This window comes from Malus domestica, chromosome 06, assembly GCF_042453785.1.
Source record: "Malus domestica chromosome 06, GDT2T_hap1".
Lineage (NCBI taxonomy): Eukaryota > Viridiplantae > Streptophyta > Magnoliopsida > Rosales > Rosaceae > Malus > Malus domestica.
The window spans coordinates 33,741,613-33,861,092 of NC_091666.1; the positions used below are offsets into that span (position 1 = coordinate 33,741,613).

The following is a 119,480-nucleotide window of genomic DNA, read 5'->3' on the forward strand; positions in this document are numbered from 1 at the left end:
TGCTCGGCTTGTGGTTTATATTGCCTTGGTTGGCTCGGCTTGTGGTGTTGAAGGTGAAGGGGTCCCTTTTATAGAATAAGGGCTTGCTCCTCAATACATAAATGATAGGCTAGAGTTGATGCTCGCGGCGAGGCGGTTGCTCAGTAGGCGGCGATACTCTCTAATGATGGTGAAGGAGTCCCTTTTATAGAATAAGGGATCGCTCCTCAATACATAAATGATGGGCTAGAGTTGAGGCTTGTGGTGAGACGGTTGCTCAGCAGGCGGCGATGCTCTCTAATGATGGTGAGGGAGTCCCTTTTATAGAATAAGGGCTCGCTCCTCAATACATAAGTGATGGGTTAGAGTGATGCTCGCGGTGAGGCGGTTGCTCAGCAGGCAGCGATGCTTTCTAATGATGGTGATGGAGTCCTTTTTATAGAATAAGGGATCGCTCCTTAATACATAAGTGATGGGTTAGAGTGATGCTCTCGACGAGGTGGTTGCTCAGCAGGCGGCGATGCTCTCTAATGATGGTGAGGGAGTCCCTTTTATAGAATAAGGGATCACTTTTCAATACATAAATGATGGGCTAAAAGTCTCTCTATAATGAAGGTGAGATAATCCCTTTTATAAAATAAGGGTTCGCTCTTCAATATATGAATAATGGGTGCTCTATATATGGTACACTATAAATAATGGGCTAAGTCTCCCAAGTATTTTTCATGAGGCCCAGTTGCGGAAGCCCAATATATGGTACATAGTGTAGTCCCCCAAGTCTTCAATCAATAGAATCTGTTGGCTGGAGACTTCAAATTGAATCCATGTATGGGCCGAAGTGGCGGTTGTTCGGATGCGGTATTTGTATACCCTGCACTGCAGCTTTGTAGGTGAAGCTTTGAAAGTGAAGCTTTGAAGCTTGAGCTTTTGTAAATGAAGCTTTTGAAGTCGAAGCTTTGTAAATGAAGCTTTGTAAATGAAGCTTTCGAAGCTGGAGCTCTGTAAATGAAGCTTTCGAAGCTGATTGACATGAGTGATGCTCATGAATGTTTATATTGATTGACATGAGTGATGCTCATGGATGTTTATGTATGATTGACATGAGTGATGATTGACATGAGTGATGCTTATGAATGTTTATGTATGATTGACATGAGTGATGCTCATGTATAATTTTGGAGTACTAGACGTACTTTTGATCACCTGGTTGGTGATACTTTTGATCACCTAGTTGGTGATAATAGCGGCAGGCTGCCGAATAATTTTGATCACCTGATTGGTGATAATAGCGGGAAGCTGCTGAATAATTTTTTGTAGTACTGGACGTACTTTTGATCACCTGGTTGGTGATAATAGCGGCTGGCTGCCGAATAATTTTTTGTAGTACTGAACGTACTTTTGATCACCTGGTTGGTGATAATAGAGGGCCTGGCTTTTTTGGGCATATGGGCATTCGCCCACCACATAACATTCCAGCCCATTATTTTGGGCTTGCCGTATTTTTAAATTTTTTTTATTTTTTTTTAATTTTTTTTATGATTACCCTTTGATGTGGTTATACAGATGTCTCCGAAAGATAAGAAAAATAAATCACATCATTCAAAAATAAATCCGACCCTCTGCTCAATGGGTCACGCCCATAATTCCCTTTTCTGCATGCTATCACCATCGCAATTATATCTGCTTCTTTTTATCTTCTTTTGCTTTCTGCTTTTACTTTCTTCTTTTCTTTCTGCTTTTCTTTCTGCTTTTCTCCCGACATCCTTTTTCTTTTTCTTTTGTGGGAGTGTTTGAGATGTCTGATGGTTTGCAATGATCTATGAGACTGATCGAGTAGTGGGTTCTATCATGAAAGTTCCATCATTCTCTGGTAGCTAGGGAAGTAATAATGATAAAGTAAAATAATAAAGAAAAAAGAAAAAGGTCACATCTTTTTCAGATTCTTTTGCAGAGGTTGTTTTTCAGGGAGCATCTGCCACTGAGTCAACCCGCTCACCGAGTCATCATTCACTATTTCCTCAGACAGCAATTCACCATTGACTGGAAAATTCACTCGACGATGGCTCCGCCGAATTGCGACGGATCTTATTGAATTGAGCCACCGATCTGCTCGCTGAGTTCAGCTGTTGATTGTGGTTAACTAGAGTCTGAAGCTAAGAACAACGTCGTTTACTTTCCCGATTCTTCGCTCTCTAATGTGATCGGCTCTGGTCGAGGGGCAAACTCGTGATTTCATCGAAATGGATCGGCATGCAATGACGGTTGGGCCAGCCATGGATATGCCGATCATGCACGACAGCGACTGGTATGATTTCGTCCCAGATATTGGGTCCAAAAACTTCAGGGTCGCCAGGCTGATGACGGACAGATAGACCAGGGAGCTCGTTGCCATCAGGTACATCGAGCGTGGCAACAAGATTAATGAAAATGTTCGAAGAGAGATAATAAATCATAGGTCTTTGAGGCACCCAAACATCATCAGATTCAAGGAGGTCATTCTTACTCCTACCCATCTGGCCATTGTGATGGAATATGCTTCTGAAAGAGATGGCAGGCGACGGCGCTGGTATGCGCGTCTGTGCGTGAGGAGAGGGTTCATCATCCTTGACTGGGAATGGTGTGATGACGAGCTTGTTGTCGGTTTTGGACCCGAATGAAAGTCGAAGCTTCAAGATGGAATCTGTGTCCTTATCCCCCGAAACACATGTACCAATCTGCCTATATATATATATATATATATCTCTCTCTCTCTCTGTTTCTATATATTTCTCTAGAAACCCAATAATTTTCTCAGTGTCACTTCGAACACCACGCTTTTTTTTAGAGAGAGAGACAGACAGAGACAGAGACAGAGAGAGAGAGAGAGAGAGAGAGAGAGAGGAGTCTCCGAAGGTTTGTGTTGGTTTGTGTCTGGGCTGCTTAGAGAATTTGGCTACAGAGAGAGGGGTTTTGGTTTCTTGGGTTTTGCAGATTCAAGGTGGAGATTGTGGTGAGGTTGTGAAGGTTTCATGGTGGTGAGATGAAAAAAAATGAAAGAGAACCGACATAGCTTTTTGTGTCGATTCCCACACAAGGCACCAAATGGTGATGCACAAAACTAGAGGGGTCTTGGAACAACGTAAATCCGACCGTGAATCTGCAAGAAAGTAAAGAACACAAGATGTATCATGGTTCACCCTAATGTTTGGGCTACGTCCACACTAATGTTGATATTGTTTCACTCTGAATGGTGAATATACAAGAAGGCTAGAGGCAGTGTGCTATCTAGCCTATTTTTTGTGTGCTCTTTTCCCATGGCCTAAGACTTGGCCTCCCCTAATGAGGAGAGTGAGGCTTGAGGATTGTGAGGGTGAATAGTCCATTTTATAGAATAAAGGCTCTTCACTTATTACATATTTGCCCCTTCATTTATTACATAATTACATTTGAGTTCTTCGAGTATTTATACGAGGTCTAAATACGAATGCCCTAAGTATGGTACAAACAATAGACATATAAAAAATCACTTAATTCCCTGATGTAGATTCACTCTCAACATCCAAAAGCTCTGAAACTTTGGTCGCCTAAGCAGAGATAAAGCTCCCTCTACCTGGAAAAGGAGCAATACGTGTCTCTTTCCTTTATTGTGCTTGTAGTCATAAGTTTATGGTATATTCTTTAATTAATCAAATCATTACAATTTAGAGGCCCTACATAGAAATGAATTAGAACCTTCTGAGAAATGTAGTAAGTGACTACAAGTAACATCGATGTACTTACAGTACACGGTATCTGGGACCCGAATATTTCCACATATAAGTTATTTTTAAATTTGTGCGGATATAGACATATATGTTATCGCATAAATGTAGTGCTCATTTGATTTATATTGTTAGTCAATTTTTTGAGAACTGAAGTTTTTGAGGTTTGGTAGTTGTTTGATATGGTGCCAAGTTCTAGTGATCATGTTCATTTGTCTCTTTATTTGCTAAATGACGTTACGCGTGCACGTAAATAAACGTTTAAACTAGTTTGATATCGATTTACATTGTTGATTAATTCTCTAACAACTTAACTAAAATTTCCAATCATAGAGATTTTCTAACACATAAATCTGATGGTTGATATGGTTTGACGGTGAACCCTTCCATCACGATGCATGCATCTTAACCGTGAGACTTTGTGATGAGTAGGACCAGATAAAGAAGACCAATACCAAATAACGACAGACAGAAGGGCAGCAGCAGTGGTTGGTTTTAATATGAAGCAAATTATAAATAAAATTATAGAAGTTGACGTCAAAGTCGATCGTCATGTGTGGCTAAACCTAGGTCACCTTGTTTCTCTCTTACCTAGCTGCTTCCCTTTGCCATTCCACGAAACTTCATTTTTTATATTATTTAATTTAGTTTACTAACCCATCAATTTTTCCTCATTCCTTATGTATATATTTACCTTGTATATATATAAAGCTAGCCATGGCTGCATGACAATCCCTAAACCCTCAATACTAATCATCTTCGTCAATCACTCTGTCTCTCTCTCTTTCGGTGTAATTCTTTGGAGTTATACATTTTGAAGAAATGGCCGCCAAAAGGTTTTTTAATGATGCAGAATCCGACCAAGATCAGCCAGATGACAACCGGAAAAGGCCTAGGCCTTCTTTTGCTTCGTAGGTCTACTAACCTTAATTATCAACTCTATATATACATGCAAATACTTTGCTTCTTCTTTCGTTGTTATATTCTTTACCTTTTATTTTATGCAAATCTAGAAATCGAATAAAATGTTTTCTGATCATAAATATTTTTGAACTGCTTTTGATTCTTGACAGTGTAATCGGGGAAGTGGTTTTGGTGAACTCCATGCAAAACCTTTTCGCATCCCTAGAGCCTTTGCTTAGAAGAGTGGTACGTAAACCCTAGCTATATATATATATATATGCATATTTTCTCTTGCAAATCCTGCTTAATGATATATTATGTAGCAAAGTTTCGTATTGTCAATCAGTTTATAGTGAAACATCAATTTTCTTTAATTATATTAACATTTTATTAATTAAAACAATCTATAATTAAATTGAATTTTTTTCAGGTGAGTGAAGAGGTGGACCATGTTCTAAGACGGTGCTCATCACTGCGCTCATTGACAAGGCAACCTTCACTTAGAATCAAAACCCTAGAACAATCCAGCTTACAACTTGTCTTCGCTAAGAGCCTTTCAGTCCCAATCTATACAGCAAGCAAGATATCCGATGAAGACAACAACCCAATTAAAATCTTGGTAGTGGACAAAAGTAGTGGAGCTAATCAAATGGTGCCAATTAATCTTCCCAATCCAATCAAAGTTGAAATCGTTGTTCTCGACGGGGACTTCCCCACAGGAGACCGCGCCAATTGGACGAGCGAAGAATTTGATAACAACGTCTTGAGGGAGAGAACTGGCAAGAGGCCATTGCTCACTGGCGACTTAAACGTGACGGCGAGAGACGGGTTTGCTACGGTTGGGGAGATCGAGTTTACAGATAATTCGAGCTGGATTAGGAGCAGAAAGTTTAGGCTTGGAGCAAGAGTGGCTCCAGGCACAGGCTATCAAGGTGCAAGGATCCGTGAGGCCATGACCGATGCTTTCGTTGTTAAAGATCATCGCGGGGAATGTAAGTATTATATGCATGATCTTCATACCTTCTTTCTTCTCATAAACCGCTAGAACTTTTTCATGATCATGACCAAATCATTGTTACTACTTATTATTAACTAATATTGTTATTGTGAACCGATCTTTTTGTAAAACAAATTCATAGTTTCTACCCTTTTACATACATGAATCTGTATGTCACATAAGTTTTTTAGAGGAAACCATGGTCCCATTTATTGTATCACCTAATCACCTGACGAGTATTGTAGATTTAAATGAACATCGATTCCAAGGCTTATTCTTTCATTTTATAGAGATGCTCATCTTTAAGTGGAGCCAACCATGACAAGCACAAAGCAATAACATTCACTTGTTACATACTTTGATCATCTTATAAATATTTTGCTTTGTCTCATGGATTTGCGAGGAAAGATCATGTTCATACCCAGCGATAACACCATGGCAAATATAAATTGCCTATTTGAGAAGGAATATGGGACCATGGCCATTTTCTATATGCATAATCTAAATATTTGAGTCTGAATTTGGCATATTCATTAGTTTTTAGAAGAAATGGTCTTGTTCATGATCAGTCTATGGCTCGAATTAAATTAATTTTTTTTTGTCCAATTTGGTTTTAAAAATTACTTGTCTGGCCTGCACGACCCTGGGTCAACGGATTTGAGCGTCTTCTGGTCAATGGTATTGGAAGCGAACCAATCATGAATGTTCAAGTCAAGTCAATGTTCATGCATGTTAAACGAATAATATAGATTTACTTTAATACTTAATTTGTCTTTTTACTAGTGTTTATAATTCTTGAAATGCAAAATGAAGCAAAAAATCCTGTTATGAAATAGAATTTGAGTCAATTTTGTACGTTTTAAGCTAGAGGAATTTTTTTTGTGTCATAGTCACACTATCGCATAGTATTATCAATTCTTCCGTGTCAACATATAATTAAGTAAGTTTGAATTTGATGTGAAGTGTACAAGAAGCATCACCCACCAATGTTGGAAGATGAAGTTTGGCGCCTGGAGAAGATTGGGAAGGATGGAGCTTTTCACAAGAAGCTAGCCTCAGAGAACATTCACACAGTTCAAGACTTCTTGAAGTTGTTTGTTGTTGACCGGTCAAAGCTAAGAAGGGTACATATAAATACTTTCATACATACAATTAATTATAAACTTAATGCTTATGTTAAATAACTGACTAATGAATATCAATTTATTCCATATGCTGTTTTTAAACCAGATTTTAGGAGTTGGAATGTCAGAAAAAATGTGGGAAGTGACAGTAAAGCACGCCAAAACCTGCGTGATGGGTAACAAAATGTTCATATTTCGCGGTTCTCATTTCTTGATTTTCCTAAATCCTATATGTCAAGTGTTGAGGGCCGTGGTTAATGGCCAAAATTTCCCCATTCGAGACCTCAGCAATATCAATAGGGTATGAACTAATTCATTTAATCAATCAATTGCTATTGTGCTTTAAAAAAAAAAATTAGTATTAAACGTAACTTGTGTTCTTCAATTCTCTCTTAAACGTTGCAGACCTACATTGAGAATTTAGCAAGGGAAGCCTATGTAAACTGGAATTCGTTGGAAGTGGTCGATGCAATGTTGAATGAGACTGCTTTATTGACACAAGGTAAAATAATGTTTTTGAAAACTAAATTCTAATTTAATACACTTGAATTTTTATAAATTGGTTTAAACTTCTAAATAACGCCCCCCCACAAAAAAAAAAAAAAAAAAAAGTTATCTTCGGAAAATCTCTTTGCCTGTAACATACTCTATGGTGGGATAGTTTCAACCGCTTGACCAACTTAAAAAACCACTTACATACGCTTTACGTCAAATCATTCCTTAAAACACTCGCACGATCCTACGAATTGCATTCAACTATACGTCAATTAAGGAGCTGATAATATACAATATATATTCTCTATATTTCATGATACCAATAGTTAACACTATATGTTCAATGTTTAATTAACAGGGGATCATGTAGTGGAGCAATATCCGAACCATCATCCTCATGCAACGGTGAGAGCATTCGATCAACAAAATGGACACCTAGGCGCAGCCGATCATCATCATAAATCTATCAATGTCGGGTACCAACCAAGCAGCATCGACTTTGAGTGCACTGCTACCACTACTGGTACTAGCGAGAATACTTGGCAGATGAATACACCACCATATCTACTCAGCCCACTGCTGGAAAGTATCAAGTGTAGCATCTCCGAATCCTCGTCAGATGGCGATCTAACGTCTCAAGGCCTTTGATTAGCTATTTAATGGGAGTTCATGCAGGGTTGACTAGCCTATCTGCATTTACTTCATCTTGTTGTGCATGTAAATAGTAAATAGTAAAAACTCATGCATGTATTTCCCAAAAAACTAATAATATCATGGAATGGTATTGTGTGTCATTAGATTTTGCAGATGTAGTCCATTCATCAGCAAATAAGAAGTGTCTGTAGATTTTGTTGGTTTTCCTTCTTGATCTCAACTCTTCTCTCCAAACAAAAACAGAGGAATGAAAGAATACTAAAAACGAATAGGAAATTATGTATGCCTACCAGTTTTCATTTGAACAATCATGTTTATTTTTGTTTGGAGAAAGTTGAGGTTTTACTATAAGTAGCACTACCTATAAGCACGTTCAAAATCCATTATTTTTAAAATGTAAGATCTATATTCTTAACCGTCACGTGAGACGAATTTTCAAGCTTAAAATGTAGTGGATACAAATTGGATGATGTGAACCCGTTGGACTTAATATATGGAACAGCATGCTTTCGGGTACCATGAAGAAAATTGAAATTCCACCATAAACTGAATTTGCAATATGAGGAGTAGCTCTACTTATAAGCACATACAAAATTCATTTTTTCCCCCAATGTAAAATTAATACTATAAACATTGTTCTTTGACTCTCATCCATTTTATTATATTTAAAGGTCCTAAATGTAAAGATGTGCTTGAAATTATTTTCCAAAACGAACAACTAACTAGTATCCACATAATTAAAATTATGATTTGGGGTTCTGTTCCCCTTTCCTCTTAACAACTAATAATTTAACCAACTAACTTTATCGTTTGTCCCTTTATCCTGTTGAGCTATGGACCGTTACTTCCCGCCTTTGCCGTCACTTTTGGGCTGCTCCTTTGGTAGTGCCCCGTTGTGTTTTGGGCTATCTTTTAGCTTGACCTGCACAAAAAGTAATAATAAGTGAATAAAAATACAGTTTTAACCTTTTAGTAAATTAGAAATAAAATAAACTGATTTTTCTCTATTGAACATCAAAGTAAAGGTAAAGTTACACATATGAATAAAAGTTATTAGATTTCAATGAAATTAAATAATTTAACGTTTATTTCAGAATACTTTAAGAACTATTGGAAAAGAAAACCCTCGTTATTTTCACTGGTCATATTATAATTGATTCTTCGTGTGAAACTTGTTTAGTGTCATTTTCTCATTACAAAGTAATGCGAACTCTATTGAAGTTTTACATAGCTCCCACTTCTGAAAAGCTGTAGACATCATAGACTCGAGAGAGAGCTATACAGTTAACTCATTGCCTACCACTGAGTGTGTTAAACTTGAAAAAAAAAATTAAAAAAATAGAAAACTAGCTAACTCACCAGAGAAAGCTTCTAGAATCAAACAACATCACTACATGAAAAGTCTTAACTGAAAACCATTGAGTAGAAACACTTATCGGGGAGCTAAAAATAATCAAGAAAAATATAGAGGCGACACATGGATTTTTAGGTGAAAAAGATAAAATTACCCTTAAGGCACACCGGAACTCCCACATGCAAGTAATGGATAATAACAGTTCAATCAAGGTCAAAGGTGGTTAAAATAGGTATTTATTTAAAACCTATTTCATCAATCCTCATCAAATCCACCTAACTCCCAATTATTATTTCAAATTAAGATTGATTACCAAAATTAATTGATTAATTTTCTAATTGATTGCAAGATATTATTTTGATATAATATCTTGCAATTAGAGCTAAAAAACCATCATAAGTGGCCATATCCCTTTTCCCCAAAAAATTAAGGTAATGCTAGAAAAACCAAATTACAAAGTTAAATTTTATAAACCAGATGATGTTGATGTTGATGTTGATGATTGGGCTATTACAAGTGTTTAATTAACGTTCTTATTTTTTATTAGCAACACCTTATTTAGTTTGTTAATTTAGTTTAAAATTTTATTATCATAACAATTTTCTTAAAGTCATAGAAAATGATATTTGAGGAGGCAACATGTCTCTTGTCGTCTTGTGGATAGCCAATTATTTAATCAAAAGATTAGAGAATCCATAGTAACCGGATTTCATTCGGACCCAAATAAATTGGGTTAAAAATCAAAGGAATCAGATTATTAAAATTTGATCCAACAATTACAATTATTATAATTTTTAGAGGGCTCCTTTGTTTGTAACCATGAGATCAAATTTCAACGATCAGAATCCTTTGCTCAGGAGGCTCAATTTATTTGGATCAGGAGGAAATCTGATTCCAGAATGGAATGTTCGATAGCAAGCTAGATTATTTATATTTAATTTGTAGCAATAATTTTTGTTTGTTTGTGTTGAATGGACCCCTTAAATTAACAAGGGAGACCAAGACTTTTAGTCTTGCGTTGATAGTTTTTTGTATTTTCAAGGAAGAATAACGCGTGACAAGTCACGATTATCCATTATTTTTGGAAGTTGAAAAGATTCAAACTCTTGGCTACAAGTTTGACTTCCACACCAGAAGCGAGTTTTGAACTCGAGAACTCCATTTTTAGTAGAATTATCAGAGAGACGGGCTATACGACCCACTTTCAACAGCACCGATATTGTCCCTAAGTTAGTAATTACCACCTGCACAATCCATCAGGTGTGGGGTTTTATCACAAAATGCCTTGGTGTTAGTTGGAGTGGGGTTATGATATTTAAACTCTTCTTTTCTCATTGATACGGTCGATGTGGGACATTTCAACACGCTCCCTCACGTGGGACCTAATTAGTGGGTCACACGTGGGAGATCCACACATCGACAACGACAACCACAACCACAACCACGTGGAGCCAAGGGGACTCACCCTATACGCGGGGCCAAGGGACCCACCATCATCTCGCGGGGCCAAGGGGACCCACCTATCACGTGGCAGTACAATACAGGCCCACTCCCTAGCTTTGATACCAAGTAAAATTATCAGAGAGACGGGCCAAATGCCCACTCCAACAACACCGATATTGTCTTCAACTTGTTAATTACCACTTGCACAATTCGTCAAGTGTAGGGTTTTATCACAAAGGACGATATTGTCCCCAACATGGTAATTACCACGTGCACAATCCGTCAGGTGTGGGGTTTTATCACAAAAGGCTTCAGTGTTAGTTGGAGTGGGATTAAGATATTTAAACTCTTTTTTGCTCATTGATACGGTCGATGTGAGCCATTTCAACCTTATTTAATTTGAAAAAAAATCTCAAAATCTGCCATTTATTACGTCCTCCTAGCTCGTAGTTTTTTATGTTGATATTTAAGATGAAAGAAAATAGTTTCTGCACAACATCTTTTCACATTTTATAAGAAAAAAACAAATATATCACAAGTGTAAAGATGTAAAAGTTATGTAAAAAAAAAAAAAACTAATGAAAATGGCTTAAAAACTTTGAGTTTTAACGATAAGGACAAAATAAAGAGTAAAGTGAATAATACCATGATTGACTTTTTAGTGTAAAAATGTGGTTTTTCGTTAAAGTGAACAGTAACGATAGCTTTTCGTTAAAATTTCTAAAAAGAAATGCATAAATCAGATTGTTAAAGAAACTGTACTCAATTGCTGAAAATTTAGTTGGCGGGATCTCTCAGTGCGTTTGCTCTGCAGTTTAGTTGGTGGTCTTGGAAGCTTTCGTTGTTAAAGATCATCGTGGCAAGCATCATCTTCCTCGCTACTTATCCCACACGAGAAACAATTCTGTATAAGATGCAAGGCAACATTTTGCAACTTTGTGCTACAATTCATTCAATGTTCAATAGAAAGCAAGGAACATTTTCAATTAGCTCTTTTTTTTTTTTTCTTCTAAATCAAGAAAACAATCTACAATGTTACAGTATTTACAGGTTTGCTAAAGAAAATTAAAATCTCATGTCGAAACTTCACAAAATAAATTACTACATGTATAATGATTAATTTCACTACTATTACCATCGAAAAGAAAATATCAGTGTTGATTAGTCTTGATAAACACCTTTTTGGGGTATATGCAAGTGTTCAAATCTTTGAACAATACTTATCAATAAAAAGTCAGCAGACATGGGGTCCACTTTTTCAAGCACTGTAGTGAAAATTCCGAGAAGTCCACCTCAATTACGTAATTGAGTTAGTACTACATAAACACCTTTGAACGTGATAATTAATGTGCGTGCTATGAATATATTATTACGAATGATTATGCCTAATCACCTATTCCTAACACTACCTATCTTCTTCTTCATCGTCAACTTCTTGATTGTCTTCCCCTCTGCTATTGGGGATGACAATCTCCGATATTCAGAGTGCCGCAGCTACTACGACTGTGGCCCCCTTAAAAACATCTCCTACCCCTTCTGGGCCACCGGCAGCCGCCCCCAACACTGCGGCCGCGAAGACTACGAGCTCACCTGCCGAGAAGATCAATACCCTGTCATGAAAATTGAAGACCAGGATTTTCTTGTGTTGAACTTAAGTCGACAGTTTTACACCATGACAATCGCTCGCTCAGATCTCTGGGACACCCCCTGCACTGACAACATCGTCAACACCACTTTGGACTACGACCGGTTTTCGTACGTCCCAGCTGTTCGGAACCTGACGCTGCTCTACGGCTGCCAGCCGGGAAACATATCCGTACCAAATAACTTCACTTGCAAGGTAAAGGGTACGGACCGCGACGATATTTCGTACTATGTCGACGACTCTTTGAGCATTCGTATGGGAAATTGGACCTCGTGTTATTTGAATTTTCGAGTTCCGATTATGTGGGAGGGTGTGGATGTTATGCCTGACACGCCGGATAAGCTCAAACAGGTTTTGAAACAGGGGTTTCAGGTGGGGTACGAGGCGGAGTGGGAGCTCTGTCGGCTATGTGTATTATCCAATGGAACCTGTGGGTCGAACTCGAATTCTGATTCGTTTGTCTGTTATTGCGGTGATGGACCTCGTGATCGAATATGTTCGCGTTCTGGTGGTATGTATATCAATTTCTTCTTTATTTCTCCATTAATTCAGATCAGTTTTCTTCGTTTAATTTAGGGTTCTTTAAATATAAGTCCATACAATATTTATTTCCTTGACAAAAATCCATTTCATTTTAAACATCCAAATAAAATTCAAATTTGAAGTAGACTGCCATGTATACAAATAAATACCTATTATTTTTAAATTATTTGCAATTGGGCCACAACACTCTAATTATGTTAATGAATTTAATTATCCACCATAATTGTGAGAAATAAGTGCCTTATTATTATAAAATTATCTACTTTATACTTCTCTTACCATCATATGTTTCATTTCTTTTATTTGTTTGACAATCATTGTAGGTAAATTATTTTGCATGTATGTATTAGACACATTTTGTTAAAATTATATATATGCGTACAAATAATTTATCTATATTTTTATGTAAAATAATATGTAATTAATTAATTTGAATCAATTGGCTAAAAATATATATTTATTTTGTAGGTAAATTATTTTTCATGTGATATTACATATATACTAGCCATATTTTGTTATTATTATATGGAATTGGATCCCCTACTGAGCAAATGACAGGGATCCTCATGACCACACAACACGGACCGTTGGATTTTGATCCAACGGCTACAAATAGGAAGTATCTCTAAAAATTATAATAATTGTAGCCGTTGAATCAAAATCCAACGGTCCGTGTTGTGTGGTCATGAGCATCCCCACCATTTGCTCAGGAGGGGATCCAATTCCTTATTATATAAAGTGTGCAATCAATCTGTAGACATCGAAATTTCGTAAATAAATGTTGACCGGTAAATCAAAGTGTCAACGCTCATGTATTACATAAATTTTACACGTAGCGTGTGACTCAACGAAAATTGAAATGAGTTGGAAAAGTCATCAAATAGGACACGTGTCAACACCTGGCAGAAACGACTTATTTCATCTGGGATATTATATTCAAAATTAGGCCTTGGAAAATTCTATAAATACAAGCCTATTTCATTCATTTTAAAAAAAAAACCAATTCATATTACACCTTGAAGCTCTGAAGCTCTGAAGCTCTGAAACTCCGAAGCTCTCAAGCATCCAGGTTCCCGAAGAATCAAGAAAGTGTTCTTCGTTCTTCGTTCATCGTTCTTCCAAGATCAAGCCTCGACGGCCCTTGGATCAACAATCATCCACCTTCAAGATCAAGCCCCGACGGCCCTTGAAGAAAGTGTTCTTCGTTCTTCGTTCATCGTTCTTCCAAGATCAAGCCCCAACGGCCCTTTGGATTAACAATCATCCACCAATTCAAGATCAAGCCCCGACGGCCCTTGAAGAAAGCACCATCGTTCATCATCCGTTCATCCAAGATCAAGCCCCAACGGCCCTTTGGATCAACAACGTCGACAAATCCACACATCCAACCGTTCTTCAAGATCAAGCCCAAAAGCCCTTGAAGATCCGTTCATCACTGTTCTTCAAGATCAAGCCCAAAAGCCCTTGGAGATCCGTTCATCACTGTTCTTCAAAGATCAAGCCCAAAAGCCCATTTGAAGATCCGCTCAAATCCACCTTCAAGATCAAGTCCACGGCCCTTGAAGAACGTTCATCCTTAGATCAAGCCCAACGGCCCTTTTGGATCAATCGCACATCCACAAATACACACCTTACGGAGATCGAATCAGAGGATCAAAATAGAGAGAGATTGTAACCCAAAATCATCAAATACAAATATTTGTTTGTGCACGTCGTTGTTCTTGTCTCTTTCGTTTCAGGAATTTTCCGTGTTCACACAATCGACATTCTTTTATCTTGTAGGTAAATTATTTTGCTTGTAGGTAAATTGTTATATATATATATATATTTTTTTTTTTTGCAAAATATTGGTATTTAATTAATTTTGAAAAAAAATATTTATTTATTTTGTAGGTAAATTATTTTGTATATGTCATTACATAATTTACTAGGAACTTATATTGTTATATATGTTGTGAAAAATAATTTACCTATGTTACATTTAAAATATTGCTAATTTGAAATAAAATAACTTTTTTATATTAGTAGGATATACTATTTTACCTGTTAGCATCATGTGAAAACAACTGTATAAGGAACATTGGTATCATGTAAATTAGGAATTATGACATTTCAATTTTTTTCCAAATCTCCATAAAGTATTTGAACGTTTAATTGAATGAAATAATGTAAAATAAATGTAGATAATGAGTGAGAGACCCAAAGTAAGTGTTATTAGGGGTAATTTAGACATCCAAGAATACAAATTTTGCCAAGTCAAACTTAATTATGGATATTGCTTAGTTAGAGCCTAGTCATTGGGTTTTAGTTAGAGAAATTTATCATGATGGATTTTAATTAAAGAAAATTGAATTTCAAGGGGTGTACTCATATTTTCAGTTTAAGATAAGATTAGGGATCGTAATTAAGTTAAGTCTGATTTAAAGCAGGGTTTTTGGTTTGGAGTTTCCATTATTAGTCAAATTTTCTGATTATCTTATTTTTTTGCCCTCGGTATTCTAAGAATCCTGCTACTTTGATTGCTTTTGCAGACAGTACATCGAATCGGAAAAGGATGGTTATTGTAGGTAATATATCAGCAGCCCTTTATAAATCAACAGACTAAAACAAGGAAGGAATGGAAAAGGAGAGACGAGAGTGCGAAAATCACTCTCAACTGTTATTACTGCAGCTATATTAATGTGTACTATTTTCTGTTTTACAAATGCTGTAAGACAAAGCAATATACTCCATATCAACCTATTTTCCTATTTCTGTTCAGAATACATTAAACTTACTAACCATTAATCATCTTGTGGCCTGCAACAGCTGCTTCTGCTGCTGGAAGTGTGCTCATGATCTGTGGTATTGTTCGCTGTATTCAAGCTAGGAAGCAAATTTTCAAGAGAAGCAACAATCAAGATCTCGAGGCTTTCATAAGGACTAATGGACCTCTAGCAGTAAAAAGATACAAGTTTTCAGAAATCCGAAAAATGACCAAGTCATTTGAAGATAAACTAGGTCAAGGAGGTTATGGAGATGTGTACAAAGGCAATCTGCTGGATGGTAGTCCTGTCGCTGTTAAGGTTCTCAAAGCATCCAAAGGGAGTGGAGAGGACTTCATAAACGAGGTTACAAGCATTAGTAGAACTTCCCACGTCAATGTTGTCACTTTGTTAGGGTACTGCTTTGAAGGTCAGAAAAAAGCTCTCATATATGAGTTCATGCCCAATGGATCACTCGAAAAGTACATTTACAACAAAAATGCTTTGCAAACGAGTAATCCACAATTGGAAGTGGAACAACTACTCGATATTGTTACTGGGATAGCTCGAGGACTCGAGTACTTGCACCTAGGATGCAACACGCGAATTTTACATTTTGACATAAAACCGCATAATATTCTTTTGGATGAAAACTTTTGCCCCAAGATTTCTGATTTTGGGCTTTCGAAACTTTGCCTCAACAAGGAGAGTATTATGTCGATGTTGGATGCAAGAGGGACAATTGGGTATATTTCTCCCGAAGTGTTTTGTAGAAACTTTGGAGGAGTTTCAGTTAAGTCTGATGTCTACAGCTATGGAATGATGGTTCTGGAGATGGTTGGAGGAAGAAAGAACATCAATGCTCGAGCTAGCCACACGAGTGATGTTTGTTTTCCGGATTGGGTTTATAAGCAGCTTGAGATGGGCAGCAGTTTAGGGTTGCCCAATGGTGTGATAGAAGAGGAAAACGAACTCGCGAGGAAGATGATTTTGGTAGGGTTGTGGTGCATACAGATGAAGCCATCAGATAGGCCATCTATGAGTAGAGTGATTGAAATGCTGCAAGGAAGCATTGAAGCCTTGCAAATACCACCAAAGCCTGTCCTAACTTTTCCACCACCAGAATTTTCCTCGTTATCAATTACATGTTCTTTTCTGGATTAATTGGTGTACATCTTATCGATAATTCAGTTCCTATGCTATACCAGGCTTGGACCATGTCTCCCGAACAATCTCAACATATGGCACAAGACGATTCCACATATTGAGGTCAAAATGGGATTGGGTGTTTTCACGTCTCACCGTAGTGCCCAGTTCGTCTTTCTGATTGACGAACAAGAAGGTAATTTACTTGCTCGACCATAGGAAGAGGAAGCTTGCTTACGGGCTGTCACCCTCAGTGACCACTAGAAGAAATTTTTAAAAGCAGTGACTTTATCTTCTATCTACTTGTTAAGGCCTATCCTTTGACTTCTTTATGTTTTTTTAAATAATTAATGTAGTTAGCATAATGCTTTTAAAGCTCTAGTAAAGATATATGTGGTTGTTTATGTAATGTAGTGCTTTATGTAGTACAATAGTAGTAATGAATAAATACAACAACAACAACAACAAAGCCTTTTCCCATTAAGTGGGGTCGGCTATATGAATCCTAGAACGCCATTGCGCTCGGTTTTGTGTCATGTCCTCCGTTAGATCCAAGTACTCTAAGTCTTTTCTTAGAGTCTCTTCCAAAGTTGTCCTAGGTCTTCCTCTACCCCTTCGGCCCTGAACCTCTGTCCCGTAGTCACATCTTCGAACCGGAGCGTCAGTCGGCCTTCTTTGCACATGTTCAAAATCACCGGAGCCGATTTTCTCTCATATTTCCTACAATTTCGGCTACTCCTACTTTACCTCGGATATCCTCATTCCCAATCTTATCCTTTCTCGTGTGCCCACATATCCCACGAAGCATCCTCATCTCCGCTACACCCATTTTGTGTACGTGTTGATGCTTCACCACCCAACATTCTGTGCCATACAACATCGCTAGCCTAATTGCCGTCCTATAAAATTTTCCCTTTAGCTTCAGTGGCCTACGATGGTCACACAACACGCCGGATGCACTCTTTCCATCCAGCTCGTATTCTATGGTTGAGATCTCCATCTAATTCTCCGTTCTCTTGCAAGATAGATCCTAGGTAGCGAAAACGATCGCTTTTTGTGATCTTCGCTAGATTGCTCCGGTCATTAGTGTGGATAAGTATATAAATGGATAGAGATAGGAAAGCAAACACAAGATGTACGTGGTTCACCCAGATTGGCTACGTCCACGGAATAAAAGAGTTCTCATTAATTGTGAAGGGTTTACACAAGTACATAGGTTCAAGCTCTAATTTAGTGAGTACAAGTGAATGATTTAGTACAAATGACATTAGGAAATATTGTGGGAGAATGATCTCGTAATCACGAAACTTCTAAGTATCGGAGTGTGGTGTCGTCTTGACTTGCCTTATCTGTCTCATAGGTAGATGTGGCATCTTCTCTGGAAGTACTATTCCTCCATCCAGGGGTGGTATCTTTAACTGGTGGAGATGCACAAGGTAATGTATCAATTTCACTTGAAGCTTACTTGTAGTTTCAGGCTTGGTCAAGCGCGATACAAACCATGTAGTAGGAGTCCCCCAAGTCGCCGAGCTAGGGGGTCTGCTGAAAAAGGTGACAGACAAGGTAAGCAATCAGAGCTCCGACTGATTGTTCACCTTCTCCCCATCTTGCAGCAGCATGAAGGATAAAGAGAAGAAAAATGAGAAGAGATGATATGAGATACTTTTGCTTTTGAAGAAGTAACTTTCCACAGGCTTATTCTTGAACTGAGCTGGAGGGTTTTCTGGTTTCCTCCAGAGTATAAGGCCGACTGAAGAATTTGAGGGTCAAAACAAGTCCATCAAATCTAGAGTACGTTCCACCCTGCTGATATGGGATACTTTTGCTTTTGACAGAGTAATGAATGTATCGGCACGTGTGCTGTTACGCTTGTCTCCACATGCTTCCTTGTATCCTTCGCACTTGCCCTATCTGTTCCTCAAGCAGAAACGGAATCTTCCCTGGAAACATAAGATGTTGAAGATGAGTACTCGAGAGCAATGCCAGGTAAGTAATCAGGTAAGGGGTTCCAGGCAGTCAGCTCCTGGCTGGAAGCTTGATTCCAAGTGCTGACTGATTGCTCTCTTTCTCCTTGTCTTGCAGGTAAAAACAAGGCCAAAAGAAAAGACAGGGAAAAAGCATGATATGGGATACTCTTGCTTTTAACCCTGATGATATGAGATATTCTTGCTCTAGTATAGCTTGTTTGCAGAGGTATTATCGGGGGGAAAGAAAGCTGAATATTTCGAAAGGCTTCGTTGGGAGTGCCCTCTCAGATATGATGAAGGGTTGAGCATTTTTGCAGGTCTGCCTGTCCGTTGGGGATGGAGGTTGACATATATAGGAGTCTCCCTAACAACAAGTAGTAATGCTATTCCTTTACCCTGCTTGGTCATAGCACGGTAATGGGAGCTGCCAGTTTCACATGTTTTAACTCTGTCAGAGCACTTTGAAAAAGTGGTTTGTGGTATCTGGCTCTCGAGATTCGGAGAACGATGCCTCTTCGATTTTTGAGAAAGCAATCATGCTGGGGGTATGAGTCTCGAGATTCGGAGAGCAGTGTCTCTTCGATTTTTGAGGAAGTAATCATGTTGGGAGTCTGGCTCTCGAGATTCGGAGGGCGGTGCCTCTTCGATTTTGGAGCAAGCAATCTTGTTGGGAGTGTTGTCTCGAATGTGAGTAAAGGTTGGGCATGTTTGCTAGTCTACCTTGCCACGAAGCACAAAGGTTGACACACAGGGACTTTCCAATTATCCAGCAATGGTACTGTTCCTTTACCCTCTCTTCGATTTTGAGAAAGTAGTCATGTTGGGAGTCTGGCTCTCGAGATTCGGAGGACGGTGCCTCTTTGATTTTGGAGCAAGCAATCTTATTGGGAGTGTTTTCTCGAATGTGAGTAAAGGTTGGGCATGTTTGCTAGTCTACCTTGCCACGAAGCACAGAGGTTGACACACAGGGACTTTCCAATTATCCAGCAGTGGTACTGTTCCTTTACAGTTGTGGGTAATAATATGGTAGCTAGACCTTCAAAATTTATGTGTGTAAACTTTTGTTAGTGCTGTTTCTTTGCTATTCTTTTACCTTTCTTGGTCAGAGCGATGTAGTGGGAGCTGCAAGCTTCACGTGCTCAACTTTGGCAGAGAACTTTGGCAAAGTTATTTGTGGTACCCATGAGCTATTGTTGCGTGTGGGAAGTGGGTGATTGAACAGTAAGATTCATGTGCTTTCTACTTCACCAGAAGTCTTCGACAGAATGCCCATAATTTCTGCAAAGCTGAGTGTGCGTGTGACAGGTGCTGACAAGGCTAGAAAAGTAGGTGCCTCTTCGATTTCTGAGATCGGCCCTCGTGGTCTCTGAGCAGCCCAGCTTTTGAGAAAGCGAGCGCCTCTTCGATTGATTCGGAGAACGATGCCTCATCGATTTTTGAGAAAGCAATCATGCTGGGGGTCTGGCTCTCGAGATTCGGGGAGCAGTGTCTCTTCGATTTTTGAGAAAGTAATCATGTTGGGAGTCTGGCTCTCGAGATTCGGAGGGCGGTGCCTCTTCGATTTTGGAGCAAGCAATCTTGTTGGGAGTGTTTTCTCGAATGTGAGTAAAGGTTGGGCATGTTTGCTAGTCTACCTTGCCACGAAGCACAAAGGTTGACACACAGGGACTTTCCAATTATCCAGCAATGGTACTGTTCCTTTACCCTCTCTTCGATTTTTAAGAAAGTAGTCATGTTGAGAGTCTGGCTCTCGAGATTCGGAGGACGGTGCCTCTTCGATTTTGGAGCAAGCAATCTTATTGGGAGTGTTTTCTCGAATGTGAGTAAAGGTTGGGCATGTTTGCTAGTCTACCTTGCCACGAAGCACAGAGGTTGACACACAGGGACTTTCCAATTATCCAGCAGTGGTACTGTTCCTTTACCCTTGTGGGTAATAATATGGTAGCTAGACCTTCAAAATTTATGGGTCTAAACTTTGTTAGTGCTGTTTCTTTGCTATTCTTTTACCCTTCTTGGTCAGAGCGATGTAGTGGGAGCTGCAAGCTTCACGTGCTCAACTTTGGAAAAGGCTGGAAAAGTAGGTGCCTCTTCGATTTCTGAGATCGGCCCTCGTGGTCTCTGGGGAGCCCAGCTTTTGAGAAAGCGAGCGCATCTTCGATTTTTGAGATCGGCCTTCGTGGTCTTTGAGTAGCCCAACTTTTGAGAAAGCAAACGCCTCTTCGATTTCTGAGATCAACCCTCGTGATCTCTAAGCAGCCCAGCTTTTGAGAAAGCAAACGCCTCTTCGATTTCTGAGTAGGCGCCTCTTCGATTTCTGAAGCTTCGTCGAGTGCAGATTTTTATAGGGGCTGGCATTAAGTTCCAAAGCACACTTGAATCTCCACCAGTACAAGCTTCATTCTTGCACTTCTAAGATCTTGATTTGTCCGACCTCTTCTCTCTTCAACACCTTTGAAAATGTCTGGCCCCTCCGACCGTCGTTTTGACTTGAACCTTGTTGAAGAGGCAGCCCCGCCTTCTCCAGACAACATATGGCGCCCATCCTTCGTCTCCCCTACTGGTCCTCTTACCGTTGGGGATTCCGTGATGAAGAATGATATGACCGCTGCGGTGGTGGCCAGGAACCTTCTCACTCCCAAAGATAACAGACTACTTTCCAAACGGTCTGATGAGTTAGCTGTTAAGGATTCGCTGGCTCTCAGTGTTCAGTGTGCAGGTTCTGTGTCTAATATGGCCCAACGCCTATTTGCTCGAACCCACCAAGTTGAATCATTGGCGGCTGAAGTGATGAGTCTCAAACAGGAGATTAGAGGGCTCAAGCATGAGAATAAACAGTTGCACCGGCTCGCACATGACTATGCTACAAACATGAAGAGGAAGCTTGACCAGATGAAGGAAACTGATGGTCAGGTTTTACTTGATCATCAGAGATTTGTGGGTTTGTTCCAAAGGCATTTATTGCCTTCGTCTTCTGGGGCTGTACCGCGTAATGAAGCTCCAAATGATCAACCTCTGATGCCTCCTCCTTCTAGGGTTCTGTCCAGTACTGAGGCTCCAAATGATCCCCCTCCGGTGCCTTCTCTTTCTGGGGCTCTACCGACTGCTGAGACTTCTCCTAAGCAACCTTTGTGAAGGCTCCCTCTTGTGTGCTTATTTTGACTCATGTATATGTACATATTTGTAGCTTATCGGGGATATCAATAAATAAGCTTTCCTTCATTTCAACGTATTGTGTTAAATACACCAAAGCCTTCTTCGCTAAGTTCTTTGAATTTTCTTTTGTTAAAGCTTGTATGTTGAAGCTTTCTGAGTGGAGCATGTAGGTTGGGGTAGTGTTCCTTTAATTTCCCGAGTGAGGAAAACTTCTCGGTTGGAGACTTGGAAAATCCAAGTCACTGAGTGGGATCGGCTATATGAATCTTAGAACGCCATTGTGCTCGATCCTGTGTCATGTCCTTCGTTAGATCCAAGTACTCTAAGTCTTTTCTTAGAGTCTCTTCCAAAGTTTTCCTAGGTCTTCCTCTACCCCTTCGGCCCTGAACCTCTGTCCCATAGTCGCATCTTCTAATCGGAATGTCAGTAGGCCTTCTTTGCACATGTCCAAACCACCGTAACCGATTTTCTCTCATCTTTCCTTCAATTTCGGCTACTCCTACTTTACCCCGGATATCCTCATTCCTAATCTTATCCTTTCTCGTGTGCCCACACATCCAACGAAGCATCCTCATCTCCGCTACACCCATTTTGTGTACGTGTTGATGTTTCACCGCCCAACATTCTGTACCATACAGCATCGCCGGCCTTATTGCCGTCCTATAAAATTTTCCCTTGAGCTTCAGTGGCATACGGCGGTCACACAACACGCCGGATGCACTCTTCCACTTCATCCATCCAGCTTGTATTCTATGGTTGAGTGGGTGATATTTTATATGGCAGGTTTCCTTGTGTGGTCAGGAAATATTGGACTTCAAGTAAATGGATATAATCCTTTTAAAACTAGGAAACATTTTCGTTACCTTAAAAAATAGGAAACGTTTTTATTTGCTCAAAAGTACATTATCGATGTACAAAAAAAAAAAAATAGTCGAAGTAAGATATTCAGCCCATTGCTGGAAAGTATCAAGTGTAGCATCTCCGACTCCTCGTCAGATGGGGATCTAACGTCTCAAGGCCTTTGATTAGATATCTAACGGGAGTTCATGAAGGGTTGACTAGTCTATCGGCATTTACTTTACCTTGTTGTGCATGTAAATAGTAAATACTAAAAGCCCATGCATGTATTTCCAAAAAACTAATAATATCATGAAAAGAAATTGTGCGTCATTAGATTGTGCAGATATAGCCCGCTCATCAGCAAATAAGAAGTATCTGTAGATTTTGTTGGTTTTCCTTCTTGATATCACCTCCTCTCCAAACAAATTCTAAAAACGAATAGGAAATGATGCATGCCTACCAGTTTTCTTTTGAACAATCATGTTTATTTTTGTTTGGAGAAAGTTGAGATTTTACCATAAGTAGCACTACCTATAAGCACGTTCAAAATCCATTATTTTTTAAATGTAAGATTCATATTCTTAACCCTCATGTAGGGCGAATTTTCAAGCTTAAAACAAAGTAGATACAAATTGGATGAGGTGAAGCCATTGAACTTAATATATGAAGCAACCTGCTCTTTGGTACCATAAAGAAAATTGAAATTCCACCATAAACTCAATTTGCAATATGAGGAGTAGCTCTACTTATAAGCACATACAAAATTCATTTTTTTTTTCCCAATATAAAATTCATACTATCAACATTGTTCTTTGACTCTCATCCATTTTGTTTGTACCATACTTGACCAATCCCGAAACGACTGAGCACCGGTCAACGTTATACCGTTAAGGACCAAGAAGAGTTTCCCTCAAACCAGGAGGCCAATCACAGCGCGACACGTGTCGACATCAGAAGTCAATCATAGCGCGACACATGTCAACATCAGAAGCCAATCACAACACGACACATGTCAATGTCAGAATGAAACTAGAAACTCTCTTCTATAAATAGAGATCATTCTCTCACAATATTTCCTAATATCATTTGTACTAAATCATTCACTAATACTCACTAAAGGAGAGCTTGAACCTACGTACTTGTGTAAACTCTTCACAATTAATGAGAACTCCTCTACTCCGTGGACGTAGCTAATTTGGGTGAACCACGTACATCTTGTGTTTGTTTTCCTGTCTCTATCGATTTACATACTTATCCACACTAATTACCAAAGCAATCTAGCGAAGGTCACAAACTTAACATTTTCTCTTGTACCAAAGTCCTCATTGATTTTGTGCATCAACACATTTTATTATATTTAAAGGTCCTAAATATTAAGATGTGCTTGAAATTATTTTCCAAAACGAACAACTGACCAGTATCTACATAAGTAAAATTATGATTTGGGGTTCTGTTCCCACCAATCTCCTTTCCTCCTAATAACTAATAATTTAACCAACTAACTGTATCGTTTGTCCCCTTGTCCCATTGAGTTGAGCTATGGACTGTTACTTCCCACTTTTGGGCTGCTCCTTATGTAGTGCCCTGTTGTGTTTTGGGCTATCTTTTAGCTTCATCGGCCCAAAAAGCAATAATAAGAGAAAAAACAAAATTCAATATAACCTTTTAGTAAATTAGAAATAAAATAAACTGAATTTTTTCTAATGAACATCAAAAGTAAAAGTAAAGTTACACATATGAATAAAAGCTATTAGATTCCAATGAAGTTAAATAATTTAACGTTTTTGTTCATATGTGTAACTTAAATGTGTACTTGTGATGTGCACTAAAAAATCTGAGAACAATAACTTTTTAATATAACATTATAGTTACGGACGTTTGAATTTATATTAATGCATTTGAATTTAGATTTTAATTAAACTAGTTACGAATAGTGAAGTTTGGACATTAATTATTTAAAATCCGTAGACCTTTCGAGGTCACAATTTATATTTTTGAATAGAACTCGATCTCATAAACGCGTGGGCACAAACCGTTCGTGAAACGAAGTTATAATGAAAGAGTTATTAACGTTTAAAGTTAGGGACATTTTTGTAATTCTGGCATCATCTAGAATACTCCAGATTTTCTAGAGCAATCTAACGAAGGTGTGTGGCCCATATTGAAGGAAAGGAGAAATGGTCAATGAAGATGGAAAATTAAGGAGAGAAATGATGGAATGGTGGGAACCAATCAGGAATAAGGGAGAGAGGGAAATTACCAATAAGAAGGGAGAGCAAGGAGGGAAAGGAGAGAAATGAGGGAAGAGAGAGATGAAGGGGATCAGCCGGATTCCCTTTGACCCGTTTTGACCCGCTACCCAAACCGGTCCTTGGGTGATCCAAGGCTCGCCATCACCTGCACACGACACCATGGCCCTTTATTCTTAAAGTTCCACCCCAATACCGACAGTGTTTGGTCTTGATTTCGTGGAGATGGCGTCGATGGCACTATGGTGTTCTTGGCGACAATTCGCCAATTTTGAAGCAAATTCCCTCTATAACCACCACCATTAAACTCTACTTGAGCCCAGGAATAAACCCCAAACAACTTTGGAGGCGGCAGAACACAGAGGAAGGAGAATCGAAGCTTACCCATTCTAGGGTTCAGGTGGGTTCGAGTGAAATTAGAGCCGTTTCCAGCCAAATTGGCCTTGTTCATAGGTATGAAAATTGTTCCCCTCACTGTGATCTACTTTTCTGTAAAATTTGGTAATTTTTTGAAATAGTTGAATTTTTCGGCAAGTCGGGACGGCTAACTGCCACCCGTGGCGGCGCATGGCCAGCGGACCGACAATGTCTTTCTAGGTGCTATTAGATGCCCTGAGTCCATGTTTGAAATTCATATGACGTGAATTGATTATTTGAATCTAGTTTTATTATGATACATTACTTGATCAAAAATATGAATTGATGATCCGACCGTTGGATCGTCGCCAAATTTTAATGTGTCATAGAACGTAATATTTAAGAATAGCTAGAACTTATGGATCAGGAATCTGATGTATGGATCTTCCCAAATTAGATTTCTAGGTTAGTAAAATTAATTGTTAACCGCCACCTGATTCTGGCAATTGGCGGCGATCCGACCGTTGGATCGCCATGAGATTTTAGTAAGTTGTTTTAGAAGCATAATGTGAACTTTGGGAAGTTACAGATTAGAAATCTGATAGGTGGATCTTCTGATTTAGATTTCTAGGGTTGTGGACCCTATTCTAGATCTTGATCGACGGTTGGCTTTTTAGCCAACTAGCCCGAGTTTTTCTAGCATGTCGATTATCTTAGAGCTCAGTTGAGATTTCATGGAGCATGATGGGCTTATCGTGATGATGTGTCTCCTCGATTGACATGTGACTCGATTCGTGTACTAGTGGCATCGTATTATATTATACTTGTTTAAGTATGTTTGACTTGTGCATTGGAAATGTTTGTGAAATGTGGTTTGTGTTGTATGATTGGCATGATGTGATGAAATGTGAGGGCTATTAGTTGACCGTTAACCCATTGTCATGGGGTTTGTTGCTTCGAGACTTGTTTCACATATCGTATCATTGTTCTATTTCTTGTTTCGTTGAGTTTTTGTATCTTGAGCACTTGATTCACGTTTGTTTCGAGCCGTTGATATGTTCTTTGGCCATCCGCTCGGTTCTGTTGAGTGATCCGAAACTAAGTATCCGCTGGTGTTTCGTTAAGTGGTTTGGTTCCCTACTCCGTCTGGATTCCGTTGAGAGGTCTGGAATCCCTCGTGATCCGCGATTTCGCTGAGTGGTACGGAATCGTATCCAGCTTGGTTTTCATTCAGTGGTTCGATATGCATTGTACTCTGCGATTCCGTTAAGTAGTCCGAAATCGTATCCACTCGAATTCCGTTTAGAGGTTCTGAATCCCTTATACACTGCGGTTCCATTAAGTGGTCCAAAATCATATCCTAGTTTAAATTCCGTTGTGTGGTCCAGAATCCCCTTTGGTGACTTGGTTTCATTGAGTGGTCCGGAACTCGATGTTGATGGATTTCGTTGAGTGGTTTGAAATCGCATCATTTGACTCATTGGTTCCTTGGTTTGATTCATTTGAGATAGTTTTAGGGATGTAGGCTTCGGCCGAACTGTGTCGTTTCATAGATGTAGGTTTCGGCTAAACTGTATCGCTCTAGCCCTGTATTTCAGTGTATTGTATGAGTTATTGATTGATGTGATAATTGGATGGTGTTGGAATGCATATGTGTGGATGAATGATGAGATTACTAGAGATTATTATTGTGTTTTGTTAAATGTTCCTTAAGGTGCTACATGATTGAATTGTGGTATTATGTTGAGACATAGTGGTCTATGTGATGATTGTTCGAATATAGTGAAACGGTGAACTACGAATGGCTTGATCCTTATTGAGGGTACGTAGGCAGTCTAACGAGGAGGTTAGATGCAGCCATAAATTATACGAAAAATCATTACGCCAATTAAGGCTTGAGTTATGCTTGGTACATATTCCGGAGGCGAAGTATGTTAGATATACTAGTTTTTTATGACATCATACAAGTTTTTTATGACGTCATGTGTTGGTCATAGACGTACTCGGGATCGGGGCATGACATGTGTTATTGTGGCAAATTAGAAATAAAGGTTGGGGTGGGAGGACCAATTAGGAGATGAGAGAGAAACGGATTTCCTTCTCCTTTTTCTATCGACCCATGCACCACGACCAGCTTCGACCCGGTTCAAACTCAGCGAATTCTTCCATTTTTCCGTCGAACCACCACCATCCAACACCTGAAATCTTTTCCACAACCTCCCATCTACCATCTCCACCCAAATTCGAAGGTTTTTAGGTCCAAAACCGCGTAGAATCTCACTGGAACACTGGAGGTGCTCGACAGTGATTCCTCCGATCCGACGAGTTTCACCACCCATCACCACCCAACACCACCCTTAATCAACTCCCCATGGACCTAGGAACAAGACCCAACCTGTTGTAGGGGTGTTAGAACACCGAGGACGTTGAATCGAAGAACACCCACCTTAGGGTTTAGGGCGGGTTTGAGCTAAATTGGGGCTTTTCCAGGCCAAATTGGACTTTTCCACAGGTATAAAACTTGCTCTACTCATTAAGATATTCATTTCTATGAAATTTGAGAATTTTTAGAAATAGTTGATTTTAGCGAGTCGGAGTGGCCGACCGCCTTATGCGGCGACGACGTGTGGGTCGAGACCCCACCTGCCCATCCTAGGCTAATTTGGATGCCCTAATTCCATATGTGAAGTTCGATTAACGAAATTCCATTGTTTGGGTACAATTTCACTAAGGTCCGCCACTTGGTCATTATTTGAATCGACGATTCGACTGTTGGATCGTCACCAAACTTTAGTAGGTATAATGAGTGTTTTCAAATTTCGGGGACAAAATTTTTTTAAGGTGGGTAGATTGTGATAACCCATCCCTAATTTAACATTTTTTAAATAATTTTAAAAGCGTGAATTGACGAAAATGCCATAGAGGCAAGGAACTTTGATTTTAGTTAACCATCGTCTAGAGAAACGTATGACTTATTCTTTTAGCGTATTTATGTAGTACCCATTGGTACGAACGCATATGCAAAAGCCATTTGCAAGTCCGGATTATAACAGTATAGTTACAGGCGTTTGAAATTGTTTATTTAAATTTTAGATTAGAAATTAATTAAACTCCCACTTTTTGGGAATGAGGCCCAATCGTTTTTGTGTTATTGTGGCCAATTAGAAATAAAGGTTGGAGTAGGAGGACCAATTAGGAGAGGAGAGAGAATGATTTCCTTTTCCCTTTTCTATCGACCCGTGCACCACGACCGGCTTCAAGCCGGTTCAAACTCGGGGAATTCTGCCATTTTTCCACCGACCCACCACCATCCAACACCTAAAATCTTTTCCACAACCTCCCATCTACCATCTCCACCCAAATTCGAAGGTTTTTAGGTCTAAAACTGTGTAGAACCTCACCGGAGCATCGGAGGTGCTCGACGGTGATTCCTCTTATCCGGTGAGTTTCACCACCCATCACCACCCTTAATCAACTCCCCATGGACCTAGGAATAAGACCCAACCAATTGTAGGGGCGTTGGAACACCAAGGAAGTCAAATCGAAGCACACCCACTTTAGGGTTTACGACGGGTTTGAGCTAAATTGGGGTTTTCCCCAGCCAAATTAGACTTTGCCACATGTAAAAAACTTGCTCTATTCATTGAGATCTTCATTTATATAGAAATAGTTGATTTTTCCGAAGATTTCATCAATTCACGCTTTTAAAATTAATAAAAAAATGTTAAATTAGGGATGGGTTGTCACAATGTTGATATTGATGATTAGGCTATTACAAATGTTTAATTAACCTGCTTATTTTTATATTAATAATACCTTATTTAATTTGTTAATTTAATTTAAAAATTTAGTCTCATGACATTTTCCTTAAATAATAGAAAATGATAACATTTTCCTTAAAGTTATAGAAAATGATATTTGAGGAGGCAACATGTCTCTTGTCGTCTTGTGGATAGCCAATTATTTAATCAAAAGATTAGAGAATCCAACGTTCGATAGCAAGCTAGATTATTTATATTTAATTTGTAACAATAATTTTTTATTTGTTTGTGTTGAATGGACCCTTTAAATTAACAAGGGAGACCAAGACTTTTAGTTTTGCGTTCATACATTTTTTTTCTAAAGAAAAACAATTTGTGGTAAGTTATTGTTATTCACTCATTTCGAGGACCGGAAAAACTCACATCTCTAGCTATAAGTTTGGCTTTCACATTAGTAGCGGGTTTCGACCCGAAATTTCTAATTTTTAGTTTCAAAGAAACCTTGCAATCTGTTATTTACTACTGAACAACCAACACGTGATTTTTTGAGTTGATATTTGAAATGAAAAATAATAGTTTCTGCACAACATCTTTTCACATTTTTTAAGAAAAAAACAAATATGTCATACGTGTAAAGATGTAAAAGTTTATGTAAAAAGAAGTGCATAAATCAGATTGTTAAAGAAACTGTACTTAGATGCTGAAAATTTCGCGGCAACATCTATTTTTATCTAATCAGATTTGTATAGCCTCTAAATAATTAAAATTGCAAACACAAAAGAGACATGTGTTCAAATTTGATTGAGTGAAAGTAGGAGTGGTGCTGAAAATTCTGCAGCCAATTATTGTTAGGCTAGGAATTGAGATGGAACTTACTTCAATCAGACGCGGTTCCCTCCAAACTCCTCTTTTTCTCTCTTGTATTTATTTCCTTCCCTTGGCTCTTCTTCAACTGCAGGGGGTTAGACATAAGATAATTTGAAGAAAGAAAAAAAGAGAGCAAAAGGATGTTGGAAACTCTCTCTTATACTTTTGTAAATTCTTCCATTTTCTCCGTAATGCATTCGTTTTCTAATGTTTTCTCGTCTTGAAAAGAAGCTTTTCGAGCTGTGAAAATGAAGAGAATAACTAGGTCACGGTTTGATCCGAATACTCGTGAAGAGGACAATAATCTGCAGGAAGATCAACTACTTGAGAATGGTGCAACTTCAAGCTCCGTTGAGCCTCCAAATTCAGCAGCAAAGCCTCCATCTGAGCAATCTCTGACGCCGAAAATTGCAAGTATTCTTGACAACAATGTGTACGAGGTGCCTATAAAGGTAGCATACTGTCGCTCAACAGTATTACGCATAACCATATATGTGATTGTATATATTATAGATCAAACGTTCCAAATATGTATAGATAACAATACTTTTGGTTGTGTATACCTTTGTAAATTAATCATGTTATTAATGGATTAATTATACTAATTTCTTCTGCTAGCTAGGCTATTCCAGAATCAGCGGAGTGGATATTTTTAGTGGTTGCCCTCGGCCTAGAGATGTTATCAGCTGCTTTCGACCAGGCTTCGTCCCCAAGTAAACCCCACTACGCGCTACTGAGCATGCTGTGTGCTGTTGCAGCTCTTCTTACTACCATCTGGGAGCTCACTTACAAGGCTATAAGAGAAAGAGTGGTATTAAGGAGGTCGGGATTGCTAATGCTGCCCTACTTTTATTATCCGCCTCCTCGGAACACAGTTTTCGGTGATCTCTATGACATTTATGGATTAGTTGGCGGGATCTCTCAGTCCGCTTGCTCTGCAGTTCAGTACGTTTACTTTCTCTGGCACGCTGATAATCCAATCAAATCATCCCTCTTGCCAGCCATCTTCCTTATGTGTTTGGGTGGTTCGAGACTAAATAGGAACCGGAGGTTCAGTAGTAATGTTGATAGCAACAATATTTTGTTGACGAGGGAGCTGACCGCCAACCGACCTTTGCTCGATGATTCTTCTACTTCTGCTTGGAGTCTCAGTGTCCAAACCGAACGAGAACCATCAAGCAGCTTACAATTATTTTTCGGTAAAAACCCCTCACCCACAGTTTTCACTGCGAGCAAGATTGCGGATGAAGAGAAAAATCCACTTCAAATCCTAGTTGTGGATGACCAAATGGTTCCAATAACAAATCTACCTTATCCAGTCAAAGTGGAAATTGTTGTTCTTGATGGTGACTTTCCAACTGGAGATGATGACAACTGGACAGAAGAAGAATTTGAGAACAACATCTTGAGACAGCTTACTGGGCGAAGGCGACACTTGCTTGCCGGAGAAGTAAGGCTCACGGTGAGAGATGGGTCAGCTACAATTGGAGATGTTGAGTTCACAGAGAGTTCGAGCTGGATTAGGAGCAAAAAATTTAGGCTGGGAGCACGAGTGATACCAAGCCCAGGCTATCAGGGTTTAAGGATCCGTGCAGCGGTCACGGAAGCTTTCGTTGTTAAAGATCATCGTGGCAAGCATCATCTTCCTCGCTACTTATCCCATACGAGAAACAATTCTGTATAAGATGCAAGGCAACATTTTGCAACTTTGTGCTACAATTCATTCAATTTTCAATAGAAAGCAAGGAACATTTTCAATTAGCTCTTCTTTTTTCTTTTTCTTCTAAATCAAGAAAACAATCTGCAATTTTACCGTGTCTACGGGTTTGCTGAAGAATGTTAAAATCCCATGTCGAAACTTCACAAAATAAATTACCGCATGTATAATGATTAATTTCACTACTATTACCATCGAAAAAACAATATCAGTGTTGATTAGTCCTGATAAACCCCTTTTTTGGGGTATGCAGGTGTTCTAATCTTTGAACAAAACTTGTCAAACGCGGGGTCCTCTTTCTCAAGCATTGTAGTGAAAATTCCGAGAAGCCTACCTCAATTACGTAATTGAGTTAGTACCACATAAACACCTTTGGACGTGATAATTAATGTGCATGTTATGAATATATTATTACGAATGATTATGCCTAATCACCTATTCCTAACACTACCCATCTACTTCATCATCTTCAACTTGTTGATTATCGTCCCCTCTCCTATACCGGATGACAATTTCCTATACGCAAAGTGCCGCAGCTACTACGACTAATGTAGGCACCCCTTTAATAAAGGGGGGCTGACATTGCCCTTTCAGTTGTTTAAGTATATCACCTTCCTCTTGCATTCACTGGAAATTTCCTAGGCAGAAGCGTACAGAAGTCCAGCCAATGTACTATATAAGCCGTCGTCGCATCCATCTCTCATGAAAACGCCACCCACTTCTCCCTTCCGATGGTCTAACAGATTATATCACAATAATATTCCACCCCTTTGAATTTCAACTGTTGTATAATGTCATCACACTAGCTTTCCAATCCCTCCTTTCAGACATTTCCAATTTCGAAACATAAAAATTTCAGTCTTCTGAAATATCAAACTATATTAATCTCCACGTCCCATTGAGCTTCAACAAGTTACTATGCCTACCCACTTTCTCCTAAAACTACCCGTCTCCTTCCTCATCATCTTCCACAATTTGGTCACGGTAATATTACTTTCCACCCCCGCTCTCGGCGAGGATGATCACCGATACACCGAGTGCCGCCGCTACTACGACTGCAGCCTCCTCAAAAGCATCTCCTACCCCTTCTAGGCCACCAGCAGCCGCCCTCAACACTGCGGCCGCGAAGACTACGAGCTCACCTGCCGAGAAGATCAATACCCTGTCATGAAAATTAAAGACCAGGATTTTCTTGTGTTGAACTTTAGTCGGCAGTTTTACACCATGACAATAGCTCGCTCAGACCTCTGGGACACCCCCTTCACTGACAACATTGTCAACACCACTTTGGACTACGACCGGTTTTCCTACGTCCCAGCTGTTCGGTACCTGACGCTGCTCTACGGCTGCCAGCCGGGGAACATGTCCGTACTCAATAACTTCACTTGCAAGGTAGATGGTACGGACGGCAATGGTTGTTCAATATCACTTTGTGATTCAATTCAGAACCACCAATTCATGATCTTAACTAAAATCTAGCACCCCACACCCACATTATCAAATCTGATTTATTACACGATACAAATGGAAAACAGATGAAAATTAAGATAAGAGGTATCTAAAAAACTAATGCTCATAGAACAGAAAGAAAAACCTTGATCTTGTAGCGGGTTTTGGGTACATCTGTACACTCAGGGGGGATAACAAAAACACACAAAAGCACTTTCCCCAAACCAACAAAAATAGCCCTCAACCAGAAATCAAAGCTGGAACCAAGAGAATAACATTTCAAAATAAAATAAATAAAAACTTGTACCAAGAAAAAATAAAGAGGAAAGAGGAGAGAAAATAAAAATATGAGGTTTATGATTTATTCCTTAACCATGCAAAAGCCATAGCTGACCTGAGCAGCGCATCAAGGTTACTTAAATCCTGCAGTCGATGGCTTTTTTAAATTTATTGATTATTGATACAAATGCCCATAAAATCAATGAAATAAAATTCCTGAATTCGAATCGTAGATTAAACAACATTTTGGAAACTAAGACATCAAATTTATATTTTTCTAAAAGAAAAGATGAAGCTGGGGGAACCAAATTTTACATAGTGAGACGAACTTACTGAAGAGCAAGTTACCATTGTAAAACATTAGTGTTAGTCAAGTTAGTTAGTTGTTAGAATAGTTACAAATAGTTACCACTGTAACTATTCTCTTTACCTGTGTAAATCTAGTTTATATAAATACCTTAGTGTAACTAATTATAAATGTAATGAAATCATTTCTCAATATGGTATCTCGCTTAAGTCCACCGACTTCGATCCTCTTTCTGCTACTTTCTTGCTTATTTTCTTACCTACCAAACACCATAGCTTCCGTCTGCAGATCTTCGATCTTGTTCATCAATGGCGGCAAATTCTTCGAATTCTTCCTCTCCTGTGGTTGCGCATCCTTCTTCTCCGGCGATCGCGGATCCTTCCTCTTCGCTGCCTCCACATCTCAATCCTTCTCCGATGAACCCTAACTCCTCATTTCAAGCTTCAATCAACTCCATCACGATCCAAAACATTGGGAGTCTGATTCAAACAAAACTCAAGCGTCATAATTACCTTGTTTGGCATTCTCTGTTCGAACCGATCTTCCACCGCTACAAGCTCACCGGCATGGTTGATGGATCTGAACCGCCACCGCCTCAATTTCTTGTTGATCTTTCTGGAAATTTGTCCTCGCTTCTGAATCTAGCCTTCAAGATCTGGTACGAAAAGGATCAAAACATCCTCATTTGGATCAATTCCACTCTCTCTGAGGATTTGATTCCCTTTACTGTTGGTGTTCAATCCTCCCATGAACTTTGGCAAAATCTTGAGAAGCGATTCGGTGGAGTCTCTCGTTCTCACATTCATCAGTTACGATTGAATTTGCAATTGATGTCGAAAGGCACTTCCACAATATCTGAATATTTGCAACGCATCAAAGAAGTTTCTGATGCTCTCACTGCTGTCGGTGCCCCAGTTGAGGAGTCAGATCTCCTTCACCTCATTCTTAATGGCTTGCCTGATGACTATGATTCCTTCGTGGATTCAATTCAATTTCGTCTTGCTGATACTACTGTTGATGATCTACATGGATTTCTTCTCAGCAAAGAAATGGCTCTTGCTCGTCGCAAGCAATCTCAAGGGGGCGATTTTACAAAATTGGCACTTTAAGATCAGACTCAGGGGGTGAGTTTACAAGTTCTCACTTCAAGCATCATTTGTCTTTCCATGGCATTCAGCAACAATTCAGTTGTCCTTACACTCCTCAGCAAAACGGTTGTGCTGAAAGGAAGCACAGACATATTGTTGAGACTGCTCGAACCCTCCTTATTGCCTCACAAGTTCCTCACAAATTCTGGGTTGAAGGTTTTCTTACTGCCGTCTATCTTATCAATCGCCTACCTCCAGTCAACAAGTCTTCCCCTTGGGAACAATTTTTCAAGAAAGTTCTAGATTACAAGTCTCTTCGGGTATTTGGATGTCAATGCTTTCCTTGGTTAAAACAATACACCAATTCCAAATTAGATCCCAAGAGCAAGCTGTGTGTTTTCATTGGTTACAGCTTAGCTCACAAGGGGTATAGATGTCTCGATCCCTTCACTAATCGGGTTTCTCTCTCTTGACATGTTCATTTTGATGAACATACATTTCCCTTTCATGATCCCCACCTTCTAAAGTCCTCCACTCCCCATACCCCAGAAACTTACTCACCTTTTTCCCTTACCTTTCCCAATCTTTATTCTCCTAATTCTTTCATTTCCCGTGTTCCACCACCCATATCTTCCTCTCCTACTCAACCTGCGCTAGTTACTCAACCTGAGCAAGTTACTCAACCTGAGCCAGTTAATTCTCCTGCTCCTTGTCCTGCACCTCTGCAACCTCCCTCACCTCCCTCTTCTCCTCTACCCGCCTCTCATTCTTTACACCCTGCACCACATCATGTACCTCCTATTTCCTCTGTTCACCCAATGCAAACCCGCTCTAAGTCAGGAATATACAAACCTAAGGCCCTTACTGCCACAACACATCCTCTGCCTTCTCATTGTGACAGTGAGTTTATACCTACTACATATCTCTAGGCTTCCAAACATTCACAGTGGAGGGCTGCTATGCAGGATGAATTCAATGCTTTACAAAGTACATGCACTTGGCAGCTTATTCCTTCTACCTCCACTCATAATTTGGTTGGCTGTAAATGGGTTTTCCGGATTAAGAGGAAACCAGATGGCTCTGTGGATCGTTACAAGGCTAGACTCGTTGCAAAAGGTTACAATCAGCAAGAGGACATTGATTATGGTGATACTTTTAGCCCGGTTGCTAAACCTGTGACTATACGCATCATTCTCAGTCCAATCAAACTGGTTTTTACACCAGCTGGATGTAAGTAATGCTTTTCTACATGGTTCTTTGAAAGAGAATGTATATATGGCTCAACCACCTGGGTTCATTGATCAGGATCATCCTACTCATATCTGTCACTTAAAGAAATCCTTGTATGGCTTAAAGCAAGCCCCTCGTGCTTGGTATGAAAAACTTCAATCTGCTCTTTTCTCCATGGGATTTCAAGCTTCACACTCTGATCATAGTCTGTTTGTGCTGCATAAACCTACCTTGGTTTTGGTTCTTGTGTATGTCGATGATATCATAGTGACCGGACCTTCTTCTAGTGTCTGCAACACCATCATTTCTCAGTTGAGCTCTAAATTTCCAATCAAAGATCTCGGCGATCTTCATTACTTTCTAGGTTTGGAAGTTCAGAAATCCACCTCAGGAGCCTTCATTCATCAATCCAAATACATATTGGATCTTCTCAAGCGTACCAAAATGGATGGGGCAAAGCCATGTGCCACTCCCCTTAGTTCTGTCAAGCTTGATCACACTGGTTCCTTGTTGTCGAATCCCGAGGACTATCGCTCTATTGTTGGCGCCCTTCAATATCTTACATGGACCCGGCCTGATTTATCCTTTGCGGTTAATCTGGTGTGTCAGTTCATGCACTCTCCCCGGGAGCCTCACTTTCAAGCCGTGAAACGCATCCTCCGATATCTAAAAGGGACACTTGGATTTGGCTTATGGTTTCCCAAAACCACATCTCCCCTACTTCTAAACGCCTACTCCGATGCTGACTGGGCAGGATGCTCGTGGGATAGACGTTCCACTGGTGGCTTTTGCATCTTTCTTGGTCCTTGTCTAGTTAGTTGGAGTGCAAAGAAACAGCACACAGTTTCCCGATCCTCTACCGAAGCTGAGTACCGCTCCCTTGCACATACCGCTACTGAGATCACTTGGATCTGTCAACTCTTCTCTGATATTGGATTCAAATTGTCCTCCTTGCCACAAATTTGGTGTGACAATGTTTCTGCAATTGCCTTGGCTTCAAATCCGGTTTTTCATGCTCGAACAAAGCATGTTGAAATCGATTATCATTACATCCGTGAGCTTGTTTTGGCTAAGCTTCTTACTGTCAAATTTGTTTGCAGTGCGGATCAATTAGTGGATATTCACACCAAATCTCTGCCAAGACCACGTTTTCTTCATCTTCGATCCAAGCTTTCACTTCAACCTTCTCCGTTCAGCTTGAGGGGGTGTGAAGAGCAAGTTACCATTGTAAAACATTAGTGTTAGTCAAGTTAGTTAGTTGTTAGAATAGTTACAAATAGTTACCACTGTAACTATTCTCTTTACATGTGTAAATCTAGTTTATATAAATACCTCAGTGTAACTAATTATAAATGTAATGAAATCATTTCTCAATACTTACAATTAAATTCACTATTTCTGCCCTAAAAACATAAAAAACAGCAGTCTCCTGAAACCTTGTAACAAATTTGAGTCAATTACATTAACCAATTTAAGTCAAATAAACAACATTTGTAGTGTATAGGGACTCACCCTTGCATAGAGGCTTTGGGAATCAGCGGCTATTCCTTCTAGCTCTTCATTTGCCACTCAGGTTAGGAAGTGCAACCCCTGCTGGACTCAAGCTTGAAGGAGCTCTGTCGAGCCAGTGGTATTGCAGTCTTCTTCATTGTTGGTAATTGTCACCTACCAGCACTTCTTTGCCTTTGTGTTCCCTTGTTCATTTGAACATGCATTGAATTTAGGATCATAAATGCTCACATAAACTAACTCCTGCCTCATTTTAATTTTTTGAAAGAAATGGTAACATTTGGTAATCAAGTAAATTTTATACAAATGCATAGGAGTGGAGCGTCCATTCCTAAGAATTGTATATTCAGATATGGTGATGAAATTCAGTACGTTATAACAATACTCTTTGAATCCCTCAGTATTCAGTACGTTATAACAAAACAGACCGAGAATATTCATTTCTTGAATTTCTGAGAAAAAATTTATTATTCATTTCTTGAATAATACGAATTGAAGTTTGATGGGATGTAGTGGAGGAGCAAATTGACCGAGAGGTTTCTGGCCCTCTGGTGAGATTTTTCGCCAGAGACGAAGAGTGTTGTCGAAGAGAGAGAACGACAGCACAGCACGTAGACAGGTTTTCAATCAGACGATCCACACGTGTCCTTCATGGACAGTTCCGTCATTTCATTGTAGAGTTTGAGAAAAGATAGTGTGCGGGAAAACAAAGTAGGGGCAAAAGCGTCAAAACACTGTTAATGAACAGTGCTTTCTTCTTTGTTTTAGTAGATGGTCATTTGGGGGAGGTAACATGTCTCTTGTCCTCCTGTGGATAGCCAATTATTTAATCAAAAGATTAGATAATACAATGTTCGATATATGGGATGTAGACATAAGCAAGCTAGATTATTTGTATTTAGTTTGTAAAAATAATTTGTTGTTTGTTTGTGCCAAATGGACCCCTTAAATTAGCAAGGGAGACTAAGACTTTTAGTTTTGCGTTGGTATTTGAGATTAAAGAAAAGAGTTAAGAGTAATGATGTGATTGTCAACATCAAATACCATTTAAAGTAGTATGAAAATGTAGTATAAAAATATAATATGAATAACATTACTGGAAAGAAATTAGTTTCTGCACACACCTTTTCACATTTTTAGGAAAAAAACAAATATGGCATACGTGTAAAGATGTAAAAGTTGTTAAGGAAACTGTACATGGGTGCTGAAATTTTTTCAGCAACTTCTATTTTTATCTAATCAGATTTAAATACTGTTTAAATAGTTAAAATTGTTAATACAAACGAGATATGTGTTTAAATTTAATTGGGTGAAAGTAAGAGTGGGGGCTGAAAAATAAATATCAGTGTTGATGAGTTTTAATAAACCCCTTTTTGGGGGTACGCAAGTGTTCTAATCTTTGAACAAAACTTGTCAAACGACGAAAAGTCAGCAGACACGGGATCCCCTTTCTCAAGCATTGTAGTGAAAATACCGAGAAGCCCACCTCAATTACGTAATCAGTTCGTACTACATAAACACCTTTGAACGTGATGATTAATGTGCATGTTATGAATATATTATTACGAATGATTATGCCTGATCACCTATTCCTAACACTACCTATCTTCTTCGTCATCTTCAACTTGTTGATTGTCGTCCCCTCTGCTATTGGGGATGGCGATTTCCGATACACAGAGTGCAGCAGCTACTACGACTGCGGCCTCCTCAAAAACATCTCCTACCCCTTCTGGGCCACCAGCAGCCGCCCCCAACACTGCGGCCGCGAAGACTACGAGCTCACATGCCGAGGAGATCAATACCCTGTCATGAAAATTAAAGACCAGGATTTTCTTGTGTTGAACTTTAGCGGACAGTTTTACACCATGACAATCGCTCGCTCAGATCTCTGGGGCACCCCCTGCACTGCCAACTTTGTCAACACCACGTTGGACTACGACCGGTTTTCCTACGTCCCAGCTGTTCGGAACCTGTCGCTGTTCTACGGCTGCCCGCCGCAGAGTGAGTCAGTCCTCAGTAACTTCACTTGCAAGGTAGAGGGTACGGACCACAATATATCATACTATGTCGACGACTCTTTGTCGAGGATTCGTCTGAAAAATTGGGCCTCGTGCCATACGAATATTCGAGTTCCGATTATGTGGGAGGGTGTGGATGCTATGCCGCTGGAGAATGTGACGACGGGTGTGCTCAAAGAGGTTTTGAAACAGGGGTTTCAGGTGGCGTACGATGCGGAGTGGGAGCTCTGTAATCGATGTTTAATATCCAATGGAATCTGTGGGTCGAACTCGAGTTCTGATTCGTTTGTCTGTTATTGCGGCGATGGACCTTATGATCAAACATGTTCGATTCCTGGTGGTATGTGTATTAATTTCTTCTTAATTTCTCCATTAATTTCTTCAGATCAATTTTCTTGGTTTAATTTAAGATCAGGGATAGTAATTGAGGTTAAGTCTGATTCAAAGTAGGGTTTTTAGCTTGGAGTTTCCATTATTAGTCAAAATCAAGCAACTTCAATTATGAACTGTTACACATTTTAGTTAAATCAAGTTGGTTAGAATAGTGTGTTTCATCATTCACACTAAAATTCGAATCTCTTTCCCATAATTTAGATGAATCTTTATATAACCATTACAAACAGTGTCACATCTTTTAACAGTCAAAGTTTGAATTGCCTCCTTATAATTTAAATAAACTTAGAGTAAGTTAAAATATCTTCTAGGTCGTTTGCTATTAGTTGGTGCTGTATAGTAGTCGTTACTAAGTTCTACTGCTCTCACGTTGTGATGGAATGTGCAATTAGATTCAACCCCAGAACTTAATTACCGAAAACTTGGTTCATTAAGGCTTCTTATTTCATCTTAATACCAATGAGATAAACCCCTCCGAGTGGACACAGACACCAGAAGTGTTGCTCCTTTGACTGGTCATCGCCATCTCAAACTTGTGGACAAACCAGTAGGTTTGCTACCAGTCGTAGGTGAAAACACATGCCACGTAGGTATTGTCCAAGTCAAAGGTCCACGAGATTAGCAAGGAATTCTATGAGATTTTAAATAGTTCACACTGTTAGACGAAGTCAATGTGAACTTTCATCCACCGTGAATTATGGAGTCCAGCACGCTTTGAGGCCATCTCCAATCGAATGATCCAGAGGGTTAGAGGATCAAAAATCGCCTGAAAATTGTCTCCAACCGAGGGCTAAACCAGAGGGCTCATGGAATCTGAGAGGGCCCCACAGAATCTGAAAGGGCTGGAGGGTTGGTTGCATGCAACCAGCCAGCCAGCCCGGGTCTGGCCAGAAAATCATTATTCCTGGTCGGTTATAACCGACAGGAATCCTTAAGCTAAAATTCAAATGCAACGGCTAGCTGACGTCGGCTAGCCGTTGAATTTGAATTTTTTTTATATATTTTTATTATTATTTTTTATTTATAAAATTTTTCCTATAACTTCTATTTTTCATATTTTTTTTGAAATTCTATTTTTTTCCTATAACTTTTATTTTACAAAATTTATTTCATTTTTTTTTTAAATTCTATTTTTTCCTATAACTTTTATTTTACAAAATGTATTTCATATTTTTTTAAATTCCATTTTTTCCTATAACTTCTATTTCACAAAATTTGTTTCATATTTTTTTTCCTATAACTTCCTAACCCTTTATACAACATTAAATTAAATTAAGTAACATTAAACAACATTAAACAATATGAAATAACATTAAATAACATTAACCAACATACAAATTATACAACATAAAAAAACATTTAACAACATGAAACTTAAACAATATTTTTAAAAACATTTAACAACATAAAACTTAAACGCCTACTCCATACTTCTTTTGGCCCAAAGATGTGCAACAAGATCCTGTTGTAGGTACTTGTTTGTGGCACGAGAACGTATCATTCTATAACGCCTCATATATTTTTGCACGAGCCCTTCTTGACCTATTTGGATCTTCTTAGTCGTCATCGGACTCTCCATCAATATACCCATCTCGCTCATCCTCCACTATCATATTGTGTAATATGATGCAAGACATCATGATGGAGTCCAAATTTTCTCTACTCCACCCTCTTGCTGGTTCGCTAATGATCTTCTACCGTGCTTGTAGAATACGAAAAGCTATCTCAACATCTTTCCGGTATGCCTCTTGGTGTAAGGTAAACAACTTTTCTGTGTCATTCCTAAGGTTTGGAATTGCTTGGACAAGTGTTGCCCACTTTGGGTAGATGTCATCTGCCAAGTAATACCGCATATTATATTGACGGTTGTTGATGTAGTAGTCAAGTTGAGGTGCTTTACCTTCCGTCAAGTTATTGAAGAGGAGTGAACACCCAAGAACTGTAATGTCATTTTGGGATCCAGGGACTCCAAATAAAGCATGCCAGATCCATGTGTCATATGAGGCAACTGCCTCTAACACAACAGTTGACTTTCTCGACCTTCCGCTAAAGCCTCCTTACCATCCGGTGGGACAGTTCTTCCAATCCCAATGCATGCAGTCTAATGACCCTATCATGCCTAGAAACCCACGGTATTCAGCTTTGCGAAGGAGCCGATTCAGATCTTCTTGATTTGGTTCGCGGAGGTACTCATCTTTGTAAACCTGAACAATTATGTCACAGAATTGTTCAAGAGTATCAAGGCATGTAGACTCAGACATACCATGGGTTTCATCCATCGAATCAGCTGGGGAGCCATAGGTTATCATTCGGAGTGCAACAGTAATGAGGTGAGAAACCAGGATGACCTGCTCTGTCCCGCTTCTGTCAAAAGTATAGATTGACCTGCTGGACATCACGAAGTAAACGCTCGAAGACATGACTCCTTATCCGGAAGCGACGTTTGAAATCCTTTTCTGTGTACACCGAGTTGGGGTTGAAGTAGTTGTTCATTAGATTAGCATGCGACATCGCTCTATTTCGTGGTTTGTAAGAGTGACCAGCAATAGAGCCACCCCATTGAGGTTGTTCCTCAATTGGTTGACACACCATGGCCGCAGCCATGACTGCTACTCTGTTTTGTTTGTTGTGCCTTACTTGAACTTCTTCATCAGACTCCTCATCTTCTCGTTTCATTTGCGCCCATTTTGCTTCCAATTTGGAATTGGATGAGGACCCCAGTTGGAATCCGAAGAGGATCCAAAGTTGGAATTCATTGCAAACTTGAATTGAAAAAGATTGAATTGAAAGAGATTGAATTGAAATAGATTGAATTAAAAGAGATTGAATTGAAATAGATTGAATTGAAATAGATTGAATTCAAAGTTGTGTGAATTATAGCCCAATATCCACCCTATTTATAGCAAAAGAAAAATTCAAATCCAACGGCTAGTTGACGTCACTTAGCCGTTGGATTTGAATTTAAGTTGTAGTTTTTAAATAATAAATTATGTTTGGCCCTCGGTTGGAGACGGGTTTTTGTGACAGGGCTAAAACGAGCCATTTGGCTCTCGGTTGGAGACGGAGGCAAATATGACCATGTACTGCTCATTAAAATATTAATATCTTGGAGGGCCAGATGGCTAAAACGAGCCATCTGGCCAGCCCTCGGTTGGAGATGGCCTGAGAGTTCAGTTTAGTTTGAAACTATTATCTGATTAGGGTTCCTTGTTTGTAGGATATATTTTCAAATATTTGTAAACTGTTGTTTTATGATTTGTATTGATTGAATTTCAAATCTCCTTGTAAATAGGGTTTTTAAACCCACTGATGTAATCTTTAAGCAATTATAAATAAATGCATCCCACAGTTGAATGAGTATGCAATCATCTTGAAAAACTTGAGTTCTTGAGTTTTACATGCATGGTATCAGAGCAAGGTTGTCCACGTGTGAAGCCAAACGACTACACGCGCTCCACGTCACCCAGTTGTTGTCCACGTGTAGGCTTGAAAATCTACCACACTTGCGGGGATATGTTGAGAGTTGTCCCACATCGGTGAGGGACAAGGTTTGCTATGTGCTTATATGGTCTTGGGCTACTCCGCATATTACCAATTGGTTTTATGGTGGAATCCCAATTTCATCATGGTTTCTAGAGCTTTTTTTGTCTAACGACAAGATCCTCGCCTGTTATTTTTTCCATCAACGCTTCCATGGTTGAAAATAATGTCTCTTCTATCAACCCCAACCCCCAAAACAACACCTTCCAGCCCTTCTCCACTGCTGTGAACATCAAACTTGATACAACCAACTACCCACTGTGGTTGGCTCAAATGCTTCCTATTCTGAAAAGTAGGGACTTCACATTGACTTCGTCTAACACACACTTCATACCAACCTGTAATCTTTGTATCTTGTGAGTGATAAGTCCACATACAATTTCTCTGCCTTCCGACTGAGATTAGGTGTAGTGGCGCAAGATTGCCATTGAGTCAAACCGAGCACATTGTAATCAGGGCTAACTTAGGAGAAATTCTTATGTCCAGCTATTTAGGTATCTTACTTTTTGTACTTATACTTGTGCTGTATAGTCAACCGAATATAAGAATATCATTTTGTGAGTGTGTTGTACATGATATCCCACATCTTAGGAGTGAGTGTGCTTCACATATAACTGAATGTAAGAATATCTCACCTCTTGCAAGTGTGATTCACGAAAATCTACTTATTTATAAGGAATTCTGTTGGATTATGTGGCCAAGTGGCCATATACTTTAGATTAAACAAACCAAAGGTGGACAACACCTTTCCTTGTTTTGGGGAGGAAAATAGGGAAAAGGTTTTTTGTCTTGGTCCATGGGAAGTCACGGTTGAGGTTTTGAATAATAAGTTTTGGTTGTAATGAGAAGTAAGAGTGGGATAGAAGAGAAGAAAATAGAGTGCAGAAAATTGAGAGAGCCGAAGAGAAGAGAGGGAGAGAAAGAAGGTACTGCTACAATACCATTTTCAGAGAAGGGGTTGTTGTTCCTTTCATTGGATAATTCTCACTCCATCAAAGTGTTATTGTTGTAATAGCTTTGAGCTTTGTATAGAGAAGAAATTAATCACTATATTTCTTTCTCTATTTGTTTCTTTGGAGTGTGAGTTATTGGGTTATTTGGGTTGTGAGATTGCCAACACTTTGTAAACTCCCATTTGGTTGATAGTGGATTCTTGGGTGAGCTCCTACTGCTCCGAGGACGTACTCCAGTTACACTGACTGTTGAGGAACCTCGTTAAAATCTTGGTGTCTTTAATATTTTGTTCTTGCATTTTATTTGATATATTTCCTGTGGGTTAGCTTGAGTTGGTTCCACAAGGGTTTGGTGCTATCCTAGCACAACAATTGGTATCAGAGCACTGGTTGCTCTTGGGTACTGTCTAGTTGCCAAAGATGTCAGACGGGCAAGATGAAAATCCTTTTGGAAGCAGCTCCGGGTTTGCAAGAACGACGGTGCAAAATGCAAAGTTCGAAGTGGAAAAGTTTGATGGCACAAACAACTTCGGGATGTGGCAATGTGAGGTCAAAGATGTGTTGGCTCAACAAGATCTACTTGCCGCTTTGGGAGAGAAGCCGGAAACTATGTCGAAGCCGGAATGGGAAAAATTAAATTTGTGGGCTTGCTCTTCAATTCGGTTGTGCCTTGCAAAAACTCAGAAGTATTTTGTGATGCGGGAGACATTAGCAAGTGTGTTGTGGCAAAAATTGGAAGACAAGTATATGACAAAGAGTGCAGAGAACCGGCTACACTTGAAGAAAAAGCTCTACCGCTTCCAATACAAAGAAGGTACAAAAATGATTAGACACCTTGATACTTTTAATAAGTTGATTGCCGACTTGTTAAATTTAGATGAGGATATTAAGGATGAAGATAAGGCCTTAATATTGTTGAATTCATTGCCGGACTCTTATGAGCATTTTGTTACCACTATTATGCATGGTAAAGAAACTGTGAAATTTGAAGATGTGTCAAATGCCTTGATGAATTATGAAATGAGGCATAGAGATAAAAATCATGATAGTACCTCTGAAGCTTTATTTGTTAGAGGTAGATCATCGGAGAGGAGATCATCTTCTAGCAGGAAAAAATCACAATCTCGACCTAGAGGAAACTCTAAAGGTAGAAAACCTTTGGAAAGGGATGAATGTGCCTTTTGTCGTAATAAGGGCCATTGGAAGAAAGATTGTCCAAAATTGAAGACCAAAGGAAAAGAAAGTTCTGAAGCTAATGTTGCTGAGGTTGAAACAGATTTTTCTGATTTTGCTTTAACCACTTCCTCATCATTTGATTGTGCTACTAAGTGGGTGTTGGATACGGGTTGTACTCATCATATGACTCCTCACAAGGATTGGTTTTCAAGCTTGAAAGAGTTTGATGGTGGCGTTGTGTTCATGGGAGATGACAATCCTTGCACAACAAAAGGGATTGGTACAGTTCGTTTGAAGTTGCATGATGGCATGGTTAAAGAGTTGACAGGTGTTCGGTATGTACCGAATTTGAAGAAAAATCTTATTTCTTTGGGTACTTTGGAATCCAAGGGTTTCAGGTTTCATTCAGATGGACAGACATTGAAAGTTACTTATGGTGCACTTGTTGTGATGAAAGCTCCTAGATGTGGCCATTTGTATTTATTGCAGGGAAGCACTGTGACAGGTGAAGCATCTGTAGTCTCAGAAAATATGGGCACATCCGATTCTGATACTACTAGATTGTGGCATATGAGATTAGGCCATGCCGGTGAAAAAGCTCTACAAGGGCTTGTGAAACAAGGTCTTCTAAAAGGTGCCACGACTTGTAAGCTTGATTTCTGCGAGCATTGTGTCTTGGGGAAGCAAACTAGAGTGAAGTTTGGTACTGCTGTACATCAGACGAATGGCATTCTTGATTATGTGCATTCAGATGTTTGGGGTCCTACAAAGACTCCCTCTTTGAGTGGTAGACATTGGTTTGTGACATTTGTTGATGATTATTCAAGAAGGTCTTGGGTCTACACTATGAAGCACAAGAGTGAGGTATTAAACATTTTCTTGGGTTGGAAGAAAATGGTTGAGAACCAGACTGGGAGAAAGATTAAGATTTTGAGATCGGATAATGGTGGTGAATACACATCCGATCCTTTCTTTAAAGTTTGCAAAGAGGAAGGAATTGTGAGACATTTCAGTGTTCGAGGAACTCCACAACAAAATGGAGTTGCAGAAAGATTGAATCGAACCTTGCTTGAGAAGGTTAGATGTATGTTGTCTCAGTCGGGTTTAAGCAAGTCATTTTGGGCAGAAGCAGTTAATTATGCATGTCACATTATCAACCGGTTACCCTCAGCTGCTATTCAGGGTAAGACACCAATGGAGGTATGGACTGGAAAACCTTCTTCTGATTATGATCATATTCGTATTTTTGGTTCACCTGCTTATTTTCATGTAACTGAAAATAAACTTGATCCTAGAGCCAAAAAGGCTATCTTTCTTGGTTTTAGTAGTGGTGTCAAAGGTTACAGGTTGTGGTGTCCAGAGATGAAGAAACTGGTAATTAGTAGAGATGTGACATTTGACGAAGAAAGTATGTACAAAGTCTCTGAGAAGAATGTGAAAGATGTCCAACAGGTGGAGCTTGAGAAAGTTGCTTCTGGTACTTCAAATCCTATTTCCGCTGATGTCGAAGCCACTACAAGTGAAGAAGTTGGAGACCATGAGGATGTTGAAGAAGTTGAACTTGAAGATTCTATTCAAGTTGAAGAGCAAGTTTCACCTCAAGAGTCTATTGCCAAGAACAGAGGAAAGAGACAAATTACTAAGCCAGCTCGGTATAGTGATTATGTTGCTTTTGCTCTTCCTATTATCACTGAAGAGATTCCATCCAATTTTGAGGAAGCTATTGAGAGTGAGGAGAAGAATAGGTGGTGCAATGCCATGGGTGATGAGATGAATTCTCTCTTGAAGAACAAGACTTGGGAGTTAGCTAAATTGCCTAAGGGCAAGAAAGCTATTGGTTGCAAATGGGTGTATGCCAAGAAGGAAGATGCTGATGAGAAAAGCAATGTGAGATTTAAAGCAAGATTAGTTGCTAAAGGGTATGCACAAAAGGAGGGCATTGACTACAATGAAATCTTTTCTCCGGTTGTGAAGCACTCCTCAATTCGCATTATGTTAGCTCTTGTTGCACAGTATGATCTTGAGCTTGTGCAACTTGATGTAAAAACGGCTTTCCTACATGGTGATTTGAATGAAGAGATTTATATGTGTCAACCAGATGGGTATATAGTGAAAGGGAAGGAGAATTTGTTTTGCAAATTGAAGAAATCACTTTATGGTTTGAAGCAATCTCCAAGGCAATGGTATTTGAGGTTTGATAAATTTATGAGAGGCCAAAATTATTCTAGAAGTCAATATGATCATTGTGTGTACTTCAAGAAGTTGCAAGATGGGTCTTTCATTTATTTATTGATATATGTTGATGATATGTTGATTGCCTCAAAGAATGTCGAAGAGATTGAGAAATTGAAGAAGCAAATGAAGAATGAGTTTGAGATGAAGGATCTTGGTGAAGCGAAGAAGATCCTTGGCATGGAGATCACTAGAGATAGAGCAAAGGGTTTCGTCAGTTTGAATCAAAAACAATACCTTGAGAAGTTGATTCGGAAGTTTGGAGTTCATGATTCAACCAAACCGGTTAGTACCCCTTTGGCTCCTCATTTTAAATTGAGTTCTCTACAATGTCCTAAAACCGATAAAGAGAAACTGCAAATGAAAAATATACCATATGCAAATTTGGTTGGTAGTTTGATGTATGCAATGGTATGCTCTAGACCGGATATTGCTCATGCAGTTGGCATGGTGAGTCGATATATGCATAATCCAGGTAAAGAGCATTGGCAAGCAGCTAAGTGGATATTGAGGTATCTCCATGGTACTCGAGATGTTGGTTTATGCTTTGAGAGGGATGACTCTGGTATTGGTCATTTTGCAGTTGGTTATGTTGATTCAGATTATGCAGGTGATCTGGATGGAAGGAAGTCTACTACAGGCTATGTGTTTACTATGGCTAAAGGGCCAGTTTGTTGGAGGTCCATTTTGCAGTCGTCTGTTGCCTTGTCTACTACAGAGGCTGAATATATGGCAGTTGCTGAAGCTATAAAGGAGGCCATTTGGATACATGGGCTTATTAGAGATTTGGGGGTTGATCAGAAGCAGGTGGAGGTACATTGTGATAGTCAGAGTGCCATTTATTTGGCTAAGTATCAGGTTCATCATGCGAGGACCAAGCACATAGATGTGCGTTATCACTTTGTTCGTGAAATTGTTGGTGAAGGGGAAATCATTCTCCAGAAGATTCCAACTAAAGACAACCCCGCTGATATGTTGACTAAGGTTGTTGGTGTAGCCAAGTTTGTTCACTGTTTGAACTTGGCTCACATTTTGCCTATATAAAGAAGGCGTTGAGTAGTAGGAGTTTTGGAGCATTTGGCTCAGCATGAGTTGTTCTCTTGCTAGTGTTTGGGAGTGATGTTGTGTGCTAATTGTGTTGGTTGGCTTATCATGGCGTTTTCGGAACTTGGCCAAGGTGGAGATTGTTGGATTATGTGGCCAAGTGGCCATATACTTTAGATTAAACAAACCAAAGGTGGACAACACCTTTCCTTGTTTTGGGGAGGAAAATAGGGAAAAGGTTTTTTGTCTTGGTCCATGGGAAGTCACGGTTGAGGTTTTGAATAATAAGTTTTGGTTGTAATGAGAAGTAAGAGTGGGATAGAAGAGAAGAAAATAGAGTGCAGAAAATTGAGAGAGCCGAAGAGAAGAGAGGGAGAGAAAGAAGGTACTGCTACAATACCATTTTCAGAGAAGGGGTTGTTGTTCCTTTCATTGGATAATTCTCACTCCATCAAAGTGTTATTGTTGTAATAGCTTTGAGCTTTGTATAGAGAAGAAATTAATCACTATATTTCTTTCTCTATTTGTTTCTTTGGAGTGTGAGTTATTGGGTTATTTGGGTTGTGAGATTGCCAACACTTTGTAAACTCCCATTTGGTTGATAGTGGATTCTTGGGTGAGCTCCTACTGCTCCGAGGACGTACTCCAGTTACACTGACTGTTGAGGAACCTCGTTAAAATCTTGGTGTCTTTAATATTTTGTTCTTGCATTTTATTTGATATATTTCCTGTGGGTTAGCTTGAGTTGGTTCCACAAGGGTTTGGTGCTATCCTAGCACAACAAATTCTTGGGTCCACTTTGGTAGACTAACACACCTTTGGGACCGTTCATAGCAAATCTCACCATGATCTATCCCAGGAATTCTTGCCCTCCCGCCCCCTCTTGATCCCATCCACTGTGTCTTGACCGGACGGTGTCACCCATGTGATGTCCAGACCAAAGACTTTCTCCTTGTTTAGCCCTTCAGAACCTTTTTAGTGAGCTCAGTTTCCAAGACTATATACCACTTAAACTATGGTGTAGAATTAAGTTTGTATTAACCACCCCAACTCGTTTTATTATTAAACACAATTACTATGACAATGTCATAAGTCTTCGATTGAGTGCACGTCTCCATCATCTTCGAGCATATATCTTGTCTTTCTCCATGTTACTTTTGTGGCATACAACCCAAAAAAAAGAGCTCAAATTTCCCTACTTCTTTCTACACTTTCGGTTCAACCAACCACAACTCTCAAGTTTCAAGCAAATCCACCAAAACATCTGAAGTGCTTGCTGCATACTCATTTTATTGCCTACCTCAAAATTGAAAATTTCTGCCCTATTTTTTGGCCGCTTCGAATAGGTAATGACCCTTACCTAAAGCTAAACAAAAATATTAGGTATTTTTCGGTTTGTTAGATTACAGTAACTTCGTTTTTTTTTTTTTCAGTATATTTCAATTTATTTTCGGTCTTTATTCGGTTACATTGGATTTTCATTGAATTTGGCTCAAGTGTAGGTTTCCCATTTTGTCGGTATTTAACACTGATTTTTCTAAATCTCATTCCTTGTTTAAAAATCAAAAGTCAACATTAGTGCCAAAATGATGTATATGCTTCACTAAATATCATCAAAATACTAGTTCCGTGTCTATTTTTCTCTTTGACCAAAAACATTTTAGTGGAGGGCGGGCGCTGTGGATTCGATGACAATGAATTCGTGTGTTTTTGCAGTGATCGATCTCATGTCAAAACCTGTGATGATGGTACTTCTGTAGTAAACTTTTCCCTTTTAGTTATGATTGAATTTTTAGAAAAACGGCCCACAGTGTAGATTTCTTCTTCATTATTTGTGCTTGTAGATAGCCATGCTAGTTCGCGTTGATTAGCTTAGAGCAGAGATAATATGCGTGTTTGAGGCTTACATTTGATTCTAAGAATTCTGCTTCTTTGATTGCTTTTGCAGACAATGCATGGAATTGGAAAAGGAAGGTTATTGTAGGTAATATATCCGCAACCCCTTTAAATGAATAAATCAACAGAGAGCGAAAATCACTCCCAACTGATATTACTGCGGCTATATTACTGTGTACTATTTTCTTTCATAAAAATGCTGCAAGAGAAAGCAATATACTCCATCACCCTATTTTCCTATTCCTATTCATAATAAAAAGCTGAGCGCAGTGATGATTTATGATTCATACAACCGACCATACTTAGTGGGATAGGGTTTGGTTGTTGTCGTTGCATTTTATTAACCATTAATCATCTTGTGGCCTGCAGTAGCTGCTCTTTCTGCAGGAAGTGGGATCATGATCTGTGTTATTGTTTGCTGTATTAAAGCTAGGAAGCAAATTTTCAAGAGAAGCAACGATCAAGATCTCGAGGCTTTCATAAGGGCTAATGGACCTCTAGCAGTAAAAAGGTACAAGTTTTTGGAAATCCGAAAAATGACCAAGTCATTTAAAGATAAACTAGGTCAAGGAGGTTATGGAGATGTGTACAAAGGCAATCTGCTGGATGGTAGTCCTGTGGCTGTGAAGGTTCTCAAATCATCCAAAGGGAATGGCGAGGACTTCATAAACGAGGTTTTAAGCATTAGTAGAACTTCCCACGTCAATGTTGTCACTTTGCTAGGGTATTGCTTTGAAGGTCAAAAAAAAGCTCTCATATATGAGTTCATGCCTAATGGATCACTCGAAAAGTACGTTTACAACGAAAATGCTTTGCAAACGAGTAGTCCACAATTGGAAGTGGAACAGCTACTCGATATTGTTACTGGGATAGCTCGAGGACTCGAGTACTTGCACCGCGGATGCAACACACGAATTTTGCATTTTGATATAAAACCGCATAATATTCTTTTGGATGAAAACTTTTGCCCCAAGATCTCTGACTTTGGGCTTTCAAAACTTTTCCTCAAGAAGGAGAGTATTATGTCGATGTTGGATGCAAGAGGGACGATTGGGTATATTGCTCCGGAAGTGTTTTGTAGAAACTTTGGAGGAGTTTCAGTTAAGTCCGATGTCTACAGTTATGGAATGATGGTTCTGGAGCTGGTTGAAGGAAGAAAGAACATCAATGCTCGAGCGAGCCACACGAGTGATGTTTATTTTCCGGATTGGGTTTATAAGAAGCTTGAGGCAGGCAGCAGTTTAGGGTTGCCCAATGGTGTGACAGAAGAGGAAAACGAACTCGCGAGGAAGATGATTTTGGTAGGGCTGTGGTGTATACAGACGAAGCCATCAGATAGGCCTTCCATGAGTAGAGTGATTGAAATGCTGCAAGGAAGCATTGAAGCCTTGCAAATACCACCAAAGCCTGTTCTAACTTTTCCTGTAAGAACACCACCAGAATCTTCCACGTTATCACTTACACATTCTTTTCTGGATTAATTGGTGTACACCTTTTCGATAATTCAGTTCATTAGAGCTGTTGGATACGATTTAACTCATAAGAGAAATGATTTCCGCATGCATTTTTACTCCTATGTTGTCCGAATAAGTTTTCCTTAGTAATGCATGAGTTTCACAAATTTAAATTTACCTAATACAGAGAACCTGTGCCTACTAAAACACCAAAACACATATGAAAACAAGTCACTAAGATTTTCAATTATTGAGTTTCAAGTTCGAATTCCCTTATCCCCGGTAATCATAATTACATGAGTTGCATAACCAATGGTCCGAGCCATTGCTCAGAGCATTTCTCTTCTTCTTCTTCGCGGTCTTCATCGAGCCTCCCGTGCCTTTCTTGATCTTGTTCTTCTTCACCATCGCCTTCCGCTGCTTGCATTCCGAATGCTTTGAATTAGTATCATCATCATCCTCGCCACACATGGTTTGGAAATCTTTTTTCAAAGAATTACGGATCCTCTGCATCATTTGTTCTTCCTCGACCGAAAACCAACTCGCCACAACCAAATAATCATACTTCTCCATGCGTATATCGTAATCACTTTTCGTGCCGTCAAAGTATTTGAGATCACTTGACTCCTCCATCTTGCTCCTTCTTCTTCTTTGTGTTCTTCCACTCGAGGGAGAGATTGTGGAAGAATTCAACAGTATGCCGTCGCAAATGGCACCCAACTGAGGGAGTGGGTGATTTTTATAGGTAGTTTTCTTTGTGTGGTTAGGAAATATTGGACTTCAAGTAAATGGTTATAATCCTTATAAAACTAGGAAAATATGAAACGTTTTTATTTGCTCAAAAGGCCAAAACTTGCACAAAATCCACATCTAATTAGGAAACAACCCTGGAAAGGTGAATCACTTCCTACCCAAACTGCACATGAGAAGGCAGTGAGATGCAAATCACTTCCTACCTCATCACATGTGAAAGGACGTGTTGAGAATATGAATCCCACATTAAAAAAAAAATTTAAAAAAAAAAGACCTTGCATGTACTTTTAAGTAATCAAGCAATTCTTCATATTGTCAATTAGTTTTATAACGAAACTTCAATTTTCTTCATGTCTAATAGTCAAAGTAAGATCTTGAAGAACCACTACTAATGACATGTACTTTGCTGGATTTGAAAGCAAAGGACCAACATGGATAAGTTTGGAGACGCATGGCTTTGCACATCATTTTGGCCCTATAGTAAGTAAATCAAGGGCATATTTGGCTATGTGAGGGAAAAAGACCAGCAACAGTTCGTTTTACTTCCAGATCCAAGAAGTAATGAAGGGGACCTAAGTCCCTGAAAATTGAGTACCAAGTTTGTGAGTAAAAGAAGTACAATCTGCTCATGCAATTCGTCTTGTGACCAAATATTAGCTGTTAATTAAACAATCCAGTTCATATACAACTTAGCTAATGAAGGTCAGCGGTTAACTAAATTAAACTAAGAAAACTAACTTGTATTGAGAAATCTAGCAACCCTTCACTAACCTTTCTATTTGAACTTTTTCACTTTAGCAAATGTGTCGTTATTTACAAAAAGAAAAAATGTAATATATAATTTCTATTTTTTATCTTTTATTTTCTAGACAAAAGCATTAACGTTCTTATTTTTTGTGTACTGTTTTTTTTTTTTTTGACAAACGATATTATCGACTCTAAGGAGGAGGAGGTGGACTTAGCTTCATAATGGGTTAACAATAATGTGTACTCATTTAAAGTAAAAATTTTCGAATGCAAAAGTTAGTACAAAGGCTACTAGCACTTTTCAACTTAGGTCATCTCTAACTGACTCGACCAAAGGGCCATAGGCCAAAATATAGCTCGTTTTAATACGAAAACCGTCTCCAATCAAGGGTTACGCCAAATGGCTTATGGGCCCCACCAGACCATAATTCATCCACTATGCCAGCAGGCTAGCCAAAAAGAGCTAGTCAGCCAGCCCGTTTGCACCAGCCCAAACCCATGTTAGCTGACGTCAGGTTACTGTTGGATTTGAATTTTTTTTTTTTTCAGACGAAATTTTAAAAAAATAAAATAATATTCTAATTTTTTTTTCCTGTAAATACCTAAGCAATTTCTACACCATTTATCACCTCATTTTCACCATTCTATACTATCTTACCTCATTTTATTTCAATTATTCACCAATTTTTCACATCCTTTTCATTATATAAAGATAAAAAATCTAGAGACTTATTCATTTAGCGACAAGTAGTATTCAAGATATGTCTGAAAACCTTATGTTTTGGCGCAATTCCTGTGTCAACATTATAAAGCATTGTGTTAAGAACATAAGATGATGGAAAATCACAGATAGTCACTCTAAAAGAGTCTCTTTAGCATTTCTCATTATAGGGATAACACACACTAACTATTTTGAGTAAGACATTGACTTTACAGTTATAATATAAGTTGAACGAACTATATTATGATGATGTGGCTGATTGGTGACTAGGAGTCTTCTCTTCAATCTCTACAACTAGGGCTAATTTTCCCCGAAATTCCTGATCACATATCGAAAAATTCTCAAACCATTAATACCGAAATTTTTTGGGATCCATATCGAACCGATCTTAAACCTTTAGGTTTGGGAATCGGGATTACATATATTCAATGGTTTTGGAATCCCAAATTGAACAAAAAAAATATTTTTTTATTTTGGTTGCATGCATGTTGAATGTTGAATTTAAGTAGTTTGATAGTAGATTATATGAGAAATAGAAGTATGAAATTAAATAGTGTGGATCTTTGGAACATCAATTTGACTTGGTATGATAATGAACTGGTATTTCAATTGGTATGAAATTTTAAATTGGTATGAGGTAAAAAGCTTAAATTTCAATTGATATGAAATTGGGGAACAAAATTTTAGGCCAAAGCCCAAATTTTAGCCCATAGCCCAAAAATCTCAAATTTCAACGCAAATACTCAAAAGCTAAAAACCAAAAATCCAATCCCGATCCATCCCAAAATACCAAAAATATTTTAGAAATACCAAAATTTCGGTTTGGGATTAGTATTCAAATTCCCGTCCCAAATTTTTTTTTTTGTTTGGGATTCAGGATCTCATTTTCGGTTTGGTATCCCATACCGAACCACCCATATCTACAACAATGAAGCAAAACTCCCAACCGGTCCACAAGCATTGCTTTCCAAATAATGAAGTAAAATTTTCCACAAAAATACCAAGAAGATAGCATCTTATAAACTAAATGTTACTATTTCGCAGTGAGATTGACTTGTTTTACAGGCTATTATCTCTATTAGATAGATGGTTCAAATGTAATTTATAAATTATAGTCTCAGTAGCAACATTTTTACGCAAATCAATGTTCTAAAAGGTACTAAGCGCTAGTCGACTGGCGAGTAGGATTCTAACGCCTGGGAGGCATCTTGGTTGGCCCTAGGCGGTTTTTTTAATTAATTAAATTATTATATAACATATAAATAAATGTCTACTCATACTTAAACACATATAATACATAATTGTATGAGGATACATAAACTATAAAATTAAACGACATATATATTATAAAATATTAGAACATATTGAAAACATAGGGAACAAGTGTCACATCCCGGCCCGAGCCCCCACCACATCCTGGGCTCGACTCCACCGTAGCACGATATTGTCCGCTTTGGGCCCCAACCACACCCTCACGGTTTTGTTTCTGGGAACTCACACGAGAACTTCCCATTGGGTCACCTATCATGGGATTGCTGGGCGATGTGGGATGTAACAACAAGCATATAATGAGTTCATCCAAGTATCCGAACAGTCATTTACAATTATTGAAAAAAATAAAATACAGAATGGAAGTTATCTTTTTTTTTTGTCTAAGTGGGAGTCGCGATTAGTAGGTGCTTAGTAAATGGGCTAGGCAAGTCTGGACGCCTTTTTTCAATTTTTAAATGTCTAAAAATTAATCGTGATTGTAACCAACGGCCTGTTAGCCTGTTGCGATTTTTAAAACATGTGCAAATTAAAAGCTCATAAAAAAAACAAGTCAAACAATGAACATGCTCCGAATATTTGGTTGCATCAATTACCACGAAGATTCTTAGGAGAAATTTTTTGAGGTGACGGAACCCCACATCACCGGATTAAGATGCTCTACCCTCATTTTTTCATCCCCTTCTATCCCTTCCTCTCACATTCTCTTATTTTATCTTTCTCTTGCTATAAAAAATTAATATAAGATGTTAACATGATTTAACCGTGACCAAGAGGAAGTAAAAAAAGAGATGAGAGAATCCTATCGGAGGATGCCACGTCCCCCACTAAGGAATCTATCTAATTTAGTTTTTAAGAAAATCAATTAAACAAAAACTAAACCCAAAAAATAAAACATCTCGACTACCGAGCCAACATCACCATGGACAACTGACAGTTGGAATACCTCTTCAATGAAATCACGACATTTGTTCTATTAATTAATTAAAAACTAAAACTGAAAGATTCAAATACAAAATCTCCAGGCCATACAACCCCCTCTCCAGCTAGACACGCCAACCCCAATCCCGTCCAAATCTGGTACCACACCACCTCTCTTTCTTCCTCTTCCTCATAGACGAACAACAACATGCAAAGTGTGGCAGATGGAGTTCCTCCAATCGATAACCCGCCGACGCTAATATGCCCCCGCTGGAACCCATGTGAACCGTCTTCATCAGCTTGATGTTCGAGTTTTTCTTTGACGGGAAATCTTTGCTCCTTGTTGGGTTTTTTGTGATGGGCATGAAACTGCGAGGCGGACGAGCGCTGGAGCCAACTCACTGGGTTTTTTGTAATGGCCAATTCGCTGAGTGCATCCAATTCTTTGTACGTGCAATTGAGCAACCCAATAATGTTTTCACTACCTTTCTTCATCATCTTCTTCTTGTTCACAATATTCTATCCCTCTGCTAACAGCCAATTCACTGAGTGCAGCCAACCCTATGACTGCAGTTTGCTTAAGAATATATCCTACCCCTTCTGGGGAGGCAACAATCGTCCCCGGCATTGTGGCCACAAAGGTTGACTTCGCCGTAGCACGATATTGTCCGCTTTGGGCCCCAGCCACGCCCTCACGGTTTTGTTTCTGAGAACTCACATGAGAACTTCCCAGTGAGTCACCCATCTTGAGAATGCTCTCGCCTGAACTCGCTTAACTTTGAAATTCCGATGGAACCCGAAGTCAGTGAGTTCTCAAAAGGCCTCGTGCTATAAGAGGTGGGCATGTATAAGGCACATCATCCCTTCTCCATTGGTCGATGTAAGATGTTACAATCCACCCCTCTTAGGGGCCCGACGTCCTCGTCGACACACTCGCACTACATAGCAGATTGGCTCTGATACCATTCTGTCACATCCTGACCTGGGCCCCCACCACATCCCTGACTCGACTCCACTGTAGCACGATATTGTCCACTTTGGGCCCCAACTATGCCCTCACGATTTTGTTTTTGGGAACTCACACGAGAATTTCCTAGTGGGTCATCCATCCTAAGAATGCTCTCGCGCGAACTCGCTTAACTTCAGAGTTCCGATGGAGCCCAAAGCTAGTGAGCTTCCAAAAAACCTCGTGCTATAAGAGGTGGGCATGTACATATAAGGTGCATCATCCCCTCTCCGTTGGTCGATGTGGGATGTTACATACTCACTGCGAAGAAGATTGAAACCCGCTCATGAGAATCCAAGGCCAAGATTTCCTCGTACTGAACATCAGCCAAGATGTTCAGGCCATGACGATTGCACGGCCGGATCTATGGGACAGTCCTTGCACTAATAACTTCATCAATGTCACTTTGGACTACGACCTTTTTGCTTACAACGCTCAAACTATTCGGAACATGACTATATTCTATGGCTGCATGCCTCACAGTGAATCAGTCCCGAACAACTTTACCTGAAAAGTAGATGGTACAAACAAAGATTTCGCATTCTTTGTCGATGACTCCCCCCCCCCCCCCCGGGCTTCCTCGTCCAGTTCCGAATAGTACCTCAAGCCTGTCCAGTATCCGAGTCCCAATATTCAGGATGAAGTTGGATCTTTCGCCGGATAACGGTACAACATATGTGCAACAGGTTTTGAAACAAGGATTTGAGGTCGAGTACGACTTGGAGCTCTGTAGTTCATGCAAGGCTTCAGATGGCACCTGTGAATCCAACTCGACCTCGAATGATTTTCTCTGCTTCTGCGGAGGCCTATCTTATATTGGATCCTATCCTCAGAAATGTCCAGGTAATAGTCTATTAACAAATCAAAGCACGAGAAAAGAAACGAAAAAAACAAAACAAAACTGATTGCCAAAATTTGATTCTTATTCTAACATAGTATACACTAGGTTTACCTGTCTTAGTCCTTTTGGTCATGTTTGCTTCAAGAATTTCTCCCCAAGGTGGTAGATTACAAGGGAGGAACTTCTTTCATGCTAATCCCCTCCAAATGAAAAATCATCCGCTTGTATCTTCAACATACCTTGAATTTTAAGAGTTATCCGCTACAATCCAATCTTAGGCACTGAACGAGGCCAAAAGGCCTTCTTTGTTTTAACAGATCATCTGTTTTGATCTATGACTTGAAATTTTAGCAGGGCTTGTGCTTGTTATCGTGTGCCATCAAATCCATAACAGTTCCCAGTTTAAGTTATTATTTTCAGAGGCTTTCCTTTAGAATTTAGATATATGTATCCCCAAAAAATTTCTAACAAATCTGGTTTTGTTTTATTGCTTATGCAGGCAACTATAATGCACTACTAGTGGCCATCGGTAACATATCAGTCTCTTTTTCATCAGTATTTTCTAATGTTTTTTACCACTTTTCGTCACTGTTTTCTATTTATACCAAAAATGTCTGAATCATCTTGTGGTTCTGCGAACAGATATTGCTATTATTGCAGTATGTGCGATCTTACTCTGGGTTCTTCTTTGCTATATCAAAAATAGGATAAAAAATCTCATACGAAATTTCATAAGAAAAAAGAATGATCGAGGTCTCGAGGCTTTCATTCGGGAAAATGGTCCTCTGTTAGTAAAAAGATACAAGTGTTCGGAAATCCGAAAAATGACCAAGTCATTTAAAGATAAACTAGGTCAAGGAAGTTATGGAAATGAGTACAAAGGTTATCTGCCGGAAGGTAGTCCTGTGGCTGTGAAGGTTCTCAATGCATCCAAAGGGAAAGGAGAGAACTTCATAAACGAGGTTGCAAGCATTAGTAGAACTTCCCATGTCAATGTTGTCACTTTGCTATGGTATTCTTTGAAGGTCAGAAAAAAGCTCTCATATTATATATGAGTTCATGCCCAATGGACCACTCGAATCGAAAATGCTCTGCAAACGAGTAGTCCACCATTGGAAGTCGAACAACTACTCGATATTGTAACTGGGATAGCTCAGGACCCGAGTACTTGCACAGCGGATGCAACACATAAATTTAGCATTTTGATATAAAACCGCATAATATTCTTTTGGACGATAACTTTTGCCCCAAGATTTCTGACTTTGGGCTTTCGAAACTTTGCCTCAAGAAGGAGAGTATTGTGTTGATGTTGGATGCAAGGGGACGATTAGGTATATTGCTCCGGAAGTGGTTTGTAGAAACTTTGGAGGAGTTTCAGTTAAGTCCGATGCCTACAGCTATGGAATGATGGTTCTGGAGATGGCTGGAGGAAAACAGAACGTCAACGCCCGAGCGAGCCACACGAGTGATGTTTTTTTTCCGGATTGGATTTATAAGAAGCTTGAGGCAGGCACCAGTTTAGGGTTGCCCAATGCTGTGACGGAAGAGGAAAACGAATTGGCGAGGAAGTTGATTTTGGTAGGATTGAAATGCTGCAAGGAAGCATTGAAGCCTTGCAAATACCACCGAAGCCTTTCCTAATTTTTCCTGTAAGAACACCACCAGAATCTTCCACGTTATCACATACATGTTCTTTTCTGGATTAATTGGTGTACATCTTATCGATAATTCAGTTCATTAGAGCTATTGAATAAATTTTAACTAAAATGATTTCCGCACGCATTTTTACTCCTGTGTTGTCCGAATAAATTTTCAGTAATAATGCATGAATTGCATTACTAAACTGAGTGATATAGTGAGCATGAAGGTATACTAAAAGCCAAAATTACCCTCGATCTGAAGAAATCGCACTCAATAGCCACAAGAGGATTATACAAAAAAAAAAAGTTCAATGAAATTAATGGTGAAACCATTCAACATGAGTTGTATCTGATTCGATAGGTTTTTGATGTGAGACTTAACATTCTTCAAAAACAAGGATGATCGTTTGCCTTAACTGGATGAGTTGCAAATAGACAACCAATGTAACCTTGTAGCCTCAAAACTGCACTAAACACGGATCTGCCTTACCATACATACATCTCTTTGAGCTCTCTCATAATATATACATCTCATTCAACAAATCACAAATCCGGTAGACGAATACAACATGACAGCCACGACTTATGGACGAGAACTATAAAGTTTACTTAGCCGCTGGCATTTGGTGTCGTAGACACGCTAGTCCATTTGAATGCCACGGAATCTGGTGAAGCAGGCAGCGGATCACTCTTTAACGGCACAATATCGATTGCTGAAATATCAATCTCCTCTGCTTTTTGTATGTCAAAATCATCGCTCTGTATACGCTTTAGTTCGTTAAGCACCTCAATCATGGAAGGTCTCAAGTCCTTGTCACTATTCAGACAGCGAAATGCTAGTTCGGCCACAGCAATGATCATTTTTCGTGTTCTGGAGTCTGATTCAAACCCTAAGTATGGGTCTACTAGCTCATGTAATGTTTGTTTTTGAATCTTGTTGATTGCCATGGTAGACAAATTGATCTCGTGTCGATGCCTCGTGATGTCAACGGCTGGCATGGATGATATGAGCTCAATCAGCACCACACCAAAGCTATAGACATCACTCTTACTCGTAAGCTGGTAGCATTCGTTATACTCGGGATCAACATAACCTGGAGTCCCTTGTGGAGCAGTTGAGATGTGCGTGACGTTCATGGGGAAGAGGCGAGATAGTCCAAAATCTGCTACCTTGACACAGAAGAAGTTGTCAAGGAGAATATTCGTAGTTTTCACGTCACGGTGGATAATGTCAGATGCATGAAGATATGACAGTGCCTTCGCGGTTTCGATGGCAATCTTTATTCGAGTAAGCCATGGAAGCGAGCCAGGTTTTGCTTTTTCTCCGTGAAGATGTTCAGCAAGAGTTCCATTAGGAATGTACTCGTACACAAGGAGGAGTTCTCGGCAGTGACGAGAGGTGCAACCATAGAGCAACACAAGATTTTGGTGGCGCAGGCGGGCTAAAATCTCGATTTCATTCATGAACTGCTCAACTCTCTTGAAATTGTTTTCATATAGACGCTTGACCGCAACCGCTCTCCCATCCCGCACATTTCCTATATATGAAACTTAGAAATTAAGCACTAGAAGGGTTCATAAAATGGTTAAGAAAATCTGTGATCTTATTACCATGATAAACTGTGCCAAAGCCTCCATCGCCAAGTACTTTCGCAGAATCGAAATAATTAGTTGCTTCTTCAAGTTCCTTGTAGCTGAAAATATGTACTCCATGGTAGGTACTTCCCTTCTCCATATCGTCGTCCATAGAATAGGTACTCGAAAGGATGCTTCGAGTTACAAGGGACGATGGATCGTTTAGTTTTCTGTTTCGACGTTGGTATACAAAGAAAATAACACACATTATAGCGACGGTAGCAACAGCTGTGCAAACACCTGAGAAGAGGTTGCAGTATTGATAATTAGATGAGGACTAGTGAATATAATCAAATTGAGAAATGTGATGGAACATTAAATAATTGAAGAAACAAAAGGGTTTGCTAATATATTACCTACAATAACCTTCCTCTTCCAGTTCAAAGAATTATTGTCTGCAAAAGAAGTAAAAAAAAAAAAAAACAGAATTCTTAGAATAAAATTTGTGATACAAATTTAAGCCTCAAACACGCGTATTCTCTCTATGCTAATCAACGTGAACTAGCATGGCTACCTACAAGCACAAACACTGCAGAAGAAACTTTACTGTGGGCAGTTTTTCTGAAAAATTCAATCACTACTAAAAGGGAAAGCTTTACTACAGAAGTACCATCATCACAGGTTTTGACATGAGGTCGATCACTGCAAAAACAAACGAATTCATTGTCATCGAATCCACAGCGCCCGCCACTCCTCTCGCAATTGCTGCAATTCTGCGCAGTCCAGTTCAAAATGAACCCCATTTTCAAGATTTCGGTGTAGTTCATTTGCATCAATGCATCGACATTAGCAGCACCATCGAAAGGCAAATGAACTGAAGACCGGCACGAGTCTAACGAATTCATGCGCTCAACTAGCTCCTTGTGAAAAGTAGCAAAAGAGTGATGGCTGCCATTGCTAGCACAGTCAATGGGATATGAAAGCATGTATTCCGAATCGTCTTCAGGGCAATCATAAAAGAAGGAAAAATTGACGTGATCTGAACTATAGTTGAAAGGCGTTCGATCGAGGCTGAAGTTGTGTTGAGGAAGTGGACATTTGTCATCATAGACTGCGGCGTTAGCCAGAACAAACGAATGGTTTGAGTAAAAGATTTCTCTAATGATGTAATCATCGTCGGAAATACTAAATACCGGATATTTTTCATTGCAGGTGATCTTGAAGCTCGGGTAACCGCAGGACTCTTGCTTGCCAGAAAGCCAAAAAGGGTAGCCTATGTTCGGGCCATTTCCACACGTTTGAGGCTCGCAGGCCTCGAATCTTCGGTCTACGGAGAAAGCTCGGTTGGCGAAGGTTGTGAATATGATGGTGACAACAATAATACGGAGGAGATTCATGATCAAGAAACGGAGAGAAAAACAGAGAAGGAAAGCAAGTGATGGAATTAATGGGAGTTTGGAATGGCGGAAAAGAAAAGTCTTGGTAGTGGGTATAAGATTTGTTTGTTTTTAATATGATTGGAGGTGGAAAAGGAGGACAAATATGAGTAAACAAACCAATGGTTTAAGCAACAGCAATGACATTTGTTTCTTCAAAATGGACCCCAAAGGAAGATTTTAAAATAAACTTTGGATATGTTTGAAAGTGCTGCTGAAAGAGTTAAAAGCGTTTTCTAACAATTAAACGATATTCCAAAGGCATAACACCGCCCAGAAAGGATTTACAGCTAATTGGTGGGAAGTTAGCCAAGAAGGACCAGACAAGAGAAAATATCATACAAAATAAGACTTTGCTTTCTGTAGTTTTGTGGTATTTTGGTAGGCAATGCTGGAAAGCTTAAAACCAAACAAAACACTTTATGGCAATATTTTATTTTTCCACTATGTTTTTGGTCAAAGAGAAAAATAGACACGAAACTAGTATTTTGATGATATTTAGTGAAGCATATACATCATTTTGGCACTAATGTTGACTTTGCTTTTTAAACAAGGAATGAGATTTAGAAAAATCAGTGCTAAGTACCAAAACAAAAGAAAAACCCACTTGAGCGAAATTCAATAAAAATCGATAGTAACTGAATAAAAACAAAAAATAATTGAAATATACCAGAAACCGAAGTATTGTAAATTAACAAACCGAAAAGGTACAAAATATTTTGTTTAGGTTTAGGTAAGGGTCATTACCTATTCGAAGCGACCAAAAAACAGGGCAGAAATCTTCAATTTTGAGGTAGGCAATAAAATGAGTGATGCAGCAAGCACTACATATGTTTTGGTGGATTTGCTTGAAACTTGAGAGTTGTGGTTGGTTGAACCGAAAGTGTAGAAAGTAGGGAAGTTTGAGCTCTTTTCTATGGGTTGCCTGCCACAAAAGTAACATGGACAAAGACAAAATATATGCTCGAAGATGATGGAGACGTGCACTAAATCGAAGACTTAGGCCTTGTTTGGTACGTCGGATAACACATCGGATAGGATTAATAATACGGAATACGGTATTTGGCGTCCGTTTGTATTAAATAACCACCGGATTAAATAATCCGGGCCCACCTCCTTTATACGGTGAACACCCGTTTCCTTATCCCTCTAAAAGCACGGGACAATTTAGTCGGAACGCACTCTCGCTCTCTCCTTCTCCTGAGAACGCACTCTCGCTCTCTCCTTCTCCTGAGAACGCACTCTCGCTCTCTCCTTCCTCTCCAGACGATACAAGAAAATCTCTCGGTCTCTCCTTCCTCTCCAGATGCACCGCTCCCAGGTTTGTATTCTCATTCTTCTTCTTCTTCCCAGCATCTGCCCCTCCCTCTGTTCTTCCCCCTCCTCTTTTTCTTGCAATTTTCTTTCAATTGTTTGAATCTAGTTATTGTTTTCTCTGTAATTATGCAATTGATTATATAATTTTGTGTTTTAATTAGAATTTTCGAATGTTAGGGTTTGTTGATGGGGTCGAATTAGGGTTTGTTGGGGTTGAATTTTGGCACGAGAATTGTGCTAAAAAATGAGCTGCTTCCATATCATTGTTCTGCAAATTCTTATGTGGGTTTTCTTTGATTTGAGATTTGGTTAGTGGGATTTCGTTGAATTTTCAAGATTTTGTCTTTCAATTTTTTGTTGAGTGACTGATGCATGGTGAAAGTTTGCTTTGATTTAGCTGTTATGTGTTTATTGTTGATATGATTATGTTAAAATAATTGAGTAATTAAAGGAGTGGTCAAACGTTAATGGTAAAAAAATTGCTTAGATGAACAAGATTAGTAATGGGCAAATGGGATATTATATAAAATTTGTGCAGATGATTAACTGTAAAGGTTACTCTGTACTTGATGGGCAAGAACTGAAGGTTACTCTGTACTTGATGGGCAAGCTACAAGATTGTCAAGGGCGGTTAAATAGAAGAAGAGATAATGTGGGCCGAAAGGAAGTGATTAAAGTGTGTTATATGGTATCTGTTTACATGTTAGAGTCGTTAGACTGCATATGTTGGGGACTTCGTATCTTATATGGAATATCGTGTATTTGATGCTTATACAAAATTGTTGTGTTTTGTGTGGTAGTATTTTCTCATAAGTTTTATATGTTAACTGAGAATAACATACTGTCTTGGTTCATTTTTCTGTTTGTAACTGAAGCTTTAAGTGGTGGGACTAAGTAAATGAAACGCTGGCTAGTTTCACTTCAGTGGTGTGTTGATCCTTCCATGACACTTACTTCAATGGTTTGTAGCAAAAGCTTTGTCTTCGTTTTGTTGTTTGTCTTGTTAGGCTTTCAAATCTTGTTCCTTTTAAGCTTTTTTAGTTATTTTATTCATTGCATTTATCAGATTTTAAGTGGGGTTGTCTAGGTTTTGTTTGTTAAATTTCTCTTATTGGTTGTTTGGACTTATGTTTGCGACATTAATGCATCTTGCCTTTATGATTGCAGGAAATATTTGTTTTGTTGATGCTCCCTGTGTTTGTTGGTGTTTAAGGAGAAAGCAAAGCAGAGGGAAGAGTTTGCAAAGCAGCAGCATGCATATATTTTGGCTATCTGGACAAACTGTTTCTTAGTGAAACCAACTTGCATTTGTATATTTTATGAACTTGGATATGTGGTTGGATTAATCTATATAACGTAATGACTTGTAGTTGTTTTTTGTGAACCTTCTTTTATGTTATTGGAAAATATTTTGAATTTGATGTATGTAATTTACTATTTATCATTGTTATTTGAAAATTTGTGTGGTTTTCAATATGTATAAATATGAGAAAAGTTCATTAAACAAACAAAGATTTGTCATTTTTTTCTCCTTGTCCTATCCGGCTCAGTACCAAACACGGTATAAATAATACAGTCATTAGTCCAATACTGCACCAAACGCTCAACTAATTTAGTCAGTACTATCCGATGGCTATTTATCATATCCGACAGAAATAGTCAGTACAGTCCGAGCTGCCAAACGAAGCCTTAAGACATTGTCATAGTAATTGTGTATAATAATAATACAAGTTGGGGTGGTTAATACTAACTTAATTCTACACCATAGTAAGTGGTATATAGACTTGCACACTCAACCCATTTCCTTGTAACCTGAGCTCACTAAAAAGGTTATTGAGGCTTAAACAAGGAGAAAGTCTTTAGTCTGGATGCCATGTGGTGTGACACTGTCCAACCATGACACAGTGGGTGGGATACAGAGGGGGCGGGAGGGGCTCTAATTTATGGAATGGATAATGTTGAGATGTGTGTTTGTCCACCTAAGCGGACTCAAGATGAATGTGTGTTTGTCCACCTAAGCGGACTCAAGATTTTCTTCTAAACAAGTAGGTAGATTTTCGTGAAGCACACTTTCAAGAGGTGAAATATTCTTATATTCATTTATGTGAAGCACATTTACTATCAAGATGGGAGATATCAAATACAACACACTCGAAAAATAATATTCTCAGTTGACTATACAACACAAGCATAAACATAAAAAAAAAAGTATGAAATAAGAATTTCTTCTAAGTTGGCCCTAATTACAATGTGATCGGTTTGAATTAATGCCAATCTTGCGCCACTACACCTAATCCCAATCGGAAGGTGGAGAAATTGTACGTGGACTTATGACTTGCAAGATCAACTGTGACAAAGATTACAGGTTGGTATGAAGTGTGAAGTATTTAAAATCTTATAGAATTCCTTGCTAACCTCGTGGACCTTTGACTTGGTCAATGCCTACGTGGCATGTGTTTTCGCCTACGACTAGTAGCAAACGGAATTGGATCCGTTCCGGACCTTAGAGTCCGGAGCTTAAGGATCAACTAATATGGACCGTACATATTGAATCTAACGACCGTACATATTGAATCTAACGGTCTTTATTAACTCATTTTCCTAGCCCATCACATACAAACCAACAGCTCTGATTTCTTTTACATACTAATCAACGATTCAGATGGATTGATCCTTAGGCTCCGGACACTAAGGTCCGGAGCGGATCCAATTCCGTAGCAAACCAACTGGTTTGTCCACAAGTTTGAGATGACAATGACCAGTCAAAGGACCATCACTTCTGGTGTCTGTGTCCAGTCTGGAGGGTTTATCTCATTGGGATTAAGATGAAATAAGAAGCCTTAATGAACTAAGTTTTCGGTAATTAAGTTCAAGGGTTATACCTAATTGCACATTCCACCACAATGTGAGCACTAGAACATAGTTACAACTACTTTACAACACCAACTAACAGCAAATGACCTAGAAGACGATATTTTATCTTGTTCTGAATTTATTTAAATTATAGGGAGTCAATTTAAAGTTGACTGTAAAGAGATGTGCACGTTATTTGTAATGATTATATAAAAATTTAAGGAAAACTAATGAAAAGGGCTTGAAAACTTTGAGTTTTAATGATAAGGACAAAATAAAGGGTAAAGTGAATAGTACCAGGATTGACTTTTTAGTGTAAAAATATGGTTTTTCGTTAAAGTGAACAGTACCGTACCATGTGCTTTTCGTTAAAGTTCCAAAAAATTTATCTAAATTATGGAAAGAGATTTGAACTTTAATGGGGATGATGAAACACAATTTTCTAACAAACTTGACTTAACTCAAATGTGTAATTATGAATGGAAATTCCATACCAAAAATCCTACTCGACTTTACCTTAATTAATTCCCCTAATCTTAAATTAAACCAAGAAAACTGATATGAAGAAATTAATGGAGAAATTAAGAAGAAATTGATATACATACCACCAGAAAGCGAACATATTCCATCGCCGCAATAACAGACAAACGAATTAGAATTCGAGTTTGACCCACAGGTTCCATTGGATAATACACATAGCCGACAGAGCTCCCACTCCGCCTCGTACCTCACCTGAAACCCCTGTTTCAAAACTTGTTTGAGCTTATTCGGCGTGTCAGGCATAAAGTCCACACCCTCCCACCTAATCGGAACTCGAAAATTCAAATAACACGAGGCCCAGTTTCCCACATGAATCCTCGAAGAATTGTCGTCGACATAGTACGAAATATCGTCGCGGTCCGTACCCTTTGCCTTGCAAGCGAAGCCATTGGGTACGGACATGTTCCCCGGCTGGCAGCCGTAGAGCAGCGTCAGGTTCCGAACAGATGGGACGTAGGAAAACCGGTCGTAGTCCAAGGTGGTGTTGACGATGTGGTCAGTGCAGGAGGTGTCCCAGAGATCTGAGCGAGCGATTGTCATGGTGTAAAACTGTCTAAAGTTCAACACAAGAAAATCTTGGTCTTCAATTTTCATGACAGGGAATTGATCTTCTCGGCAGGTGAGCTCGTAGTATTCGAGGCCGCAGTGTTGGGGAGGGCCTTGGGCAGCCCAGAAGGGGTAGGAGATGTTTTTGAGGAGGCCGCAGTCGTAGTAGCGGCGGCACTCGGTGTATCGGTGATCATCCTCGCCGAGAACAGGGGTGGAAAGTAATATTACCGTGACCAAATAGTGGAAGATGATGGGGAAGGAGACGGGTAGTTTTAGGAGAAAGTGGGTAGGCGTAGGCATAGTAACTTTTTGAAGCTCAATGGGACACGGAGATTAAAATAGTTTGATATTTCAGAAGACGAAATTTTTATGTTTTGAAATTGGAAATGCCTGAAAGGAGGGAATGGAAAGCTAGTCTGATGAAATTATACAACAGTTGAAATTCAAAGGGGTGGAATATTATTATGATATAATCTGTTTGACCATCAGAAGGGAGAAGTGGGTGGCGTTTTCGTGAGAGACGGATGCGACCACGGCTTATATAGTACATTGACTGGACTTCTGTACGTTTCTGCCTAGGAAATTTCCAGTGAATGCAGTAGGAAGGTGTTATGCGTAAACAATTGAAAGGGCAACGTCAGCCCCCTTTATTTAAAGGGTGCCTACGTTAGTGTGATAAACGGATCAAGCATATCGGGTTGTTGAAATTTTATCTAACAGTTATAAATAGGGAGTTTCTCTAAAAGTTATAATAATTGTAACCGTTGGATAAAATTTCAACGTCCTGATAGGCTTACTCAGGAGGATCTTTACCCTTAGCTCAGAAGAAGATCCTAATCCGTTTTAAACGTCAATGGTAGATAATATGTCAATACTAAAAATATTATCCATAAAATATTGTGCACATCCTCCACAGAAGATTTGTAATACTTTTAGGACATGTATACTTACGCGGATGACTAGTGATAACTGTTCTTAATTATTTTAATGTGTAGGTTTGTCCCCACTCATTTTTTTTATTTCAAAAAATAAGAACGAAAATAATATTCGCATATTACTTCACAATAAGTAAACATAGCCTTTGTTTTTTAAAATGTGAAAGCAGTAATACGGGAGAAGATTATAAGGGGTGTATCATCTATACACACTTATTTATATCTCTCATACCCTTTATAATTTCTAACCGACGAATCTTGTATGAATAGCACTACCCTATATAAAATAAAGTAAGTAACTCTTGATTTACTCCAATGGATGCTAGTGGTACAACTCTATGCCTATTAAATTTGGGTGAACAACAAATGAATGAAAGATTTTTCAGTGTATCCGGAACACGTAACGATGTCATATGTTACTATACAAGTGAAGGCAAGTTTCTTTTTTTTTTAAGTGTTTGTCCACTTGCATAATGACATATGACATATGTGTCTGTGTTCTAAACACACATAAGAGCATCCTCCATTGATCGGGATGGCACTTGGCAGTGCAATTTGGGCATAATTTATTTCAGGGTTTTCAACTGAACTCAATTGTTGTTATTAGAGGGAGAAATGTAACTTTCTAGTTCGGGAGATTTGAATTACAGATCATTTTCTCATGCATCTGGAGGACTGAAATATGACTAGTTCAAGAGTCCGATTGATAGCGTGCTTTTATTACATTTGTTCAAAAGTCAAATTAAACCCAATAAATTTCAGCGTGTGTGAGGCATGCAGCATCAAAAGGAAGAAATTTAGAATTAAAAAAAAAATCATTCTCAAATCTGTTTTGTCTATTTCTTTCATCTTTTTTCATAAAATTAAAGTTTCTAACTATAGTTTTCAATTGAAATATAACTAGCAATTGTATACATGTTGTGCATGTGCTTATTACGATTTTGAAAACAAAATTAAAACGAGAGAAGATATAAAATGGTTGTTAAAGCTTTATAGTGACGACATTCAAATGATTTTTTTATCACTGAAAAGGTTATCCATATCTTTAGCGACTGTTTTTTGGATAATTATTTCGTTACGAAAAATTTATCTTATTTGGGAGAAAAATGTAGAAGAGTAAATGGAGGCCACTGATATATAGTTATCTAGCCTAATGGAGCCCACTGATATAGTTATCTAGCTGTGAGGCTTTGAAGAAAAGGTAATAAAATTATTTTGTGTTTAATTTGCTAATTGTCCATAACTTTTATTTTGATTTTTGTTTTTTAAGTTTGTTGACGGAGTCAATATGGTCTTTTTATTTATTTTTTTATTGACAAAGAACATTCCTTAATAGGTAATTTAAATTCCATATATATTTTTTGTTTTTTTTTCCAATTTGTTTTTTTGGTTTTTGAGTAGATCCAAATAAATTTTTAAAGCTCAATATCATATCTATTGGCAACTTGCTAATTCATTACTTTTGTAAACAACTTACTTTTTTAAAGTCGAAAATAACTGATCCAGATCCGGGTGTAAAACCCGCAAGAACAATTTTGGGCCTCGGCCCATTTTCTGTACAGTATATTTATTGGTGGTACATTGTTTTGTGTGTGTGTGTGTGTGAGTTTTGTTGGGGTTTGGTTATTGGGGCTGGGGTGGGGGGATTTGGATCCTATCCGGATTCAAATTGTGAGGATTTTAGCGATCCTTACATTTTAGTTATTCATTGTATATCATGTGATCTAAAATCATTTGATTTTTTTATTTTAAATTAAATACAAATAGTATCTAACAAAAATTAACCGCACGATATACGATGAACGGCTAGAATATGAGGATTCCTAAGATCCTCACAAAGAGGATCATGAGAGGATCCTCATTCGAGTGGGGGGTGGGGGGATGGTATTTGATCACTCAAAATCTGTGGGCAAAAATCAATGCCAACCCATTGCCTACAAATCGATGCCAACCCAAAGAAGAAACTAATTATTAACTTAGGCCCGGCTGCCAAAATGAAATATGTGTAAAAATGTTCGAAACATCGTCACGTAAGAAGAAAGATAGACAAATATTTTTCACAGTAGCTAACTGATGTAGCTACAAAGGAACATAGGCTGACCTCCTATGTGACATGTAGTATGTATTGGTTACAATTCTCCTAACTTCTCTTTAATTTAATTTAAAGTAAAGATATCGCTTGTAAAAAAAATGTTAGCTATTCATACATACAAAGTAAGTTTAAAGTTAGCTAGTAAATAACAATAAAATTTAATCATTAAGATAACCAATTGATCATAGCATACCTTGTTTGCAGACACCGTTGGTTCTGGTTCCATTTTTGCAAAAGCACAGAAAATTGTGCGCAGTGTTGTTGTAGCCACAAAAACCACCATTTGCCTCACAAGATCCGCAGTCCTTAGCCATGCCCCAGTCCAGCACAAACCCTTCGTTCATAGCGCCACCAAATCCACCGATCAAACCATCAAAGCCACTAGTAATCTCCGTTGTCTTTATCACCGGAACCACCACATTCTCCTCGCAGTTCTCGAACCAATCAAAGCCCTCCGTCTCGTTCCCCACCGTAAACACGTAAGACTGCATCTTACCGTCTCCCAAACACCCAATGGGAGGAACGAGAGGAGGGTAGGAAGTGCAGTTGAAGTAAAAACTGAGGTTCAAATCTGGATGGGAGTAATTTAAGGGGAGGGTGCCTAGAGTTACATTATGTCGTGCCCTAGGGCATGTATGGCCAACGACATCGATATCAACAAGATGGACGGTGGAATCAGTGTAGTTTATTTGTTTGACATAATATGAGTCGGTTGGTAGGGTGAGGATAGGCTCGCCGTCGGCGGAGCATGTGAGGCCGAAACCAGGGTAGCCACAGTACTGATCGGCGGTGGTGGCTTCGCCATGCCAAAACGGATAGCGAAAGGTTAAGCCGTTGCCGCAATCATATGTGCCGCAAATATTGGTTGAGGATGAAGAACTACTAGTGTTGCTGATTCCATATGACTTCACGATCAAGAAGAAGAGTGAGAAAGAAACAAGGAGGTAAACATCAAGTGGTGGCATGGTGAATATGGAGTACATTGTCTATGGTATGTACTTTATATATAGCTTAAACTTAACTAGGTGTTAGGGAACACGGTGTGTGAAAAGAATCTTTTAATATATACACATTGCGTGTTTTCTCCTCTGTGTTGTATACAAATTACTGTTTAACTCCATATACAAAAAAAAAATATTAAAAGAACATTATGTGTGGAGTTTCGTTAGACTCAGGGGTTCAAAAAAATTGTAGTAACAAAAAGTAGAATAATAAAAAATATATATATTATGTGTGGAGTTTTGTTAGACTCAAGGGTTCAAAAAAATTGTACCAAAAAGTACAAAAATTTAAATGACCATTTATCGTCGAATTAAGATTAAATCATTGATGACCTTAATTTTTCTAAAATTAAAAACTAAAAAAACATATATCGGGTGTGAAACTGTGATTGCGACCAAGGTATAAAATATCGATGATATCGGAAATATCAATAGTCCAAAAACACGAAAATTTCGAAGGAAATATCGGGATATTATTGATATCGATAAAAATTAAATAAAAACCAGAGAAATTGTAAGAAAAACTTGAAATTTTTTATTAAAACTTTGCAGGATGTTTATTTAGTCAATTGTCTATTAGTTTATCACAAAAAATTGGAAGGAAATGCATTGCATGATATATATAACTTATTTAAGTTGATTATATAGTGAGCTGACAAACATTGTGAGTGTAGAAAATATGTAGTAATTAATGAAAGAAGTTTAAACACACCATAATCATTTATATATAATGAATTAGTACAATATTTTACACTTTATACATTGCATAGTAAGATACATGATTGACTTAGCAAGGTCTAAAATATCGATGATATCAGAAATATCGGTAGTCCAAAAACACGGAAATTTCGATAGAAATATCGAGATATTATGGATATTTTAGACCATAATTGCGACAATGACTCCTAAAAAACTCAAAAGTATTTTCTGCAAAACTTGTCTGTTATGCATGTTGAGGACTAAAAGAACTTGGACACAAACATGTAAGATTAAAGCTCCTTGAACCTTCGTTCCTAGGAGAAATAGCCAAGAAATACAGATGATTCAGCTAAAAGACTATGTGCGAAGACTCCTAGGATACGGTTTTGGAGACAAGATAACCATACAAGTCAGCAAAAGTTGGATTAAAATACAGAAGACGTGTGGCCTCGGCGTTCCTGAGATTACTTTTATGAGATCATCACCTTAATAAATATTTTATGTGCTAATTTTTCTCTAAAGAGCATGGAGATTTTCAACTTTAAAAAAGAGAATAATAATAGATAAGTTAAATTTGTAGATAAAATTTTGAAAATTAAATGATATAAAAGTTGATGATTGGTTTATTACTTACACGTTAATAAACGTACTTATTCTTATTAATAACACAATTTACTTCATAAATTTAATCTTTCTAATATTACTTAAAAAAAATTGTTATTAGCACTCTAAAAATCTCATTCTACACTCCAAACTTTCTATATTAAGAAAGAAAAATATATTTTTCTATATTAAGAAAGAAAAATATACTTATGAGGAGTGTAAAATGATATTTTTAAAGTGTCAATATTACTTCCAAAAATAAAAAAGTAGTACAGAAAATATTTATTAAAGTGATGGTCTCATAAAAATAATCTTAAGAACGTGGAGGCCACACGTCTTCTGTATATTTAATCCAACTTATGCTGACTGGAGGCCACACGTCTACTAGTACATTCTTAGGAGGGTAGACATGTTAAGTGGCTACTTGAGTTAGAAAAGATGCCCAATTGCCCACAGATTTTGATAGAGAATAGCGCCCCTAGATTTTGACTGTGAATGGTTTGTTTGTGATAACAACGTTGTTAAACAATTACACAAGGCATTTTAGCTAAAATAGTTTTTAAAACTGACATAACTCTTCAATTTGGTACTTTAGATTTTGAAATAGATAGAACTAATTTATAAGTTTGTCCCTGTTAATTATTTTGGTCATTCTGTGAAAAAATCTCTATTAAATAAGGACAAAAAAAAACAAAAATATCCTCAATTTAATGAACAATGTGTCAAAAGGATTCAACAAAATTGAGAGTATTTTTGTCGTTTTGGTCTTTAGTTAAATCTCTGAGACCAAAGTAAAGTGTCAATCTCATAGACCATTTAGTTAAATAGTCATTACATAATAGTGCATGATTATTTGGTCAAGCAACACTCATTTTTTCTACTAAACAATAATTTGTACTGTTAAGAGCATCTATTTGAGGACTCTTCAATTGAAATTGTTGATTTTTAACGATAAAAAAATAAATAAACTCATAATGAGTTTGGACCTTAGATAACAGATAAAAAAAAATATAATAAGCAGCATGTGCGTTGCATCAGTAGCTGTTGATCGAAAAACAATAGCTATACAACAGCAATCACACTAGTGGGCCCTTTTTTTCATTCAAAATGCCCAATGGGCTTTACCACTTTCGTATCTATATTGTCCCATTCCTGGAAGAAATTTTTAATTGTGACGGAAATACAGATGGTACATCATGTATTTTTATGTAAATAGTAGAAAATTTTAATTTTTAATTGTTTAGTAGAAAAAATCAACAATTTCATTTGTTCACTGCTATGGGCTGCTCAATTTGGGCCTATTTTATTGTATTTTTCTGTTATGAAGTTGGGCTTTTGTTTGGTTATTTTGAACTCTCTTTTAAAGTTTTCCTTACCTTATAATAGTTTTCTCTTTCTATGAAATTTACTTTAATCGAAAACTGAATTGCCAGCCTAATATTGAAAAGACAAAATACGCATATTCTCATAGGCAAATTTTGGCAGGCATAAAAAGGTATTTTCCTTAATATATTTCCTTTGATAGCATCGATTTGTTTTTTGCTTTATTAGCCAACTCATGCTTCTGTTTTACAACGAAACTATTTCATTGTGAATAACTACCAAAAATTAATCTTAGACCAAAAATTAATTTTATAATTGATTTTAGTTTCTATACACATTTGATGATCAAAACTCTTTTTTTTTCTTTTTATCACTTGCCATTTTCTCATCTCTTCACAAACAATGCCATCTTCTCTAGGTTCGCAAACAAACTTCTGCAACAGACATGGAACCTGTGAGGTTTATCCATACAGTCTCTGAGGCCCGCCATTTGCTTCCCTCGGCGAGTCGTTGGAACTCCATAGAAATTGACTTTAACCTAATTCCTCAGTCTTCCACAGCCAATGACTCAATCCTTTCTCAGTACTCCAAGTCCCTACGAATTCAATCTCGTTATCACCGATAAAAACTACTTCAAACGTTGTCTTTACAGTTCTGCATCCATTCGTTTTCTTGTCCTAGCTCTAATCTTACTGGTAACAATTTTGCCTAACGCTCTTCAAAACAATCATCGCCACCCTTCAAAGAATCATACTCTTGCATTGAACCAAGCTCTAGCGTTCTTCGATGCGCAAAAGTGTAACATGTTTCTACCATCATGTTGTGCTAGGATAGCACCAAACCCGTTGGAACCAACTCAAACTAACTCACAGGAAATATATCAAATGGAATGCAAGAACAAAATATAAAAGACACCAAGATTTTAACGAGGTTCCTCAACAGTCAGTGTAACTGGAGTACGTCATCGGAGCAGTAGGAGCTCACCCAATAATCCACTATCAACCAAATGGGAGTTTACAAAGTGTTGGCAAACTCACAACCCAAAACCCCAATGCACCCAATAACTCTTACTCACCAAAGAAACAAATAGAGAGGGAAATTTAGTGAATAATTTCCTCTTTATACAAAGCTCAAAGCTAATACACAAATACAACTTTGATTGAGTGAGTACCAACAAAGAAAGAAAATCACCTTTCTTTCTTCTCTTCAAAATGGGGCTGCAACACCTCTGTTTTGCTCTCTATTTTCTGCTACGTTTTTCTGCTCTATGGCTGCCTTACAACCCTCAATCAAAAGCAGCAATTGCTTCTCATTAAAAAACCCTATACTTTTATGCTCACTTTACAAAAGGGCAGCAGCTACCCTAATTCATAACCTAGCCATTCCCGTGACTTTTCGCATGGGCCAAAGAAAAAAAAAGACTTTAGACAAGGTGCCTTTTTTTCTCCCCAAAACAAGGAAGGGACACAATGATGTTATCCACCTTTTCTTTTCTTTTATTTAATCAAAAGTTGGCCACTTGGCCACTAATTCAACAATCTCCACCTTGGCCAAGTTCTGAAAACTCCATGATAAGCCAACCAACACAATCAACTCAAAAATTACTCCCAAACACTAGCAAGAGAACAACTCATGCTGAGCCAAATGCTCCAAAACTCCTACTCCTCAATGCCTTCTTTATATAGGCAAAATGTGAGCCAAGTTCAAACAGTGAACAAACTTGGCTACACCAACAACCTTAGTCAACATATCAGCGGAGTTGTCTTTAGTTGGAATTTTCTGGAGAATGATTTCCCTTTTACCAACAATTTCACGAACAAAGTGATAACGCACATCTATGTGCTTGGTCATCGTATGATGAACCTGATACTTAGCCAAATAAATGGCACTCTGACTATCACAATGTACCTCTACCTGCTTCTGATCAACCCTCAAATCTCTAATCAGCCCATGTATCCAAATGGCCTCCTTTATAGCTTCAGCAACTGCCATATATTCAGCCTCTGTAGTAGACAAGGCAACAGACGACTGCAAAATGGACCTCCAACAAACTGGCCCTTTAGCCATAGTAAACACATAGCCTGTAGTAGACTTTCTTCCATCCAGATCACCTGCATAATCTGAATCAATATAACCAACTGCAAAATGACCAATACAAGAGTCATCTCTCTCAAAGCATAAACCAACGTCTCGAGTACCATGGAGATACCTCAATATCCACTTAGCTGCTTGCCAATGCTCTTTACCTGGATTATGCATATATCGACTCACCATGCCAACTGCATGAGCAATATCCGGTCTAGAGCATACCATTGCATACATCAAACTACCAACCAAATTTTCATATGGTATATTTTTCATTTGCAGCTTCTCTTTATCAGTTTTAGGACATTGTAGTGAACTCAATTTAAAATGATGAGCCAAAGGGGTACTAACCGATTTGGTTGAATCATGAACTCCAAACTTCCGAATCAACTTCTCAAGGTATTGTCTTTGATTCAAACCGACCAAACCCTTTTTTCTATCTCTAGTGATCTCCATGCTAATGATATTCTTCGCTTCACCAAGATCCTTCATCTCAAACTCGTTCTTCATTTGTTTCTTCAATTTCTCAATCTCTTCAACATTCTTTGAGGCAATCAACATATCATCAACATATATCAACAAATAAATGAAAGACCCATCTTGCAACTTCTTGAAGTACACACAATGATAATATTGACTTCTAGAATAATTTTGGCCTCTCATAAATTTATCAAACCTCAAATACCATTGCCTTGGAGATTGCTTCAAGCCATAAAGTGATTTCTTCAATTTGCAAAACAAATTCTCCTTCCCTTTCACTTTATACCCATCCGGTTGACACATATAAATCTCTTCATTCAAGTCACCATGTAAGAAAGCCGTCTTCACATCAAGTTGCACAAGCTCAAGATCATACGGTGCAACAAGAGCTAACATAATGCAAATTGAGGAGTGCTTCACAATCGGAGAAAATATTTCATTGTAGTTAATGCCCTCCTTTTGTGCATACCCTTTAGCAACTAATCTTGCTTTGAATCTCACATTGCTTTTCTCATCAGTATCTTCCTTCTTGGCAAACACCCACTTGTAACCGATAGCTTTCTTGCCCTTAGACAATTTAGCTAATTCCCAAGTCTTGTTCTTCAAGAGAGAATTCATATCATCACCCATGGCATTGCACCACCTCTCATTCTCCTCACTCTCAATGGCTTTCTCGAAATTGGATGGAATATCATCAATGATAATAGGAAGAGCAAAAGCAACATAGTCACTATACCGAGCTGGCTTGGTAATTTGTCTCTTTCCTCTATTCTTGGCAATAGACTCTTGAGGTGAAACTTCTTCTTCAACTTGAATAGAATCTTCAAGTTCAACTTCTTCAACATCCTCATGGTCTTCAACTTCTTCACTTGTAATGGCTTCAACATTAGCGGAAATAGGATTTGAGTACCAGAAGCAACTTTCTCAAGCTCCACCTGTTGGACATCTTTCACATTCTTCTCAGAGCCTTTGTACATACTTTTTTCATCAAATGTCACATCTCTGCTGATTACAAGTTTTTTCATCTCTGGGCACCACAACCTGTAACCTTTGACACCATTACTAAAACCAAGAAAGATAGCCTTTTTGGCTCTAGGATCAAGTTTATTTTCAGTCACATGAAAATAAGCAGGTGAACCAAAAATACGGATATAGTCATAATCAGAAGAAGGTTTTCCAGTCCATACCTCCATTGGTGTCTTACCCTGAACAGCAGCTGAGGGTAACCGGTTGATGATGTGACATGCATAAGAGCAATTCCACCCATGGAGCCCTTCCCCCTGGCAATCCACTATTCAATCCACCCTATTAAACAGTAACTGCCTTAAATGAATAGTAACTACCATTAATGAACAGTAATTGCCATTTACATCTCCACCCTTGGAACCCTCCCCCATGGCAATAAGCAATTAAAATAATAGTTTTTTTTGTTTGTTTAAATAATAAAAAATTCTCTCTCTCTCTCTAACACAAAAAACACACACACTATCTCTCTCTCTCTTACACAAAAACATAAAATATTGCAAAGCCCTCGGGCCACAGGCCCGTCGACTCCCCACCCCCCCTTCGCTCGGGCTCCCACCCTCACTCGGGCCCTTCCCCGCTGGAGCTGCTCCCACCGGCCCTCAGGCCCTTTCTCCTCCCCTGTCGCCCGAGCAACCAGCATCCGCTGGAGTTGCTCTAATTAACTACCTCTGCCCAAAACGACTTGCTTAAACCCGACTGAGACAACATGCATCTAACCTTCTCAAGCAAGGTTCGATTCAATCTTTCTGCAACTCCATTTTGTTGTGGAGTTCCCCGGACACTAAAATGTCTCACAATCCCTTCCTCTTTGCAAACTTTAAAGAAAGGGTCGGATGTGTATTCACCACCATTATCCGATCTCAAAATCTTAATCTTTCTCTCAGTCTAGTTCTCAACAATTTTCTTCCAACTCAAGAAAATACTCAATACCTCACTTTTGTGCTTCATAGTGTAGACCTAAGACCTTCTTGAATAATCATCAACAAAGGTCACGAACCAATGTCTACCACTCAAATAGGGAGTCTTTGTAGGACCCCAAACATCTGAATGCACATAATCAAGAATGCCATTCGTCTGATGTATTGCAGTACCAAACTTCACTCTAGTTTGCTTTCCCAAGACACAATGCTCACAGAAATCAAGCTTACAAGTCGTGGCACCCTTTAAAAGACCTTTTTTCACAAGCCCTTGTAGAGCTTTCTCACCAGCATGGCCTAATCTCATATGCCACAGTCTAGTAGTATTTGAATCAGATATGCCCATATTTTCTGAGACTACAGACGCTTCACTTGTCACGGTGCTTCCCTGTAATAGATACAAATGACCACATCGAGAAGCTTTCATCACAACAAGTGCACCATAAGTAACTTTCAATGTATGCCTATCTGAATGAAACCTGAAGCCCTTGGCTTCTAAAGTGCCCAAAGAAATAAGATTTTTCTTCAAAATCGGTACATACCGAACACCTGTCAACTCTTTAACCATTCCATCATGCAACTTCAAACGAACTGTACCAATCCCTTTTGTTGTGCAAGGATTGTCATCTCCCATGAACACAACACCACCATCAAACTCTTTCAAGCTTGAAAACCAATCCTTGTGAGGAGTCATATGATGAGTACAACCTGTATCCAACACCCACTTAGTAGCACAATCAAATGATGAGGAAGTGGTTAAAGCAAAATAAAAAAAATATGTTTCAACCTTAGCAACATTGGCTTCAGAACTTTCTTTTCCTTTGGTCTTCAACTTAGGACAATCTTTCTTCCAATTGACCTTATTATGACAAAAGGCACATTCATCATTTTCCAAGATTTTTCTTCCTTTAGAGTTTCCTCTAGGTCGAGAGTGTGATTTTTTCCTACTAGAAGAGGACCTCCTCTCAGATGATCTACCTCTAACAAATAAAGCTTCAGAGGTACTATCATGATTTTTATCTCTATGCCTCATTTCATAATTCATCAAGGCATTTGACACATCTTCAAATTTCACATTTTCTTTACCATGCATAATAGTGGTAACAAAATGCTCATAAGAGTCTGGTAAGGAATTCAACAATATTAAGGCCTTATCTTCATCCTTAATATCCTCATCTAAATTTAACAAGTCGGCAATCAACTTATTAAAAATATCAAGGTGTCTAAGGGGGCGCGGGACGTTCGCGGAGTCTGCGCCTTCCGTACCACCACAGGACTGGTCGTTCTTGGGCGGATCCATTTTTGTACCTTCTTTGTATTGGAAGCGGTAGAATTTTTTCTTCAAGTGTAGCTGGTTCTCTGCACTCTTCATCATATACTTGTCTTCCAATTTTTGCCACAACACACTTGCTACTGTCTCCTGCATCACAAAATACTTCTGAGTTTTTGCAAGGCACAACCGAATTGAAGAGCAAGCCCACAAATTTAATTTCTCCCATTCCGGCTTCGACATAGCTTCCGGCTTCTCTCCCAAAGCGGCAAGTAGATCTTGTTGAGCCAACACATTTTTGACCTCACATTGCCACATCCCGAAGTTGTTTGTGCCATCAAATTTTTCCACTTCGAACTTTGCATTTTGCACCGTAGTTCTTGCAAACCCGGAGCTGCTTCCAAAAGGATTCTCATCTTGCCCGTCTGACATATTTGGCAACTAGACAGTACCCAAGAGCAACCAGTGCTCTGACACCAATCGTTGTGCTAGGATAGCACCAAACCCGTTGGAACCAACTCAAACTAACCCACAGGAAATATATCAAATGGAATGCAAGAACAAAATATAAAAGACACCAAGATTTTAACGAGGTTCCTCAACAGTCAGTGTAACTGGAGTACATCATCGGAGCAGTAGGAGCTCACCCAATAATCCACTATCAACCAAATGAGAGTTTACAAAGTGTTGGCAAGCTCACAACCCAAAACCCCAATACACCCAATAACTCTCACTCACCAAAGAAACAAATAGAGAGGGAAATTTAGTGAATAATTTCCTCTCTATACAAAGCTAAAAGCTAATATACAAATACAACTTTGATTGAGTGAGTACCAACAAAGAAAGAAAATCACCTTTCTTTCTTCTCTTCAAAATGGGGTTGCAGCACCTCTGTTTTGCTCTCTATTTTATGCTACGTTTTTCTGCTCTATGGCTGCCTTACAACCCTTAATCAAAAGCAGCAATTGCTTCTCATTAAAAAACCCTCTACTTTTCTGCTCACTTTAACAAAAGGGCAGCAGCTACCCTAATTCATAACCTAGCCATTCCCGTGGCTTTCCACATGGGCCAAAGAAAAAAAAAGGACTTTAAACAAGGTGTCTTTTTTTCTCTCCAAAACAAGGAAGGGACACAATGATGTTGTCCACCTTTTCTTTTCTTTTATTTAATCAAAAGTTGGCCACTTGGCCACTAATTCAACACATCATGCATTTGATTATAAATAGTTTGCATGTTACTTTTTTTTTATCTAACTTGCTGAAAATTTTCTTATATGATCAGCTGGGGTTTACCCTAATAACAGTCCTGTAAAATTTCGCGCCAGTTCAGGATTGCATGATGGGAATATGAGCAGAAAACTGGCGAATCTTGAGGGCTGTTTCTATGATTCTGGCAACAACATAAAGTTCAGCTTCCCTAGCTACGTACAGCTTATATCGTAACCCTGTTGAACTGGACCGTGATCGAATACCACGAAAAGTATGATGATAATGGTGATCAGCTTGATCATGTCAAGGACATAATCAAATGGGGCAGTGATTATTTGCTCAAACTCTTTGGTCCTCCAAACACAACTTCAGAGTTCATATTGTATTCTCAGGCAAACCTTCGTGAAGGTTTTAAATCCTATTCGATGACCGTTTTATTTGTAGTTTTTATTGTTTGCACCACAATCTTGTTTCTCCGTTTTAGTGACAATGTTCCATTTTCCTTTTTTTCCAATTTAGATTGGAAGTGGAAACATTGATGCCAAGGTTCCTAATGACATAGCAAAGGCCTGAAGACATGGATTACGACAGATCTGTTTCGATCTGCGACAGCATGGCTTCTGATTTAGCAGGGGAAATTATTGCAGCCTTATCTGTTGAAATGGTATCAGGCCTTATGTTTTAGGTTGATTTTCGTAGCTGTTAATAGGCCGGCTAATAAGGAACCCCAATGGTATAAATACTAGGTTAAGTCCCTGCTTCCATATGTTGAATTCCTCATAATACTAAAACCTATTCATATAGTAGAGGGATATTTTGGAGTATTGGAAGGAGAAGGCAACCTTGTGAACTCATCTTTTGTCGTCTGGAAGAGCCATGTCTTTCGTATTCTACAGATAGGTTCAATATATTTAGTTCATGTCTATTTTATAGTGATTTGATTTGTTCATGATCCTAATGTCTTGTTGTTGTGATTTCAGAATATGTCTTACATAGTGTGCGGCTGAGTTCTCAACATTATCAGCTTCTTCATTAGTCCTTAAAGAAAATTATACTCAGAAGAATTAGGCACAGCAGCCAAGAAGCTTTACGAGAGTGCATTACTAAACTGGACCCTGCTAGGCAAGCAGCATACACCGACGTTGATGCTTGTGGAGGAGAATCTAGGAATTTCAACAACTCGTCTGGTTTCCAAGATGAACTGGTTTGGGGAGGAACATGGTTATTTTTCGCTACCGGATATAATTGATCATATCTAGATTATGCTACAAAAGAATTTAAGTACGCAGTGGCTAATGAAACAAGTGCCAATAAAGGGATTTTCTAATGGAACAACAAGCTCACTGCCAATGCAGTAATTTTACCGCAACATTCACTCTCGAATTTATGAACTTGAATAAGTTTTGAACTAGTTGGTACGTTACATCTTGTAGGTCTGCTCACGCATCTCTGATATTTTCGTGATCTTGGATTCCCGTATGAATCTACTTTGGACGCGTCATCAGACATCAATGACACCCTCATGTGTTCTTATCTTTCCTCTCAGATAACACCAGGTATATATATCTGAGTATATTACAATGCATGCAGCTATATTGTTCCATTTATGAGTAGTTCAAATTGAAATACCTCAAAATTCCTAAAATGCAGGTAGATTGCTCCTCCAAAGGCCTACTTATGGTGTGCGGGCACCTCTTGAATATGCTGCAACAGCATCCTTTCTTAGTAAATTGTACAGCGACTACCTTGATCTTCTGCGCAGTTCTGGTGGGAGTTGCAGCAATTTTGGCTTTTCCGTCGATATGTTGCGCAATTTCTCGATGACTCAGGCAAGTGTTACATATTATTAGTTAAATCGAATCTACAAGCTTAGTCTTGTACCTGCATAGGAACACGAGTCTTAATGTTTTTCCTTATTTATGCAAATTTTTTTTTCAGGTCAATTACATTCTAGGAGAGAATCCAATGAAGCTGAGCTACATGGTTGGCTTCGGAGACAAGTTTCCAACCCAAGTACACCATAGAAGTGCATCGATCCCTTGGGACGGTCATCAATACTCTTGTGAAGATGGAGAGAGATGGAAAAACACCAAGGATCCGAATCCAAATTTTCTTTGGGAGCCATGGTAGCAGGTCCCGACGAATTGGACAAATTAGTAGAGACGAAAGGGATAAGCAAGAGTTCACTAAGCCCAGCATAGCGACTAGCGAGAAATGCTGGTTTAGTTGCAGCACTCATTGCAGTTCAAGATCCTCCTCGTCATCGTTCTTCGAAGGCCAAAGGCACGCACTTGGGGATAGACCAGACGGGTATTTTTGGTAAGATTAGGTCGTAGTTGCTGGCGGATTTTGCTGTTGGTTTAGGTTGTACTTCGCGCAGTTTTAAGAACATAATTTTTAGATAATTCCCTGTACTTTCTTAATTAATTTGATGTTTCTCTAAGCTCACGCATTGAACAAGAAAACAAAATCAAGGACTCTGGGAAAAACTGGTAAAATTTTCATGGAAAATGATTATTTTACAAGCTGAACATACAGCAATTGACAATCATAAAAAGGGAAGGACATTGCATGGAATATCAAGTTTCGCAAACGTGGGTTAGGTTTGTTGAGCAAATTAGCATGCTGCCCACCCAAATACAAATCTTTATTCCGTAAACTCATCCTGTAATTTAGAATAGCCTAAAATACTGCCTTACCAAACAAAGAAAAAGAGAGAATGTTGAAGATTCAAGTGGAATACTCGTGTCTGGAGGTGGAGAGAAGATGGAGGGCATTTTGGTTTAGGGTAGATGGCTTATTGGAATATCGTCCAAAAAATGGTCATGTATCATTATGTCAACTTTTATGACTAAAGTGACTTTATCTTTATTAAAAGTCTAGAAATTGATTTGGAACAAAGAAGTTGAGGGACTATCAGATATTTTTATTGGTAGTGGTGAGTTCCATTACACAGTGAACTACATTTCAATAGGGCATGTTTGCTTATATTTTCAAGAATGAGAGTTGTTAGAGTAAATGTAGAAGTATAGAGAATAATTTGAATGATGACTTTGAGGTATGACTGGAATCCCTTTCCTAAAGTATTATTTGCCCCACTCGAATAAATTTGCTAAAGGGTTTTTGGCAAATCACTTTCAGGATACAACAAAGTATGAAATATTTAGTAAAACCGAATTATATTCCCTTCAGAAATAACTAGATAGAAATTGAATGAATGTGATGGAGAGAGAAGATAGCAAGGAATGTATAAACAAATTTCTAAAAATTGCATGTGAAACATTATGCCACAATAGGTATTTATAGACATTAGAGCATCCAGTCATCGAGTCCTTTCATTTTAGTTAAGATATATAATTCTTCTTAATAATGTTGATCCAAAAAACCTGTCTTCAATTTTGAATTTTTCAGAAAATAAATATGACTAATTACATCTTTTAATTATACTCGTATAATTTAAGTAAATATCATATCTTTTAACCAAAAGTTGCAGTTCAACCAAATGGCACAAGGTTGAATTAAATCCAACCTTTCTAACACATGCTGCCGCACACATGCTGCGGATCGCAGCAGCACCAGGTCATATATATGATATATCCATATATTATATATTCATAAATATTATATATTAATAAATACATACATACATATATATATATATAAGGAAAACTAACGAAAAGTTAAAAAAAAAACTTTAGTTTTAATAAAAAATAACAAATAAATGTATAGTGAATAGTACCAGAAAAAAGTAAAAATATGGTTTTTCGTTAAAAATAAACAGTATCAAGTGTGTGTGTGTATTACTTATTGAAATCTCTAACAAGAGTAATATGGGGTAATTGGAAATGATACAACAATGTTCAAGTATGAGATAAACATATGTACCATCATCGTAATGACACTTTGTCAAAATTAGAAATGAAGCACGTATTTGTCATACAGAATCACTTATTTATTCATTCATCGTGTGGGTAGTTATAAAAGTTTTGTGAGTAATAAGAATGATAAGTTATGTGGGAAATTTGAGAAAGTGGCCAATTTTAGAGGCATAAATTGAATTTTAACCAAACTTTTCTAACTTCTTATAATTCTAACCAAAAACTCAGAAAAAAAATCTTAATTACCCTAAATAATACTAAGAGTAATGCAATGGAGACTAAATTAACAAATCAAATGAGGTGTCACCAATAACAAATGAACATGTTTATCAACGATTAAGTAATAATTCAATCACCAATTTCCATATTATTTAGTTTACAAATTTAGTCTCTCTAGCATTACTCTAATACTAATCCTCTCCATCTTCTCTTCCTCTCTCCTTTCTCACAATCTTGAGCTGCTACAATTATTGTGATTGTCACATCCCGACCTAGGCCCTCACCACATCCCGAGCTCGACTCCGTCGTAGCACGATATTATCCGCTTTAGACCCGGACCACGCCTTCACGGTTTTGTTTCTGGGAACTCACACGAGAACTTCCCAATGGGTCACCCATCATGGGATTGCTCTTGTGCGAACTCGCTTAACTTCGGAGTTCCGATGGAACCCGAAACCAATGAGCTCCCAAAAGGCCTCGTGCTAAGTAGAGATAGGAATATACATATAAGGCTTACATGATCCTCACCCAGAGCGATGTGGGATCTTACAATCCACCTCCCTTTAGGGGCCCGACATCCTTGTTGGCACACTTTCGAGTAGGGATTGGCTCTGATACCAAATTGTCACATCCCGACCCGAGCCCCTACCACATCCAGGGCTCGACTCCACCGTAGCACGATATTGTCCACTTTGGGCCTCGACCACGCCCTCACGGCTTTGTTTCTGGAAATTCACACAAGAAATTCCCAGTGGATCATCCATCATGGGATTGCTCTCGCGCGAACTTGCTTAACTTCGGAGTTCCGATGGAACCCGAAGCCAGTGAGCTCTCAAAATGCCTCATATTAGATAGAGATGAGAATATACATATAAGGTTTACATGATCCACTTCCCTGAACGATGTGGGATGTTATAGTGATAGTCGGACAACAAGCATTTGTCCTAGCTAGGCAACAACCCTTTTCTCATCTTTTATTGGACCATTCCGCAGTGCTAGAAACCCAAGGGAGGTGCATATTTACGTTTCATATCAAGAAATAGCCAAGAGGCAAGGTAAGTATTTGGTCAATCTACTAAACAAAATTGGTAAGCTGGTGGATGGCGTGATATACCCAGAATCTAGATATAACAAGGAAACGAAGATACCTAGTAGCGTGAATACTACTACTAGATGATGCTAACGGCACATAGGTGAGACCAAACTGTGGTAGAATGATGATGTGTCAGAGGTGAGTGCTTTGATGGCTAAGGATTGGAGCCAATGAATGGTTGATGGTGGCGGTGGCGGTGGCGATTCAACATATGCCTCCAAGTTTCAAACTACAGGGTAACATAAGATATATATTCTACACGTTGGTTGGTTTTTCCGCAGTGCTAGAAACCCAATGGAGAGAATTAGCAGTAAGGGTAATTAAGACTTTTTACTCGAGTTTTTAGTTAAAATTATAAAAAAAAAATAGAAAATTTGGCTAAAAATCAATTTTTGCCTCTAAAACTGGCTATTTGTCAAAATTTCCCGAGTTCTGTCCATGTGTGGACCTCGTTGTCATATGGGACTCACTCAACCACATTGCTAACTCTCTACCACGTTAAATTAGTCCCCATCTTCATTTGATTGGGATAATATATTGCACATATTTTGCATTTTTTTTTGGGAACCAAGGAACTCCATTTGAATGAGTTGGATTATGAATTGATTCACAATCTTAAAACATCAAATTGATTTGCTTACATTTCATCATAGATAGCAATACATACGTGGCCGATCGTCTAGGAACTTGTTGGTATTGTGTCGCATCAAAGACTAGTAAGTTTTGAATTTGATTGACATCAAATTAATGATTAAATATTGAAAAAAATAGTGATACATATATACAATATTTATTTTTCTTATGTATATTTAAATAGCGTTGATAAAATTTGCGTTGGTAAAAATTCACAACATTGATGATCAAATCAACAGAGACATAGCTAATTTAACGGAATGGACGCCTAAAGGGGTAAAATGAGAGTGAAATGAGTTTCAAGGTGTTAAGAGAAGAGAAAAAAAAAATGAAGGAAAAGAGATAAAGAGATCTCCCGGTGGAGATGCTCTCTTGACCTTGGAGTGGTGGTAGGTTTGATTTGGAAAATCACTTTAATTGGATGGTTTGGTTATTGAAGGGGGACTTAGATCTCTCTCCCTCCTATGTGCCTGCCTTACTTTCATTCTTAGCCCTTGAAAAAATTTCGACGTAAGAAAAGGAATTCTGATACTTGGTATGGCGGAACAAATGTCATTTCTGAATCTCACTATCTGAAGTCTAAAAACCAAGAAATTCAGATCATTCAAATTGAACTTCAACTGTCCCTAATAACTCATTCTGCTGACTCACCTCACACAAATCAAGGCCCCGAATCTCTTTTTTCTCTCTTAAACAGTTTAAATTTCCTGCTCTTTTGACTTCAGATAGAGAGGTCCGAACAGGATCTAAATTCATATGGGCGCACCACCAATTGTATGTCAACATGTTACCAGACGTGCATGCATGCGGTTGTTTAAGGCATATTTTTTTTTTGGTCAATTTGTTTAAGGCATATTGTTTAAGGCATATTGAATTCCCAGCAAGAAAGTTGGCGTGCAATTAAGTTAATCGGTACACAAATAAAGAATTGTGTCGTGCATGGGAGATATAAACTAGAACCAATTAAATGGACAAGAGTAACAACATAGGAAGACCCACATATCAGGACCTCCTGACACACCCTGATCCTAGAATCAAGACGTGACGGCCACCACGCCTTGATTCTAGGATCGGGGTCCACCACGCCTTGATTCTAGGATCGAGGTGTATCACCTCCTACCAACAGCTTACACTAAATATTTAATTGCATAGAACGATTTGACGATTGCATAGTATTTCGGTCTAATAATACATTAGTTTTCATGCATATGTTCACTCTTGTGTATAAGATATTTTTTGAATCACGACGTGTTACACGTTATTTATACATTTTAAATGTATTTATATGCGTAATTTGACAAAAGGAAAGTCAAATATTTGAAGTAATGAACAATCTTAGATCGTGCTAGAAAAAACCCCTCATAAACCAATTAAAGCAGCTGAATCCACATAATAAAATCGGTCTCTATTGAATTTATATTAAGAATAGAGAAAATAATAATTAATAAACAGTTGTTTGAATTACATTATTACTAGCTCATTGTAAAGCTAATCTCAACCCCTCCCCATTAGTGTAGATAATATCATTTATTCAAAAAAAAAACAATCATTTGACAACTAATTTAATCACATTATTATCCGCGTGCGAAAGATCTTTTTTATAACTTGCATTGCATGTCTCTTAAGATGTTTTGAATGTGTTTAAAAATAGAGAAAATAATATTTAATGAGTAAATGATTGAATCACATTATTACCAGCCTATTGTGAGCTGCTAATTATTTAAAAAAAATTGTACAAAAAAATTTAATTATTAAAAAACAATGTTAAAATGACGTAAATACTTCTGCCACATTTGATGCATTATTTTGTCTATTTATTTTTTGTGAAGCTTGTGACACCAAAAAATATTATTCATTGGACCCTTGGCTTAATATATAAAGATTGACATGCATAAATTTTTCTCTACATGACAGTACATTATTGGGATTGAACTATCATGATTGCGGTCCTTCTATGTAATAAAGCTCCCTCTCAACTATATTCATCAATAACTTTCTATTTCCTTGTTGTATCGGTAAAAATACTTTGAAGAATAAGTCATGCACTTTAATTATATTTTCAACAATTTCAGTTAGGATGATATTATTCACACACATTCATTTTTACCTCCTACATATTTTTTATAATTTTTGTCATTTGATCTTCTTCAATTCATTAGATCCGATGACCAAAAATTGAGAGAGACGTGTGGGAGGTAAAAAATGATGTGTGGATAGCACAACCCTTTCAATTAAACCTAACCCAAAATGTGTGTGTATTTTTTTTTCTTTTGACATGGTTCTACAATTGGACCTATTTCAAATTTTCCCATAAATATTTTCGGTTTAGTGCATGATGGAGAAGTTTCTCTAACCTAAAGCTACATTTTAATTTTTCTCATTTTTTTCTGAAAACAACATGGAAATTTAAAACTATTATAAACAATTATACTTTGGCATTAAACAAACGAAATAGCAACATCATAATTTGCGTTTGTGAACCAAACTTAACCTAAGATCAAATATAAATATGTAACCAAACTCAACCAACACCATTCGACATGGACACACATTAAAATGCAGACTACATGAGAATCCATGCATTATAAACCAAACTTAACCTAAGATCACATATAAATATGATTTTTGTGACAGATAAATAAAAAAAAACAAAAACAAACAAACTCACACCTAAAATTTGTAAATCAAAGTTTGACAATGAAACTACTATATTATAATTTATAAATATGTCAAAGTCCAAGGTACAAAAGCAGGTGCACCATAATATACTATATACTTGACGGTCTTGTTTGCCAGCTCAATATTTTATTTTGGGTCTAAAGGAAATCATCATCATACATTTTAATTTCCACTAAGAGAACTAGATACGCTGTTTGAATAATTAAATATCAATCCATACCCATCAAATCCAAAACCAAAACTTAAAAATTTATATTTATATAGATTTGATTCAATATTCTCAGTCCAATTCAACCATTGGAAAATTGAATGGTACAGAAAATGTTGACCAAGAATTGAAAATATGTATTGTTTAAATGGGAGGAGATTTCAAGCCCTAGATGAGGAGGGACTTATTCTCATACCCAAAGTAAGCATAAAACTTTTATATAAAGTATTACTTTATAGGAAAATCAATTAAGTTTGATTGGCAACTTGTAACCGCCGCAATAGTAGTTACTTAGTATTATTTTCAATCAATATTAAAAGGGTCAGTTTTTAAAATATTCAAATTTTTTACTAAAAAATTCATATGAATATACTAATATGTTCTAAAGGGCGCTAGTCGAGCAGAAGGCATACGCCTTTTTTTTCATTTTATTATATAACATATAACTAAGTGTTTATTTATTTTGTCACTTAATACTACGGTCTAGTGATATTCATCTTTACTTGTAAGTGAGAGGTTTTATGTTCGATTCTCGGCAAATATGAATTTGAACCACATTATTACTATGAGGCAGATTGTCTACCCTTCTTTTTGGCTGCCCTTCCCATCCCCTCTTATTTGTGCGGTCACGGTTAAGTCACGTTAACATTTTATATTCTTATTATTTTTTGTCTTATTATCTCTATAAAAAATTAATATAAAATGTTGACGTGGCTTAACCGTGACAGTACAAAATATGAGCGGATGGGAAGGGCACCCAAACAGGAGGGCAAACAATCTGCCTCCTTATTACTAGCCCATTGTGAGGCTAAGCCCACCCATTCCCATAGTGTATATAATATCATTTGTTAAAAAAAAAAAAAAACTAAGTACTTACTTATACTTTAAAAAATACATAATTATCTTGGAATACATAAATTAAAAAAAAAAGAAAACTAATGAAAATGGCTTGAAAACTTTGAGTTTTAATGATAAGGACAAAATAAAGGGTAAAGTGAATAGTACCAGATTTGACTTTTTAGTGTAAAAATGTGGTTTTTCGTTAAAGTGAACAGTACCGTGGGCTTTTCGTTAAAACTCCCTTAAAAAAATAGAATCGTATATAAATTATAAAGTACTATAAAATATTAAAAACATAGGGAACAAGCATATAATGAGTATTTCTCCAAGTATGCAACAAGTCTCTTATAATTGATTGGACAAAAAAAAATGTAAAATAGAAATTATAATTTTTATCTAAGCGAGAATCGCAACTTAAGTCATTTTCTTAAATGAAAACAAATACAGCAAAAAAAGTCACAAAATTAACCAGCTTGCCTAAACTATCTAGGCGGGTTGGGCAGGTGTCTAGACAGGCTGGAAGGGCGCCTATGCAGGTCTAGGTGGGATAGGCTGGAGTCTAGGAAAGCCAAGATGCTCTTTCTTATTTTTCAAACGTCTAGATATTTATTAGAGCGGTGGCTAGCCACCTAAATATTGTAAATGCATAGAAAATTAGAAACTCGTACATAGAAAGTTAGAAACTCATCTTCAATTGTTGCTAAGAAATTACGTATTCAGATCAAATTATTCATAAGATCATATACACAAATTGATAGGATCCTTCTAAATTCCGTTATTTGTGTTATTGTATGCGACGAATAGACACAAGAACTTCTCCCTTAAAGTTGGTCACTACAATAACGAAGAAATTCGTTAATAATTAGACCAAAAAAATCATTTGGAGTGTTAGTAGAGTGGTAGCTCTCACCCACTCCCGCCCCTCGTGCCACGCACGTGTCAATATAAAAATCCCAGCCCACAACAAACCCAACAATCACAATTCAGCAACTACTTCACAGCACGTATTTTCCTCCCCAAATTTTTTTATTATTTCATTTATCACCCCTACAAAATAATTAAGGAAATTGGCCATAATAGAATAATTTTAAACTTAGGTTGCTCAAATAGAAAGAATGATACGAATGACATGAAAGATAGGAATAAAAGGATCGAAAATGTCTAAATTACCCATGTTTATACAGCAAGCGTAATATAACAATATTGTAGTAAAAATATTGTTACGATATCGACAATATATTCTTCTTTTTTTTTTTCAAAAAATAAATTTTTGTTAAATTAATCATCGATGGAGTTTAAACTCATGTCATCATGTAAGAGTTCAACTCATTTTCATCAATGTTGTAAATGACCACTTACGATATCGATAATATTGAGATGATGTAGATAATGTATTGAAATGATGTAGATATTGCATTGGCATAAGGGTCTACAAAGAGGGGCATTTTAGATATTTCACTCCTCAAAACTTTCTACACAGCAACCGCAATTCTTAATTTCTATTCCAGAAATAGCCCTTTGTTTTCTTTTTATTATTGAAATATTTTTGCTCATCATCTTTAAGTAATGACGATATTCATTATCTGATTTATCATCGTTATATTAATTTAAATTTTGAGATCTGTGTATTGTGAATAAATACGAACCTCAAAATTTAAATTTATCTAATAATAATAAGTAGAATGGTGAGTACTAACTACTTGAGGAAGGTGAGCAAAAATGCAAAAATACACCCTCCTATTATAGCTAATAATTTATAAAATTAAATTAAGAAATTTATTTTATTTTATTTTATTTTTATCTTCGTCTTCATTTATAGGGTAAACTGTCGGTTTACCCCCTGAACTTTCACCTCACTTTCGATTTCCCCCCTGAACTTTTCTATTGGAAAATTAAGGACTCAAACTAATTTTTTTAGCCAATTTGCCCCCTACCGTTAGTTTTTCATATATTCCATCCATATTTCCGTTGAGTGAGACCATGTGCACAACATGTGAGGATAGTTAGGTCATTTCACTTTTAAAAATGATTAAAAACTGAAAATAAATAATAAAAATTTTCCCTCTATTTTTTCCCGCTAATTCCTATCCTCAATTTTATTTTTCCCTCTCATTCCTATGCATAAGAAATGACATATGGTGTTATTGTCTTCTTAAGTAGCTAAGTTAATCTTTTTCTTGAAGCATGTACTACCATTTTTATTTTCTCTAACAAATTAATAATTTGACAAATGCTCATGGTGTTATTGTCTCCAAAGCAGTACATTAATATAAGAAACATGTCCATAAAAAAGACTAGAGTTTCTTATATTAATGCACTGCTTTGGAGACAATAGCACCATTAGCATTTGTCAAATTATTAATTTACACCATATGTCATTTCTCATGCATAGGAATGAGAGGGAAAAATAAAATCGAGGATAGGAATTAGCGGGAAAAAATAGAGGGAAAGTTTTGTTTTTTTTTTCTTCAGTTTTTTAATCATTTTTAAGAGTGAAATGACTTAACTACCCTAACATGTTGTGCACATGGTCTCACTTAACGGAAATATGGATGGAATATATGAAAAACTAACGGTAGGGGGCAAATTGGCTAAACAAATTAGTTTGAGTTCTTAATTTTCCAATAAAAAAATTCAGGGGGAAATCGAAAATGTGGTGAAAGTTCAGGGGTAAACCGACAGTTTACTCTCATTTATAATACACTCTGGTTCCAGCTTCCCCTCTACCCTGTGCTTTCCTCCGCGCTTTATTTCTTCCTTCACACAAAACCCGTTCGATTGCTTCGATCCGTGGCGTTTTTACTTCTGGATTTCAAGCTTTACGATCCAATTTTCGGATTTTTTCTTCAAAAAATACAAATTTTCGGGGCTTTCTGAAGCTGATTTGATCTGATCACTTCCAAATTTGCAATACAATCCATTTTTTAAGTTTGGGATTTTGAAGATAGAATTTGGGTTTTCTCTGCTGTGTTTGGTTACCGAGAAACCGCAGGAAAACGATCGCTTTCCTTTTATAAATCGCAGCATCTTATACATTCCTTTTCTGGTACTAAATTGGGACTTTTGATAAGCTAAAGAATCAACACCACCTTCTTTTCATTTGTTTTCGTCTCGGTCGAGTTGGGTTTTTCGTAAAAAAGTAGAACATATCGGAAAGTTTCGGCTTTTCCTTTCCATCTTCCTCCGTTTTCTCAGCAATCAAACGGAGGCGAGAAAGTTTAATTTTTGAGCTGCGGGAAATGTTGGGAAGTGGGTTGCAGTTCGGGAATGTTCGTGGGGAGGACAGGTTTTACATTCCTGTGAAAGCAAGGAAGAGATACAACAATCAGCATAAGCAAGCTCGGAGAGCCAGCAAGAACGATCCCAATGAGAGCCCCAAAGAGCATCAGAATTCATCGGAAAAGCCCTCTTTCGAGCGGGTTCTGACACCGACTAGTAATCTGGAGAGGCTCTTGGAGTTCACTACTCCTTCTGTTCCTGCTCAATATTTCTCGAAGGTTGATCATTTCTCTATGTTTATCTGTTTAGCTTTGTTTTGGATGCTCAAAAAATTGTCAAAAATGTGAAGAAAACTGAGTTTCTGTTATTGGGTAATCTTATATTTGAGAAAATAATAGGCTTAAGAAAACGTGTTGACCATGTTTATGTTATTGTTACTCAGACTGCCTTTGCTGCTGAGAAAATGCAGGAGAAAGTGTAGAAAACTAGACTTTTCGATGTTGGAGTTTTGCAACTCAAGACTTGAGAAAATAACTAGTACAATTTTTTCTGAAGCTCGAAACTGACATGAGAAATTCCATCTTTAGGTGCAAAACCAATATAAGAATAATGCCAGAGTTCTATTACTTTTGGTTTACATTGTTTTGCGATTTGAACGAGGCGTTAATGACTTGGGAAATCCTCTGGAAAGTGTTAACTTTGAACATTGTGGTTTTTGTTTTGGTGCAGACGACAATGAGGGGGCGGAGGACTTGTGATGTTGAGTTTGAGCCTTACTTCACACTGAATGATCTATGGGAATCCTTCAGGGAGTGGAGTGCATATGGGGCAGGAGTACCATTGGTCCTTAACAATAGTGATTCTGTTATTCAATACTATGTTCCATATTTATCTGGTATCCAATTATATGGGGAATCTTCAGTGAAGTCAAATGCAAAGTCAAGGTAATAAAGCTTTCTGTTGGATTCATAGTTTCATACACTTAGAACACCAGAGTTATGTGAATCTGTAATCTTTCTTTGTTATATGTTTGTTTACAACGATTATCAGTTACATGAAATAGTTTGTAAATGATGTTATGTTCACAATGTTGGTTAAATTACAGGAATATGTATAATGATCTATTGCGGGAATCCATGACTAGTACTATTGGTTTTCAGGGAATGTAATCATACAATGTATATGCTGATTGCAATATTTCTCTTCGATAAGCTAGTACTATCTACGTAGACGTGGAGGTCACCGTCAAATGGTTTCTGATGGGAAATTTATCACTTTGTACATTCATATCTTCAGTGCTTAGTTGATCAATTTGTTTTGTAAAGTTTTGGTTCCACACTGTGATAGATAATGATTCAGTGCTAGTAAAATTATGTCTTGATATGTTCAGTTTCATTTCTACATAATACACAAGTCTTCAAGTTTTTGCCAGTCTTCCTTTCACATGCAAAGCCCTTCTTCTTGTCTGTCCATTTTCTTATGTGTTCCTTGTCGTGAACTTTTGTCATATGTAGCACTGTGCGATTGTTGATAATAGAGATTCTAGTGTGTTATAAGGTTAATTGGCATCATGGCATGTGACTTACATTTTTATGTTTCCCTTTTGGTTAGGCAGGTGGGTGAGGACAATGATGTCGACAACTATTTAGATTCGAGTAGTGATGCAAGCAGTGATTATGAATTTGAGAAACACATAAAGGTTGCAAAGGAGCAGGGGATTCTTCACCATCTAAGCAGGGACATATCTACTAGAATGGGCAGTTTGTCCATACATGGTGAACACCCTGTATTACAAGAAGGCTTTTCTAGTGATGATGGAGAAGCTGGGAATTCTCGAGGTGTCCTGCTTTTTGAGTTTCTTGAGCAGGATGCTCCATATGGCCGTGAACCATTGGCTGACAAGGCTAGTTTATTTTCTTACTGCAGTAGATTTCGGTACTTTGTGGTCTTTGCTCTGCATTAGCTGCCTTTTTTCTGATTAATTATTGTGATTGTTAACAGATATCAGGTCTTGCACACCAGTACCCTGGTTTAAAGACATTAAGAAGCTGTGACTTACTGCCAGGAAGTTGGATGTCAGTCGCTTGGTAAGAAAAATATGATGTGTATTATTATAAATATTCTTGTACGGACCAAGATTCATATTATCTGGTTGATTTTGTAGGTATCCCATATATCGAATACCTACGGGTCCAACATTGAAAGATTTAGATGCTTGCTTTTTGACATATCATTCACTTTCAACACCCATGACAGGTAACAATGACTTTTTACTAATTGGTATTGTGGTATTTTTTTTTTCCAGCATTTTTATATGATACGAGGTTTTCCTTTCTATGCTTAGTCTCGGGCGTCTATAATCTTTATCCTTAGTTGTTTCCTAAGAGCAACACGCACAAACTTAGGTGGTGAAGGAGTGTTCTGGCTACTTGAGTTTGGCACTATCTGCTTGCACAAAGGAAGGGGAGGGAGGGAGAAGGAGATAGAGAGAAGTGGCGACGTGCACGAAGGGGAAGGATTCTGGATAAGTTTACATCTTTCACCATTATGACGCCTACGAGGATTTTGATCATAGAGATTTAATGGCGGGAGTTAGCTCTTCTATGTTCATTCATTGGTTTATGTTTAGCGACAACAATAGATCCTAAAACGATAATGTGAAACACTATTATAACTTTTCTTAGGCAAATGATTCAATCTACCGTGTCGTTTCTTTTGTCTTGCCAGTTGATGTCGTAAGATTTTTTGTTTCTTGTTGTGTGCAGGTACTGTAAATAGCCCGGCTCCAGTGATGATCTATCCCAGTGAGATGGATGGTGTCCCAAGGATTTCCTTACCTGTTTTTGGACTGGCATCCTACAAGTTAAAAGGATCCCTGTGGACACAAAGTGGAGTGACGGAGTGTCAACTGGCAAGTTCCCTGATGCAGGCCGCAGACAGTTGGCTTAGCCGGCTCCAGGTCAATCACCCCGATTTCCAGTTCTTCGCTTCGCACGGCATGCACTGCAGGTGAAATCAATCTTGTTTCGCTGATGGAAGTATCTTAGCTTCCACTCCACAAGTTACAAGCCTTGAAATTAAGCTTCATGGTTGAGGTAAATGGAGGATGCTGGAATGTGACCTTTTGTTTCAATAGCAAAAAACGGAAGAGAAAGTAGCAAGTTACAAAATTAAGATAGAAAATAAGAAAAGAAAGAAGTGGGAACAGTGTCAAGCGGCTTGTAACTCAGTTGGTTAAGAACATCCGTCCTTGCACCCGAGGTCCGTGTTCGAATCCTCCTCCCATAGTTTATTGTAAATTATTCTATCGTGTGTCAAAAAGTTGAAAACAGTGAAATGAAAAATGCAAGCCATGGGAGGCGGGAGAATAAGGTCAAAAAAGACTACTGATGAAAAAACGTAAGCGGTGTATGAGAGAACCCACTGTAGAATATTATATAGAGATATTATCGGTTTGACGACTCTTTTAGAGTGTCAATAATAGCTTTATATATTTATATTTAGTTATTACAAATCGGTTTTGCGAAGTCATGAGATTCATTGAACACAAGCAAAAAACCCTTTGTTGGGTGTCGAGAACTTCGACATTCAAATACCTTTGCGTCGTATTTGGTATTGAAGATTAGATCGGATTGAATAACTCACTAAACTTAAAATTTAGACATGATCTGAAGGTTGACTTTCAATTTTTTCGTTCAAACATATCAAATTGATCGGACTGGTTTGAATCGACCACTTCAAACAGTTCAACTGGACTTTTGCCTACCTTTATATAACGGTATATAGCCATGAAAATTCTTCTTCCTTTTGAGAGGTAGACATATAAGGCTCATGTGATTTTGGTGCCGATTATCTCGTAACAACTATAGCACGGGTACGCCGTTACGTTGGTGTTGCCAGTGATACATGACATGCGGAGATAAATTAAAACATAGGAATTCGATGTGAAAAATAGAATGTCAACTGTCAACTAACTGACGTCTTTCCCTTTCTTTATCCAAACTTGAGACCGATAGCGTAAAATAAACTTATACAGGCAAGAATTGGAGATAAATTAATACATATTTTTTATATTTTAACACATAAACAACACTGTAGTAATATGGAAAAGGATCATCGCCGGATTCTTTTCTTGAGGATTATGGGAATCCCGTGGTCGTGACTGTTTATCGTGCATCGTGCGGTCAGTTTTCGTTAGGTATTATTTATATTTAATTTTAAATTTTGAAATGATTTCTGATTACACGATATACGATGAACAATCACGATCACGGGGTCTTCAAAATCTCCATAAAAAAATCCGACGAGGATTTTAAATTTTGAAATGATTTATGACTGCACAATATACGATGAACAATCACGATCACGGGATCTTCAAAATCTTCAGAAAAAAATCCGACGATGATCCTTTTCCTAGCAATATACTCGTGAGATGTAAGTTGTTTCAAGGGAAAAAAAGCAAAGAAACACAAATTATGCTTGAAGGGCCAGGCTGGACCAATAATTGAAAGTTGGAAACTCTTCTTCTCTTGTTGTCCTTTTGTGAATAGGAAAATAATTAAATAAAAATAGATAAAATAATAACCGTTAGGACTTGAAACTGGGTCCCGCTTCACACGACGCAGCCGTTTTAACTCGCGAAAACGAAAACGCGTGGAGAGGTCGGCGTGTAACTGTAAAATTCTCAATTAAATAAGCCAAAAAAATTGACAAAAAGAAAAAGGAAAAAAACTAGCCGTTGGAGCCCTAGATTCAAACTTGAATAACAAGGCCAAGAAACAATGAGCCAATAACTTGTCATCATTCCCTCTCCTTCTTCTTCTTCTTCTTTCTTCTTCAAACATTCGAATTCGACTGCCGAGCGATTCTCCTCAAACTCAAACGCTCCTTTCATCCCTCAATTCCTCTTGTGCGCTGAAGATTTCTGGGAGTTTCCGGGGTCGAATCCGGCTTTCTATTTCTGTGAGTTTCCTCTGTTTCCTTTAAAACTGATCTGTACAGATTTTCGTTTTCCTTATATATGATGCTTAAAACCAGAGGAATTTGATGGATCCAATCTTATTTGGAAAGAAATTGATTTTTAACTTGGTTACTAATTATAAACTAATAAGTGGTGGGAGGAGAATTAGACCTTTGGGCGTATAGGGAGCACATCCGCTCTAGCCAATGTGGCAACTACGCCAACGTCTGCTTGCTTATCATAAGTTTTTAGATTTAAAGTTTGTAGATTTTAGGGATAAATGTTGCAATTAGTGAGAGGGTCATGGCAAATTGTCAAAATTTATGATCTGAAATGCTTTGGATCCAAGATTATTTGGTTTCTAGTTGTATTCTGTACTATCAGACTAAATCCAAGATTGTTTTTAGCAGAAAGGCTTTGACCTTTACTGGGAAAGGCCCGAGATTCGGTGTTGGTGTTTTGTTCTTCAAGCTCGTTTAATCCGGTAGATTCGAGGCACAATGACTGTCAAAACTCCTGGAACACCAACTTCAAAAATAGACAGGACACCGGCATCAACACCGGCTTCAAAAATAGACAGGACAGTAGTCTCAACTCCAGGTGGGCCTAGAGGAGCTAAGGAGGAGAAGATCGTTGTCACGGTGCGTTTAAGGCCTCTAAACAAAAGAGAGCAACTAGCAAAAGACCAAGTTGCGTGGGAATGCCTCGATGACAACACGATTGTGTACAAGCCCCCGCCTCAAGAACGCTCGGCTCAACCGGTCCCATTCACATTTGGTATGGAAAAACCCCTGCCTATGCGTCTTCTTTGTAATTTCTCATCTGTGATGGTTCACATTAGATAATTGGTTCACTGGTTTCTTCTGTTTGCAGATAAAGTTTTCGGTCCTAGTTCCTTAACGGAATCAGTGTACGAGGAAGGAGTGAAAAATGTGGCCTTGTCTTCGTTGATGGGCATCAATGGTAGTGGTTTATCCTTAGATTCATGTCTTTTCTTCCTTTTTCGATCCTCATCTCGCTTTTGAACAATTGGTTGATGTTCTTTGGCACTGCAGCAACTATATTCGCTTACGGGCAAACGAGCAGTGGGAAGACATACACAATGAGAGGGATAACAGAGAAAGCTGTCATTGATATCTACAACCATATCATCAATGTAAACCTAATCATCGCAAACTAACAACAGTTATGAAAGTTATGGTGAAGATTATAGCCTTGAGACTAATGTGCTCGGATTTTTCTGCAGACACCGGAGAGAGACTTTACAATAAAAATTTCTGGATTAGAAATATACAATGAGAACGTGAGGGACCTCCTAAATTCAGAATCGGGTCGTAGTTTGAAGCTTCTAGATGATCCAGAGGTACTTTCGTGATAAGCCTTCGCGTATGCTCCTTACGTTACTTGTTCTTTGACATTGACTCATGTTCTCGATTTCCCTAATGTAGAAAGGTACAGTGGTTGAGAAACTGGTGGAGGAAACTGCAAGCAATGATCAGCATTTGAGACATTTAATCAGCATTTGTGAAGCCCAAAGACAAGTTGGTGAAACTGCTTTGAATGACAACAGCTCCCGGTCTCATCAGATAATAAGGCTGGTCAGTTCATTCATCATCGATCTTTGACGCTAGTTAACGAAATTTTTTCCTTCTCCTAACAATCGAGACATTGTAAATAACATATTCTCTCCTTGTAGACAATTGAAAGTACGCTGCGTGAGAATTCTGACTGCGTGAGATCTTTCGTGGCAAGCCTGGTAAGGAACTAATTGGAACCTGAAATTCCTTGTTTCAATTATTACTTCTTGGTTAACAAGTGTGAATGTCGATGATGTGCAGAACTTAGTCGATCTGGCTGGAAGCGAAAGAGCTTCGCAAACACATACAGATGGTGCTAGGCTCCGGGAAGGTTGCCACATCAATCTTAGCTTGATGACACTTACAACTGTCATTAGAAAGCTGAGGTAAGAATCTATATTTGCATACATTTTCGTCGTGTGAAAGATTGTAGTGAGTTTTCTTTCTTACCTATGTGAACTGGTTTGATTTGCAGTGGTGGGAAAAAAAGTGGTCATATACCCTATAGAAACTCAAAGCTCACTCGCATATTGCAGCATTCTCTCGGTGGGAATGCACGCACTGCCATCATATGCACCTTGAGTCCGGCATTGAGCCATTTCGAACAATCTCGCAATACGCTCTTCTTTGCCACTAGGGCAAAGGAAGTAACAAATAATGCTCGTGTGAATATGGTATCGTTAATTTTCTTGTAATATTTCAGTTTGCATCTCTACTTATTTACAATATACATTTTAGTAATCTCTTATGTATGTATAAAATTCTTTTTGCTAGGTTGTTTCGGACAAACAGCTAGTGAAACATCTGCAGAAGGAAGTAGCGAGGCTGGAAGCAGAGCTGCGCACCCCTGACCCGTCAAGGGAAAAAGACTTGAAAATTCAGCAGGTAAACTGACATACTTGTCTTGATAGATATTTTGTTTCATGTGCTTGGAAATGTATATATAAAATGTTTTTGGTCATCACTAGATGGAAATGGAGATTGAAGAACTGAAACGCCAAAGAGATCGTGCTCAATCTCAAGTGCTCGAATTACAGCAAAAACTTGACGAGGATCCACAGGTCAATTTCTCTCTCTCTCTCTCTCTCCCCATATATGAATTTGTATTTAGCTTAGCTCATAAATACTTTTTATATACCAACTTCAGGGTTCAAACCCTTCGGAAATACCCCATCCCTCTGTGAAGAAATGTCTCTCATACACCGGTGTTCTATCAACAAAACCCGACAAAAAGGAGATAGGCCCTGGTGATAGAGCAAGAAATTTGAGGCAGTCTATGAGGCAATCATCAACTGCTCCTTTCACACTAATGCATGAAATCCGAAAACTTGAACACCTGCAAGAACAGCTAGGGGAAGAAGCAAATCGAGCTCTGGAAGTATTACAAAAAGAGGTGGCTTGTCATAGGCTAGGCAACCAAGATGCAGCTGAAACAATTGCCAATCTGCAAGCAGAAATAAGAGAAATGCGTTTTGTCAGATCAGTGCCAAAAGAAGTTGAGTTTGGAACTGTCGTTGCTACCAACAAGAGTGTAAGTGCTAATCTCAAGGAAGAGATTACGAGACTTCATTCACAAGGCAGCACGATTGCAAATCTCGAGGAACAGCTAGAAAGTGTTCAGAAGTCGATAGATAAATTGGTGATGTCTCTTCCTAGCAATCAACAAGAGTGCAATATCGAGGCATCCCTCAAGTCTAAGAAAGAGTCTAAAAAGAAGTGCCTACCTTTGACCTCAAGTAACATTGCCAACCGGCAAAATTTCATCAGATCACCTTGCTCACCTCTATCAGCTTCTCGGCAAATTGCAGAATCTGAAACCGAAAATAGGGCTCCTGAGAATGATGATATTTTGTCCGGCGAGATTCAACCAGAGTCTGAGAAGAGGACTCCGACAAAGAATGAAGAATGTGGAGATGTCTCATCAAAGGAGAGCACTCCAACAGGGTATCGGCGTTCTAGTTCAGTAAACATGAAGAAAATGCAGAAGATGTTCCAAAATGCAGCAGAAGAGAACGTAAGAAACATTAGAACATATGTAACGGAACTGAAAGAGCGGGTGGCCAAACTGCAGTACCAAAAGCAGCTACTAGTTTGCCAGGTATGAAAATATATTCTTTCTACTATCTAACAGAACATACAGACATGCGTGCATACATGCATATATTATTCTTTTTAACCTTGTGAAAAAAAATCTCATTTCGTTTCAATTGGTTACGCCTCCAGGTTCTGGAGCTGGAAGCAAATGAAGCTGCCGGGTACAATTTAGAGAATGACGAGAACATATGTGAGACTGAGGAGCCCCAAGTCTCGTGGCAAATAACTTTCAAGGAACAAAGACAGCAGATCATTGAGTTGTGGGATTTGTGCTTTGTCTCCATCATTCACAGGACACAATTTTATTTGTTGTTTAAGGGTGACCCAGCAGATCAAATCTACGTGGAAGTGGAGCTGAGGCGGTTGACATGGCTGCAACAGCATCTTGCGGAACTTGGGAATGCTAGCCCTGCTCAAGTGGGAGACGAACCCACAGTCTCTTTGTCATCAAGGTTCCCTTTCTTCTCTTTTCAACTAGTTGAAATCATTCCTTTTAGTTAAAGATTCCTAATAAACTTCTGATATGCAGTATGAGAGCGCTAAAGCGCGAAAGGGAGTTCCTTGCGAAGAGGTTGTCTTCACGCTTGATGGCAGAGGAGAGGGATGCATTGTACATGAAATGGGATGTCCCGCTGGAAGGAAAGCAGAGGAAGCTGCAGTTTGTGAACAAGCTTTGGCAAGATCCCCATGATCCCAGGCACATACAGGAGAGTGCTGAAATAGTTGCAAAACTTGTTGGCTTCTGCGAAAGCGGAAACTTGTCGAGAGAGATGTTTGAGCTCAATTTTGTGCTCCCATCTGATAGGAGGCCATGGATGATGGGCTGGAACCAGATATCCAATCTTCTTAATTTGTGAGAAGTACATTTTTGTTGTAAGTACTTCACATTCTTTGAAATAATGTACATGTAAATGCTTTTTCAAGGTTTCATTGTCTGTGTTGTGAAGTGTGACCATTGAGCACAATGCACGCTATGCATGGTGTTTGATTTGGTACCCTAGTTTTCTGTAATCTTCAAATCTCAATAAAGAATCGATTCGTTTCCAACGGTTTCAAATCTAATTGAATTGGTTTCACTATAAATTGGCTTCTCTTAAAATTTTAGTAGAAGTGCTTTCTGACAACCAAAAACGCTTCTAACTGCATTTGGCAGAAAAAGTCAAAAGTTCTTATGCATCATAGATGCACATTCTAGAGAAGCAACCAAAAGCGCTTCTAACTTCGAAGTGGTGCTTCTTAATGAAAGCTCTTTCAGTAGAAGTACTTACAAGCAGAAGTAGTTCGTATAGAAGCAATCTGAGCACTTATCAAATATGAATTCTCATTATATATAAGTAGCACTCTACAACCACTACCATTGATAAACCACACACCGAGAGTACGAGAAAAACTTGTGTGGGCTTTGCTTGCCACTAAATCCAATCAAAACTCGCCGCGTGGCAAGTCTTAAATATTATCTTTTATTATTTTTCTTTAATATTTAAAACTCTCATAATTATATTTCCTATTAATTGATATACACCATAAGATTAAGTTAAGATTTCATTTTGTCTCTGATCTCCTCTGTCTCCCCTTTCTCTTCCCAAATTTTCTCAGCCGGCTTCTTCCCCACTCTGTGCCTTTCCTTCCTTCATAAGAACAATGGTGAAAAAATTAAATTATCTTCTCCATCTATAATGAAATGAAATATATATATATATATATATATATATATATTGTAACACAGACTTGATGTTTAACAACATTTGTCTGTTCCTTTTTTTTCATTTTTTTTCCTCTTCTCATTCTCTCTCATTTTCTTCCCCAGTTTTCTATGTCGTGTGCAGTCTTCTGGCTCTTTATTTCCTTTCTTCACAAGAATATGGGGCAAAAACAAAGTCATCTTCTCCAACTATCATGAAATGAAAAAAAAAAAAGGAAAACTTCTCTTCTTTTTTTTTTTTTTTAAATTTATTTACAAAATCTGTTTATTATTATTTTTCAATTATGAGCACAATTTCATTGCCCAATAGCTATATTTTTTTTTTCATCTATCACTGAGTTGTAATTTGCGTATTTATGTTTCTCCTATACAGGATTAGAATATTTTATAGCAAACTCTAAATACAATCTTGCAGACTCACTCCATACTATCGAGTTGATCTTTTCACAATTTATTGGTTATCCTTCACTTATTTTGGTTGATTATCCATATAAATGTACCAGGGGGGAAATTTGGGAAGAAAAAGACCGGGGGGGGGGGGGAGAAGAAAAATATATACATCAAATTAATCTCATGGTGTATATTAATTAGTAGGAAAATTAATTATGAAAATTTTAAATATAAAGAATGATAAAAGAGAATAATTAAGACTTGCGCATGGCAAGTTTTGATTAGATTGTAGTACCACTCATCAAAGTCCAATGACAAACAATTCCTCATCAAATCTAATTGAATTGGTTTCACTATAAATTGGCTTCTCTTAAAATTTTAGTAGAAGTGTTTTTTGACAACCAAAAACGCTTCTAATTGCATTTGGCAAAAAAAGTCGTAAGTTCTTATGCATCATAGACGCACATTCTAGAGAAGCAACCAAAAGCGCTTCTAACTTCGAAGTGGTGCTTCTTAATGAAAGCTCTTTCAGTAGAAGCACTTACAAGCAGAAGTAATTCATATAGAAGCAATCTGAGCACTTTTCCAATACGAATTCTCATTATATATAAGTAGCACTCTACAACCACTACTATGGATAAACCACACACCGAGAGTACAACATAGATAAAATAGAACACACAAAATTAATTAAGCATATGTTAATTCTCTCTCTCTAATCCCCATTAATCATGGAACAACTGAGCAAGAAGCATCATATATCCATGTCGAACATAGAGATATAAATTATATATATATATATATTAAAAATAGTGTTGGTGTGAGGCTGCATGATGCATCATAGGTTCTAGCACTTGGGGAAGGGAGTGCCACAAGTCCTGGCCACATTCCTGGCATTTGGGGTGTTGACAAGCTTCTTCAGGTTAGGATTTTTGAGGTACTGGCAGAGGCAGGGCTTCTGTTCTTTGATCTTACTGCAGCATAATTTCGACGGTGGAGTTGAAGAGGTGATTGCGCCGGCGCAGGGGCTAAGTTGAATGGCGTTGCATGTTACCGCCGTTGACACCGGCGCTGTGGCCAGCAGTAGCACCACCACAGTGCACAGTGCAATTGCAATGTAGGAAGAATATGATGCCTGCTTCATTCTCACTCGAACTCAACTCAACTCCAACAAGAATGTCCAAATTATGAAGTATGGTTGAGTGATGCATTTGGCTTAGGCTCCCCTCTCTATTTATAGTGGAGATAAACTAATTGAATAATAACCACCGATTTTCTTTTAAAAATAGTATAAAATAATAACATGTGTGAATTAATAACAACATGTGACGAGTGGCTGAGACATAAAAATTCACTCAAAAAGTAATTGGTTGATTCAATGATATGTTAGTGTTTCGAATCAAAAAATCTCAAGGACAAACTATTTTTGCCTTCTTAGTGGAAAAGGGGACGCATATTTGTTATAATTTAGTTTACCTTTTAACCCAATACACAATCAACCACTAGTGTAGTATCTTCATTTCACTTAATGTGTGATATTTATTCTGAGTGTTCATTAAATCTAAGATCTTCTGACGTTTAGTTATACCATAAAGTATATGAGTGTGCAGAATGACGGAATTCACTTTCTTTCGATAAAAGCTACTTAAATCCACAACGATTGCCAATTTTGTAGTAAACTTAAATTTTGATGATTTGATAAGCTGATTTATTCGAGTGTCACTGAAAACTTGTTAATTTTTAGTTATATCACAAAATACATGAGTATGCAGAAAAAGAAAACAATGTGCAAAAATTACTTGTCTTTCAAAAAAGCACGTATATCCACAATGATTGCAACTTCTACAGTGAACTTATCCACAATGATTGCCAATTCTGTACTGAACTTAGAATTTTGATGAGTGTATGAAAGTGGAACACAAACTCAACCTACACTCTACAAGCATGCCCATGCGCCTTTCGGTGACAGGAATATTTTTTATAGACGTCATGGTAATGCTTATTATTTTGGGAACTTTAACGAAAAGCATCCGGTACTGTTCATTTTAACGAAAAACCACATTTTTACACTAAAAAGTCAATCATGGTACTATTCACTTTACCCTTTATTTTGTCCTTATCATTAAAACTTAAAGTTTTCAAGCCATTTTCATTAGTTTTCCTTATTATTTTTTTGATGAGTTTAATTTCAATATATATGTAGTAAAAAGACATAAATCTCAAAATTTAAACTCATCAAATGATAATAAGTAGGATGACAAAGATGCACCACCAAAATATTGCATTTTGTGAAAATTTTGGCGAATTTTAATCAAAATATTGCAGCCACCCCACATGCTTTAATCATTAATTTGACCATGCACTTGGAAATTTGTGTAATCATGCTTATAATCACTAATCATCATCACCATCCTTGATATCCGTAATGCAAATTCTATAACTCATTTTTGAGCTTCTTACAATATGTGTACCTAATGTAATAAGTACTCTCATTAAACAATTTAAGCCTCATTTTATACATATTTTGTAGTTTTTCTTTAATACGGTTAATTGCACTTACATTTATCAGTTTGATCAATCGCCCGATCAATGTATACTAGTTGTTTGGTATTCTAACAATTGGATAACCGTAAATGCAGTGTAACCGCATCATGCAAGTTTGCTTTGTAAATTCATCTAAAGAAATTGTTGGTGAAAATAATTATGTACATTGCACTTCAAATTCACTTGGACGTGAAAAAAACGAGTAGATGAATAGACTAGCTTTTTTGGATTTGATCGATTTTTTGGATGTAGACATTTGCTCTTTTGCCTTTGTAGGCGCCAGGTGTCTCTGTCTCTTTGAACTTTCATTTCATCTGAAATATGCATCACAAGCTATGTCGAATTCCTTATCTCTTGGTGGAAGACAAAGATAATCCCTTCAATTTCTAAAAGAAAGTTTCTCAATAGGGAGTCTTGATTCTTTGTGTGGCCATATAAACTTTGTCGGACATCAGAATTTTTCTTGTACTAGGTTAATATAGTATATGGGCATGCATGGATGATTTTAGGGGACATGGGTCGTTGTATTGGAGAGAGAGCTCTTTCTAATCGCTCGGGAAAGCAGTAGCCTACTTTGGGGTTGATGTCTAATCCCGGAATCTTGATTCTTTCTATCCGTCTTGTGCGGGTTTAAAGAGTAAAACTACTATTGTAGTCCGGTGACCAAATCTTATGTGTAGTTGACTTGCCTGATCTATTATCATCATTTCATAAAAAAATAAAAACGAAGTTATTATAATATAGGGATATGCTATCCACACACCCCATTTTACTTCTCACACACCCTTTGTTAATTTATGTTCGTTGATCTTCTTCAATTCATCTGATCCGACGGCTGAAAATTAGAGGGGTGTGTAAGAAATAAAAATGGATGTGTGGATATCACCCCCATAATATATGGGCATGCATGCCAATTGGCAAAGCATACTACAATCCCAACACTTTTAAGTACATTTTAGATTGTAGAGTGCTGGTAATTATCAATGTTGTTCGTGAAAAAAAGCTTATGAAATCGGCGTGAAACACGAATGATCAGGAGAGTAGTGGCTTAGTGTGGGGCATTCAAGGTCAAATTATGGGGAGTGCTCGGGGACATGATTATATGTGGGGTATTCAAATCATGGTTAATTAACTTGTTTAATTGTCATGCTCAACTTTATCTTTAATTTAATTATTTATTAAAAGGAAAGGAAGAGTTCGAAACTATTACAATAATTTAGGAGATGAAGGATATTTTGAGAAGAGATGCTCTTTAGAGAGCACATATGATGAAAGTTGTAAGCTGTGTTCGCGAGGCGGAGGGTGGGGGTGGTTATTGTCTATCATTGGCCTCTATGGTCGAATCAGTCAAGGGCCTGAGATGCGACGGATGTTAGCGGTTCAAGTCTTCAACTCGCAAATTTAGCCGAATAAGCAAAATAAGGTTTATAATTCTGTTTATACACCTAATTTTTGAACCCGAGATGCATGAACACAAACCTAACACCGTATCTACTAGAATATTGGACAACATGCAGTTGTCATGCTCAACCAATAAGTGAGTATTCTATTATTTATCCTACTTTAGTAAAGATCTGTCCTTTGATACTTGATAAATAGTGTCACAACAATGATAAGCTCACAATCACAGGTAATTCCACAAAAGTAAAGCTCATTTTTATAAATTTACTCATAGAAAATCTGTAAAACTCTAATAAACTTGCATTCTAACCACATAAACATGGAAAATTCTTCAGGGAATCTAACCTGGTTATCAATCTATTACTAATCACATTGATACCATCAACGTAATTATATGCACAGTTTGGATGGTGTTGAGATTTATGACAAAAAAGTTCGACGCAATTATAAGTAGAATCATTCAGTATTTGTTGTAATTTATTCTGTCAAACTTTCGATGTGGGGTTGAATTTTTGAGCAAAATTCAAAAAAGTTAATGTATTTTTTGAGATGTGGTTTAAATTCTGAACTGTGCTTGCGCAGACTTGAAATGCATCAAAGAAAAGTTTACCAATTTCTGTCGGACGAAGCACGTGTCATTATACCAATCTGAGCATAATGATTAATGCCGCAAGTAAGAATTATATTTTCGAACAACAAGTTACATCTCAGGCATTCAACTGCAGTAACTAGTTGAGGATTGTTGTGTTCTTTTTTCAAAATTGTGTCTACTGCGCTGTAAAAGTAAACGACTGTGAAGAAAAAAAAAGAAAAAAAAAGAGGTAAGTGTAGGATTGTCACTATGAAACTTTTATTATTTGGTACTATTTACCTTTGAAGCAACATTTTTTTAGAAGCATGTGTAGAATTGCTTCTGTTGTTTTGGACTCATGATTTAAAAAAAAAATATTCTTTTGTTTTATTTACCAAACACAATTAAGACTCCAATTTTTTAATGGAGCTTCTTTTAAAAAAATATTAAACAACTCCAAACCAGCCGTAACTATCAAGACTAGAGAATATAGCAAACGGAAAATGTTAAAGCACATTAAATCATTTTTTAATAGAGACGAGACGAGACCTACTTATATTATGAATTCCATCTCTATTTGAAAGATGATTTAGATGTGATTGACAAAATGTGATCTCACTAACATATGACACTAACGAACTCATTTTCAATCATTATTCCAAGATAGCTTTATAGGAAACCAATTTTTACCATTGACCTACCACTAGTAATCACTTCACAATAACCTTTGGATGTGATTAGATTATTTATGACGTCCCGAAACTATTTTTCATTGATTTTTAAAGTTAAAAAATATAAAAAATAATGAAAACTAATAATAGGTCCCCCAAAGAGATTTTTAGGTGTTCGAAATCTTGGAAATATCCTAAATTAATTTTAGGAAACATGTGGTGCAAGTAGAATGACTCTAACTTTGGCTTATAACAAACGTTGTAAAAGTTCTCAAAATCGATTGGAAAACTGTGAGATATAACCAATGTTTGAAATATCCTAGATATGCTCGATATTTCCACGGAAATATCCAAAAATTCAGGGAAATATCCAAAAATTCAGGATTCGAAATATACAAAAACTTACCCCATATCTGCGATATTTCCGGAAATCAGTCAATTTCCTTGATATTTCGATATTTTCAAGAAATATCCAGTTTTTGCAGACAATTTGCAAAAAGTTTGCATGAAATATCCATGAGCCTATGTATTCTTTATTTATTTTTAATTCTTTCTTTATGGTATTAGTTTACTTCAATAAAACTTGTACTGCTTTCATGACGAAAATTTCAAATAAGTTATGTATAATTTATTTTTTCTAGTGAAATGTTTTATCTTATTACTTGTCATTCAAAGGAAGTTTTTCTTCTCATATATCACATACTTATTGTTTACACATCATTAATTCTTGATTCATACGTGTGTTGTGGCTTCATATGACATTCCCTAAAAATTAATTTTAAATTTCCATGTTTTTGAGCAAATTTCCATCATTTCAATTGAAGGCAATCGATATCGATATATAATACATCCATCGATATTTCTACAAATTTGTCTATCGATATTTTTACCGATACTGATATTTTAAACACTAGTTATAACTCATAGTTTTTGTGAAAAAAAAATTGAAATTTTAGCTTTAGGAAATGTCTTGCGTCAGATTTAAGGAAAATATTGCAAGACATTTGGACGTGATCCTACCTTTTATTAGGTCCTAAAACTATTTTTATTGATTTTTAAAGTTAAAAAATAAAAAAATATCTTTAAATTTAGGTTTTAAATCTTTGATTCAAGTGTTTAAATATGAATTATAATATATTTTACACGAAAAAATATATTTCGAAGAACATAAATATGATAGTTGTTGTTATGGTAAGAGAAATAAAAAAAAAATTGCATGCGGTCCAACATCCTAATGGACAGGGTGTTATGTTTTCAATATGCGTTCCGAGTTTGAACTTCTTCCTCTAAGTTATTGTAATAGTTTCGAATCCTTTCTCATTCACTTAATACTAATAAATTTAAAACAAAAAAATAGAATAAAAGAAAAATTAACAAAAAAAAAAAAAAAATTGAAAAGGGGGATCGATATGAAGCTAGCTAAGGTTATAGCGACACACCTCAAGGAGGACTACCGATCGTATCCTTTTTTTTTTTTTTTCTCCTTTTTTCTTTTTCCATTGAATTCTTTTCTTCCTACGTTACATTATTTAGATTTAGATTTATATCCTTACTTTCGAGTTTTTTGACAAGGATTATAAGAAAATTTTCACTGAAAATACATTTTGTAGAACATGAAGATGATAGTTTGGTGTTGTGGTATGGGAAAAACGAAAATTTAACAAAAATAAAATAAAATTAATGATTTAGGCTTAGAGGGACGCAGCCCAAACTCACGCCCAAATCCAAATTTATGCCATTGGGAAGGCCTAAGGCGCAACAGAAGCAATGGAGGCCCATGAGGTTTAAGGAAGCAGTGGATGCCCTTAGAAATATATATATATATACTTTTTTTTTTTTTTTTAAAGAAGGGATTACTATATTAAAAGTTACGACTTTAGTGTGAATTCTATCATGGTTGATAGCGGCTTATAAATGCCCCACCCTTGGCAACAATGCTTCGTCTAAGCAACCTTAGTTGACCCTTGAGATTAAAATGAAACCCTACCCCCTAATGGTAGAGGCTTATAAATGTCCACCCCTGACACCCATGCTTCGTGCGGGCAACAACGGTCGACCTGTGAGATTAAAACTAAACCTACCCCCTACAAATGCCCTACCCTTGACATTTATGGATTGTACAACAAACTATGGTTGACACATCAGATTAAAACTAAACTCTACCCCCTATAAATGCCTACCCCGACACAATTGGTTTGAACGGGTAACAATAGTTAACCGTGAGATTAAAACTAAACCTACTCCATATTGATAGCCGCTTATATAAGCTCCACATCAGGAACCAATGCATCGTGCAGGCAACAATAGTTGACCCGTGCGCCCGAGTTTGCATAGTTTTGTGTGCCAATTTTTTCATGCGTTGAGCTCGTCTCGTTTTGCATGCCAAAAGTATATCTCGTTTTCCGTGCTCCGAGCCCGTCTCGTTTTCTGTGAGTGGAGCCCGCCTTAATTTACTTGCGCAGAGTGCATCTCATTTTGCAAGTTGCATTTTTTCTGCACCGAGACCACCTCGTTTAGCTTGATAGAAGTTCATCTTTTCGTGAGCGGAGACTACCTCATTTTCTATGCACCCGGGTTCGCCTCGTTTAGCATACACAAAGCATATCTCGTATTGTGTGCCGCATTTGTTCGTACGCGAAATCCACCTCGTTTTCCGTGCATGCACAGAGCCTGCCTTGTTTCTATGAGTGGAATACACACCATCTTGGGAGCACGAAGTCCATCTCGTTTTTCGTGCGCTAGGATTCGACTCTTTCTGCTTGCACAGAGTCGCCTCGTTTTGCGTGTTGCATTTTTTCATTGTAAAATCTCATGTACATGGGATTTGGAATTGAGGAAGCATCATTATCCATTGAAGTGCTCCTTCAATGATTCATGTTCTTGTGCTGCAGAAGCCTCTGGTTCCTCTACCAAACAGCCTACCAAACTTCATGTACTCTTCAATTGTAGAAAATAAACCGAAAATACGTCATTGACGTTCTTCAAATAGTACAAGTATTGTTATTCAGATTCAAAGTTCTCTTCGCAATCACGACAGTAGTAGTATTCCTTCCGGACACTGACATACATAATTCAAGACCGATATCTAATCGGATAGACTACGCAAGGTACAACAAGACTTGACGAATGGAAGTTCTAAAAAATAGAGAGGGGCAAAAAGACTGAAAAATGGATCCACATTGCCTACTTACACAGACTAATCAGCTAAAAGCTATAGCGTGGAAATTTGCAATGCCGAATGCTATTCTGATCTACGAATTCAAATGTTTCATCTTGAGAACAAACAACAGCATTTGAAAAGCTCCATCCCTGGGAGCTGTTTTCCACCCCTCAAACGCTGCTCGGAGTTTAAAATGTTGGGTTCCAAGCTTCGTCTCTGCAGATAACTCTACATGGTTAGAGCGACAAAGGATATAACAATGAACTCTTTGTTAGTTACATTTGCGATAACATTTCCCCGACTGAGAGTTAGAGAAAGAATCAGATGGCAAAGATTTTACGACTTACCAAGCAATATTGTCCCAGTGCAGAAATCCACCATGGCCTCTGGCATTTCTGAACTTATAAACCGCACCCGAAACTAGCCACAAAATGAAAAAAGATAACCAAGGGCTCGATGATAAGCATAAACCAACGGATGGCAAAATGCCTTGAAGTTACAGAGAAATCGCAATACCTTCGTAACCCTCCAGAACCGGATCTTCTGATAGCAGCAGGGGCGTGTCTAGGTCAACAAACCTGTGCAGAATGCAAACACTTACTGATGGATGTGGAAATAGAAAGCGAAAGAATTTCAGGAAACTAACAAAACCAGCAGGAAATGCAAACAATTTTATCTTTTATGGAAAGGAAAATGATATTTACTTAAAGCACCCCATGCCAGCAGCAAGATGGCCAGCAAAACCCATGGCCAGTCTAGTCTCGACCATACCACCAATCATCAGATCCAATCCCGCTGCCTTCGCTACCTCGATGATTTCAAGGGCTCGAACAACCCCAACTTTAGCAAGTTTAATATTAATTACATCAGCAAGATTTTCTTCCACTATTTTCTTAACATCAGCCAAACTTCGACAGCTCTCATCAGCTGCAACTGATACTCCATATTTGTCTTTCGCAACGCGGTAAACATTTCCAAGGCCTTTCCAATCATCTCTATGAACCGGTTGTTCGAAGAGAAGAGGACTCACTCCCACCTCTGAAAGTAAAAAAACAAGAAAATATTTCAGAAACTCATTCATAGGGTTTTTCAGAGTTTTTTTTACTTTTCTAAGGGGAATCAATATTCTGTTTGCAGACACACATGCTAATAATAGTAACTTCACTTCTCTGCATCATTTACCATGTAATTTTTCAAGAACTTGGATAGCTTCATCAGAGTTATATCCTTCGTTAGCATCCAAGATAAAATAGCAATCAGGGTGAACATCACGTATAGCTTGAAGGACTTCTATGTCTGAATTCAAATTCTTTCCCACCTTAAGCTTTAAGGTCTTAAATCCTTGTTCACGGTACTTTGAAGCTAATTTAGCAGCTTCAGCTGCAGAAACAATCGGAATCTGCACATATAAAGTTCAGTCCACATTTCACTGTATAAAGCAAATTTTAGTTGCCAGAGTTACTTGAAGAAGAGCTTAACTGTTATATCAGTAATTACTGTGTTTGAAGCTCCACCAAATAGTCTCCACAAAGGGACACCGATACTCATAGAAACTGCATCGATAATTGCCATCTCAACTCCTGCCCTAACCTTGAATTGAAATACCAACATATAAGATTTCGAAAACCCTTAATAATGCTATACATAAAGATATCAAATTGCCAAACAAGTAGTTCTGCTGATTTTCATCAATAATTGCATATGATTCGTGTGATCAGGATCGAAAATCCAAACAAAATGCTTGACTTGAGAAAACCAAGTTTTGTACAAAGCCTAAACTTGCTCATACTAATCACACTCAACTCAGTTAAGCCTAAATGTTACAAGTTGGGGTGCAAAATGTGAACTTTCCACGGAAAAACCATCACTCTAACACTACTCCCATTTCCTCTATTCTTTTCCCTACATTTTCTCAGCAAGCAAACAAAAGATAAGATCTTTATACCCAAATTCCAACTAAATTCAACACAAAAATTGTTCAACTCACAAAACCACCACATCCAATCAAAATACAATACTCAAACACCAAAACCAACAAATGAACCCTTCACTCTAACAACTGCATAAGATTCGCGTGATCACGATCGAAAAGCCAATAAAAAAGCTGACGTAAGCAAACGAAATTTTGTACAAAGCCAATAAAAAAGACAGTTCTCAAAGCAAAGGAAAAACTTGCTCCCACTAGGCACACTCAACTCAGTTAAGGACTTTCCCGGGAAAACCATTCACTCTAACAACTACTCTCACTTCCTCTATACATTTTCCCTACATTTTCTCAGCAAACAAACAAAAGATAAGATATCTATAACCAAATTCCAGCTAAATTTAACTGCAAATTTATCCAATATCACAGTAAAAAAAAAGTAAAACCCAATCATGTAAGCGTTAAAAAGTAATCTTTCCACTCATACTCACAGAAGCAAATTCATATCCAGGAAGAATCCCACCAATCTCCCCCAAAACCGAACCCAACGTCATCGCCGGACTGCGAAGCAAGAACTCGCAGGCCTCCTTAGCCTTAACCATGGCTGTCTGCTGATCCTCTGCAGTCACAAAGGGCAAGATCGGAGTTTCACCCCACCCCACGCACCCGTTACTCAACTCAACCCGCACGGCCACATTCTCCACCCTCTCCAGACGCGAAGTCGCAATCGTGAACGGTGCAGTCAGCGGCACGTTCAGCGGCCGGTTTTCTGCTCTCTGCACGTTCACCGTGAAGGTTTCCAGCAGATTGCTGAACCCAAAAGTGGTGGGGGTGACCAGAGCCATTTTTGGGGTGAATCTCGAAAAAGGTTTTGGTTTTTTGGGGTTTTGAGTGGAAGGAGGAGCGGAGCAGAGGAGCAGAGAGTTGGTAGGTGAGTGGAGAGAAAACCCAATTCGATAGGGACTCGTGGTGTTTGCTCTTTAGCTACCGATTATTGGTTCACGGACCTCTGGAGGGCTTTCATTGGTTTGTGAGGAGCATCTGCATAGCTGCCTTGAAATTGTTCTTCTTGTTGCACAGAGCTTCAGCAGACCAGAATACGACTGGTGGCAATTTTTTAATTCAAATTTTGATTTTTTTTTTCATTTTTTCATGTTTCGATAATAATTATTTGAACTACTGTTTGTAGTTTGTCCTTGTATCTTTCTGTGCTCACCGTGTAGTGGTGGTCCTGGTGGATGCATCTGTGTTTACTTGGGATTTCCTTGTTGCGATAAATTAGTGTCATATAAGTTATTTTTTTTGGTAAAATATTATGAGCGATTCAATTTGTTTTTAGATTTTTATTGAAATTTTATAAAAGTTAGGATGCTTCAAACATTACAAATTATACTACTTATTTGCCTACAATTGAAGAAAAGGTTCCTAACTTTCAGTTTTATGATTCCATTTGGTATGACTTTATCTATGGATCCATCAACAACTATTTGAATGCAAGGAAAGAGTTAATTATGATTTTGAAGCCTTATATCTTTCGTGAAAGTTATGTAGGTTACTACAATTTTGGGAAAGAACGAGTCTTTGTTTCTACCATGCGAGTAATATTTTTGTTAGTTCAAAGAAGAAAAGAAAGAGAAGTGAGACAACATGGTTTTTGAACTCGGCGATTTGGAAAGAGCTTGGCTTGAAATTAGTGAACTTGTGGACGAGTTCTTTCTCACCCGGAGAGTCTGATGCAGTGCATAAGGAGTTTATTCAACGGGGCTTTTGGTATTTTTGTGTTTGGTCATTCCGTTAATTATTAATTTGAGATTCATGTATCTTAAGCAGTGATTTAATATTTGTAGTAATTTTGATGCATTGTAAGTTGTGTTTTAAATTAAGTGACTAGGTGGAACAATTGTCATTTAAGGACTTGGATTGTCTGCCCTCCTATTTCGGTGCCCTCCCCGTGCCCTCCTATTTTGTGTGGTCACGGTTAAGCCACGTCAACATTTTATATTGTTTTTTTATAAAAATAATAAAACAAAAAGAAATAATAATATAAAATGTTGACGTGGCTTAACCGTGACCACACAAACAGGAGGGCACAAGGAGGGCACCGAAATGGGAGGGCAGACAATCCAAGTCCGTCATTTAATATGCTTTGGTGGCTTAGGGAGTTGTATCTGCATTGATGAAGATGTTTTGGCACACTAGTATATTAGGGAGGGAGTTTGATATGTTAAAGGGAGACAATTTGGAATTATAATTTTATGGTAACAAAGAATTGAGCATTGGTCTTTTATCATTTTTCTGTCAAGCCTCGTGTGTCTTTTGACATTTCCTCTATCTTTTTGGCGTTCTGCATTAGGATATCTCCCAATATCCAATTCCAATAACCCAGGTTGAAGAAGATGAGTTAGTTTTTGACTTGCCCGACAAAATGATTCTGACATTACAAAAACGTGTTGCAAGTACTGGCACTGGGTTCAATGTTTCCTTTTTCTTGGTAAAGGTAAAGGATGCATGTACTTGAAAATTTGAGAATGGATGATGGATTACAGCATAACTTTATTGGGTAATTATTCTTAATTCTTTTCATAAATAAAAGAGTAAATTATCAATTTGATCTTTAAATTATTATTGAATAGTTCTTGATTTTTTTTTCAAAAAAAATAATTCTTTAAACTCATTATAAATTGTCAATTTTATCCCTAACATAAGATTCAAATTTATTGTACTCAATTTCTCGTTTAATTTAAAGCCATATGACACATTTTTCGTGATAATACCATTATTTTTTTTATCAATTTACCCATCAAAATTAACTCTCTTTTTTTTTCGAAAAAATGGGTTGATAAACTCATTAAAAATTGTCAATTTACTCTACAAAGTGTATCACACATTCATTTACAAATTACGTGATTTAAAGTAATGAAAAATTAAATAGAATAACTTTAAATCTTATAATAAGGATGAATTGACAGCTTTTAATGAGTTTAAATTTTTGTTAAACAATTTAGCAACTTAATTTTCACCTAAGTAATAATTTAGATACCAAATCAACACATTATTCTAAATCATAAGAAATCGATCCAATATTCCTATCCTCAAGAGTGTCCCTTCCATGTGCCCAAAGGTTACTTTGTGTGTAACATCCCACATCAACCAACATAGAGGGGGTGATGTGCCTTATATGTACATGTCCACCTCATATAGCACGAGCTATTTTGGAAATTCACTGGTTTCGGGTTCCATCAGAACTCCGAAGTTAAGCGAGTTCGGGCGAGAGCAATCCTACGATGGGTGACCCACTCGGAAGTTCTCGTCTGAGTTCCCAGAAATAAAACCGTGAGGGCGTGGCTGGGGCCCAAAGCGGACAATATCGTGCTACGATGAAGTCGAGACTAGGATGTGACATTATGGTTGTGAATTAGAAGTTTTACTAAATTTTATTATTGTAATTTCTAATTAACAAAAAAAAAAGACCAATCAATCAAGAGAACTTTAACGAAAAGCACCCGATACTGTTCACTTTAACGAAAAACCACATTTTTACACTAAAAAGTCAATCCTGATACTATTTACTTTACCCTTTATTTTGTTCTTATCATTAAAACTCAAAATTTTCAAGCTCTTTTCATTAGTTTTCCTATCAATAGGGAACTTTAACGAAAAGCAC

General features: G+C 37.9%; 11 protein-coding genes, 1 long non-coding RNA gene and 1 pseudogene across 20 annotated transcripts; 10 read left to right on the forward strand and 3 right to left on the reverse strand.

Annotated features, from left to right (window-relative positions):
- Positions 1 to 3,835: 3,835 nt before the first annotated feature.
- LOC139197142 (protein SAR DEFICIENT 1-like) lies at positions 3,836 to 8,032 on the forward strand. Its single transcript, XM_070823856.1, has 7 exons — positions 3,836 to 4,630; positions 4,793 to 4,868; positions 5,053 to 5,614; positions 6,583 to 6,743; positions 6,850 to 7,044; positions 7,149 to 7,245; positions 7,597 to 8,032. Exons 1-7 carry the CDS (start codon positions 4,542 to 4,544, stop codon positions 7,884 to 7,886), a joined length of 1,470 nt encoding a protein of 489 aa, XP_070679957.1. The 5' UTR covers positions 3,836 to 4,541; the 3' UTR covers positions 7,887 to 8,032.
- A 4,011-nt stretch (positions 8,033 to 12,043) lies between these two features.
- Positions 12,044 to 17,176, forward strand: LOC103438227 (LEAF RUST 10 DISEASE-RESISTANCE LOCUS RECEPTOR-LIKE PROTEIN KINASE-like 2.1). Its single transcript, XM_017332710.3, has 3 exons — positions 12,044 to 12,845; positions 15,409 to 15,444; positions 15,686 to 17,176. The coding sequence occupies exons 1-3, from the start codon at positions 12,047 to 12,049 to the stop codon at positions 16,783 to 16,785; spliced, it is 1,935 nt and encodes a 644-aa protein (XP_017188199.2). The 5' UTR covers positions 12,044 to 12,046; the 3' UTR covers positions 16,786 to 17,176.
- A 12,810-nt stretch (positions 17,177 to 29,986) lies between these two features.
- Positions 29,987 to 31,722, forward strand: LOC103438018 (calmodulin-binding protein 60 F). Of its 2 annotated transcripts, none has more exons than XM_008376556.4 (2): positions 29,987 to 30,413; positions 30,584 to 31,722. In XM_008376556.4, exons 1-2 carry the CDS (start codon positions 30,210 to 30,212, stop codon positions 31,643 to 31,645), a joined length of 1,266 nt encoding a protein of 421 aa, XP_008374778.3. In that variant the 5' UTR covers positions 29,987 to 30,209; the 3' UTR covers positions 31,646 to 31,722. The 2 variants fall into 2 exon arrangements, with proteins under 2 accessions (XP_008374778.3, XP_070679958.1); XM_070823857.1 differs by having other exon boundaries at positions 29,997 to 30,401.
- Positions 31,723 to 36,076: 4,354 nt separating this feature from the next.
- Positions 36,077 to 37,270, forward strand: LOC139196947 (uncharacterized mitochondrial protein AtMg00810-like). Its single transcript, XM_070823311.1, has one exon. The coding sequence runs from the start codon at positions 36,077 to 36,079 to the stop codon at positions 37,268 to 37,270; it is 1,194 nt and encodes a 397-aa protein (XP_070679412.1).
- A 1,723-nt stretch (positions 37,271 to 38,993) lies between these two features.
- Positions 38,994 to 52,366, forward strand: LOC103438021 (LEAF RUST 10 DISEASE-RESISTANCE LOCUS RECEPTOR-LIKE PROTEIN KINASE-like 2.1). The gene is made up of 3 exons (XM_029104071.2): positions 38,994 to 39,898; positions 50,845 to 50,880; positions 51,162 to 52,366. The coding sequence occupies exons 1-3, from the start codon at positions 39,073 to 39,075 to the stop codon at positions 52,271 to 52,273; spliced, it is 1,974 nt and encodes a 657-aa protein (XP_028959904.1). The 5' UTR covers positions 38,994 to 39,072; the 3' UTR covers positions 52,274 to 52,366.
- A 5,935-nt stretch (positions 52,367 to 58,301) lies between these two features.
- Positions 58,302 to 60,145, forward strand: LOC139196948 (LEAF RUST 10 DISEASE-RESISTANCE LOCUS RECEPTOR-LIKE PROTEIN KINASE-like 2.2). Its single transcript, XM_070823312.1, has 4 exons — positions 58,302 to 58,506; positions 59,004 to 59,033; positions 59,147 to 59,516; positions 59,836 to 60,145. The coding sequence occupies exons 1-4, from the start codon at positions 58,302 to 58,304 to the stop codon at positions 60,143 to 60,145; spliced, it is 915 nt and encodes a 304-aa protein (XP_070679413.1).
- A 382-nt stretch (positions 60,146 to 60,527) lies between these two features.
- LOC103438019 (LEAF RUST 10 DISEASE-RESISTANCE LOCUS RECEPTOR-LIKE PROTEIN KINASE-like 1.2) lies at positions 60,528 to 72,439 on the reverse strand. 3 transcript variants are annotated; one of them, XM_008376558.4, is made up of 5 exons: positions 66,161 to 67,531; positions 62,390 to 64,153; positions 62,136 to 62,174; positions 61,756 to 62,019; positions 60,528 to 61,682 (listed from the first exon to the last, which is right to left on the reverse strand). In XM_008376558.4, the coding sequence occupies exons 2-5, from the start codon at positions 63,114 to 63,116 to the stop codon at positions 60,754 to 60,756; spliced, it is 1,959 nt and encodes a 652-aa protein (XP_008374780.1). In that variant the 5' UTR covers positions 63,117 to 64,153; positions 66,161 to 67,531; the 3' UTR covers positions 60,528 to 60,753. The 3 variants fall into 3 exon arrangements, with proteins under 3 accessions (XP_008374780.1, XP_017188474.2, XP_008374779.1); XM_017332985.3 differs by lacking the exons at positions 62,390 to 64,153; positions 66,161 to 67,531 and adding an exon at positions 71,635 to 72,439; XM_008376557.4 differs by lacking the exons at positions 62,390 to 64,153; positions 66,161 to 67,531 and adding an exon at positions 67,931 to 69,092.
- On the forward strand, positions 64,125 to 65,893 carry LOC103438020 (uncharacterized). Its single transcript, XR_529744.4, has 2 exons — positions 64,125 to 64,476; positions 65,640 to 65,893. It is a non-coding gene; the product is annotated as an uncharacterized lncRNA (long non-coding RNA).
- A 7,176-nt stretch (positions 72,440 to 79,615) lies between the features above and the next one.
- LOC139196949 (uncharacterized mitochondrial protein AtMg00300-like) lies at positions 79,616 to 80,143 on the reverse strand. The gene has a single exon (XM_070823313.1). It carries the CDS (start codon positions 80,141 to 80,143, stop codon positions 79,616 to 79,618), a length of 528 nt encoding a protein of 175 aa, XP_070679414.1.
- Positions 80,144 to 83,509: 3,366 nt separating this feature from the next.
- LOC139197143 (endoglucanase 10-like) lies at positions 83,510 to 84,523 on the forward strand (annotated as a pseudogene).
- Positions 84,524 to 94,285: 9,762 nt separating this feature from the next.
- Positions 94,286 to 98,349, forward strand: LOC103420371 (uncharacterized). 5 transcript variants are annotated; one of them, XR_011582275.1, is made up of 7 exons: positions 94,301 to 95,100; positions 95,552 to 95,766; positions 96,434 to 96,725; positions 96,824 to 96,909; positions 96,987 to 97,078; positions 97,167 to 97,479; positions 97,588 to 98,349. XR_011582275.1 is itself a non-coding variant. In XM_008358434.4 (6 exons), exons 1-6 carry the CDS (start codon positions 94,843 to 94,845, stop codon positions 97,833 to 97,835), a joined length of 1,191 nt encoding a protein of 396 aa, XP_008356656.1. In that variant the 5' UTR covers positions 94,286 to 94,842; the 3' UTR covers positions 97,836 to 98,349. The 5 variants fall into 5 exon arrangements, 3 of the variants coding, with proteins under 3 accessions (XP_008356656.1, XP_008356657.2, XP_028959906.1); XR_003774183.2 differs by having other exon boundaries at positions 97,228 to 97,479; positions 97,588 to 98,082; XM_008358434.4 differs by lacking the exon at positions 97,167 to 97,479 and having other exon boundaries at positions 94,286 to 95,100.
- A 1,184-nt stretch (positions 98,350 to 99,533) lies between these two features.
- Positions 99,534 to 104,500, forward strand: LOC103420372 (kinesin-like protein NACK1). Of its 2 annotated transcripts, none has more exons than XM_008358436.4 (14): positions 99,534 to 99,784; positions 100,190 to 100,559; positions 100,656 to 100,745; positions 100,838 to 100,938; positions 101,029 to 101,145; positions 101,231 to 101,380; positions 101,479 to 101,538; positions 101,621 to 101,745; positions 101,835 to 102,033; positions 102,134 to 102,244; positions 102,328 to 102,420; positions 102,507 to 103,457; positions 103,583 to 103,905; positions 103,983 to 104,500. In XM_008358436.4, the coding sequence occupies exons 2-14, from the start codon at positions 100,283 to 100,285 to the stop codon at positions 104,308 to 104,310; spliced, it is 2,925 nt and encodes a 974-aa protein (XP_008356658.1). In that variant the 5' UTR covers positions 99,534 to 99,784; positions 100,190 to 100,282; the 3' UTR covers positions 104,311 to 104,500. The 2 variants fall into 2 exon arrangements, with proteins under 2 accessions (XP_008356658.1, XP_008356659.1); XM_008358437.4 differs by having other exon boundaries at positions 99,539 to 99,784; positions 100,193 to 100,559.
- A 9,203-nt stretch (positions 104,501 to 113,703) lies between these two features.
- LOC103438023 (L-Ala-D/L-amino acid epimerase-like) lies at positions 113,704 to 116,978 on the reverse strand. The gene is made up of 7 exons (XM_008376561.4): positions 116,308 to 116,978; positions 115,372 to 115,482; positions 115,075 to 115,291; positions 114,597 to 114,930; positions 114,409 to 114,470; positions 114,240 to 114,312; positions 113,704 to 114,108 (listed from the first exon to the last, which is right to left on the reverse strand). Coding segments are annotated over exons 1-7 (1,152 nt in total). The 5' UTR covers positions 116,662 to 116,978; the 3' UTR covers positions 113,704 to 114,107.
- Positions 116,979 to 119,480: the final 2,502 nt, after the last annotated feature.

What these genes read in the sequence shown, in the direction of transcription:
- LOC103438019 (XM_017332985.3), bottom strand. Translation starts at nt 72,424, where the DNA reads ATGTACTCCATATTCACCATGCCACCACTTGATGTTTACCTCCTTGTT. An exon ending in GAAGAGGAAGGTTATTGTAG is followed by an intron (nt 62,020 to 62,135) that starts GTAATATATTAG and finishes ACCTCTTCTCAG; the next exon opens with GTGTTTGCACAGCTGTTGCT. An exon ending in CTTTGGCACAGTTTATCATG is followed by an intron (nt 61,683 to 61,755) that starts GTAATAAGATCA and finishes TTTCATATATAG; the next exon opens with GAAATGTGCGGGATGGGAGA.
- LOC139196949 (XM_070823313.1), bottom strand. Translation starts at nt 80,143, where the DNA reads ATGGTTAAAGAGTTGACAGGTGTTCGGTATGTACCGATTTTGAAGAAA.
- LOC103438021 (XM_029104071.2), top strand. Translation starts at nt 39,073, where the DNA reads ATGATTAATGTGCATGTTATGAATATATTATTACGAATGATTATGCCT. An exon ending in AACATGTTCGATTCCTGGTG is followed by an intron (nt 39,899 to 50,844) that starts GTATGTGTATTA and finishes TTGCTTTTGCAG; the next exon opens with ACAATGCATGGAATTGGAAA. An exon ending in GAAAAGGAAGGTTATTGTAG is followed by an intron (nt 50,881 to 51,161) that starts GTAATATATCCG and finishes TGTGGCCTGCAG; the next exon opens with TAGCTGCTCTTTCTGCAGGA.
- LOC103420372 (XM_008358436.4), top strand. Translation starts at nt 100,283, where the DNA reads ATGACTGTCAAAACTCCTGGAACACCAACTTCAAAAATAGACAGGACA. An exon ending in ACCGGTCCCATTCACATTTG is followed by an intron (nt 100,560 to 100,655) that starts GTATGGAAAAAC and finishes TTCTGTTTGCAG; the next exon opens with ATAAAGTTTTCGGTCCTAGT. An exon ending in AACTTGACGAGGATCCACAG is followed by an intron (nt 102,421 to 102,506) that starts GTCAATTTCTCT and finishes TACCAACTTCAG; the next exon opens with GGTTCAAACCCTTCGGAAAT.
- LOC103438018 (XM_008376556.4), top strand. Translation starts at nt 30,210, where the DNA reads ATGAAGAGAATAACTAGGTCACGGTTTGATCCGAATACTCGTGAAGAG. An exon ending in TGTACGAGGTGCCTATAAAG is followed by an intron (nt 30,414 to 30,583) that starts GTAGCATACTGT and finishes TCTGCTAGCTAG; the next exon opens with GCTATTCCAGAATCAGCGGA.
- LOC103438227 (XM_017332710.3), top strand. Translation starts at nt 12,047, where the DNA reads ATGAATATATTATTACGAATGATTATGCCTAATCACCTATTCCTAACA. An exon ending in AATATGTTCGCGTTCTGGTG is followed by an intron (nt 12,846 to 15,408) that starts GTATGTATATCA and finishes TTGCTTTTGCAG; the next exon opens with ACAGTACATCGAATCGGAAA. An exon ending in GAAAAGGATGGTTATTGTAG is followed by an intron (nt 15,445 to 15,685) that starts GTAATATATCAG and finishes GGCCTGCAACAG; the next exon opens with CTGCTTCTGCTGCTGGAAGT.
- LOC139196947 (XM_070823311.1), top strand. Translation starts at nt 36,077, where the DNA reads ATGGCTCAACCACCTGGGTTCATTGATCAGGATCATCCTACTCATATC.
- LOC139197142 (XM_070823856.1), top strand. Translation starts at nt 4,542, where the DNA reads ATGGCCGCCAAAAGGTTTTTTAATGATGCAGAATCCGACCAAGATCAG. An exon ending in AGCCTTTGCTTAGAAGAGTG is followed by an intron (nt 4,869 to 5,052) that starts GTACGTAAACCC and finishes AATTTTTTTCAG; the next exon opens with GTGAGTGAAGAGGTGGACCA. An exon ending in ACCTCAGCAATATCAATAGG is followed by an intron (nt 7,045 to 7,148) that starts GTATGAACTAAT and finishes TAAACGTTGCAG; the next exon opens with ACCTACATTGAGAATTTAGC.
- LOC103420371 (XM_008358434.4), top strand. Translation starts at nt 94,843, where the DNA reads ATGTTGGGAAGTGGGTTGCAGTTCGGGAATGTTCGTGGGGAGGACAGG. An exon ending in CTGCTCAATATTTCTCGAAG is followed by an intron (nt 95,101 to 95,551) that starts GTTGATCATTTC and finishes GTTTTGGTGCAG; the next exon opens with ACGACAATGAGGGGGCGGAG. An exon ending in AAGTCAAATGCAAAGTCAAG is followed by an intron (nt 95,767 to 96,433) that starts GTAATAAAGCTT and finishes CCTTTTGGTTAG; the next exon opens with GCAGGTGGGTGAGGACAATG.
- LOC139196948 (XM_070823312.1), top strand. Translation starts at nt 58,302, where the DNA reads ATGAAGTTGGATCTTTCGCCGGATAACGGTACAACATATGTGCAACAG. An exon ending in CTATCCTCAGAAATGTCCAG is followed by an intron (nt 58,507 to 59,003) that starts GTAATAGTCTAT and finishes TTGCTTATGCAG; the next exon opens with GCAACTATAATGCACTACTA. An exon ending in AATGTTGTCACTTTGCTATG is followed by an intron (nt 59,517 to 59,835) that starts GTATTCTTTGAA and finishes GGGGACGATTAG; the next exon opens with GTATATTGCTCCGGAAGTGG.
- LOC103438023 (XM_008376561.4), bottom strand. Translation starts at nt 116,661, where the DNA reads ATGGCTCTGGTCACCCCCACCACTTTTGGGTTCAGCAATCTGCTGGAA. An exon ending in CAGTAATTACTGATATAACA is followed by an intron (nt 115,292 to 115,371) that starts GTTAAGCTCTTC and finishes TTATATGTGCAG; the next exon opens with ATTCCGATTGTTTCTGCAGC. An exon ending in AGTTCTTGAAAAATTACATG is followed by an intron (nt 114,931 to 115,074) that starts GTAAATGATGCA and finishes TTTTACTTTCAG; the next exon opens with AGGTGGGAGTGAGTCCTCTT.